This window comes from Brassica napus, chromosome C9 (assembly GCF_020379485.1).
Source record: "Brassica napus cultivar Da-Ae chromosome C9, Da-Ae, whole genome shotgun sequence".
Taxonomy (NCBI): Eukaryota; Viridiplantae; Streptophyta; class Magnoliopsida; order Brassicales; family Brassicaceae; genus Brassica; species Brassica napus.
This window is the reverse complement of record NC_063452.1, coordinates 25,060,449-25,201,947: the sequence shown is the minus strand read 5'-3', so window position 1 is coordinate 25,201,947 and position 141,499 is coordinate 25,060,449. Positions and strand designations below refer to the sequence as shown.

The following is a 141,499-nucleotide window of genomic DNA, read 5'->3' as shown; positions in this document are numbered from 1 at the left end:
TTTTATCATTTTCTTTTATTATGTGTTCTTGCTGGTTTGTGAAGTGATGAAGCTAGGAGGAGGTGGCATCGAGTATTTATATGTATAGCAAATCATATTGTTTGATTCAAAGACTTTTCCAAGTCTTTGGTCTACTTCGAGTCTTCCATTATTAATTGTGACATAACAGATGGGGCGTATTTTTCTTACTCCACCTAGAATTATGGGTGACTTAAATGAAAATAATAATGTTATGATGGAAAATTCCAAGGAAATAGAGGATTTGAAACTTTGCAGTTCACTTTATTGAATTTTGTTTGTTTTTCACATTGTTTTCATTATTTCCAAGTCTTTGGTCTACTTCGATCTCTGTTTAGAGAAACTTGTATTGTGTTTCACATTTGATACTCAAAATTTTTAAAAATAAAACATCCTTTTAGGTTTGCAGATTCATCTGTACATGTGAAACCATTTTCTATCTTCGCTACTAGTTATGTAATTTGCTTAAGCGAGTGAAGAATACAGGTAACTATATATAAATGATCTTTACTTAGGAAGTTAAGAGTTAGGTCAACTTGTATTACATGTTGTTTTGAAATAAGTTACTTTATTTGATCAGTTCATTCTGTTCAGATCAGATCTATAAAACTCGTAAAGTGAGGTATGAGTATGACTAACCAAATTGCTTTGTTGACATTTCTTACAAAAGAGACGAACATCTCTTCGTCATGGTGTCAACTAGTAAACAAACATACGATTAAATGGGCTGGACCGGCCCATACGATATCAGAGGTTTTATCGCCAGATGAGGGAACTGAACCGGACAAATAAATAACTTATAATTTTATAGTATCAAAAAATTTAAATACGGACGAAATTTTATACCGGTAAAAAAATAATAATACTGATATATGATAAATATCGAGAGAGAATGTGTTATAAGAAGAAGAAGAGATGGTTATGTTACAATTGATCGAAACGATCGTTTATATAGAAATTAAAAAGTAAGATTTACTGTGCGTGTATAGTGATGCGGGCTCCACGTAATATACGTACACACGAAAATGTCAATTTTCGGTGCGTATATTCTTGACATTCATTCTTCATGTTTATAACACTCCCCCTTGGAGACCAGTGTCACTATAGTTTCTTGCTTTACGTCTTTGTTGCCTCGTTAAAAACCTTTCCAGGAAAACCCAATGGGAAAAACCATAGTAAGGTAAAAAGAGTACAACTACGTAAGCTCCCCCTCGAATGAGCACTCATAGTTCCTTCTGATGACGCATTCCAATGTTATAGACATGTTTTCTGAATACCGAAGTTGGAAGTGATTTTGTGAAGAGGTCAGCTGCATTGTCGCATGATCGGACATATCTCATTTCAATCTCTTTCTTCTTCTCGAGCTCTTGAGTGTATGAGAAGAAATTCGGATGAATATGCTTCGTTCTAACGCTTTTGATATATCCGTCCTTTGTTTGAGCAACACATGCTGCATTATCTTCATATAGAATAGTTGGCTCTATATTTTCGTCAATCCCACTGCTTGAACAGATGTGTCGGCTTATTGATCTTAGCCAAACACATTCTCTACTTGCTTCATGGAGTGCAATGATCTCAGCATGATTTGAAGAAGTAGCCACGAGCGTTTGTTTCTGAGAACGCCAAGATATAGCAGTGCCTCCGATCGTGAAAACGTATCCTGTTTGCGATCGAGCTTTGTGTGGATCTGAAAGATATCCTGCATCTGCAAAACCAACCATTTGACCTTTTGAACTTTTAGGATAAAACAAGCCTAAATCAATGGTCCCTTGGAGGTAACGAAAAATATGTTTAATCCCATTCCAATGTCTTCGAGTTGGAGTTGAGCTGAATCTTGCCAAAAGATTTACAGCAAATGATATATCAGGCCGTGTATAATTTGCAAGGTACATCAGCTTTCCAATTGCACTTAAATATGGTACTTACAGACCAAGTATCTCTTCTTTCTCCTCAGGTGGTCGAAATAGATCACTTTCAATATTAAGTGACCTAACGGCCATCGGGGTGCTAAGAGGAGTTGATTTATCCATGTTAAATCGTTTCTACACTCTTTTAGTGTATGTGGACTGATGCACAAATATACCATTTTGTGAATGTTCTATTTGTAGGCCAATACAATACTGTGTCTGTCCAAGATCTTTCATCTCAAATTCTCCTTTGAGATAGTCTGATGCCTTTTGTATTTCCTTTTGAGTTCCGATAATGTTAAGATCATCAACATATACCGCGATTATTAAAAATCCGGATATTGTTTTCTTGATGAAAACACATGGGCATATAGGATCATTCACATATCCTTCTTTTGTTAAATGATCACTGAGACGATTATACCACATACGTCCAGATTGCTTTAACCCATATAATGATCTTTGCAATTTTATTGCACATAACTCTTTAGGTTTGGAACTTAATGCTTCTGGCATTTTAAATCCATCAGGAACTTTCATTTAGATATCAGTATCTAATGATCCATATAGATAAGCTGTAACAACATCCATGAGACGCATCTCTAGATTTTTATCAGCTGCTAGACTCATCAGGAATCTAAACGTGATTGCATCCATAACTGGAGAGTACGTTTCTTCATAGTCGATTCCAGGTCTTTGAGAAAAACCTTGAGCCACTAGACGAGCTTTGTATCTCTTAACCTCATTTTTCTCATTTCGCTTTCGAACGAAAACCCATTTGTACCCAACTGGTCTCACATCTGCAGGTGTGAGTACAATGGATCCAAATACTTCTTGTTTATTGAGCGAATCAAGTTCGGCTTGTATTGCATCTTTCCATTGTTTACAATCATGTCTCTTTTGACATTCATAGATAGATTTTGGTTTTGGATCATCGATTTCTTCATTTATTTCACATGACACAATATATGAGAAAGCATCATCAACATCTTCATGTTCATTTCTATTCCATATCTTCTTATTATGGATGTAGTTGATAGAAATTTCATGATTATTTTCCGACTCATGATGCTCAACTTTCTCAGTATCCTCATTATTTGTTTCTTCCAAAATACTTTCTGCTATTTTGGGTGCGTCATTTATCTTGACATCCTTCTGTTTTCTAGGATTTTTATTCTTAGAACCAGCAGGTCTGCCACGCTGCAAGCGTGTTTTAGACTCTCGTGTATCGTCTGCTTTTCCTTGCTCATTTGATATTTTGATACAAGCAGGAGCATTAACGGCTGGTATATGAGATTTAGTTACCGTCTTGGTATCCGCAAATGCATCAGGTAGCTGATTAGCTATACTCTGTAAATGCATGATTCGTCGAACTTCTAGTTCAGACTCTTTAGTAGGAGGATCAAGATATAGTAACGAAGATACACTCCATTTGATATCATTTTCTACATTTTTGTCTTCTCCCCCTAGAACTGGGAATACTTTCTCATCAAAATGACAATCGGTGAAACGTGCCGTAAAGACGTCACCAGTCTGTGGTTCTAGATATCGTATAATTGATGGAGAATCACAACCAACATATATTCCCAATCTTCTTTGTGGTCCCCATCTTTGTACGTTGTGATGGTGCTACAGGCACATATACCGCACAACCAAAGATTCTAAAGTGGGAAATGTTTGGTTCTCGACCAAACGCTAACTGTAGTGGGGGAATACTTATGGTATGCACTCGATCTGATCCGAATGAGTGCTTCTGCATGCAAAATGGCATGTCCCCATACAGAGGTTGGAAGTTTTGATCTCATGATCAATGGTCTTTCAATCAATTGCAGACGCTTAATTAAAGATTCAGCCAAACCATTTTGCGTATGAACATGAGCAACAGAATGTTCAACTTCAATTCCTGTTACCATACAATAGTCATTGAATGCTTGGGATGTGAATTCACCAGCGTTGTCTAGTCTAACCTTTTTACTAGTATAATCAGGAAACTGTGCTCGCAGTTTGATTATCAGAGTTAGAAATCTCGCAAATGCTACATTTCGAGATGATAATAGACAAACGTGTGACCATCTACTGGATGCGTCAATTAATACCATAAAATAGTGGAATGGTCCACAAGGTGGGTGTATAAGTCCACATATATCGCCTTGAATTCTTTCGAGGAACTTTGGTGATTCTTTATCAATTTTGGTTGGCGATGGCCTTACGATAAATTTTTCTAGAGAACATGCAACACATGTCATTTTATTCCCATGAGAAATCTCCTGGATTTTCAGTGAATGACCATGTGAACTTTCTATGATTTTACGCATCATTGTAGTGCCTGGATGGCCGAGGCAATCATGCCATAATGTGAACTCTTCTGGGTTCCGTTTTACTACAAGATTTGATTCGATCTCATCGATATAAGTATGATGTAGTCCCGAAGGAAGTTCTGGAAACTTTTCCAATATGTGTTTTCTGCCACATTTCTCAGAAGTTACATACATGTATTTCTTTCCATCCTCAGTTGCAGACTGAGTATCATATCCGTGAAGATAAATGTCTTTAAAACTCAACAAATTCCTTTTAGAACTCGGAGAATATAGAGCATTATTTATGGAAAATTTTGTTCCATTCGGCAACGTAAAGTTTGCTTTACCAGTTCCTTAAATCACTTCTGCAGGATCTGATATTGTATTGATGACAATTCTTGTCGGTTTTATATCAGAGAAATATATTTTTTATCTCAGAATAGTGTGTGTTGTTTCACTATCTGGTATACATATTTCTCGAATCCATTTCTTGGATTTTGCTCCATTAGCATTTTGATCCATTTATGAAATTGTCATAAATATTAATAAATGAAAAACATAAAATTCATTCATATAATAATCATATAAGGAAACACACAATAATTATACATTAAAGTGACGTTAAAACATCATTATTCGTTTAAAACAGGAAATGTAATAATTATACATGACAATACTTAAAACTATTCAATAGTCTTATTATAAGCATTTCGGCTCTCTTCAGGAGTAATCTAGTCCAGTTCATTTGCGAAGTCGGAGGCATCGAGGTACGATGTCCCTTCAAAGTTTCAGTGATGTTCACTTCTTTAGCTTTGCCTTTCGTGGACTCTTGATATAACTTACAGAGATGTGGAGGAGTACGACAGGTACGTGACCAATGTCCTTTACAGTCACATCTGTAACACATTATCTCACGCTTCTGGGTGGTATCCTCTTGAGTTTCTTTACCCTTAGAAACTTGTCCGGATCTAACCCAATTGTTAGATCAATTCCATTTGGGATTGTAAGTTTTTCCACGTTTGCTGTTGAAACGGTGACCATGACCTCGGTTGGTCTAGTTTCTCCTTTCCGAATTTTCTATCGCCGTAGCATTCACTTCAGGAAATGCTTTGGCTCCCGTAGGTCGGGAATTGTGGTTTTTGATCAGGAGCTCATTGTTCTTTTCAGCCAACATGACCGCAACCATCAATTCAGAAAATCTCGTGTACCCGCATTTTCTGTAAATTTTGGGCACGAAGTGAAGCTGTTTGTGGAAAGTGTTGTATGTTTTATTCATCATTTTTGCCTCAGAGACAGGGTTACCACAATATTTCAAGAGTGAAACTATCCTTAGGACAGCGGAATTATAATCCTCAACCTTTTGAAAATCTTGGAACCTCAGATTTTTCCACTCTTCTAGAGCGTGAGGGAGGTTGACTTCTCTCTGATTATCGAACCTTTCCTTTAAGGCTTGCCACAGTTCAGCTGGGTCTTCTACGCTTGCATAGTCGTGCGTTAGATTCTCATCTAAATGCTTCTTCAGGAAGATTATCGATTCGGCTATATGCTCGGGCGGCGATTTGTTACCGATTTTAATCGTTTCGGTTATCTTCTTCATTACAAGGTAAGGTTTCACATTTGTGATCTATCTGATGTAATTTTTGCCAGTTATTTTCAGAGCCGGGAACTGAAGTTTCTCGATGTTTGCCATTTGTATTTCTAAAACACAAAATAATATATTTTATTAGAATTTTGTAATTTTAAAACGAACCATTTATATTAATAATACACACAATTACAAGGAGAAACAACACATAGAAAAGTAAACCGACATTAAACGTAAATTCTCCAGGAGCAAATTCTCCAATAAAAAGACCGTACATAGAAGCAAAAATTAGAATTGCACATAAAACCAAAAATATGCGAATCATCTTTCTTGCAATGAAAAACCGAAATGGAGCGATTTGAAAATATTTGAGAGAAGATGAAATATTTTGGATGAAGTAGATGAGTGAAGTATGAGTGTATTTATAGATGAAAAACACTGTTCATAGCCATTTGAAAAGGGTAAAAATTTTGAAATTTTTTCTTTGTGACCGTTGGGATTAAATCGTACGAACCGAAAATCAATCTGAAAATACTGTAATAATCAATCAACCAAATTCCGTAAATTTCATAGTATTTGATATAGGTGACCAAACATTTATATAATAACCATAATATAATAAACATTATGGTAATAGAAAAATTATAACATAGATTATGCGGCGGCACAACCAAGCCAATAATTATAGTGCAATTAGCAATCAATGTGTATTAACGAAGCGACTTACCGCCCGCATTAATATAGATAAATAATAATAATTAAAACAACCACTATAAAATAATTAATAATAATATAGGCAGTATACCGGCCATTATAGCAGAGTAAATATGATACATATAAATTTTACCGAATCGCAGAGTGATCGTGTTGATAACGTGTTATAAAATAACTTATAATTTTATAGTATCAAGAAATTTAAATAAGGACGAAATTTCATATCCGCAGAAAGGAAATAATACTGATATATGATAAATATCGAGAGAGAATGTGTTATAAGAAGAAGAAGGGATGATTATGTTACAATCGATCGAAACGATCGTTTATATAGAAGTTAAAAACTAGGATTTACTGTGCGTGCATAGTGACGCAGGCTCCACATAATATACGTACACACGAAAATGTCAATTTTCGGTGAGTGTATTCTTGACATTCATTCTTCACGTTTATAACATAATGCAACTTTCTGGGATCACCAAGAGAGTCTTCTAATCGATGTTGTTGAGATAACAAGTGGTCTTACCGAGAAAGTTTTTTCTGTCTGACTTATCGCTCGTTTTCTCTCTTTAGCGATATATGTATTCTTCACTAATCAACTATGCAAGAGACCATTGATAAAAATGGCATTCCAAAACTAACACACTCAAAATCTTTTGTTATAAAACATACATTCATCACTAAGACTACCCTAACGACATATATTAATTTGAAAGTCCTAGTATTATCTTTTCCTTTTCCTTCAAGATAATATTTAAAATTTAGTGAATAAGAAGATATTCTTATAGACAGACATAGGCATGGGCGTTCGGGTACCCGTTCGGATTCGGGTCGGGTTTTCGGGTTTTCGGATGGAGAGGTACAGAACCCGTTCGGGTTATTTTATACTTCGGAACGTGTTCGGGTTTTTAAGGTTCGGGTTCGGGTTATTTCGTATGAGATTTGTAGAGTTCTCTTCTCTGGTTGTATGTGTGTGTATAAACTCCAATGGAGAAAGATGAGAGCTTGCTCTAGGTGATTGTGGGAACCGAAATTCACACTGTCGATTTATGTTTAAATTAGGAAACTAGGAAAACCCGAATTTCCCAGAGGTCCCGGATCTCTGCGAGAGCCAACGGCAAGTGACCAAATATATGCGGAAATCATGAAAAGATAACAAACGAGTTTAGAGAAAACAGTAGATCTTATTTCGAGTCCGCGTGAGAGCGTTGCGATCATTACAAGAGATCATAAAAGCTTTGGCCGCAAAGGCTGTCAGCGAGTTACCTAGTTCTAGCGGCCTAAAATCTCAGCGAGTTACCTAGTTCTAGCGGCCTAAAATCTCAAACCTAGTTGACTCGCAGCTCGATAACAAAAGATAAAATAAAATACAGAAAAGGTTTTTGATTGATTTCGGACTGAACCTTATGAAAGGCTGCCTACGTACCCCTTTCGAGGATCAAGCCAAACGTAATTCAAGAGTGAACCAAGAGATCGAACTGCTTGTGCACGTTCGTCTGGTAATCGGGTGCCAGTCATGGAAACAGAGCATGTCGAGAATAATGCCTCAGAGTTTTTAAGTGCCGAGAGTTCTGAGTCTAAAAAGTTGTCCTCCATGCTTCTCGCCTAGGACTCCTTATATACTCGCTCCTAGGTCGGTTTACGCTTTTCTCCTTCTGACCTTAAGCCGTCATAGCCTAAGAATGGAGATATTCTATTTTTCCCGATCTTCGTAATTATCTTCAAAATTTCGTATTTATCTGCGGAAACTTGACATTTATCTTTCTTTGCGAACCAAGCGTAAACCGTCCCACGGTTTACGGGCTGCTGGTTAAGAAATAGTAAGGTGGGCTTCGAGTCATGCCTTAGGTCCCTTTGGGCCGTCTTTCGACTTGAAGCGTTTATTACGACTTCTTTCGATAAAAACGAACTTTCCGCGGGTTTTATCGTAAAGTTTGATTGATGACTTCGATGGCGGAAAACATGAAATGGGTTCGCTACGGTCTTCGGGAGACAGCATCGAAGGGTAGACGAGAATGCATGTATTCGTGGCGTATCAACTTTTCGGAAGAGCTCGGTCGCTACGTAGCGACCAAACGGAACGCACGCTCGTTCGCTACGTAGCGACCGAGCGGGACGGACGCTCGGTCGCTACGTAGCGACCGAGCTTGGCTTGAGCGCTACGTAGCGACCGAGCTTGGCTTGAGCGCTACGTAGCGACTGAGCGGGACAGACGCTCGGTCGCTACATAGCGACCGAGCGAGACGTGTGCTCGGTCGCTACGTGGCGACCAAGCTTGGCTCGAGCGCGGTCGCTACGTAGCGACCGTGCGACCTTTTTCGCGCTTTTTTTTGATGTCTCGTATTTCTTCCGCAGGGGTCTTCGTAAGAATAAATCTTTTCCGAAGATTTATTTTTCGTAAAAACGTTCATGCCGATTTTTACGGACTTTCAGACATTGATTCCGTCGTGACCGATTTTGACCCCAACAGTGATTTAGATAGAGAGATTGATGAGAGTGTTTATGAGAGAATAAGAGACTTAGGAACAGAGATTAAGAGACTGAGAGATTAGGAGAATAAGAGATTAGAGATTAGGGTTTCAGATTCAAGAACAAGTTTTTCATTCATGAAGTGGAGAGGGGAAATCCCCCTTACTCCCTTAGGGTTACAAATCGCCACTACATAACCTTTATATAGGCTTTACACTTTGCAATTATATAAACTCTTAATCTAATGGATAGAAATAATTTGAGATGAATGGATGGCTAGGATGGAGGGTGAGTTTGCAATCTGTGTGATGTCTTGTGATTGGATGATAGATGATGGTGTCTGATTGGTTAATTCAAATCTGGTCAAGGCAAGGGCTGGCTTCTGATTGGCTGCTTATAGGCTCCTATGAACCTTCCCATGTATCAGACCAGATACATGGTCCATGCTCCTTTAACTTTACAGCTCACTTCAGCTCATGACAGCCTGGCCTTATCCACAAACGTCCACAAGCTGCTACACCTCAGGTCGCCTCTCTTCTTTCTGAACCGGCGCCCTATCTTTTCACTTCTTCACTTCGGGTTGATCCGGAATAAGTACGGTCGATGGTACGGACCACCTGTACGTACCTCGCCCTATTTTCGCACCATCACCCAACTATCTCCAAATGGTGTCTAAGTCCCTCCTGGACTTGACCCTATCTTTGCACCAGCTTCATAGTATCTTAGACTCCTCTGAAGCCCTTGTATAACACTCCTGAAGCCTATCAGACAATCTCTGGAAGACTTTCCCTATTCTTGCACAAGACCCAAACTCAACTCAACTCCTCCTTTGGCTCCATTTCTTTCTTCAAGTTAACACTCCCCCTCAAGCTTGACTCTAGGCGATCCTAAGTCAAGTTTGGAACCTTGAAGAACTCCCTCATTAAAAACTTCACCAAGGAAAACACTTTGGGACAAAACCTTGACGAGGGAAAAAGAGTAGAGCCAACAAGGCCTAGGGATTGGCCAGTGAACTCTTGTGCCTTAGAACCAGTGTGGTTGGACACAAGAAGCTCTAGATCACGGCCTAAACAGGTGCAGCAACACTTCAAGTTTTGCGCACACTTCACCACACCTTCTTGGACTCTTTTATAGAACCGGTTTAGTGTCTCCCCCTTTCACCGGACTTCATGCCATCTTGAAAGGCTAGGAGCGGCCTGATCCTCTCCAATGAGTCTCCAAGTAAGGTACCTGATACATTAATCCACAAGTGTATCAGTACTTATCAAGTAACATAACTCAATCAATTCATGCTTATAGACCGTCTTAGTAAGACTAGTATTCCTTATAGATTACTAGATATGTTGTCGTCTAGTAAAACTAGTATTCCTAACGGATTACTAGATATGATTGAAAATGATGAATTGAAATTGAGTACGGGGAAACTTCCCTTTTGTTTTGGTGAGGAGTGACTGGACCGGCCTGAGTCTTCCCTTCTCTCGTGGCTTCTTGCCATCTCCATCAGGTAAGACATGCCTAGCTCCTTTTGCTTTGGTGAGGAGTGGCTGCTCTTCACACACCACTTGAGTCCCTCACTTGCTAAGCTTATCAGCTCTCCTTCTCTTATTATGCAAGCTCACCAACACTCCCCCTCAAGCTTGAGACCGAGTATAGGGAAGGTCCAAGCTTGAAGATGAGCGCATACTAAGCTCTATGATCATTCTTGTGGGAACACCTCCATCTTCTCCAGACTTGTTACTTACAGCCCCACTTCTCCATGATCAGCTTGCAATGGTCTTGGTCTTAATTGCATCACCCTCCTGGTTATGCTCTTCCTTGCATGTCTAATGTCCTCTCTACACTCATCTGATGTGTAGGCTATGGTGACTAAACCACCATGGACAGAACCGCAAGTCACCTCTCCATTGTCACAACATCCTCTCTACCCTCTTTGGAGCAGGCTGCGGACTTCTCCACAGAATGTTGGCAATAGGGTTCATCTCTCCATTGTCACAACATCCTCTCTACCCTCTTCGGAGCAGGCTGCGGACTTCTCCACAGAATGTTGGCAATAGGCTTCATCTCTCCATTGTCACAACATCCTCTCTACCCTCTTTGAAGCAGGCTGTGGACTTCTCCACAGAGTGTTGGCAATAGGCTTCATCTCTCCATTGTCACAACATCCTCTCTACCCTCTTTGGAGCAGGCTGTGGACTTCTCCACAGAATGTTGGCAATAGGCTTCATCTTATCATTTTCTTGTAATGATAAGGAGGAAACATGTCTTGAACTTTGGCTCTTCAGGTTGCTCATTTGAATCCCCACCGCAAGTTTGAATTGAGTATAGGTTCAAGCTTGAAATGAGCCTCAATGAACTTCAAGACCAGGAGCACACCACCCTAACAGCTGGGCTTAAATCACTGATCCACCCTTTTTGCCTTCAGCTTGAAGTACCCTCAGATCACCGGCCTTCCTCATGACTTAGATGGTGACCTTCTTCTTCTTGTGTGTCTTGAACCAGGAGCTCAACAACCTCGTGGCCTGCGCTTCTTAAACCGGCTTCTACACACAAGCACCTTCCCATTGCTCCACACAATGGATCAAGTCTTCCTCTTGTGTGTCTTGAACTAGGAGCTCAACAACCTCGTGGCCTGCGCTTCTTAAACCGGCTTCTACACACAAGTATCTTCCCATTGCTCCACACAATGGATCAAGTCTTCCTCTTGTCTTGGATAGGTGGTGAGCCAAGAACACTTCTTGTGAACCTGAAACACCACTCATACTCCAGTAAAGATAAGACACAAGAGTATTGGGCTCAATTCTTGATTAATCATCAAGTTTGGTTCTCAATCTCACAAGCATTGCAATAGATTAAAACAAGTCATTTTCAAGTTCTATCCTTGCAAGCAACCTCTCTAAGCACAAGCACTTTCTTTTCCAGATTTATGAAAGCCACTTAGGCATTTTTAAAGCTTCTTTACTCAGCAATTTAGACATGAATCTAATGCTTCAATGTAAGACAGCCACAAGACTATATGCAACAGCTTTCAATTCGGTTTCAATCCATGTATGCAAGCAGATTCAATCAATCACAACAAGCACCATTATGAACCAGAGCTAAGCATATTAACATATCAAGTAATCCTCGTAATACTTATAAGTTACTAGACATTTTTCAAAGCGCTTACACTGCTGCTAGTAAACCTAGTATAACTAGTACGATGTAAGGATTACTAGGAAACCAAGCTCTTTAAGCATCCTGCGACAGATTCTAAATTCATTTTATTTCATTTAGTAATCTTTTAAACAATCCTCAGGTTTTCAATCACATCAGAACATCACAACCAGTCAACAACACAAGCTCAATATCAAGATGGTTTATGGAATCGCTTACAACAAGAAACCAGGTTGATTCCTTTTGCATTTTGTGAAACCGGCCATGGCTTTAGTTGGATATGAGAGTCTGGATCATCACCCACCTCCTTCTCCTTCAGTTCATGGCCACCATCTTGTACCATCAACTCAAAAGACCCTCCTTTCTTCAGAACATCTAGGCGCCAAACTCTTCACACCATACTCTTGTAGCCGGATGTGAAACTTCTCTTGGACAAAGAGCTTTGGAGTCAGGTTAGTTAGGCCTCTCCATACGCCTTTGCCTCCAAGGATAATCTCCATCTGAGCAGGTAGAGAACATGATGAGGAACCAAGGGAAATCGCCAAGCTTCAGCCTTCTTTTTCACAAGGGACTGAACCGGATGGGAAAGCCTCAATGGTTTGGTTTTGAGGTGAAGCGTGAGCTGTGGACTTGCGGAAGCTTCAGCTCATGTTCTGATGAACCTGGCTCTGATTCCATATGAGATTTGTAGAGTTCTCTTCTCTGGTTGTATGTGTGTGTATAAACTCCAATGGAGAAAGATGAGAGCTTGCTCTAGGTGATTTAGAAAGAGAGATTGATGAGAGTGTTTATGAGAGAATAAGAGACTTAGGAACAGAGATTAAGTGACTGGGAGATTAGGAGAATAAGAGATTAGAGATTAGGTTTCAGATTCAAGAACAAGTTTTTCATTCATGAAGTGGAGAGGGGGAATCCCCCTTACTCCCTTAGGGTTACAAATCGCCACTGCATAGCCTTTATATAGGTTTTACACTTTGCAATTACATAAACCCTTAATCTAATGGATAGAAATAACTTGAGATGAATGGATGGCTAGGATGGAGGGTGAGTTTGCAATTTGTGTGATGTCTTGTGATTGGATGATAGATGATGGTGTCTGATTGGTTAATTCAAATCTGGCCAAGGCAAGGGCTGGCTTCTGATTGGCTGCTTATAAGCTCCTATGAACATTCCCATGTATCAGACCAGATACATGGTCCATGCTCCTTTAACTTTGCAGCTCACTTCAGCTCATGACAGCCTGGCCTTATCCACAAACGTCCACAAGCTGCTACAGCTCAGGTCGCCTCTCTTCTTTCTGAACCGGCGCCCTATCTTTGCACTTCTTCACTTCGGGTTTATCCGGAACAAGTACGGTCGATGGTACGGACCACCTGTCTGTACCTCACCTTATTTTCGCACTATCACCCAACTATCTCCAAATGGTGTCTAAGTCCCTCCTGGACTTGACCCTATGTTTGCACCAGCTTCATAGTATCTTAGACTCCTCTGAAGCCCTTCTATAACACTCCTGAAGCCTATCAGACAATCTCTGGAAGACTTGCCCTATTCTTGCACAAGACCCAAACTCAACTCAACTCCTCCTTTGGCTCCATTTCTTTCTTCAATTTAACATTTCGGGTATAACCGAACTGTGTAACAAATAAAAAAAATCTATTTATCCTTGATTTGCCTTTGTGAGACTAGAAACAATATTGTTGAAGTTAGAAGATTGAACAACTTAATATAAGATTTATGATCTTTCTGATTTGTTATTACGTTGAGGAACACGAGTTTGTATTCTTTTTCTTTGTGTAATTTCTATTTGTATTATCCTGAATAGAAAATGGTAAAAAATCCATCTATTCATAAATCAAAATAAAAAAGACATCAAAATTAAACAGAAATCAAACCTGGATAATCATGAATGTTTGAGCTCATGCATGTGTAAAGAACAAATAAAAAACAAACCGCAAATCCTACTTGTAGTCAAACATAAATCAAAATCGCAAAGTATAGTGATTCGTACATGTAATCGGTCATAAAATGAGTTTAAGTATGTATTGAACATATACGTTGAAGAAAGAGAAGACGGAAAGATGAATGAGAATGGAAGATGTAAGCTTAGGGTTAGTAATATATATATTCGGGTACTTCGGGTAATTGGTTCGGGTATCGGATATAACCAATCGGGTACGGATATCCGGACTGGTTGAATCCTAAACCTGTTCGGGTTTTTTTAAACTTCGGTTCGGTTTTCGGTTTGAATTTTTTGGATCGGTTCGGATTTGGGTTTCGGTTAATATGCCCACGCCTAGACAGACATAAGGTATTATTATTATGTTGCTCAAAAAAGAAAAAGAAGGTATTATTATATAGCTCGATACATACCTGTTATAAATTTCCGACATGGAGCCAAAACAAAACCATATTAAAAGTGCTTTCACATGATCCAAAGCCCAAAGTAAAATTAAAAATCACTGACACATGACCGTTTCTCTGTAAACTTTATGATTGCGTCATGTTTCAAAAAAGAAATATCTCTCATTTTTAGAACTTCAGCTCACAAAAATATCGAAGCATTCCGTGTTCAGCTTTTCCCATTAGATTCAGGTGTAAAAGAAACAAGACAGAGAAGCCAAAAACGAATTCTTTTTATTGTGCGATGCCTCCGACGAATGATAACAGAATCTACGGCGAGACACCGTATACCTCGGCGTCTCCACCACCACCACCGCCAAAGCCCAAAACGAAAATTCTCTCTCTCTTCCTCGTAGGCGCTATCATGATATCAGTATTCTTTCTCTTCCTCCTCCTTCTCAGCATCGCATCTCTTCTTCTTCTCCCTTTCCTCATCTCCTCTCTCCATCGCCACCTACGACGTCGCCGACGTAACCGCCGCCACGTATTCTCTGATGGTTTATCTTCAAGATTCGTTAAAAAGCTTCCAGAATTCAAATTCTACGAACCCACCACAAGGTACGGAAGCGATTGCGTGGTTTGTCTTGATGGGTTCAGACAGGGACAATGGTGTCGGAACCTTCCCGGCTGCGGACACGTGTTCCATCGGAAGTGTGTGGACACTTGGTTGCTCAAAGCCGCGACTTGTCCTGTTTGCAGAGCTAGGGTTAGTGTTGTTTCCATATCCGGTATGATGTAATATTTATAAATGATGTAAAGGGGTGGAGATTTTCGTATTAATAGTCAAGAATAAACAAGCTCGGTCAATTACAAGAACTAAAGATGCTCGTTTAAACAGTTCGTCTAAACAAGTATCTTTCTATTTTATGGTCTGAGGTCGTCTGGACGTGGTCGAGATCGTCCAACACTTTGTCTATGATGAAGAGGCGATGCTCTCATTTTCTGTACTTTCTGTACGTTTCTGGCTGTCCTTTCAATGAGTCTGACGTCTTCTATTTATAGTGACGTACGTTTTGTCTTCTAGCGAAATCATCAATTGTTGTTTAACTGGTCGGGCCTGATTTTGGGCTTAGCTCTTAATGGACCTGTGCTAAGCTCATCTCCAACAATTGTCTCCCCCCCCACAGTTTGCCAAGTGTGGAATCTTGGTGAATTCTTACTGGAATCTTCTGTCTGAGAAAATCAGGTCAGGCTCGGGAATTGTCGGGAAATAGGGCAACACGTTTTTCCTTTCCTATATAAGTGATGGTTGGGTCTCTTATTTTTTTTAGTTTTTGTCCCCCATTTGGAAGCAAGTTAAAAAAAAAAAAACTTTCTTTTGTGTCTTGTCTTTTTATCTTTTATCGGTGTTTTTATATTTTTTTTTTTTGAGTGGTCCTCCTTGCTCCCTATCTCTTCTCTGCCGCCATTTTTTTTTTTCTAAAAAGGGCTGTGCTCGTTGAAAACAGGCGGAAGCAAGGGGTTTTGGTCGTGGTCTGTGGTGTGAGAGAAGAGAGGTTGAGCTCGTTTTTTTTAAAAAAAAGGTTGTTTGGTCGTGGTCTGTGATGTGGGGAAGAGAGGCTAAGTTCGTTTGAAAAGGGGTTGAGGTCGTGTTCTGAGGTGTGGGAGAAGAGAGGCTGAGTTCGTTTGAAAAGGGGTTGAGGTCGTGTTCTGAGGTGTGGGAGAAGAGAGGCTGAGCTCGTTTAAAAAGGGGTTGAGCTCGTCACCCGTAGAAGGTTTGAGAAGAGTTCGTCAATGGTGGCGCCGAGCTTGCCGCCTGATGTCACGAGCTTGTTAATGGCGGCTCCGAGCTCGTCAACGGTGGTTCAGAATTCGTCTCATGTTGCTTCGAACTCGTTAATGGCGGCTTCAAGCTCATCTCCTGTTGTTACGAGCTCGTCGATGGCGGATCCAAGTTCGCCTCCTGATGTTCCGAGCTCGTCGATGGCAGCTCCGAGCTCACCTCCTGATGTCCCGAGCTCGTCGATGGCGGCTCCGAGCTCACCTCCTGATGTCCCGAACTCGTCAATGGCGGCTCCGAGCTTGTCAATGTTGGCTCTGAGTTCGTCTCCTGTTGCTCCACACTCGTTAGTGGCGATTCCAAGCTCATCTCCTGTTGCTCCGAACTCGTCGATGGTGGCTTCGAGTTCGATCTCGTCTGTTGCTGCTTCGGATCCTTTGTCGATGAAAGAGTGTGGTCTGGATGCGGAGGGCACGAGCTTGCCATTGGTGGGGACGAGCTCGGCTTTTGTTTCAAGCTCGTCTGTTCCTAGCTCATTTCTTGGTTCGAGCTTGTCGCTTGCTGTCCCAAGCTTGCCGTTGTCGATAGAGCCGTGTCGCGGTGAGGTGGGGTTGAGCTCGTCGTCTACTGGTTCGAGCCCGTCTCTCATTCCGAACTTATCTTCTGTTGTGCCAAGCATGCCGTCGGTGATGGAAAAGTCGGAGCTGAGTTCGTCGATTGGTATGCCGTTGGATGGGAAGGTTGCTTGTGAGCAGCTGTCTTTGTTAGTTCGTAAGATGGAGCTTGCTGATGGCCGCAAGTCGTGGTCGGAGATTGCCGAATCTGTCATTGTTGTTGAGTTAGGTACTCTTACGGGAAGTGAAGCAGAAGACAGGGTAAGCGCGAGTTTGATCGAGGAAGGGACCAGGTTTCTTTTTGATGAGCACAGGACAAATTTGGTGGCGGAGCCTGGTGTTGGAGGGTCGAAGTTGTCTTTGAAAACGCTTCCTGTTGTCTCGAGTTAGTCATCTTTGGTGAAGAAGACTATGTTGGAAACTGTTTGGGAACATGAGTAGATGCAGTTGGCGAAATCCTCTCGAGCGAGAGAGTCGTCGTCGAAAACTACGAGTTCCTCTGATGGTAGTTCGCACTCGAGTTCTCATAGTGAGGAATCTGTGGATGGTGCTGATAGTGAATTTGATAATGCCGCTGGAGATGATAGACGAGATGATGATGTTGAAAACGTTGATGTTGAAGATGATGGTGCTCTGGGAGACGCCGATGATAAGCAGAATGGAACCAGTGACGTTAATGTTGGTGAGGAAAGTGAGCAAGAAAAGTTTGCTAGTGACGGTGATTATGATGCTGTTGGAGATGATGAGATGGGTGACCAAGATGGTTTTGATGAACGTAGTGATTTTAGTGGTGAGTGTGATGATTTTAGTGATGAGCAGGATAGTTTTAGTGGTGAGCAAAGCGGTGTTAGTGGTAGTCTAGGAATCGCTGTTGTAGGCGATGAGAGGGATGATGCCGATGGAGGCAGTGATCGTCGAGCCAACGTTATCGATATTTTGAGAAAAATAAAACAAGAAAGCTTGGCTGCCTCCCATGCTGATTCGCTTGATGCCTTTGGTGATCCTTGTGGCTATGTGAAGAAGAAGAAAACGAGGGTTAGGAAGGCGAGGGAAAGGCCTAGGAGTTTCATAGGTCCTCTTGTTAATCATCCGGATCCATCGGAGTCATTTCCTTCTATTGTTGATGATGATACAATCAAGTGGATCTCAGCCAACTGTTGTTGTAATGGCGTCATAAAAGCGCGTATTCCCGGCGAGGATGAACGTCCGTGGACGGTTCCGGATGGGTGGCTTTGTGTTTATGACTTCTGGTTCACCGAGTATCATTTGTGGTTTCCCCTCCCGAGGTTGCTGCTGGCGTATTGTGATGATCATCTTATTGCACTGGCTCAACTTACTCCTGCTGCAATTCGAAATATAGTTGCGGCTCTGTTCACGGCCACGGATATTGGTGTTCACATGAGCCTATGTTTGTTTGAACGTATAGCGCATATTACTCGGTGTGATAAGACGGATGGGGCTTTTTATGTGTCTATGAAGACTGGCTGTGGTGCTGTAAGGGAGAGGAAGAGAAAAACTTTATGTTGGATTAAGAAGTTTTTTTATGTTCGAATTGCAACTTCGCCGGTTCCTGATGTTTCTGATATGAGTGCCCCTTTTAGGAGTAGTTGGAAATCTTACAATGGTAGTTTAATTCTTATAGGTGTATTTGTTTAAAAAAATTCTTATTTGACTGTTGTCTTGTTTTGTAGGTCGTCACTTAGTTGGTGTTCCTCTTGCTCCTGGTGATAGTGAGTGCGTGGACTACTTTAAGGCCTGGCGGTCGGAGGTTTGGCAGTGCATTCCGTTTATTGACTCAGGTTGAAAATATACACTCTTTCTTTTCTTTTTTTTTTCTTTTTTTTTTGCTGGGTTAAATGCCTTTGATTGCTTGATCTTGGCTCTGAAACGTCACTGATTTTGTACGGTTTTCTTTTTTACGAATGTAGCTTGTTGGAGGAAGATGGATTTGAGCGAGATTCCGAGTTTGGTTGACTGTTTTGCTGGAGGTAGTGCCGATGCTTCTGTTGTTTAGTCTGGTACCCCCGGTGTGGAACTTTTGACATCTGCTCGTAATATTGTTATGGGTCTTACTAGCACGACATCTCCTGTACCGCCCACTGGTGTTTCTGGAAGGGAGGTTGTTGTTGCTGGCAGTGAGAAGGTTGTGAAGAAAAGAGCTGCCGCTGGTCATTCATCCAAGGACGCGCCGGCTTCGAAATCTTGCAAAGTTGCGAGCTCTGATGTTGAGCTGCCTTCGGTGGTTGAGTTGCCTGCTGCGGAGAAGGCTACGTTTGAACCGTTTGAGCATTCGTTCAACGGTTTGTCCTCGGGATGTGGTGATCTTTTCAAGTTGTTTCAATCACCTGGTGGTGTTGATGGTTTGCCTTTTGACCAAGTTAGGCGTGGTGAGTGGTATCAAGAGTTCGCTCGTCACTTGGCCATTGTAAGATAATTGTTTCTCTCTTCAAATTTTTTTGTGTGCTTTTCTTAATTTTATGAGTTTGTGGTTTCGAAATAAAGAATTTTATGTATTGTTTTTGTGCAGGCTACAAAATTTGCGAACAAATTGGTGGTTAATCAAGATGAGGAGCTTGAAGAGGTGAAGGCGGAGCTTGAGAAAACGAAGGCTAAGCTTGCTTCTATTAAGGACAAGGCTGATAATTCCGAGGAAAAGGCGGCTCTGTGCGGCAAGTATGAGGCTGAGAAGAAAGTGTCCTCGGATGCATTGGAAGAAGTTGAAAAACTCACTGCAAAGATAGCTTTGGAAGCTGAGCGGGTGAAGAAGCGTCAAGCGGTCGACTTGGAACGTTTTAAGAAGGAAAAGGAAGTGGCGAGCAGGAAGTATCGTTGGGCAGTAACAAGACATGATGATGTGCTGGCTACTTTCAATTCTCATATGAAAAAGGTGCGGAGGTATGTGGAGAATCAGAAGGTTGTTCGCACGTCTATGCATGGATTGAATCAGATCATGGGAGTGCTTGATGCTGCCAGGAGGAGGAAAGAGGGAATAAGTATTCCTGATGGTAAGGTTAAGCATCTTGAGAATGAATTGGTCCAGAGGAAAGAGAAGGCAAACTTGGTTGTTCGTGTTGAGTTTGAACCTAATGAATTGGCTGATCTCCCTTCCTTTGATTTTACTCGTCCACTCTCTCCTGTTCATCTTTCTCTGACTGCGGGGATTGAGGATGCGGCTAAGGCGAGAGGTAAAGAGGAAGATCGTCCTCGTGAGGAAGCAAAGCGTCGTCGCGTGGCTGAGCGTGCATGTGCTTCGGCTGTGAGGCGTGAGGGTCAGGTTCCTTCGCGCCCGTAGTTTGGTTCGTGTGATTGTCGAGGCCCTGTGTGGCCGCTTCTATCTTTTATTTTGTTGCTGTTTTTTAAGACTTTGGTTTTATTTGCTTGCTATGATTTGATCATGTTGATCTTTTTCGGATATGGATGGTGGTCTTCTTGTTGGTTTTTGCTATTATGATCGATCATGTTGGACTCCTTTTATATGATGCTTGAATTCTTCATGTTTGTTTTTATTTTTCCTTGTATGGCTTTGATCGCTGAGATGTTGTAGAGTTGGCGTTTGAGGACGGATCTCGTAATTTTTGCAAATTTGATTAAGTGTGAGCGCGGAGCTGCAGCACTGAGAATGGATCTCGTAATTTTTTTTTTTGCAAATTTGATTAAGTGTGAGTGCGGAGCTGCAGCGCTGAGAATAGATCTCATAATTTTTTGAAAATTTGATTAAGTGTGAACGCGTAGCTGCAGTACTGGGAACGGGTCACGTATATTTTTGCAAATTTGGTTAAGTGTGAGCGCGGAGCTGCAGCACTGAGAACGGATCTCGTATATTTTTGCAAATTTAGTTAAGTGTGAGCGCGGAGCTGCAGCACTGAGAACGGATCTCATATATTTTTGCAAATTTAGTTAAGTGTGAGCGCGGAGCTGCAGCACTGAGAACGGATCTTGTATATTTTTGCAAATTTAGTTAAGTGTGAGCGCGGAGCTGCAGCACTGAGAACGGATCTTGTATATTTTTGCAAATTTAGTTAAGTGTGAGCGTGGAGCTGCAGCACTGAGAACGGCACTAAGAACGGATCTCGTATATTTTTGTAAATTTAGTTAAGTGTGAGCGCGGAGCTGTAGCACTGAGAACGGATCTTGTATATTTTTGCAAATTTGGTTAAGTGTGAGCGCGGAGCTGCATCACTGAGAACTGATCTCGTATATTTTTTTTTACGTGAGAGATGGTCGTATCATGATATTTGTTTGAAAAATATAGAATTTTTTATAGAACTAGCTGAGCCTCATGAGAGGTTGCCTACGTACCCCCACAGGCTGGGATCAAGCCGACCGTAGTTCGCCTTTACAAGGAAAGTAAATGCTTAGATTAAAAGGGGTGGATCCTCCTGGAGTCTTATATTTGGTATATCAGGGGTGCGCCTGTCTTCTTGCTTGTGCCTTCTTCTTAGGTAGATTTTTTTATATATTTTTTTTATAGAACTAGCTGAGCCTCGTGATAGGTTGCCTATGTACCCCACAGGCGGGGATCAAGCCGACCGTAGTTCACCTTTACGAGTAAAGTAAATGCTTGGATTAAGGGGGCGGATCCTCCTGGAGTCTTATTTTTGGTACATCAGGCGTGCGCCGGTCTTCTTAGATTTCCTTAGTAGTAAAATCGCTTGAGATTCAAGGAGTTCCACGATCTCGGGACCTTCTCTCCGCTCATCTCGGTGAGTTCATAGACACCTGGTTTGATGATTTTCGAAATCAGGTATGGACCTTCCCAGTTCGCACCGAGTTTTCCTGGTTTCCACTCGCGAGTGTTTTCAAAGACTTTGCGAATGACGAGGTCATTCATTTGAAAGAACCTTCCTTTGACTCTCTTGTTATAGTATCGAGCGGCCAAGTTTTGATAACTTTGGACGCGGAGGAGAGCTTGGTCCCGTTTTTCTTCAACTTGGTCTAAGTGGTCGATGATCATTGAGTTGTTGAGCTCTTCATTTTCGGCGAGTGTGAGCTGACGGAGGCTTGGGATGCTGACTTCGTCTGGTGACATTGCCTCCATTCCATGGGATAGGGAGAATGGTGTCATACCCGTGGAACGGCGTGGTGTCGTGCGGTGTGACCAGAGAACGCCGTCGAGTTCGTCAGCCCAAACTCCTTTCGTTTCTTCCAGACGTTTTTTGATTCCGTCGAGGATCGTCTTGTTTGTGGCCTCAGCTTGCCTGTTTCCCTGAGGGTTCCTTGGTGTAGATTTACTTAATCTGATTTTCCACAAAGCGCAGAAATTTTCGAAGGTCGCTGAGATGAATTGAGAGCCATTATCGGTGACGATTTCGTATGGGAGACCGTGGCGGCAGATGATGTTTTTCCAAACAAATTTCTGAACGTCGGGGGCGCGTATAGTTGTGTATGATTCAGTCTCGACCCATTTGGTAAAGTAATCAATCATGATCAGGAGATAGCGCTTCTGTTTGGATGGTGGCATTGGACCAACAATGTCCATTGCCCATCTCATGAATGGATATGGTGACGTAGTGGTTAAGAGGAGCTCCGTTGGTAGATGAATCATAGGGGAATGGCGCTGGCACTTTTCGCACTTGGATACAAATTTTTCGCAATCTACGACCATTGTCTGCCAGAAATGTCTGTGTCGCTTGATTTTTATGGCTAAGGCTCGTCCTCCTGAATGATTACCACCTGCGCCTTCGTGTGTCTCTTCGAGGACCCATCTGACTTCTTGACCATGTATGCACCGCAGTAATGCTTTGGTCGAGCTCCATCTGAAGAGGGCGTTGTCGTACATGACATAGTGTGCACATCGGGCTTTCAAGCGTCGTGCAGTCCAGCGGTTGTCTGGTGTTGTTCCCTCGGTAATGTAGAGTTTGATTTCGTCGCGCCAATCGATTGGATCCGCAACTTCTTCTTCGGGTGTAGGTCCGTCTATCTCATTGGTGATGTCCATCTCTTCGTCGAGGTCATCTATGATGTTGACTCCCATAGCTAACTCGATACTTGGTTTATCGATGCTTTCCACTGGAATCATTCTTCTGAGCGAAGGATCAGAGGTTGATGCTAAAGCGGCGAGAGCATCGGCAGAGGAATTGTCGCTTCGGGGAATCTTGGTGAGGGTTCAGTTGGTGAAATCCTGGGAAAGTTTTTGAACGACTTGTAAGTAAGCATTAATTCGGTCATTTCTCGTCTCGTATTCACCACTGAATTGATTGGCGACGAGCTGAGAGTCGCAGAAAGTTTATATCTTGTTCACACCAACTGCTTTTGCAAGACGGAGACCAGCGATGAGAGCTTTGTATTCAGCTTCGTTATTGAAAGTCGGGAAAGCGAGGCGAAAAGACTGCTCGATGATCTCACTGGTAGGAGATATTATTCGTATTCCAACACCTGATTCGTTTCGTGAAGATGAGCCGTCGACGTAGAGACACCAACTCTTGGTGTTGAGATCATCGTCGTATTGGGATGGAGGTAGCTCAGTCAGAAAATCTGCTAACACCTGAGACATTGCGCTTGTTCTGCTTTTGAACTCGATGTCGTATTCGCTGAGCTCGACTGCCCATTTGGCCATTCATCCTGATTGACTTGGGCTGTGGAGTATCAATCGAAGCGGATGGTTAGTCAGAACGTGGATGGTGTGAGAATGAAAATACGGCCTGAGCTTGCGAGCTGCGACAACTACGGCGTAGGCGAGTTTTTCGAGTGGTGAGTATCGTGTTTCAGCGTTGTCGAGAACCTTGCTGGTGTAGAAGATTGGACGCTGCTCCCCACGGTCTTCGCGAACCAGAACGCTGCTTACAGCGCATGCGGAGACTGATATGTATAAGTACAAAACTTCTCCATCTTCGGGTTTGGCCAGAATTGGTGGTGTGGATAACTATTGCTTCAGCTGTTGAAAGGCTTCTTCGCATTTCGCGTCCCACTCGAAACGTTTTTTGTGTCGTAGAAGTTGGTAGAATGGGAGGCATTTGTCTGTCGAGCGCGAGATGAATCGGTTGAGTGCAGCGATGCGTCCTGTCAATCGTTGGACTTCTCTTGTATTTTTTGGAGATGGGAGTTCCGCAATGGCTGTGATTTTTCGTGGGTTTTCTTCGATTCCTCTCTTGGTGACAATATATCCGAGAAATTCCCCGGATGTGACGGCGAAAGTGCATTTGGCCGGATTGAGCTTCATATTGTACTTGTTGAGGCATTCGAAACAAGTCGTTAAATGTTTGATGTGATCGTTGGCAGTGAGGGATTTGACGAGCAAGTCGTCGATGTAAACTTCCATGGTGTCACCGAGCTGTTCGGCAAACATCTGGTTCACTAAGCGTTGATAGGTTGCGCCAGCATTCTTGAGTCCAAAGGGCAAGACTTTGTAATAGTATGTTCCTCGATCGGTGATGAACGCGGTTTTTTCCCTGTGATCTGGATGCATCATAATTTGGTTGTATCCTGAAAAGGCATCCATAAAAGATATGAGCTCGTTTCCTGCAGCTGCTTCGACTATCCGGTCGATGTGAGGGAGTGGGAAGCTATCTTTGGGACATGCCTTGTTGAGGTCGGTGAAATCGACGCACACGCGCTATTTTCCATTTTTCTTTTTGACGACAACAGGGTTAGCGAGCCACTCTGGGTAACTGACTTCTGTAATGGATCATGCGTTTGTCAAACGTTCAACTTCGTCGTTTAAAGCTTTGGCGCGCTCCAGGCCGAGCTTGCGCCTTTTTTGCCTGACTGGTTTGAAGATGGGGTCTACGTTTAACTCATGGCAAGTGACAGATGGGTCGATCCCAGGCATGTCCTCGGTTGTCCAAGCGAAGGTTGTAGCGTTGGATTGAAGGAAGCTAATAAGTTGGTCTTTGAGATCGTCTTTTAGGTCTGCTCCGATTCCGACGCATCATTCTAGGTCGCTTTTGTCGATGTTAACTTGTATCACCAGTTCGCGGGCGTGGTCGTCTACTATTTCCTGCTTGTCGCCTTGCCTAGCTATTAAACATGTCCTTGAAGATTTTCTTAACTTATGCTCGGTGACAAAACATGTGCGTGAGAGACGTTGATTTCCTTTGAGGGTGTAGGTCCCTGACATAGTGGGAAACTTGATGCACAGATGGTATGTAGATGGAATTCTTTTCATTGAATGTATCCATGGGGTGCCGAGTATGGCGTTGTAAATGGAAGGGCTCTTGATAACCACGAATTTGACGATTTTGGTAATTCCTGCTACGTAGACTAGGAGCTTGACTGTTCCGATTGTCATTGTTGTATCTCCGGCGAAACTTGTGATTGGTCTTTTGCAATGCTTCAACTCATAATCTTTGACATCCATCCGTTGAAGGCTTTTTGAAAAGATTAAATCAACTGAACTTCCAGTGTCGACCAGTATGCGTGTGACTTCGCAGTCACCTATCCTGAGTTCAACGACGAGGGGGTCGTTGTGTGGCGTGTCTAGTCCCTTGGTGTCTTCTTCTGTGAAACTGATTTCATAGCCATTTTTGGTTTATCGACGATGTGACTGATGCTCCCCCATTTTTGCGAGGTGGATGTTTTACGCTCGTATTCCTTGATTGATCAAACTGAATCTTTGCAAGTCTGGAGACCTCCCATGATCACGTTAATTACACGTCGAGGTGGGGGGAGTTCTTTCGCGTTTTTGCTCATTGTTGTGGTTGTCGTGTGTGCGCTTATGAGCCTCTGTGTCTACGTTTGTTTGCTCGTTAGGACGTTTCTGTCCGTGTTGGCGATCGCGTTCTTCCTTGACTTGTCGAAAATGTTCACCTTCATATTTTGGTGCTTTGTCGTTTTGCTGGTCTTTAGATGATGACTCCTGATCGTTGCGGTACTTGTTCAACAACCACTCCTGTAGATGGCGACATTCTTCTGTGTTATGAGTCTTAGATTTATGGTAGCTGCAATATGCATGGGCATCTTCTGATCTTTGACTGTTGCGAGCCTGCTTTCCTGTGGAGCGATTGGATGGTTGGTCGCTGATTTGATAATTGGATGCTTTTCTGTTTTTTTCATCTCTGTACGCTTTGTCATAATGTTGTCTAGGTTCGTTGTATTTTTCAGGCTCTTTATCCTTCGACGATGATTTTTTGGTGGCTGCGTGTTTTTTGCTGAATGCAGCTTTATCTTCTTCTATTTCGATGAAAGTTATAGCCCGATGGAGTGTATCTTCTAGAGTCTGTGGTTTATACTTCATGAGCTTTTCTCGGAATGGTGATTCGTGCCAAAGACCGTTTTGGAGTGCGAGGACTGCTGCTTCGTCGAGTACGGTGATGCGAGAAATGATGGCTCTGAATTTTTCGATGTACGAGCGTAGTGTTTCCGTAGGTTCTTGATCCATAGTCCATAAGTCGGCATTAGTTCTATTGGATAAACAGCGAGTAGTGTTTGAGGAAGGCCATCGAGAGTTGATTGTAGTTGTCGATAGAATGAGCTTCAAGGCGTGAAAACCAACCGAGGGCGAGTCCGCTCAAATTTTCCACAAACAATTGACAGAAACCGGCGTCGCGTTCTTCTGGTGAGAAATTGGCTCTCCCGGTTGTGATACTGAAGGCGGTGAGATACTCTCTTGGATCAGATGTTCCATTGTAAGTCGGGAGTTTGATTTTGTTCTTCTGATGTCGGACAGGGATACTGAGGAGGCGAGTTGTAAAAGGTGTATTCTGGGTTTTGCGGAGTACACGATCGATCTCTGGTGTTGTGCTGGTTGCCTAATGGACTTTGGAGTTCATGTTTTGCAGCTGAGCCCTCATTTCTTCAATGTCGTCATCTCTGTCTTGGGTCTCCTTGTTGGTGATCTGCAGGAAATTGGTGCTGTTGCCCGGGCGCTGCTGTCCGGAGTCAATGATTGGTGCTGAAGATTCGTTCGCATGATTCTGATGTTGTTGTCCAGAACTCGTGATTGGTGCACATAGATCGTTGGCTTGGATTGATCGATGTTGTCCTGAACCGGTCACTGGTGTTGGTAAATCGTTGAAAAGAACACGCTGGAGTCGTGGAGTGATATCAACTTGTTGTGATCTTGATGCGCTAATCTCGACATACTGGAGTTCGTTGATGCGGTTGTTGCAAATAATCTGAGAATGTGCGAGGTCGTCCAAACGAGAAGTTGTTCCTCGAGCGAGCTCGTCGATCCTACAGAGAAGGGTCTGAAAGATCAGGGAGATATCCGGCTGAGTGGAGCACATTGTTCTTGTGTTAGACATGGTGCCGGCTGGATGATGTGAGATCGTAACTGCTGCTGGTAGGCCTGAGGTCGCCACCGTAGATGGCTGGGTTGAGGTCGTCGCCATTAACGTCGAGGTGTTGGCTGGATGGTCCGAGGTTGCCACCATTGATGGTTTGTCCGAGGTCGTCGTCACTAGTGTCGAGGTGTTGTCTAGATGGTCCGAGGTTGCCACCATTGATGGTTCGTTCGAGGTCGTCGCCACTAGTGTCGAGGTGTTGGTTGGATGGTCTGAGATTGTCATTGCAGCTAGTTGTGCGCTCGTCACTCCAGGATGGTCGGCGGTTGCAGAAATTGGGGCGTCTGGTTGCGCTGTGGGTTATGTGACTGCCGAGCTGTCTCGAGGTGAAGAAGAATCCCCTGCCCCACGGTGGGCGCAAATTGTTGTTTCCATATCCGGTCTATGTTGTAATATTTATAAATGATGAAAAGGGGTGGAGATTTTCGTATTAATAGTCAAGAATAAATAATCTTGGTCAATTACAAGAACTAAAGATGCTCGTTTAAACAGTTCGTGTAAACAAGTATCTTTCTATTTTATGGTCTGAGGTCGTCTGGGCCGAGCTCGCCTAGTGGTCGAAGTCGTCCAAGACTTTGTCTGTGATGAAGAGACGATGCTCTCTTTTTCTATACTTTCTGTACGTTTCTGACTGTCCTTTCAATGAGTCTGTCATCTCCTATTTATAGTAACGTACGTTTCGTCTTCTAGCGTAATCATGAATTGTTACTTAACGGGCCGGACCTGATTTTGGGGTTAGCTTTTAATGGGCCTGTGCTAAGCCCATCTCCAACGGTTAGGTTGAGCGAAGAAGATGCACAACAAGGAGAGTTGTTGAGATGTTTTGGTGGTCATATATAGAAGAAGTAGTTTGTTAGATTTGTAAGTGTTCTGTTTATTTACTTTCAACTATAATTGAATTATACGTTATTATCATCTTCTTCTTTTTTAATTTGCAAGTTTCTTTTACATTGTTTGAAGCTTTGTCTTTTTAATGTACAACAACAAGGATAATTGTGGAGATGTTTTGGTCATAGAAGAGGTGGTAGCGTGTTAGATTTGCAAGTGTTCTGTTTTTTTGTTCAACTTTAATTGAATTAGAAGTTACTATAATCATTTTTTTTTAATTTGCAAGTTTCTCTTAACAATGTTTTGAAGTTTTGAAGCTTTGTTTCTTTAATGTTTGCTCAAATAGTAGTCTGATGTGTAAAGTTGAATTTGATAAGGATGTAACATGTTAGCTTATAGTTTATGACTTATTCTTGATGAAATTGGGGAAACTGACATATTTCGATTTTTTATACCCAAATAAATAATAAGTACATTTTTAACTTAACACAAAAACCTACTTTGAACTAACCAAACATTAGTAAAACGTTAAATATGTTTATATATCCAAAACGACGTCGTTTTAACAAAAGAATAAAACACTTTAACAACGGCTGCCTAGGAAATCGAACCCTGGTGTAAGGCCATCCTTCGCCTACTTCAAAGACCACTCGACCACTCGAACCCTAGTGTAAGGCCATCCTTCGCCTACTTCAAAGACCACTCGACCAAATCACATTTCTAAAATTAGTCGACAATTTTTATATTATATCATATAGTTATATGTATTCTGAAAAAAAAAACTTTTCATCTGTTACGAAAGACAAAAGAAAAGATGAGTCGCTTTCGTTGAAAATATAAAAAGATGTGGGGCCCGCTGCACTATTTGCACAGTAAATTTCCTTCTATATATACGAACGTTTGCGTTCGTTTGTAAACACACCATCTTTCTCCTTCAATAACACATCCTCTCTTCTTATCAGTATTATCTTCTTCGTACGGGTATAAAATTTTGCTTTATTTAAATTCCTGCGATATAATAAAAATTTCAGTTCTTTTTATAACACGTTATCAGCACGATCACTCTGCGATTCGGTAAAATTTATTTGTATCATTTATACCTTGTTATAATGGTCGGTATACCGCCTCTATTATTATTTATATTATGTTATAATGGCCGGAATACCGCCTATATTATTTACTAATAATTTAATTTATTTATTGGTCGGCCGAGCCGCCTTATATTCTGTTTATTATTTATTGGTCGGCTGAGCCGCCTTATATCCTGTTTATTATTTATTGGTCGGCCGAGCCGCCTTATATCTGTTTGTTATTAATTGGTCTGCCGAGCCGCCGTATAATTTATTTATTACTCTGCATTGATCGGCTGAGCCGTCGCATGATTTGTTGTCATAACATAAATATTTCATTGCCATAATTTTTACTTTTATGAAATTTTATAGATTTGATTGACTGTTTAATACGATATTTTCAGACTGATTTTTAGTGCACTCGATTTAACCCCAACGGTCACAAAGAAAATTTTTCAAAAATTTCCCCTTTCTCCAACGGTCATGAACAGTAATTTTCATCTATAAATACAACTCATTTTCACTCTATTTCATCATCCAAAACATTTCATCTTCTCTCAAAAAAAAAAAAAAATTTCAAATCGCTCTCCTCCGATTTTTCATTTCAAGAAAGATGATTCGCGCACTTTTGTTTTTATGTGTCATTTTTGTTTGTGTTTCTATTTATGGTTTATTCGTTGGAGAATTTACTCCGAGTGAATTTAAGATGAATATCGGTTTAATTTTCTTTACATCACTTCTCCTTGTAATTGCTTGCATGATTAATGTAAACGGTTTTTAAATTATGAAGTTCTAATAAAATTATTATTTTGTGTTTTAGAAATACAAATGGCAAACATCGAGAAACTCCAGTTCCCGGCCCTGCAAATAACTGGCGAAAATTACGTCGGGTGGGTCACAAACGTGAAACCATATAAACCATATCTGGTGATGAAAAAGATAACCGAAACAATTGTAATCGGTAACAAATCACCACCCGAGCATATAGCCAAAGCGATAATCTTCCTGAAGAAGCATTTAGATGAAAATCTAACGCACGACTATGCAAACGTCGAGGACCCAGCTGAACTGTGGCAAACTTTAAAAGAAAGGTTCGATAACCAGAGACAAATCAACCTCCCTCACGCTCTAGAAGAGTGGAAAAATCTGAGGTTCCAAGATTTTCAAAAGGTTGAGGATTACAATTCCGCTGTCCTGAGGATAGTTGCACTCCTGAAGTATTGTGGTAATCCTGTCTCTGAGGCAGAAATGATGAATAAAACATATATCATTTTCCACAAACAGCTTCACTTCTTGCCCGAAATTTACAGAAAATGTGGGTACACGAGATTTTCTGAACTGATGGTTGCGCTCATGTTAGCTGAAAAGAACAATGAGCTCTTGATCAAAAACCACAATTCCCGACCTACGGGAGCCAAAGCATTCCCTGAAGTGAATGCTACGGCGATAGAAAATTCGGAAAGGAGAAACCAGGCCAATCGAGGTCATGGCCGCCGTTTCAACAACAAACGTGGAAAAACTTACAATCCCAAATGGAGGGGATCTAACAAGTGGGTTAGACCCGGGCAAGTTTCCAAGGGTAAAGAAACTCAAGAGGATACCACCCAGAAACGTGAGACAGTGTGTTACAGATGTGGTTGTAAAGGACATTGGTCCCGTACCTGTCGTACTCCTTCACATCTCTGTAAGTTATATCAAGAGTCCACGAAAGGCAAAGCTAAAGAAGTGAACCTCACTGAAAACTTTGAAGGGACATCATACCTCGATGCCTCCGACTTCGCTAATGAGCTGGACTAGATTACTCCTGAAGAGAGCCGAAATGCTTATAATAAGAATATTGAATAGTTTTCAATATTGTCATGTATAATTATTACATTTCCTGTTAAACAAATAATGATGTTTTTAACGTCACCGTAATGTATAATTATTGTGTTTTTCCTTATATGAATGAATTTTATGTTTCCTTTTATATTTATGACAATTTCAGAAATAGATCAGAATGCTAATGGAGCAAAATCTAAGAAACGGATTCGTGAAATATGCATACCAGATAGTGGAACGGCACACACTATTCTGAGGCAAAAGAGATATTTCTCTGATATAAAACCGACAGGAATTGTCGTCAATACAATATCAGGTCCTGCAGACGTGATAGAAGGAACTGGTAAAGCAAACTTTACTTTACCGAATGGAACAAAATTTTCCATAAATAATGCTCTATATTCTCCAAGTTCTAAAAGGAATTTGTTGAGTTTTAAAGACATATATCTTCACGGATATGATACTCAGTCTGCAACTGAGGATGGAAAGAAATACATGTATGTAACTTCTGAGAAATGTGGCAGAAAACACATATTGGAAAAGTTTCCAGAGCTTCCTTCGGGGTTACATCATACTTATATCAATGAGATCGAATCAAATCTTGTAGTAGAACGGAACCCAGAAGAGTTCACGTTATGGCATGATCGCCTTGGCCACCCAGGAACTACAATGATGCGTAAAATCATAGAAAGTTCACATGGTCATCCACTGAAAATCCAGGAGATTTCTCAAGGGAATAAAATGACATGTGTTGCATGTTCTCTAGGAAAATTGATCGTAAGGCCATCGCCAACCAAAATCGATAAAGAATCACCAAAGTTCCTTGAAAGAATTCAAGGCGATATATGTGGACCTATACACCCACCTTGTGGACCATTCCACTATTTTATGGTATTAATTGACGCATCCAGTAGATGGTCACACGTTTGTCTATTATCATCTCGAAATGTGGCATTTGCGAGATTTCTAACTCAGATAATCAAACTGCGAGCGCAGTTTCCTGATTATACTATTAAAAGAGTTAGACTAGACAACGCTGGTGAATTCACATCCCAAGCATTCAATGACTATTGTATGGTAATGGGAATTGAAGTTGAACATTCGGTTGCTCATGTTCATACGCAAAATGGTTTGGCTGAATCTTTAATTAAGCGTCTGCAATTGATTGCAAGACCATTGATCATGAGATCAAAACTTCCAACCTCTGTATGGGGACATGCCATTTTGCATGCAGAAGCACTCATTCGGATCAGACCGAGTGCATACCATAAGTATTCCCCACTACAGTTAGCGTTTGGTCGAGAACCAAACATTTCCCACTTTAGAATCTTTGGTTGTGCGGTATATGTGCCTGTAGCACCACCACAACGTACAAAGATGGGACCACAAAGAAGATTGGGAATATATGTTGGTTTTGATTCCCCATCAATTATTAGATACCTAGAACCACAGACTGGTGACGTCTTTACAGCACGTTTTGCTGATTGTCATTTTGACGAAAATGTATTCCCAGTTCTAGGGGGAGAAAACAAAAATGTTGGAAGTGATATAAAATGGAGTGTACCATCATTGTTATATCTTGATCCTCCCACTAAAGAGTCAGAACTAGAAGTTCGACGAATTATGCATTTACAGAGTATAGCTAACCAGCTACCTGATGCATTTGTAGATACCAAGACGGTAACTAAATCTCATATACCAGCTGCAAATGCTCCTGCTCGTATCAAAATGCCAAATGAACAAGAAAAGGAGGATGACACACGAGAGCCAAAAACACGCCTGAAGCGTGGTAGACCTGTTGGTTCTAAGGATAAGAATCCTAGGAAACAGAAGAAAGCTGAAATATATGATGCACCCAAAATAGCAGAAAATATTTTGGAAGAAATAAATGATAAGGATTCTGATGAATCAGAGCATCATCAATCAGAGCATCATGAATCGAAAGATAATCATGAGATTTCTATTAATTACATCCATAATAAAAGGATATGGAATAGAAATGAACAAAATGACCTTGATGATGCTTTCTCATATATTGTGTCAAGTGAAATAAATGAAGAAATCGATGATCCAGAACCAAAATCTGTCTATGAATGTCAAAAGAGACATGATTGGGAACAATGGAAAAATGCAATACAAGCTGAACTTGATTCGCTTAATAAACGAAAAGTATTTGGATCTATTGTGCTCACACCTGCAGATGTGAGACCAGTTGGGTACAAATGGGTTTTCGTTCGAAAGCGAAATGAGAAAAATGAGATTACGAGATACAAAGCTCGTCTAGTGGCTCAAGGTTTTTCTCAAAGACCTGGAATCGATTATGAAGAAACGTATTCTCCAGTTATGGATGCCATCACATTTAGATTCCTGATGAGTCTAGCAGCTGATAAAAATCTAGAGATGCGTCTCATGGATGTTGTTACAGCTTATCTATATGGATCATTAGATATTGATATCTACATGAAAGTTCCTGATGGATTTAAAATGCCAGAAGCATTAAGTTCCAAACCTAAAGAGTTATGTGCAATAAAATTGCAAAGATCATTATATGGGTTAAAGCAATCTGGACGTATGTGGTATAATCGTCTCAGTGATCATTTAACAAAAGAAGGATATGTGAATGATCCTATATGCCCATGTGTTTTCATCAAGAAAACAATATCCGGATTTGTAATAATCGCGGTATATGTTGATGATCTTAACATTATCGGAACTCAAAAGAAATACAAAAGGCATCAGACTATCTCAAAGGAGAATTTGAGATGAAAGATCTTGGACAGACACAATATTGTCTTGGCCTACAAATAGAACATTCACAAAATGGTATATTTGTGTATCAATCCACATACACTAAAAGAGTGTTGAAACGATTTAACATGGATAAATCAACTCCTCTTAGCACCCCGATGGTCGTTAGGTCACTTAATATTGAAAGTGATCCATTTCGACCACCTGAGGAGAAAGAAGAGATACTTGGTCCGGAAGTACCATATCTAAGTGCAATTGGAGCGCTGATGTACCTTGCAAATTGTACACGGCCTGATATATCATTTGCTGTGAATCTTTTGGCAAGATTCAGCTCATCTCCAACTCGAAGACATTGGAATGGGATTAAACATGTTTTTCGTTACCTCCAAGGGACCATTGATTTAGGCTTGTTTTATCCTAAAAGTTCAAAAGGTCAAATGGTTGGTTTTGCAGATGCAGGATATCTTTCAGATCCACACAAAGCCCGATCGCAAACAGGATACATTTTTACGATCGGAGGCACTGCTATATCTTGGCGTTCTCAGAAACAAACGCTTGTGGCTACTTCTTCAAATCATGCTGAGATCATTGCACTCCATGAAGCAAGTAGAGAATGTGTTTGGCTGAGATCAATGAGCCGACACATCTGTTCAAGCAGCGGGATTGACGAAAATACGGAGCCAACTATTCTATATGAAGATAATGCAGCATGTGTTGCTCAAACAAAGGACGGATATATTAAAAGCGATAGAACGAAGCATATTCATCCGAAGTTCTTCTCATACACTCAAGAGCTCGTGAAGAAGAAAGAGATTGAAGTAAGATATGTCCAATCATGCGACAATGCAGCTGACCTCTTCACAAAATCACTTCCGACTTCGGTATTCAGAAAACACATCCACAACATTGGAATGCGTCATCAGAAGGATCTATGACTGCTCATTCGAGGGGGAGCTTACGTAGTTGTACTCTTTTTACCTTACTATGGTTTTTCCCATAGTGTTTTCCTAGAAAGGTTTTTAACGAGGCAACAAAGACGTTAAGCGAGAGCGGATAGTGACACCGGCCCCCAAGGGGGAGTGTTACGAAAGACAAAAGAAAAGATGAGCCGCTTTCGTTGAAAATATAAAAAGATGTGGGGTCCGCTGCACTATTTGCACAGTAAATTTCCTTCTATATATACGAACGTTTGCGTTCGTTTGTAAACACACCATCCTTCTCCTTCAATAACACATCCTTTCTTCTTATCAGTATTATCTTCTTCGTACGGGTATAAAATTTTGCTTTATTTAAATTCCTGCGATATAATAAAAATTCCAGTTCTTTTTATAACATCATCAACTTTGTTGTTTCGGAGACTACACATTTTTCAACCAGCAATCTTGGTCGCCGCCTCACCGGTATAACTTGAATTATGACCAGACTCCGAAGATGGTTGCTTGAGTAACTCGTGAAAAGATCTCTCCGCAACTTGCAGGCTAAATTGTCATGTAACAAGCAGAATCCTCCATGAATTCGTTCATCAACATGTCATTGATGTATTTAAGAACATGAGTTATCCAAACATATTGACTGTGAAGACTGGTTTTGAATCTCAGATTCTATGAAATTAGGGAAGAGATTGTTACTAAAATCAAGATTATTTCACGGTTTGCCGCAGGATCCAGATCTGTTGGAATCTGAAACCATAGTTGAAGATTATGCGGAGAATGAAGAAGAAAAGAGTTAATTTGTATATAATGTATTATGCTGTCTTATCGTCAGTCGCATGTGCTTTGTCCCAGTGGTCAAGCTAGAAGCTAGAGAAGTGTTAACACCAGAGTTCGAATCCTACATAGTTAACGTTCGAGTAAAGTTTTGTTAGTCAAAGTAGGTTTTGTGTTACGTTGAAAAATTTGGATCGGATAATCATTTGTTTGAGTATGAAAAGGCACGACTGAAATTTTACAGGTCGAAATATGCCCTTTTCCGGACCATTTGCTTCACTGGTTTATATAATTCTTAAGGTCTCTTAAAAGATGTCTATATAGATGATGTAGACGTTTCGTTTTTTTTTATGCGGTGTTGCTTGAATTGAGTGTTGATCACGTACATTTGAACATGTTTCATCTCTTTAACAACTCTTATTATATATGATTCGGTTTCTTGACCTTGAATTCGTCTAAGTCTTTGTTTCTTTCTTTTGACTTTGGAGAAAATATATAGGTGGTATTTGTGGCCCTGTAGACTTGGTCTCGGTCTGTGGATGCAGGATAAGCAGATGGGTATACTATATAAGCAGATGGGTAATGAATGTATGATCTTAAACCCTCACCATCATTTCTAAAACCAATATTCAAAATCTTTTCATTTCTATTTCTCTTGAGACCCCATGGCTTCCTTCTTGAATGTTCTAAAAGAGGTTATGTGTATCTTACATGAATCTGGCAAACTCTTTCTCAAGAACAAGAAGCTGATGTTCTCTGTCTTGGTAATCCCTCTGTTTCTAAATGGTTTAGTTTACTTGTTCAACGTCTTTGCCATCAAACCCGAGATAACAAACTTGATTCAAGAATCAAGTCTGATACCTATGATGGATCCAAGCACCCCAGAATACTTAGCCCATCTTATGAAAGTCTTTCAAGATTTTCAACAATTTGTGGTGTCTTCATACATATTTGCCGCAGTCTCCTCCATCATCAACCTTTTATCTGTTCTAGTCATCGTCCATGCTTCAGCTCTTACTCATAAAGAAGAGAATGTGAAGATCAAAGACTTCCCTGCTCTGACCCTTAAATCTTGGAAGGGACCTCTTGTGACCAGTTTCTACATCGTTCTCTTCAGTCTTGGCTATTGGTTTCTCTTCGTCATAGTTCTTTTTCCTCTTCTTTTGTTATCTACAAAATTCGATTACTTGGCAGCCAAGTCTGGGGCTTTGTTTGTTCTGTTCTCAGTGTTTGAGTCCTATTTAGCTATCGTTTGGTATCTATCTTTGGTCATATCGATACTTGAGGAAACTTATGGGATCCAAGCTTTGGGGAAAGCTGCAAAGATCGTTAAAGGGATGAAACCGAAACTATTTCTCTTGAATCTTTTCTTCGGTTTAGTGTCCTTCGGTTTAGTTCAGATAGTGAGGCGGGTGGATTTGAACCGTTCATTTGCAGTTATCTTAACCACCGGTTTGGTTGTTGTGAGTTCTATCGCTGCAGTGAGGATGTTTCAGATTGTGAGTTACACCATTACCTATTTCCAATGTAAGGGACTCCAAGGCAAAGACGTTGAGTCGCTGAGGGATGTTGAATATACGAAACTATCCTCTACTACGCTCATAGGAGCATTGCCTTGAAGTATTTGAAGAGATATAGTATAGTCTCATGAATGTATTGTTTGTTTGTAATGGGAATTGGTTACGTTGTATGTATATTATCAATAATCAATGGTCTGGTTAAATATCTAGGATGATATATTTTTGTTAAATATCTTGCCGTGTAAATATCTATTCTATTAAAAGAGAATCACTCTGAAAAAATCTAGTTATACAAGGTTGTTAAACCTTTTCACTAGACTATTAATATTTTGGTCTTATCTTAAATTTATATTAACAATATATTACCATATATTTCTTTAACAATGATTTAATCAATTTAATAGGTGATATAACTAGATTTCCTAAATTTTCTAAGATTTGCCTTAAATAAAATATTTTAAATTTTTGTGACATGAATCAAAGCTATCTGTGATACTTATATATTTGCCGATCGTATCTACAATATAGCCTAAAAGATAATTAGCTATATATTAATTAATAATAAATAATACTCATTTCTTTCATGTAAACAAAACATTGTGAGATTCACTAGTGAACTATCATTATTTAAACACATGACATATAGACTACGCAATCAGAAAATATTTACTTACGGTTTTAACAATTTATGGTTCACGACTTCACATAGTTTTGACTGGTAAAGCTAAAAATACACATATCAGACACATATCAGACCTACTGAATACACAAGTTTAACAATATTGATTTTTATATTTGTATATAATCCATGGAGTTTATATTAAAATGATTTACAGTTATATATTTGTCAACCTTAGAGCAGTGTCCCTAAATGTGTATATATGTAGAAAGATAATCCTAAACTCTAAATCCTGAAAATAATAAATACATATACTGGTGTATAAAATATATGGTCAGTGAAATTTTGTCTACCTTAATATATTTACAAAATGGTTCAACTAATTCCCCTTAATAAAATGGTTCAAACAATATAGGTTCGTTAATACTTCACATCCACGCAAGGTGCAAAACCGCTATAACAATCACAAATGTTTTCATCTATTCAATAGTATAGATATTCTTAATACAAAAAAATGTGAATCACTCAAAAATGTGAATAAAAATGTGAATTATTAATACTGAAAAAACTGAATCACTCAAATATTCTTATAAGAAATATTTAAATTTACCTGAATTATCTGATATTTAATCCAAAAATAAAATATGACTTTTACCTGAATTATTTAAGATTATGCTTAAAGCGAGAACCAAAACAGAACCGAATTGAACTCAAGATTTTAACACGTTTTTAAAATTGGTATCTAAAACAAACTAAAAACCAAAAAAACTAAACTGAAACCAAACTCAAACTTATAAATAACTAAATAGTTCATATATTTCTTGAATAAAAAAAATCAAAAAATCAAAAATCGAATCGAAACCGAACTAAAACCTTAAAAAGAACTGAATCGAAACCGAACGCGTAGCTTTAAACATATTAGTGAACTAACAAACAATAAGTTTATCAATAAAAAAAATTTCGCACGGATCAAAATCTAGTTTCGATTAAAATGCCAAAGCCACTGGATTACAATCAATAATAATAATACTGTCTTGAGGATAATAAACACACTAGGATAAGACCTGCGCAAGGCGCAGGGTAAATTTATTTGAAAATTATTTAAAATATATCGTATGGAAAAAAAATTATATTATTGATCGAATTAATATATTTGGCCCTTAAACAATTTTTAAAAACTTTTTTGTTAATTGCATAATTTGTTTACTAATGAACTGATCTCATTTTTAAAAATATTTTAGGTCAAAAAATTATTTATCGCATAAAAACCTAACGGTTAGGTCGAAGAATCTCATGCCTACTATTTGGTTACAATGAAACTATGCCAGCTCGATTTTATATCATGATTTAGTAATTTAAAAGTTAATTATGGTTACGAGAAGTTTACGTTCACGTGTCAATCCTATCTATCTTCGATATTTTTCTCTTTTTGTATCATTTTTGTTATTGCTCGATATAAATATTAATTTTCGAGTTTATTCTCATTTCTTTCTTTTATTTTGGCATGAGATTTAGAAAATGTTTAAGATTTAAAATTATTAAAGAGATACATACTTAGGTTAATATCTGTGCCTTGTGCAGAATAAATACTTATTTTATATTTTTCTGCATAATATGAAATAATAAAATAAAAATTTTATATATTAAAACAGAAGTCATGACTTCTCATTCATGTATGATTTTTTTAAAAAATGGACTATCTACTAGAATTGGTCACATTACATTTTCAATCATTAGTAATCTTTATATTAAATAAAAGACATTATTAAAAAATCTTTTCGAGAGACATATAAATCTATAAATCTCTATGCGCTTAGATATAACTCTCTATAACTCACGAGAGTTTGTGGTTTTCATGTAAAGTTTGACATGAACAGACGTCTTCCCAGATTATTTGTTTAATCATTGTATTTTTGTAGTGTTGTGTTTGCGGACAATATTTACTAAAGATTATTTGATTGTAAGCTCTGAACATATGTTAATAATTTACTGAACACATTGATTAGTGTGGAGAAGATGAAGTTGGTCCATTGTTAACGTCCATTTATGTTTTTCAAGTCAATGAAAGCAGAAGACAATATTAAAATAATGGTCGCTTGATACAATTACGTTTATTTAGTTGTCTTACCATTTACTAAAGATTATTGGATTGTAAGCTCTGAAACTATGTTAATAATTTACTGAAGACATTGATGCATTTAGAGAAGATGAAGTTGGTCCGTTGTTAACGTCTATAAGAAATTTAGAATACCTACATTCAGTTGCAACAATAGATATCTACATCTATTCTGTTAACAATTCAAATTAAATAAAGATTAATTCCTATTATGTTATAACTAATCAAAGCAATATCTACTTTAAAGAATATATAATTTTCGTGAGTGTACTAACATATAGGATATTCTAAGCATTTATTTTAAAGCTTGGAGATCAAGCTCACATATTTATTGTTGCCCTGACCTTCTCAATTTGTTTCCTATATTTTCGAAACAGAAACACGTAAAATTTTTTTTATTTTACATAACAACCTAAACAATATCATCGATCTAATATACTTGATACCAGATTTACAATGAATATATCAATATCTACAATATAGGTAACTATAACAACCGATTCTTAACATCCTATATCGTATATATTAAAACAGAAATCACAACCTTGATTCATGTGTGATTTTTTAAAAAATGGACCTAATGTACATATTTCTATAAAGTCATGTTACATTTAATATCTAATCTTATCATTTAAATTTTGGGCCTACCATAAATTTTTATTGGGCTATCAATAATTGGATTTACACAATAGATGATCCATTGGATTTATAGATAGTATAAATTAAATAGATATAATTTAATGTTGTATTACTATACCTCTATATGCTAAATATTTAAATATTTGTCGATGTTAACTGTTAAAATTATAAAGATTTTTTTTAAATAACAAAAATCATATTATCTAACAATGATTAATCTTTACTACCTTAAACCAATGAAAACAAATTTTAAACTATATAGTTTATTTTAAAAATTAAACAAAAACTAAATGTTTAATTATTTACTTGATAATATAAATCTATGAAGCGAAAAGTTTAATTTTTTAAAAACTTTCTAAATTTGTGAAATGTTATAATATCTTTGAATATGACAATAAAACAATATTTAATAATCTTTATATATATATTTATGATTTAAATAATAAAATAATAATCCAAAAATATATATATATATATAAGAAGATACAAATACATGTGAAAGTTTAAAACAATCTATTCAATGAAAAAAATATACAGTAAACTTATTATGTTTTAAAAATTGATAGACACATATATATTATAATATATCCCAATTTAGAATTGAAAACAAAATATTTATATAAAAATAAATGAAAAAAAAATCTGCGCGGTTGCGCGGGTCGTGATCTAGTGATATATTAATACGCTGTTTTTATATATGTATTGTTGCATCTTTAAACAGCAACGGATACATTTTTAAACGGACGGTGCTTATTGCTCCACGTGTTGTGTTTATAGTGCACCTTCCTCCTCAAGGTTCTCTTGATCCTGCAGATTAAACGGGTTTCAAATGTAGCCTTAACAGACTTTTAAACTAGGCCCAATAAAACTCATTGTTTCAAATATTAAATTTTCTTTATGCTATCTGGTTGAATACTTGCAATCGTACAGTGTACACCCACAAATTTTATCTGAAATATTTAAATTTATCTTAACTATTTGATATCTATACTATTAAAACGGAAAGATTCTTAAAAAATCTACCTATAAAAGGTTATTGGACCCTTTCATTAGTATTTTGTAGACCAACTAAATAATCTCCCTATTTATCTCCTAATAATTATCATATGTACCATTCTGAATTCGAATATTATTAATATCCTCTTTTGTGCAACCTTCATTTACATCCTTAGAATATCATAATATACATCTACGACAACTACATAAGTATTCATTGATAGTATTATTACTTTTACTAGATCTTTTATCCGCGCTACGCGCAGATTGTTTAGTATAGTTAAACTTTTATTTAATTAATTAATTTATATTTATTTTAATAATCTACATTGTAATTTGTAAAGTGATTTTTTGCCTCTGAACTCTCATACTTAAGGTTAAAGCAACTAAAAGATTTATAATCCTTAATAAATAAATATATTTGTTAGTATATAATTAACAAAAAAATTAAAAGAAATTTTATTGATTTGATAATTATCATTGTCTAAAAATAATTTATATTGTGTTATAAAGTCTTCATATCTTAAATAAATAAAAATAATTAGATTTGTTAATATATTATCGTAAATTAAAATTCTTTTTTATTTGGTAATTATCATTATATAAAAATAATTTATATTGTGTTATCGAAAAATAATATTTTACATCATTATTATTTTTTAAAATAAAAGAGATATATCTCTCTATATATATTGTATATAATTTTATATATACATAAGTGTTTTTAATATTCTTACACGATAAAGGATAATTTTATTATAATAAATAACTTTGTGATATGTAAAAAAATTGATATTTATTTTTTTATTAAATATTACAAATGCATGAGTATTTTTAAACTGTATTTTACGTGATAAAATAATTTTGCTATGATAAAAAAACTCTGTATGTTTTTTATAACCCTTTAATGATCACATTTAATCTATATGGAAGAAATCGAAAGCCTGGACCATAATCTCCATGATCGAACACTGTCAAGGTTACATCGGTGTTATGTAACAGGAACATATCGTGAAAGAAAAAGCAAAGGACATGTCAGAGAATGCAACGAAGTCACAAAAATGAGATTCGAAATTACCCAGATTCATAGCTTTATTACTCAACTGGGGATTGTGTTTGATTTGGTATATACATTCATCCATCTCCGTCTATCTCGAAGCTTCAAGTCGACTTCTATGGCAGCATCCATGTCTTCTTCTTGCTACCTTTCATCGCTCCGTCTAATCCCATTCAAACGAACCTTCTTCTCCCCCGTTAATCCTCCATTCAAAAACCTAATTCTCCGGCCAATCCCCTCTTTCCTCCGAGCAATCGTCACGTTCCAGAAAATACCAACTGTTATTGTCCCTCCCTTATCGGCTTCATCATCATCTCCGTCGTCCTTCAACCGATCGAAGAGCTTCCTCCGAAGCTACAAGAGATCGTCAAGCTATTCCAATCGGTGCAGGAGCCAAAGGCCAAGTACGACCAGCTCCTCTTGAGAGAGTCATCGACTTTCAGTTAGAGGAGAAGAAGAGGATAGGAAATGACGAAGAACAAACGACGAAGAACAACAATGAGTTAACGGGCCGTCTCATCAAACAAATCGGATAAAAAATAATAAGCCCAACAAAACCTAAAGCCGTGCTGACGTGTCCGAATGCAGGTTTCCTATTGGTAGATTTTTTAGAGTGACGTGGACACCTTCTCCATTGAGGATATTCAACTTTTAGTATTGTATGATTTTTTTACGTAATAGTTGCCATATGTCAACAAAAAGATGTTACCATATATAATACATTAGTATTTCATGAGAATTATAGTGTCTTCATTCTAATTTTAATCGACAGCTAATACATCATCAAAACCAAAATTATATCGAGACATAATCATATAAAATTTTATGTACATATATCTATACTAATAAAAAGGAATCATTCTTAAAATCTACTATAAAAAGATTGTTGAACCAATGTATAACTATTTTATTATTTTTTATCCTACCATTAATTATTCTAACCATACAAAAAAATTTGAAATATTTCAAATGGCTCCTATTGTTACTCTTTAGTTCATGTGATAGACTTCTTTTCTAAAATATTTTAACACCTCAAACATTATGGTTGTTATGAAATATTGCTATACAGTGACAGATCTTGGAAATTTTTTAATTGGGAGCACAAATACAAACTTTTAAATTTGATGGAGCATTATCATAGAATTTGAGCTAATTACTTCAAAAAAACTCAAGATTTGAACTAAATACTTAAATAAAATAAAAATATAGACCTACATCCGGCTCTGTTGTTATACACCATATTTTATGCTTAATATAGACCTACAAAATTTACACATTAATTATAAAAATTATTATATTACCAAAAACATAATTTAACAATTTTGAAATTTTACAGAAACCCGAAACTATAACCAAAAATCACATCAGAAACTTAAAAATAATATTTATAATAGTGAAAACATATCTGAAATATCAAAATATACAAATTATATACAAAATATTTTAGATATTTTGGGTACCCGAACTTGAATAGAGATCCATGGGTCCAAAAACAACACCCAATAGATTTTTGCTCCATTTAGAACCTAAACATGTATTTTCGTATTAGTTTTAGTTCAGTTTTTGGGTCTGAGTATCTTATATATTAAAACAGAAGTCACAACTTTGATTCATGTGTGATTTTTTTAAAAATGGACCTAATGGACATATTCATAGAAAGTCACGTTAAATTTAATATCTAATCTTATCATTTAAATTTTGGGTCTACAAGAAATTTTTCTTGGGCTATCAATAATTGGATTTAAACAATAAATGATTCATTGAATTTATAGATAGTATAAATTAAATAGATATAATTTAATGTTGTAATACTATACCTCTATATGCTAAATATTTAAATATTTGTCGATGTTAACTTTTAAAATTATAAAGATTTTTTTTTAAATAACAAAAATCATATTATCTAACAATGATTAATTTTTACTACCTTAAACCAATGAAAACAAATTTTAAACTATATAGTTTATTTTAAAAATTAAACAAAAACTAAATGTTTAATTATTTACTCGATAATATAAATCTATGAAGCGAAAATTTTAATTTTTTAAAAACTTTCTAAATTTGTGAAATGTTACAATATCTTTGAATATGACAATAAAACAATATTTTACTAATTTTTATATATATAGTTATGATTTTAATAATGAAATAATAATCCGAAAAAAATATATATAGAAGAAGATACAAATACATGTGAAAGTTTGAAACAATCTATTCAATGAAAAAAAATATATAGTAAACTTATTATGTTTTGAAAATTGATAGACACATATATATTATAATATATACTAATTTAGAATTGAAAACAAAATATTTATATAAAAATAAATGAAAACAAAAATCCGCGCGATTGCGCGGATCGAGATCTAGTTATATATTAAATAACTAAGAAATCAGTTACTATTATGTAATAAATTGGCTTGCACATATAAATCAAATGACCAATCTTGTTTATTCGCAACCATTTTAAAATAAATAAATCAAAACAATCAATTTTGTCTATCGTATATGATATATAATTAAATTTAAACTATATGTATATATATATATATATTAACTTAAACACCTATTAAAATAAAATTATTTATTTATATGATTTTATTATCATTGTATCTTATTATAGAAAAAAATTTAAACATTGATCACAAAAGTTTATGTGAGACTTTTAACAGTTTTAGTAATTTATACCCGTTTTGAAAAATTCAAAATACAACATATACAAAAAAATCTAAATTTTTAATATATGATTAATGTAATTGTGTAAGTTATTTTAATAGTAAAGAATTAAACAAAAATGATGGAAAGTATACAGATTATTATCAAATCTTCATTATTTAAAATCATTAATTACTATATATATCATAATCACATTAGGTAATTCGGTAGGTTTTATTTAAGGAAATAATATCATATAGTTGGTATTAAATGTTTCTAGTGAGATATAAAAATCGAATTGGACCAACATGTTTTTCAATTTCAATGTGAGACTGACACTTAGGATTAATTAACTATCTAATTGATTGACATATAAGCTAACTGTTTTTTTTAATTATTACAAAATTGAGGTTACATCTTTTCAAATGTTCCTCGATTAATATATAGGGGATGAAAACCCTAATTAAAAAGTGGCAAGACTAAGTTAATGAATCGTCATTCCTCGTCGCTGCTTTCTTCTTCTTCGTACTGGAGCCAGAGAACTAACAAGGTAATTTTCTCAGATGTGTTCTTGGTGTTTATCAGAAAACAAAAACAAAACTATTGATAAGTGATAACATGATTTTACGACAGATGCTTTTCTAATGTGTTGGAGTGATGATGAAATTTTGTCTTTTATAGAAACATGAACCTCTTTTTTTATATAGTTTGATGATTGAATGGTGTAACGGTTGGAAGTAAAATTGAACTTGGATTCTGCAACTAAAGTTAAAGTTTTATGTTAATAACTTAATATCAAATTGTGTTTTGACTGCAGAGAACGTTTAGTTTCTGCGACATAACGTACGGTAATGTCTTCATCATCACAATTTTTTTTAAAGTTAATTGCTTTTTTTTTATATTTAGATCATTGATGTGTGAAGTATCCGCATACATAAAAGACAAGACTTTATGAAGATAGTATTTTAATTTGTTGGTTAAATTTTAACAATTGTTTCAGGAATATGAATCCATCCGATGATGATGTTGTGGATGATAAAGCATCATATTACGTGTATAAGCACATCAATTAACCTAATGTGCATATTACCACAATCGAATGGTATGTCGATGTAGCACTTTAAGATCGAATCCGCAGAGACCAACGATTACACTTTATCTTTATTGGATCAATACTTAGCTAAAACAATGATGGAGTTTTGAGATTAAGGTTTCGTAACAAGCAAGTAATAAATTCGTTTAAGGTTTTTAGATGATTAAGAGAGCTAAGTTCAAGGTGATTCATCGGGATACTTAGGATCATGAACTACACAACTATTGAGGAAGGCAATAAGAGCCAATCTAGAACTTGAACAACAAGAATAGATAAACCCACTGTCGTGGTGTCTACCAATTTATCAAGCAATCCTAATGCCTAAACTGTCGTTTGGATCAGAATGATGACAACATTAAGTTCAGATTCAATTGGTTCACGATTTGCCTTAGCATCAGCTTTCGTTGGCTAAGGAAAAATCGCCTATCTATGCTTTTTCTAGCAACCTCAAACACTTTTGATGATTAGATTAAACATACGATCAGATGATAAATGGCCAGTTTAACACAAGCATTAAGATTAGCAATAGACAGAGATATCAAGGAATAACAATCCTATTTGTGTCTAACTCATTGATCCATGATCCCTAACACCCTAAACCTAACAAGCCACTACTCAGCCATGAACAGAGAAATCACTGAGACAATAGATGAAGAAAACATGTTGAATCAATAAATAAATAAGATAGGGTTCAGGAATCTTCTCAAGGTGAGAAAGATGAAGCCTTTTCTCTTTCAAGGTAGCAAATCTTCAAGTACAAAAGTCTCCAATGGTTTATTGTGTAAAAACTAGCGTAGTATGATAATAAAAAATAAGAAAAGATATATATGCAGGTCTATGGCGGCCTGGGAGTAAAAGGGGGAAGCCCTAGGTAAAATCCCGAAATATTTGGAAACTTCCTTAAAAATCTATGCTGCTGGAACAGGCACTCAGGTTGCTCCGCTCTAATGTTCTGCGTGAAAATCACCAAATTGCATCGTTTTCTGCCTCTTTTGTTCCAGCTGGTCCATCTTCCACCCAATGCCACTCCAGACCTGTAATGACTCGAAAAGGACTAGGAACACTCGATAAAGACTTGAAAACCAATTGAAAAGCATATATACAAGATGTCTAAAACACCATATATCAAAGCACCTTTATGGATTTATGTCAACAAGATTGAAAAGATAGTAGGAGGGGAATCATGGAGGTTTGAATGCAAATTCTGCAGTAATACATATGTTGGGTCTTATACTAGAGTTGTGACTCATCTTTTGCAAGAAGTAGTTAAGGGAATCAAAGGATGCTTGAAAGTTACTCCACAACAAAAAGTTAACATGAAGAAATTGGTTAATGATTGCAAGGAGAGGATAAAACGTTCAGCTTCTACACCAGTTCCATTACCTTCATCATCAAGAAAGGCATCTGCTTCGTCTCTTGACTATGACATGAGCTACAAATTTCCTGATACAAGTGAGACTGTGTCAAAGAAGAGAAAAGTAATGGGTTTAGCTTAAGAAAAAGCATTCAATAATTAGGCCAGAGAGCAGTGTGATGGTGAAATATTTAGAATGTTCTGTACAAGCGGCTTGTCTTTTAATGTTGCCAGAAATCCTCATTATCGCAATTCATATGTGCGTGCATCACAAATTCCAGGATATGTTCCTCCTGGTTATAATGCTTTGAGGACTACACTTCTCCAAAAAGAAAGAAAGAACATTGAAGTGCACTTGCAGCCATTGAAGGATTCATGGAAACAGAAGGGAGTTAGTGATGCAGAGAGATATTTGGATATATTCCAAATATCATTATTATCTAGTTTATTGTTTATTTAAGTATTTATCTTAATTAGTGGGAATTATCGTAAGGTTATTAATAGTTCTAAAGTTATTTGGATTTTATATAAATAGGCTTAATTATGCCTAGAGTTGTATTTAGTTTATGATTTGATTAATAAAAGTTAAGAGATTTCTCTTTATTCCTTGTTTTCGGCTAGAACATAGGTGTTCTCAACGAATTTAAGAAGACATTGATCTTAGGCATTCTTAGACTAAATAAGATCTTTGTATTATTCTAGTTTTCCGGGTATTCTTAGAATCAACGGATCTCTAGTTCTATCGTATAAAGCTTTCGCTACATCAGGTGGTATCAGAGCTGGTGTTTTGGTTTCTTAATCAAAACTTGATTCTAGATCATGGAGAATTTGTTCTGTCAAAGTGAAGAAATCGTTTACATAGATATTGTTAGCGATCCAATCTTTTATCTTTATGATGATGACGGTTGGATTCAGTACGACGACAATGAATTCTATGGTCAAGTGGTTGATAAGTTGAGCGATGAAGTTACTCGTCACAATATTTTCTTGCTCGTGGGCGGCAGCAATTTGAGGCAAGGCTACTCACGTTTTGGGAGTTGTGGAGCCAGCTGGGCTTTTGTTAAAAGTGATCCAGTACGAGCTTTCACACATCATCGTAGCGAGGAGATGGAATCATTCATGCCCATGTTGATTATCTTGTCTAAGGTGGAAAAAAAATCTTATTTTCTTATTTGAAAAATATTATCAATGGAAAAAGAAGAAGAAGAGAAATAAGATACAGACAACCAGCAAGATTCGAGGGCGAATCTTCTCCAACCCGGAGAGAATGATGCAGAGAGATATTTGGATATATTCTAAATATCATTATTATCTAGTTTATTATTTATTTAAGTATTTATCTTTAATTAGTGGGAATTATCTTAAGGTTTTTAATAGTTCTAAAGTTATTTGGATTTTATATAAATAGTTTATTATGCCTAGAGTTGTATTTAGTTTATGATTTGATTAATAAAAGTTAAGAGATTTCTCTTTATTCCTTGTTTTCGGCTAGAACATAGGTATTTTCAACGAATTTAAGAAGACATTGATCTTAGGCACTCTTAAACTAAATAAGATCTTTGTATTATTCTAGTTTTCCGGGTATTCTCAGAATCAACAGATCTCTAGTTCTATTCTATAAAGCTTCCGCTACATCAGTTAGCATATGTAGTGATGGCTGGTCAGACCCTCATCGAAGACCTAGCTTAAATTTGATTGCTGCGAATGAGAGTGGTCCAATGATGTTAAGAGCAGTCAACATTCAAGGTGAAGCAAAAACTGGTGAGGTGATTGCAGAAATGATCATAGAATGCATCAAGGAGGTTGGACATGAGAATGTGGTTCAAGTACTCACAGATAACGCTTCAAATTGTGTAAAAGCTGGTGCACTTATTTTATCTAAGTTTCCTACTATCTTCTGGACACCATTTGTGGTTCATACTTTGAATCTTGCTCTCAAAAACATATGTGCACATGTTTATAATACAAGAAGCAATGAAGAAGTGTATGATGCTTGTTATTGGATAAAGTCTATCAGTGAGGATGCCACTTGGATCAAGAACTTTATTATGAACCATGGAGTGAGGCTTGTCATGTTCACAGAACATTGTGATCTTAAACTCCTTACAATTGCTTCGACAAGGTTTGTCTTCTTTTTTGTTAAGCTCAATCTTAATTACAATTATTTTATAAAAAAAATTAAGATTATTAAGTTTATTTTTACAGGTTTGCTTCAACAGTTGTGATGCCTAAGAGATTCAAGAAAATAAAAACCGGGTTACAACAAATGGTGATCAGTCCTAAATGGGATGATTATAAAGATGATGGTGTAGAAAGAGCATCGACAGTAAAGAAAAAGATATTAGATGAGATGTTATGGGATGAGATTGATTATGCTTTGTCTTTCACTTTGCCGATATATAATGTGATTAGAGCAGCTGACACTGATAAGCCTTCACTTCATCTGGTTTATGAGTGGTGGGAAAGCATGATACAGACTGTGAAAAAGTTTATCTTTAGAAAGGAAAGGAAAGAATTTGAAGATGACTCGGTTTTTTGGAATGCGGTGCAGTCTATTTTGACCTCTCGTTGGAGTAAGAGTAACACTCCTCTCCATTGTATGGCACATTCTTTAAATCCCAAGTAAGTTATAAGTCTTTTCTAGTTCATTTGGTTTATTATCTTATAAACTAAAATTTAAACAGTTTCGTTAGTTATTTAAGTAAAAAATTATTGTTGTTTATTTTGTTGGATGCAGATATTATAGCTCAGAATGGCTTAGAGAAGAGAATAGTAGAAAATGTCCACATCAAGATTTGGAGATTACTAGAGAAAGAAAAAATTGCATCATGAAGTATTTTTCAAATCAAGATGAAAGGAGAGAGGTTAACATTGAATATTCTAATTTCTCTTTAAGCTTGAAAGATTTTGGTAGTGTTGATGCAATCCATAATAGATTTATCGTAGAACCTTTAAGATGGTGGGCAGTTCATGGATCTTCAGCTCCAAAGCTTCAAGCCTTAGCATTTAAGTTGCTTTGACAGCCTTCTTCATCCTCGTGTTGTGAAAGGAACTGGAGCACTTACAAGTTCATCCATTTTGCAACAAAAAAAAAGATTATGCTACAAACAGCTGAAGATTTGGTATTTGTGCATACTAATCTTCGTCTCCTATCTAGAAGGAGTTCTGCTTACAAAGAAAGTCCTAACAAGATGTAGGATGTTGGAGGTGACCAATTTGATTCTTTGGATGATCTTAATATTGGAAGACTTGAGTTTGAAGATCTTTCCCTTAATGAACCAGAACTAGAGGCTGTTGTGTTTGATGGAGAAGATGAAAATGAGTGAAACAATTGATCTTTAACATTGAAAGTTTTTATTTTCAGTTGAGTTATTTAATATTTAAGACTTTGTTGGATTTGTGTGTTTTAGACATTTTTAAATTTTCAGATTTATTTTATATGTGGGTTTTTATTTTATATATATATATATTCCAACACGGATCCGTTTCCTTTTTTTTTTTAACTCGTTTCTACGCTTCCATACGATTCCGCTTCCGCGTTTCCGTTTACGTTTCCATGTAACATCCTTTAAATGGACTTCCCCTGAATATTGGTTTCCATAAAAGATTTCGAAGAGAGCTGATATATAACAACTTTGCCTCAAGAGTTTATTCAATGGTTAAATATGTTTTTCCTTGTCCCTCGTGAGTCACATGATCCTTTAGGTCCAAAATAAGGTGTTTTGTCATATAATTCTTTTTTTTTGGACGAACTACATTTCATTTCATAATAAAGGCTTACACTCCATACGAACAGGTCTGGTCTTAGTACCAAAGAGATAGATTTTCGAACAAAAAACATGTTTATTAAGAGATTAAGTTGCAGTAAAATGCTCGCCACGAGAGAAGCGTCCAAGTTTTCACTACTAAGCAATAACAAAAGAAAGTTTTTGTTTTCCTTGGTGGGCACTGAACATGTTCTATGAATCAGTGGCCCTTTCCGAGTTCCCATCATTAGATTTGTCTTTTGTCGAATGATTGAGGAAGTTCCCAAGCAGCCTTTGATCCAATACCATGTTAGGTACCTGCACAGTAGACATATACTTCTTTAGAACAACAGAAACAGAGAGATAATAGTTTAGAAATGAGAGAGTGTAGAGAAAAACCTTGTCACCGAAGAACATTTTGGTGTTACGAGCAATGGCATCGATGAATTTAAGTTCGAGAAATTCAGGAGTGAGCTTCAACTTGTTTGCTTCAGCTTCTTTCAGCACACTAGTGACATTGATCAGAGAAAAATTAAACATTAGACCCTTTGGTTCTGCAGTTATATATGTTCTTTAAAGACTGGCTATTACCGGTAGTAATCAGCATCAGCGAGACTCTTTTGACGGTCAAGATACATCTGATTCTCGATATCCGCTTCTCTCCGTGCACTGTCTTTCTCAGTCAGTTTCTGTTCCATCAGAATCTTACTAACATTGGCATTCTTCTCGGCTTCACTAATGGCCATTATCTTCTTTGTCTCAGCCTCTTTCTCAGCAACTCTTTGTTTCTCAATAGCGATCAAGACCTTCCAAAAAAGTCAACAGCTTTTATATTGCTAAACAGATATTCCTAACTCATGAATTATATAGCAGAACTAAGAGCCAAGGGGTAAAAAAAGAGTGTACCTTAGTGCGTTCCTCTTCCATCTGCTCAAAGTTCCGCCTCACACTCTCTGGAATTTTAGGCTTAGTGACACGCACACTAATAATCTCAATTCCTGGAGCATAACGTGTGCAATCAGCCTGAAGCGCCTCTTTCATTCGTTCATCAATCTGGAAAACATTTGATTATTTAAGTGAATTAGAAAAGATATCAGACACAGTGTAAACATTATCAAAGATTAGTATGGCTTCAAAATCTACCTACCTGGTCAAAGATGTCAATGTAGACTTGCTGAAGCGAATGAGAGCTGCAGAACTGGTTGATCTCATGGTGAATCTTGTCGTATATCCATGTGTTATCATAGTCGACACCATAGTTGAGCAAAGTGTCATAGACATAATCCTTACGCAGACGATTAACAACCTAAAATAATTTTTTTTTATAATTCAGGTCAATAATACATGTTATTAATTAAGATAAGCAGAGAAACAAAATAATAATAATAATAATAGGGATGTTACTTCAATCTTCTCAAAGGTAATCATGACACCTCCTTTGGTACCACATGGTATATCCTTCACCTAAAGACACATAGAGAGAAGTAACTAGTAAGAAAGCAAACAATCTAAGAACATCAAAGATTTCTAATGGTGAAAAAGACTAACTTGATCTGTTTGGAGAGTAACTTGAACAGGCTCGTAGTTGGTAATGAAAGGCAGCTTCACATGAAAACCTGAAGCAGGAAGAGCAGTGTTTAGAATAAAGAGCTGATGACAGACACTGAGAGAAGGGATAGTTACCAGGCTCGGTAATGATGTTGAGAAGAGCACCACCTCTCCAATAAGCTCCAACGTGACCTTCAGGGACTTGGTGCACCAACGATGAAGGGGACATGACCTGCTAATACCCGTTAAAAGCTCAAACACATTTATCTCTCAAGCGGGTTTCAAAGTATCTTCGGCACACCCAAATATGATAAAACGAAACTGAGATCGAATCTAGGTCGAGAGTCAAGTCAACTAAAGGATACGAATCTCAGACATTCCGACAGAGGAGGACCGATTCAGTAAGGATAAGGATGCGTTTTGATATACCAAAGCGGCGATTGCGATGAAAACACCGAACGCGATGAAAATCGAAGTGACGTCGCCGCCGGGTTCACCGACGGGAGGACGGGGACCGGTTTCAGTTCTCCGCTGCTGAGGATCCATGGCGTAATTAGCTTAGACCGACCTGGGGAGGGGAGGGGAGGGCTTTCTTTTTCTGGAAAACTTGGAAAGGAGTTCTTCAATGGTTTAACCCTGTGGGGGTTTTTATCAAGTGTAGGAGGGAAGATGGTAACTCTGTGTGTTATTGATATCTAACCGTTGGATGGGAATAATGGAATATGGGCTTTAATTGGTAACACTTGTGTTGGCGGAAATACTCGGTAACACTTATGTTGGCGGAAAGACATGATTCCGCAAATTTTTTACCAATCAAAAAAATTATGGAAAAAGCCATTCATGTTGTAAAACAATGGGTAATTCTATATCTTTCATTAATGAATAAGACATTCTTTATATAAAGTTTACAAGAAAGAGCTAAAAGGAAAGAGTACAAATCTTAATCCAACTAGATTTAAGATAACTATTAAATACATAGATGAAAAGATTACACATACAAGGAAAAAGAAAATAGGGTTTCCTTTTCTCTAAAACTTGTGGCCGTCTCTCTCTCTTCTAAGGCATGCGGCCGCCTCTCTCTCCTCTCTCTAGGGTTTCGGCTATGTCTCTTTCTTCTAGGGTTTGGGCCGGTTATGGATCGGACCGGTTATGGACATTCATCACTTGATTTATAACACTCCCCCTTGGATGTAGCCATACAGGATTGTAATAAGCTTAATGTTGCCTCATTAAAACCTTATCAGGAAAACCCAGTGGGACAAAACCATGATGAAGGAAAAAGAGTACAACACGTACTACTCCCCCTGATGTGAACCTCAATGGAGATTCTTTAGTCTACGCATCTGATGTGTGAGCTTCCTGAACGTGCAGGTAGGAAGTAAACAAATCGGCCAAGTTTATTATTGAACCGTAATTGGACCACTTCGACCTCTCCGGTCTTTTCTCATGTCTTCTGACATCGTGTGTGCAAGGTCAAAAAGTGAACCTTTGCTGTCGACTTGTCTATACTTTTGTCAGACAGGCTAAACATACTTATGGACAATATACTAAGTATGGTACCATGAAATTATAATCTCATGTCGTAAACCTATGATCCGGTGTATCTTCTATACACGGATGTGTACCAATGTCTTTGTCCATTGATCTTCCTTTATTATCATCATCAGTCATATTCTATTCTAATTGATTCATGTTGAGTCATAGATCTCAACCACAAAAGCCCACGGATCCTCCCCTTGGCTATTATGATTGTTGACGATGATAAAGTGTGGACTATATGAACTTCTCCTTTTCACTACCATCGGCAATGTTTTAATCTGATCGATCCATGTTCGTGTCATAGACCTCGTTTATACATGTCCACAACTCGTCTCATGAGTGTCCAAGATCATGATGTGACCAATGATCATTGCTGCAACGAGTTTTTACGATCTTATCAAACTATGGCTCTGCGGCCAAATACACTCGTGGACTTCATACATGTCTATCGGTTTTTCTTGCATTCGGTAATGCCATATACATCAGACATTTCAGTCCTATATTTATCTTGATGGCGTCCCATGACCTCTCTTGCCATGTATCATATCACGCATTGAATATATATATATATATATATTAGGTCATGGACTTTGATCACACGAGCTTATAGACTGCAACATATTGGTACTCGATCGAGATAGGTTAAATATCTCCTCTCAGCCTCATAACAGAGTCTCGTGGGAGTAGTTGCCTTATACAGCAGCAGCAAACTGTTCTGCTATGCCGGATCCATATCTAAGGGATCTGATGTCAGATTTGTCTATCCGGAGAACATGTTATATGAGATAGCAAGCTGAGTTAATCCAAATTACCTTTCTTTAGGCTGATAAAGTAAACACAAGGAATTTCGAATTTCTTTTGTATATGTGTGTGGACTGAATTGGATTGTTCTTTTACAATTCCTTTACTAGTATTTCATACTGTATGCAGCTGCTTTGTTTCAGTCCATGAACAGCTTAGGAACAATGATGTTCTTTATCCAGTGATCCATATGCTGTTTACTACATCATTATATGTCAATCTAATTTCTTTCTTATGACCAGACCTTTATAAATTTCAATTTCTTTCTTATGACCAGACCTTTATCAATTTCGAAAATATGTAGCAGCATCCACCACATAAGAGTTTATCTCCTTATAATCTGTTTCATGGTCTCTGTGAGTATCCTTGTGTAACAAGCTATGATCGTATGCTGTTAGTAGGAAACATGAACACCTTTAGACCACGTGATCATGTACCATATCTCACGGTTTCTTTTCCCTCACAAGACCCATCTATTTCACTGGTTTATATCAGATGACGTTTCTGTATATGTATGTATGGCCAATACGCCTATCTCTTCTTTAGATATTTTAAACCCCACGTTTATCTTTTCAATCTAATCTTTAATCTTTATTAGTACTCTTTTGTGGGTTCTGATCCTCGTTTATATCTTTATGTTCAAGTTCTTCTCTCTTATGTACAAATATATCTTTATGTGTCGACACTTATATATGGTTCCATTGTGTTCCAGGCATGATCTAATCGATTTGAGATTTCATTATCCAGGACCTTTGTTACCTAGTAGCTTGGCGTCCCTAGCTACATGGTTTGGTACCTTAGATGTTTAGCTGCGTAGCCTTTTCTTAATGTCTGGTATGGTTTCCCTTATGACCTCGGATATGTATTCTATGCACCTTTCTCTTTTCTTTCTGAGGTTCCTTATCTTATGGAACACTTTGGTCTATCTTGTATAGACTCTGTAGCAACTTGACTATGTCTCTTTCTAGGACATCAGATTTCGTTTGGTGCTAAGCTGGTTATGACTTAGTCATTCTTTTCTTTTCTTTTCGGGTCAGTGCCTGGCATCTCGATTAGCTAGCTTTGTATAATCTTTTCTTTTCTTTGTTTGGACGTCTATAATCATATTCTCTAGTCCGAGGATCTTTGCCAAGACAATGATGGTTGATATCATACTATTTCTCTTTATCATTCTTTTCTTTGTACCAGCTTATAACTTTCTCCTTCTAATGTTGGATAGTCGGATTCATTGGTCATGCAATCCGTGTACCTGGCCATAATCTGATCACCTATGTTTTGGCTCAAGGTCTCTTAGAAATCGTGGGAGAAAGACATATTCTTATCCAACATATATTCTCAATCCTCTTCTGAGGTTCCATCTTAGACGGCACATATGTTTGTGGTGGTTTATTCAAAGTCTCTTAAGATGGTGTATGTCTGGTTTATGACACGTATTCAATCTGAGATGGGAATATCTATGCTCACTTTTATGGCCTGATGCATATTATCCTTATGTACATGTAAATTCATGATGTCCCTAAGCTTTAGGATGGATGTCTGAACCTTATAGGTAATGGCCTGCACGGCCAAGCCGTTTATAGCATGGTCATAGACTATGGTACACGAATTTGTAGTGTGGTCATGGATTTAGGGTTTTATCCTCTCTCCCCCTCATGAACATACTATAATTTCGTGATGCTTAGGACAATCAAGCCTAATGAGTTTCCCTTGTGTACATGTTACACAACGTGAGATCTTTATGGGATAACTCTGTGTGCCTTTCAATAACAATCTTTGCATCAAGTTTTAGACTAGGATGGCTAATCCAGTCGTGCCATAAAAGTATATAATTTCGTGGGATATATCAGTATGATCACCACGGCTCTTGCCTCTTACTGATCTGTAGCATAGTTTTGATCAGTAGATTACATAGGTATAATCTTGACCACATTCTTAAAAGGGTCTTAGGCGTTTTCTTTCTTTCTTAAATCTGAAGGAACTTGTTTCCTTTTGCCCATTGTTTCTATTTGGAAACCATTTTATTATAACTCAATGGGTCATACATTCTTGGGTGTATATAATTCCCTTTAGGCAATGCCTTGGCCATAGATTTCTTACTAGGCTACTATACCCGTACTATAATGCCCTTTAGGAAATTTATTTATCAATAAAATCATTCACATTATCAAGCAAAATCATGCAAGATATAATAGCAATGAACTCAAAGTATTTCATAAAACAATAAGACAAGATGTCGATTTTAGTCTTTGAGACAATCAGAAGTCTCAAAATCCAAGAGGTCGTCCTTTTCAAGGTCGGAATCATCATCAGCATCATACCCGGTATCATGAACCATATGGGCTTCCGGGTTCTTGTTCTTAAGGCTCTCTTGATAGAGCTCACATAGATGTTTAGGGGTTCCACAATTCTTGGCCCAATGGTTACTCATCCCGCATCTGTGACAAGCTAATTTGGTCGAGTTAGACGGTTTGGATATGCCGCCTTGACCACTTCCATAACTGCCTCGGCCACGGCCATAGCTGGAACCACGACCACGGTTATTGTGGTTTCCTTGCCGGCCATATGAGTAGTTGTCACGGCCATGTCCTTTGTATCTACTACGGCCTTTGCCGTGTGATCTCTTATCATCATGGACGTGGTTGCACTCTTTGGGATCTTTCTTTTCAGCCTCATTGGCTTCTGGTAATGATGTTGTTCCGATGGGTCTCATCTCACTGTTTTTTCATCAGGAGTTCATTATTAGTCTCGGCCAGGAGTAGGCACGAGATCAGATCAGTGTATGAGGTAAAGTCTCTCTCTCTATGTTGTTGTTGCAGCAACACGATCGTCGAATGGAACGTGGAGAATGTTTTATCAAGCAACTCTTTCTCGGTTACTTCCTCACCACAAAGTCTCATCATTGAGACTATCTTAAACAATATTGAATTGTATTCATCCACAGACTTATAGTCCATGAATCTGAGATTTTTCCACTCATGTTTAGCCTTTGGTAATAGCGCCGTTTTCTGGTGATCATACCGTCGCTGTAAAGCGGTCCAAAGGTCTAGTGGATTCTCCATGATGAGGTACTGATCTTTTAGACCCTCAATGAGATGGTGGCGTATAATACTTATAGCCCTGTACCGATTCTTATCAGTCTCATTGTTGCCCTCGATGATAGCATCACCGAGTTCCTTTGACCTAAAGTTAATCTTTGTGTCAAGTGCCCATTGCAAATAGTTGTCTCCAGAGAGATTAAGGGCAACATAGTCTAGGTTTGAGATTTTCGACATCTGAATCACATTATCATTTCGAAATTTAGGGTTTCACAATGTGATCATGTGGCCGCAAGACAATCAATAATCTCGGGCACAAGCAAGTCTTATACAATCATGTTTTCAAACAATCTAAAATTACCATGGTGCGATCAATCATAGATTCTATATTAGGCCGCATAGCCATACAATTCTATGATGCAAACTATTCAAGTTTATACGATCTATATGTCATGCTGGTCGATATTTTAAAACAAGACGAATGCAATTCATATTCAGTTTTATATGTTTATGCAAACAACCCTAATCAATCGGTTTCTTATTATGAAAATTAGGGTTTTGATTTAAGCAATACTAGAATTTGATTTTAGCAATATGAGATCAAGGTTTCAAGGCCTTTATGATTTCAAATTCGAGATTAGATCTATCAATCAATCTATTAATCCTAAAACCTCAAATCATCAATCATTCACTCAAAACAAGAACAATCAAAATCGAATTCAAGCTTCAAGGTTTTAGGGTTTCGATTCCAAAATTTAGGGTTTCATAATTCAGATCAGAAACAATCAATAAAACAATCATTCATGTTCTAGGGAATCGATTTCAATCTAGTGATTATGAGATGATCAGTTTTAGGTTATACCAATTTTAGGGTTTCATCAATAACATCGGATTTCCATAATAATGGATTAGGGTTTTAGGGTTTGATCATTATGTTCTCAGATTATTCGGTATACCTTTGTTTGTAGGGTTGAACCGGACCACCAAAGGGAACGGATGAACCTCGAGCTGGAATGAGAATAAACACGAGCTGGACACGAGCTGGTTGCTTTCGGATCGTGAACAGCTGGGATGAAGAACGCGCGCCAACTGCTTCCGGGGACGTTCGTCTGCTTCACGCGTCTTCGAGCTGGGGGCGTCGATCGTCGGATTGCAAGCTGGTCCTTCGGGAGCGCGAGCTAGCTGGGAACGTCGGACGCGTACTGGCTGAGCTGAGACGCGGGACACGTTTTATCGGGAACGCGAGCTGGACACTTGTTATCGTGTCGCGAGCGTCTAATCGGTATTGCGAGCTGTCTGATCAGGAACGTGGGCTGGCTCTGTTGTGAACAGGAAACTGAGGACGTCTAGGATCAGGAACGCTTTAGGGTTTAAGCTGATCGGATAGTTGCAAGCCGGAACACAAGCAAGAACAGATTAGGGTTCTTAGGTAAGTTGCCGGCTAGGTTAGGTTTAAGGGGTTGGCGATTTAGGCTCAGGTTGCAGAGGACAGTCGTGCTGATAATGTGTTGTAAAAGAAATGGGGAATTCTATATCTTTCATTAATGAATAAGACATCCCTTATATAAGGTTTATTAGATAGAGATAAAAAGAAAGAATACAAATCTTAATCCAACTAGCTAGATTTAGGATAACTACTAAATACATAAATGGAAAGATTACATATACAAAGAAAAAGGAAATAGGGTTTCCTTTTCTCTAAAGCTTGTGGCCGCATCTCTCTCTCCTCTAAAGCATGCGGTCACCTCTCTCTCCTCTCTCTAGGGTTTCGGCTATATCTTTTTCTTCTAGGGTTTGGGCCGGTTATGAACCGGGCCGGTTATGAACATTCATCAGTGATTTATAACAATTCCACATATGTTGAATTTTTGCTTAAATTCTTTCGAACAAACTTTCATTAAGTGAGTAAGTGTGTTTTTCTCATTTATTTGCAAAAAGAATTGAAAATTAATTATCTTCTTTACCTCTTCTTTTTTAAGTAAAACATTATTGTATACAACTACCAATATTTACCAGAAATTAATTCACATATAAAAAATTAATTAACTCATAGTCATTTGTTGCTTCAACCACCATCAATCACTAAATGCAGTATTTAAAACTTTCTGATTTGTTTCGTTAGATAGTTAATGTAGAGTTTATAAATTGGATATGTATCTTCAAGTGAAAACACAATTAAAAACACACATAAAATAGTTTCTAAGGAATTTGCATGTGCTATGGATTCTTCACCTACGCATCAACGTGCTTTAAACACGTCAAACACCAGAGAGGTATGTTTTACCCAATAAATACATATATATTATTCCATGCAAATGTTTTATTTTAACGTTTTAGATTCATATGTATATATAATTCTTATTATCTTTTTAAAATGTATGAACATTGTAGCCAATTAACTATATATGGTCGGATCACATGCATCAAGTATTTTTAGAAATATATGACCGAGAGCTGAAAATGGATGATTATGTATTATTTCGTAGATTCCGGATAAAAAAAAAAGAATTTCTAGCCCCATATCGTGGAGGTCCAAGGTACCATCTCCAACAATTTCAAACAAGTGGACCACCGCGTAATCAGGAGGAAACATTTTACAGGCTACATTCTTCACTTCGCTCGTTATAGAGCGTACTTTTGGGGTGTGGAAAAAGAAATTGAGAATTTTAGATGACCATCCCAGATATCATAAGAAAATACAAAACAAAGTGGTTCAGACCACTATGGCACTACACAATTTTATTTGGATTTCTAAGGTTCCGGGTATTGATTTTAATCAAGCTTCTCAAGATGATATTGGTGGGCAAGAAGAAAGCAATGAGAGTCAAAGGACAATGCAAGCAGAGACGGAAAACGAAGAAAGAAATCTAGATCAATATATGCAAATTATTAGAAATGAGATTGCAAGTTTGATTTGGGCTTCACATCATCAATAGTTTTCTTTATCTATTAGTATAAATGTATCCAAAATGAGATGAACAATAATGATATGTAATAAAAATAAAAATAAATTAAAATAATTGTTCCGCAAAAATCTATCCAATCACATATAACATTTGTTCCACAACTTTTATTCAACAAGTTTTAAATTCCACAACTTTTATTCAGCAACTCAATTTATTTTCCGCTATTCCGCGATTACGCAAGTGTTACCAATCAAAGCCATGGTCAATGGTTCGGTTTGCTTAAGTGAAGAAGCAATGTTGCAGATATAGCTAACGGGTGATTATGTTTAAGGTGCAACTGGATTACAAGTTTTTGGAATGAAATTGCTTGGAATGACTTATTTTTGCAGATTCCAAAAACCAATTACCATATGAATGGAACAAAAAAAAATTTCATTCCAATGATTCCTTGTGGAATGTCTGGAAAAAATGGAATGTAGTTATAAAACATTCATGATTAAAAAAGCTCATGAATAAGGGAAACAGTGGAATGAAATTCAATTTTGTTTAATTCCATAACTTCCTTATTCCATTCATCTACGTTCCATTTTTTTAAATTTCATTCATTCATGATATTCCTTAAATTGATAACAAATTATAGCATTAGATTAATGTTTAAGTGGATGTCTAGATTAATCTTTTGAATGCCTAAATCAACTTTTTTAGAAAAAAATTGATTTAAAAAGATCGTTTTATTGAATTTATTGACTAAGCGGACGCTTATGCAACTTCAATGGAAACACACAATTCTAATGAAAAACGTATAATCATAAAAATATAAAATTTTGGAAAACTATGTTGTGAAAATCTGTTGTTTATGGAGAATGTTTTCTGAAGGCATTTGGACTTTCATAACATAATCATAGGGATGATTTAACACACACTCTAAATATTGATACCACATATAATATTAGACCAAAGAAATGACTATAAAAAGGAAAAAAAAAATTTGTTTGTTATTGAGTGAGGCTTGCTATGTAAAAGAATTCCAAATTGTAATTATTAAAATTATTTCCCTCCATGTAAAATATTGTAAATAAACCAAGCAAGTACTGAACAATGAAAAAAAAGTACTGAACAATATTTTGAGAAACGTACATTATAGATAATAATGGACTGTTCTATCAATTGGGGATGTAGCTCAAATGGTAGAGCGCTCGCTTTGCATGCGAGAGGCACGGGGTTCGATCCCCCGCATCTCCATTTTTTTCATTTTTATATATTTCGAGCGGGAAAATCGCATTTAAACCCTGAAAATATCACATTCTCGCACTTTAAACACTGAATGTTTTTGACTAGCATTTTAAACCTTAAAAGTGACATTTTTATCATAACAAACCTCCAAGTCAACTAGGTGATCTATACTGTTCATTTTGTGAGGACGTGTCGGTTTTTTCTTTTTTTTTTCTTTTAAATAAAAAATAAAATACATATAAAATTGAAAAAAAATTGAAAAAAATCGAAAAAAAATAAAAAATCTAAAATTTCAAAAAAAAAATATAAAAAATAACATTTCAAAATTAAAAATAAAATAAATATTTTAAAAATTAATCCAATTATAAACCAATAAATATATATAATATAATAACTTGAATGGTGATACTAGATTCTGGTTTTTGGTTTTTGATTTTTTTTAATTTTTTTGATTTATTAATACTTAACTTGTTAAATTTTCAAAATTAATCATACTATTGGTATTATTTATTAAAATGATATATTTTCATATTTTTTGAATTTTTTCGAATTTTCTATGTATTTTATTTTTTATTTTTTAAAAAAAAACCGACACGTTATCACAAAATGAACAGTATAGGTCAACTCGTTAACTTGGTAAACAAGTAAACTTCATTGGAGGTTTGTTACGATAAAAATGTCACTTTCAAGATTTAAAATGCTAGTAAAAAACGTTCAGTGTTTAAAGTGCGAGAATGTTGGAGTTTAAAATGCGATTTTCCCTATTTTGAGCTTATACAAACAATGCATTATAATTACACATCCTAAAACATCTTCCTCGGGACTCGGGAGTTTAACAAATTCATAGACTTATGAATATATTTCGTGTACATAACTCACTTTACTATCATCTCAGTACCTTCAAAAAATACATTTCAAAAATGAAATAACAAGAAGCAATCTCGTTTACAAAAAAAAATAAAGATCAAACAAAAATAGGATGAATGAAAAATATAGAAGCTACAGTTCTGTTCAAGAGCAAAGTTAAACAAGAAAAAGAAGAATCAAAGAATATTGAATCTAACTTTTTTTTTTCCTTCTACTCAAAGCTAACAGCTTCCACTCATTACAAAAGCTTCTTCAAGTTCTTCTTTACAGAGAACTTACCCGTGAAAATACTGTGTAGTAGTGACTAGTGAGTGTTGTTTATGTGTAGTGAAAAGAAGAATATATATACATTTTTAATGTTACTTTTTGAGAAATGGTTTTTGACAGACGAGAAGTCTTTGGTCGCTACCGTCTTGAAGATCAATGACTCGTGCTTCCCACCGCACTCGTGTTGCCAGTGCACGCGCCATCTCGATTACTCCCAGCTTGTCGCTTATAACAACCCATCCCTATTAAACCAATCACACAAATGTCAAAGTTTTCTTTCGGAAAAAACAAGAATGGTAGTTTATAATATGAACCTCTGGGCGAAGAATCCGATCTATCTCCAAGAACAAGTCCATTAGGCTGCACCGTTCTGAGCTAAGGAGCGTGAGAAGTTCATTAGCATGAAGCATGTCATATGTTCGTGGATACGTTGGGAATGGTTCACACCTGCGCAGTGAGCAAAAACATATTCAAGAATCTCTTATTCGAAAAGAAGGGCATCTTTAACAATATACGCACTCACCAGTCATGTAGAACACCGGCAAAGCCACGATCAAGTATGATAGGAAGAGTGTTACGCGCATTGACTGGGACAACGTTCATCACCCAAGCGGACTTTCCTTGGTCGAGTAACGCAGAATTTAAGTTCCCGAAGCGAGCATTCATGTCCAGCACATTGCGTATCATGTTAAAAGGAGGGAGAGGGTCTTCGTCACCGGGTCTCTTCGGGTGGTCAGAGAATATCAAAGGTGTAAGCAAGGACCAGTAGTTCTTAAGTGCTGATCTCCATACTTGTGTATCTTCCAAGTACTCTTCAGGTTTTAAACCTGAAACATTGAGAAACTGTAAGTACCAAGTGAAACGGAAAGAATGAATGAGAAAGAGGAAGAAACACTTTCCATGGATTTCAAGCTCAGCTGAGGTAGTTAATGAAACATCAGATCTATTCTGAATAGGGATCCAGCGTTTACTTGTGGTTCCGCTTATACATGGAACCAATGGGTGGTAATACGGAACACTATCTCCTTCTTTGCAAAGAGGTATAGAAGCTTCAGACCTATACACAAGAAACAAACAACATTAGCCAGTGTTCTAAAAATCGATATAGGCAGTGCTCCTATTCGGAAATGATTTTTTATAGAATGATTTTTTAAAAAATTGGTTAAGCCGTTAAAAAATTGGTCTAGACATTTGCCTAATCAATAATCCCCTATAAAACGCTTAACTACCGCCTAGCGATTTCTTGAACATTTAGAAAAAGCCAAACATACACTTTCACAATCATACTTACCGAAATGAATAGCAACTTGAATCTACAGTTTTCTGCCAAAGAAACGTCTCATCCTGCTGCCCTGTTAGACTCCAGCAGATTTTCTTAGACAACTCATTCACCCGCGTTGAGATGCTCGTCTTCTTCGTGTCTGGCAAGTTTCCCTGCGCTTTGTTTGTTGGAGAGGTCAAAACAAAGTACCCTCCCGGTTTCAGGACACGGTCCACTTCCAAAAGTAGCATTGCATCTGCTCAAAGGACAAACAGAAAACGTCATCATGATCACCCAACTTCAAAGACAATGAACCGAACATGCAATTTATTACCTTTGATGTCCCAAGTAGTACCACAATGAGCACAGTGGACCATGTCAAAAGACAATGCTGGATAAGGAAGCTGTTTTGAAAAAAAGTTGCCAATCATTGCAGGAAGGCCTCTCTCTAAAGCTAACTGGACTTGGCTCCCAGTTGCCTCAAACTCTGCTATACATATAGGCATCATCTTCAAAGACACTAGATGTGCACCAAAGCTACCAAATCCGCAACCGATGTCTAACACAGTCCGTATCTGCAAGCAACATAAGAAATCTCAGAAGCTGGAATTGAAAAACAATGAATAAGATTAGGCAACCGAACCGAACCTGCGTAACCGAAATGTTCGGTTTTGGGTTCAGTTTCCTTTACGAGGTTTGGTTCAGTTCAGCAAATTTTTTTTTTAACTTCGGTTTTCGGTTTGTTAAATCGGTTAGTTCGGTTTTCTAAAAAAGAAATAAGCCAAACTACACCAAAATTCCGAACCGAACTAACCAAAATCAAAACTGAAATAACCTAACTTAACCAAAAAATTTTGAATTTTTTACCAATTTAAATCAAAATTTAACCAAGTTCTATAGAAATTTTTTTAAACCAAGCTAACCGAAAACCGTGCCAAACTTTTTTCGGTTCAGTTCGACGATTCAGCCAAACCGAACCAAACCAACCGAATTCTGAGAACCAACCGACACAAAAAAAAACGAACTAACCTAACCCGCACGCCTATATAAAAGCTAGTAAGACTTACACCAGCTTGAGCAAACTCAGTATCGCTTCCTAAGCCTATCATCTCAGCAATTTGACGAGCGTAGTCTTTGACCCCATCAGAGATCAAGCCATCTTCCGAGTGAAAGGTGATCTGATTCTCTTCAAGCAACATTAACCTAACAATGACAACAACCAAAAAAGATGAGAAACTATATTTTAAGAAACTGTCAAGTGTCAAAAAGCAAGAAAAGGACCTCGTTGTCACGGTTCCTGAAGAAAGCAACTGGTCTTTGGTTATTTTCACGTTCCCACTCCATATGATATCTCTACCAAGTGGCCACCTAAGTGGTATTTTATAGTCCTTTGGAGGACGCACTACACATCTCTCCTCATCTCTCTCAAACTCGCAGTGTCGATCCAACTCATCACCCTCTTGAAGCCCAGCAAGTAAATTCGCTGTGACGTTATAACAAGGCACATAGCTCTCTCTTTCTTTACCACACAGAGGAAACTCTTTAAGAGTAGTCCCTAGTGAGAGAGACCTCAGATCAAGATAATCAACAGCAGCTTGCTCCTTTATCCTCCTATAGTTACTATAAACGTTGGGAACTAGCGCTGAAGAAGCTTCGTATGAGTTTGATGTCAATGGTGCTAAAATGGTAACAAGAGCCACGACACCGAGTATAAAGAACAGCAACCCTCTGAGACCAAAAACAGAGGAAAGACTCTTGTACCAAGGACTTGTCATATCAGAAACCAAATACTTCCTCTTGCTGTCCCAATCTTGAAGTAGTACATAGTCTCATCACCTGATCAAGCCCATCTGTGGAAAAGCTTGAGGCTCACAATCCTAAGAAGAAAGTTTAGGTTTTTACACTCTGATGATCCAAATCAGGAAATAGGCACTCAGGTAATAGATCTTGATGTAAGCCCAATTGAAGATTTAACTCTCAAGGCAATGCCAATCGAATCTTGGCTTAAGCAAAACCAACCTGCCTGCAGACAAATCTAGCAGATCAGACATCCCAGAAAGAGAAACATTACTTGAACTAGTTAGTGAGAAACATAAGCCAATTTTGCTTCTTTTGTTTGTCGGCCAACATTTACGTTATCGTTAAGAAAGCTTCAGAACAATTCAGTGGATAAAGTTTAATAATGAGATCTCGAGAATGGCGAAGGAGATGAGAGATATCAGATCAGGAAAGAAAAAGAACAATAACCCACGACAAAGACGGTAATGAAATTAGGGTTTTTGAGATGCGTACCTGTAATAGATTTGCTGAAAAGGATTTAGCTTTCGACCAACAATGGCAAAAGTTAGAGACAAGAGAATAAAGTGAGAGATTCCGCCGATTACATGTAGCTTTTTGCTGCTGTTATAAAGTTCGGTTATGGGTTTTTTCTGAAAATATGTAAATTATAAATAAGTAGTACTGTTAAATGATATGATTAACAAAAGTTTAATTAATTAAAGTGATTAAGTTTCTAATCAAATCTGGAATAGTGTTAAGTAACATTTTAAAACTAGAAAAGTCTTGTTTTATTGGAGAAAAGAAAACAGTCATGAAAGCAGAGCAGAGGAGAATAATTGCAATTCATGGTGCACTTTTTCTTTTTTTCTTGGCATTTAATAAATTGGTCTCTTTGTCTATTGGTGTTTTTATCTTATTATATTATGAAATTCACAAGAAAAAAGGATTTATTAGTAATATTCTGCTGTTGTTGGTGAGCAATGCTAATCAACTATAAAAACTTTATGTTTTTTGTCAACGAACTGTGTGTTTTCGTAACTTTTTTTTTTCAACATTTTCATTAGCTTTAAAACAGAGTACAATGATCAGCTACTGAGCTATGATCATTGTACTCTGTTTTAAAGCTAATGAAAATGTTGAAAAAAAAAAGTTACGAAAACACACAGTTCGTTGACAAAAAACATAAAGTTTTTATAGTTGATTAGGGCTTTTTGCAAAAGTGACTCAAAACTTGGAGTCAAACAGAAAACTAATCTTTTCTTTTGACTCCTTTTTTTTTGAGATTTTAACCCCACACCTGCACTTTATCTACGAAAATGCCATTAACATTTTTTTTTTTTTTTTTCGAAAATGGCTTCTTTACTGTCTCAACCTCATCTTCTTCAAGTATTTACAATACTGCCACTGCAATGAATAGTGGCAACAACCTTGTACGAACTGTTTAGAGCTTTTAATGCCCTTTAATGCACGTAAATCTCTTTACACTCTCTCTGTTTCAATTGTTATGAACTAAAAACAACATTTCTTTCACTTTCTCTCTATATTCATCCAAAAAACTCAAGCTTTTGATTCAAAATATGGGCTATGGTTGCAGAGCCATATTTCTTTCGTTTTGACTTACGGTTGCTTTCGTTTGAGGTTCTGGGTGGTTGGAGAAGACCCTGTGTGCAAACGAAGTCATCTCACCTAGTTTAAGGTACGAATTTGAATTTTTTTTCAAGATCTGTTCGCGTAGAAGACTTACTAGTAAGTCATCTGTATGTAGAAGACTTACTGATGAGTCTTCTGGTCAAACGGACGACTTAAATTAAGTCGTCCAGCTTTGTTTGTTAAAAAAAACACTTCAGACGACTTATATATACGTCGTCTACGAGAAACGGGCTAGTTTTGCATTTGACCGAATCGTGTCAGATCTTTGACTATTTCTGGACGACTTATAATTCAGTCGTCTCTGGGAAAGTTAAAATTTCAATATTTTATGAAAACTTGACGACTTACGTGTAAGTCGTCCTAGGTTAGTTTTGTAATTGAAAAATAAAACTTCATAATTTAACTTTAACCAGACGACTTAATATAAAGTCGTCCCTCCAGAAGACTTAATTTAAAGTCGTCCGGGGAAAGCAAAGTCGTCCAGAATTTTTCCCAATTTTCTGGTCAAACCTTGCTTATCCCGGACGACCTTAAATTAAGTCGTTTAGCTGGACGACTTTCATCTAAGTCGTCTGGAGAAAGTTAAATTTCAAGTTTTATTTTTCAATTACAAAACTAACCTAGGACGACTTACGTGTAAGTCGTCAAGTTTTCATAAAATATTGAAATTTTAACTTACCCAGAGACGACTGAATTATAAGTCGTCCAGAAATAGTCAAAGATCTGACACGATTCGGTCAAATGCAAAACTAGCCCGTTTCTCGTAGACGACTTATATATAAGTCGTCTGAAGTTTTTTTTTTAACAAACAAAGCCGGACGACTTAGAATTAAGTCGTCCCTTTTAATTTTCAATTGCAAAAGTGACCTCTTTAGACGACTTACCTTTAAGTCTTCTGGACGACTTAATGCTAAGTCGTCTGCGGCAATGTTTATTGAACTTCTTCATTTCCCTTTTCTCTATGTTTACTAATGTGTTTTATTTTGAATATTTGCAGATGATTTTTCAGTTACATGCAGTGTATGGAGAATGGTTGTTGAGAGATTTTCGTTGGGATTTTGTGGTTGATGATCTCAAAGGAGGAAGATTGTTTTTATTGAATGAAGATTCAACACATTCTGAACTTGTTGCAATGGCTCAAGAAGATTATAACCTGGACATGAGAACAGTGAGTGTGGAGATTAGCTACTCATTACCAGCAGAAATGATGATGGCTCCAGGCAGTCTTCCCATTCATGTTACAAGTGATAGACAAGTTCGAAACTTGCTGGAGATACTCAAAACCCATAGAGTATGTCTTTGTGTATCAAGCCGCAGCAAGGTCGAAACGGTTTCAGAGAAAAGGGATATTGATGAAGCTGGTGAATGGGAAAAAGATGTTGGTGATAATGATGAAGCTGGTGAATGGGAAGAAGATGTTGGTGATAATGATGAAGCTGGTGAATGGGAAGAAGATGAGGAGGAGGAAAATGGGGAGGAGGATGCTGATAATTCTATTGTTGGTGAAACGGATCAGAATGGTGGGGATTACAGTCTTTATGGAAAGGTTCCAGATGAGGACGAGGAAGATGATGATAATATTTGTTTTGAAGAAATCCAAAAGACATATGCTAAGACAAATGCTATTGAAGGAGGAAAATCGAATGGTACCAGTATCTATGTCAACCAGAGTTTTGTTAGCAAGGGTGCTCTGCTTTCAGAGCTGCGGTTGGCAGCAGTGAGGGATAAGTTTTCTTTCAAATTATACAAATCAACGAAAACTCTCGTTGTGGCAACATGTCCGGTTAGCTATTGTGGATGGAAGGTCAGAGCGAGTGTCAAACATGGGACAAACACGTTTTGGGTAACAAAGTATGTGGAAAAACATTTATGCTCAGCGGGAGACCGAATCGCTCAGCGGAGACACTGTACTCCGAAGTATGTAGGTAGTCTTTTCATTGATCGTGTTGGAATCATTGATGGGATAACTCCGCAGCATATCACTGATGCAATGAGGAACATGTTTGGCATGGCGCTTGATTACACCACTTCATACAGAGCACTGTTATATGCACAAAGATTGGTGAGAGGATCAGCAGAAGAAGGGTATTCGCGTCTGGCATCATATCTCGAGCAAATCTCCATTGCAAATCCTGATTCTATCACGGCGATAGAACTTGATTCTATGAAAAGATTTAAGTATCTATTTCTCTCTTTTGGAGCTTCTATCAAAGGTTTTAAGTATCAGAGAAGGGTCATTGTGGTGGATGGAACTCACCTAAGTGGAAAGTATGGAGGAACTATGTTAGTTGCAGCCGCACAAGATGGCAATTTTCAGATATTCCCATTGGCTTTTGGGATCGTGGATGAGGAAGATATACCTTCTTGGGAATGGTTTTTCACAAAATTGGCTAGTTGTATATCTCATGACAAGCCTCTGGTGATAGTCTCCGACCGGCACAAGGCCATTAAAAGTGCGTGTGATAAGGTGTTTCCTTGGGCAACCCGAGGACGACTTATTTGTAAGTCGTCCAAACCTTCTAGACGACTTATTTGTAAGTCGTCCAGTTGGAAAACCTTCCAGACGACTTATTTCTTCCAGACAACTTATATATTTACAAGTTCAAATACAAACACTAATCTTCCAGACAACTTATATATTTACAACTTATATATTTACAAGTTCAACTTATATATTCAAATACAAAGACAAGTTCAAATACAAACACTAATCTAATCATACAAGCCCACGAACCTATCACCATCCACATTTTCTTTTAGATGCTGATCAACAAGCTCCTTCCATATATCCACCGCCATATTATCCCTCATTTTCTTTGCGTTGCACCTAGCAAAGTCTTTAGGGTCAAAGGAGACACCGAGAGCATGACATTCAATGTACTTTACAGTGTACACGCCACAATCACCATTGTTGGCCGTGGGTACACCTTTCAGCGGTCTCTCATATGTGTATGGCTCCAACCCGTATTTGACCCGTATTTCGTCGGTGGCTGCGCACTCAACAAGCAGATAAGGGACCATCTGGAGAAAAGGCTCCATTATCGCATCCCATGCGTCTGGTACACTAGATGAAGGTATGCTGTCCCAGACGACTATGTGCCTCTTAGGGATCGATATCCAAATAGCAACCCAATGCTTGTCGTCCAAGTTCACTGGCGCATAGATATCATCAATGTCCTCCCCCCACTTCTTGTTTGATTGGCAAAATGAAGGTATTGATCCGTCATAAAAATACGACGCCCCACCAGGTAGAACTCTTCCTAAACCTTTGTGATCAGGTTCCGATGTTTTGAAGAGGTGATACTGCTCTCTCCAAGACTGGGAAAAGTTGTGATCCAGGAAGCACATTCGCTCGCTCCTGAAAGCTTGTGGGTTCTCCTGATACCTCTGCCTTAGCACATTAATCCAAGCATCTATATGCTGCATATTAAATATAACAAGTTAGAAGTATCGGTGGAGACGGACTGTCTGCTCTGGGACCACCAATACTAGCACCCAATTCCGGCATAGCTGTGTACGTCCAGAGCTGAAGAACTTGTATAAACCCATCCACGGTGTAACAGCCAGCAATTTCTTTGTTCCACAAAGAGTCCATCAGCACCTTAAATGCGACTCTCTCCCATGGATAATTCTCAAACCGTTCTAAATCCATCACTAGCCTTGCCAGAGTAGATCGTGTAGTGGTTGAAAACTTTCTCCCTTCAATGAATCCAGTGAAGATGGAGAGGTACGCGAGCCGCTTGCGATCTTCCCTGGACCAATCCCCGCATCTCTGCAGTGCTGCTATTATCTGATCAGTAGTTGGCCCAGCTTCCAGATGAACTCCCAGCATCCCCCAGAAAGAAACCATCTCTGGGGTAACGTCACATTTTGGTGTCTCAAGGTCCTCGATGTACTCGCAGTTTAGACCAGTGAGGTTTTCAAACTCTAACAGTGAAAACCTCAAAGGTTCTGGACCAACGAGAGACCACATCTCATACTTCTTCTTAATGTCCAGCTTGAAACTGAGCATGTAGTGAACCAGCCTTGAAGCCCAACCAAATCCCTGCTCCTTGAACTTGATGAAAACTCCCAAACTCGACTCCTTGAGCTCTTCAAATTCGTCATCAGTAAGAGCTTTCCTAAGAGCAGTATGCAACTTGCTGTTATCCGTATGATACGAAATGCTATTGTGGGCTTCTGGTTCTTCCCCTGATGTGTATAACCTACGGGGGAGTTCTGGAATATCCATCCTTTTTGTCTGCAAAATAATCAAAGACAACAATATAAGTCCAGACGACTTAGTAGACGACTTATAATTAAGTCGTCTGGAAAGTCTTCCAAATGGACGACTTATATTTAAGTCATCTACTAAGTCGTCCAGTTGGAAGACTTTCCAGACGACTTAAATTACTTACAAGTCTTCCAGTCGCAGAAGGAGTTGGAGTACTCGTCATTGCGGTTATAGATCTGAAAAAATAAACGTGAAACGGTGAGAATGAGTAAATTGATAGAGACAACGTTTTATGTTCATCTTTTCCTCGAGATTGATGACTTAGCGGCGTTAGGGTTTACAGAGAAACGGCGCTAAGGTTTACAGAGAAGAAGCGGCGGCGCTAGGGTTTAGAAGAAGCGGCGGCGCTAGTGTTTAGAACGTTGGTGACCACGGTGGCGAGGGCGACGGTTTGTTCGGAAATAGTGGAAGCGGCGGCGCTAGGGTTTAGAGGAATCGGCGGCGCTAGGGTTTAGAGGAATCGGCGGCGCTAGGGTTAGAAGAAGCTGCGGCGACAACGGTGAGAATGAAGTGAGATAGATAGCCGATGTTGAGAACGATGGTTTGTTCGGAAATCGTGGGAATTCGAAATCGCCTTTGAGAGAGAACTGTTAGGGTTTCTGAATATCGCGAAAAATGAAAAAAAAAAAAAATCACCTTATATATTGGGTAAATAATCCGGTTAGCTTTAAAATTACATTGGTAAACTTTAAGGTTTGGTCCGGTTTAGACGACTTATTCTGGCTGATAATGTACAACAGACGACTTAATATTTAGTCGTCTGTTTTCAGACGATAAAATATTAAGTCGTCCTAGACCCTAAAATGAACCCCTAAACTAAAATGACTAGATTAACTAACTAACCACGTTATAAAATCTAATTATACTTAAATAGTGTTTACTATACACAGAAATGAACACGCATAAGTAATTTTAAAAATTTTCAAAAACGGTTTTAATGCTTTCCAAAATCTAACCCTAAGAACACATACAATACTACAACATATGTTGATGAAACATAAACTTAAGAATATCATGACTCACTACTTTCACTCATCTATGCTGAAAACAATTGAAATTTGTTATATCTTAATTTATACCTCCTAAGACATATGTTAATTACATAATTCCCATTTTTCACTTATCAAAATATTTTTTACAAAATTTTTAAATTATGTTTAAGACTAACTGTCCAGACGACTTTAAGTTAAGTCGTCTGGACGACTTATTTTCAAGTCGTCTAAACAGACGACTTGCGAGGGGTAGAAACGTAAAAAGAATTCCGTTTTTTTGTTTGGTCACAAGGGGATAGTTGTAATTTCAATAGCCTTTTAGGTTACTTTTGCCTTTGACCCAAGTTGGGGTATTGTTTTGGGTTTGACTCCAAGTTTTGAGTCACACTTGGCGATTCTCCCGCTTTGAAATGTTCTTAACTCTTTTATTTTAACTCTTTTTATACGTGTTAGGTTAAAGTTTTTATACGTTTTGAGTTTTTTTCCAACAATAAGGATGAAAATCGTATTTGACAATACATTATTTACATGAACAAATTGTGATGATTGCGTTTGAACACTCTGTTAACTAATTTTAATTTGCGTTATTTTGTACGCGAAATTAATAATATAGTAAATATGTCAAGAAAACTTTTTGCATCTTTAAATCAGCTCTAGGTGTTTTTTTTTTAAACAAAATCAGCTCTAGATGAATTGTAAAAGTTGGTATGTTTCAATAAGTTTTGGATATAAATTGTTTTTTTAAACACTTCTTAATACATGTTAGGTTAGAGGTTTTTGTTTATGTTTTGAGTTAATAAGCAGAATTACATTACAAAGGAGTAATGATATAGTTCAATTAGGGGCTTACACATAGTTTTTTTAAAAATCTCCTATATATTAATCCTGTAGCACTACAATATGTTTTGGTAGACACGTGTCATCACGAGAATGATTATTAGAATTGTTAGAAAAATAAGTTGGTACATATAAACATATACTATGTTTTTTATTAAACTAACTATCAAATTAATTAATAGTGTACAAAAGAATATTTTTTATTTCCTTAAATAAAAAATACAAAATTACCTAATATGATTAATATATATATGACAATTAATGATTATGAATAATACATATTTGATTTAAAAAAATTCTAACATCTCTCTTTTTTTTAATTTTATACTATTAAAAGAAATTAAACAATCACCTTAAGCATATAATAAAAACAATTAGATTTTTTCTTATATGGTATATTTTGAATTTTTAAAAACGACTATAAATTACTAAAAATGGTAAAAGTCTCACATTAAAATTTTTGTGATCAATGGTTTAATTTTTTTTTTTGTTCAAGCAAGATACAAATGATCATATATCATAGGGGTGGGCGTTCGGATACACGTTCAGTTTTGTATCGGATATTTCAGTATAAAGGTATAGAACCCGTTCAGGTATTTCTACACTTCGAGTCGGGTTCGGGCATTTTATGTTCGGGTTCGGATAGTTTGGGTCGGGTTCGGATATTTAAATTTTGAAGAAAAAATAAATAAATTATCCATTGTTTAAGTTTTTTATATTTAAAATATATTTTAACTTAACTGTTTTTTTAATTTTTAAAAGATTAAACTATTCATAGGTTTGGAGATAAAACTTTAAAAATAGAAAGACACTAATTTAGTTGTTGTTTTGAAATTTTAGATGCAACTTTTGTTAATGCAAGAAACAAGAACTTGATATGTATTTTAAGTGAGTGCAAATGATTTTGTCCATAATTATATGTATATTATATACTTTTGAGCAATAAGAATCATTAATATAAATATTTTGAATAAAATGAGAGAAATAAACTAGAAATATAGAGTTAAGTATACTTATGTTTGGTTATCTTCGGATATCCATCCGGGTTCGGATTCAGATATTGCTCGAACTGGTGAAATACGTAATTTGTTTTGTTGTTCTAATTAGATGATTTTTAGACCGAGCTGGTGAACATATACTAGACAAACATTTATATTTTGAGTCTGCACTTATATTTTATAACAACTTGATATATTAGATTTGAACACTAACCTGTTAATATAGTTTGCCGGTGATTTTTTTTCAAAATTTTAATTCTCAGATATGTATAAGGAGTGAAACTAATTTTTACAAATGTTCATTTTTTTCTAATTGACACTTATGTGATTCACTGAATTCATAAAAGAAGTTAAAAAAAAAAACTTAACTCATATCAATTAAACAAAGACGAGAATGAAAGCACAATTCTATAGATGTAGAAAATGAAATCACTTATATGGAGTCAATAGTAAACAAATCGAGAGCAGAAAACCTAATCCCCTTTCGTCATTATACAATCGATGTTGCCTATTTGATTTTGGTGATTTGTGTCAGCCGTAAAATTTAATTTCTTTTTGTGCATATGAAGTCTTAAAAATAACTAAAATGAGATGTAATATGTTAACTATTCAACAACGATGATATATTTAAGAGATCAATATTTGTATTCATCATTTCATAATCGATAAAAATTATCGTGTTGCAAAATATTAAAATCATTTCATAAACAAACATTATTATAAGAAATCACCCACACATGCGCGCATATTATCATCTAGTTAAATTATTATATAACATGCCAAAACAAGCATATTATTATATTTTCCATAAAGGTTGCATGTCTATATGGTATAAACCTTTAATTCATACCACTGTTGGTCCATTTGGTTTGTCTGAATTTAACACCATCATGCATATGTAATTAATTGAAAAGTTGTTTTTGCAAAACAATAGGTCAATATTCTAAATGCAAACACAAAGCATGATGCCAAATTCAGAGTGTAAATAACACATATTTAACAATGACTTAATAATACAGTCAATGTAAGAAAAACCCCAATAACATATGCATTAGTTTTTTTTTTCTGGTGAATTCTTTGAGTTTGGTTGTCAATCACTTTCACATCAAGATTTTAGTTAGACATAGCAACATTTAACCCATCAACAAGAGAGATTTAAAAATGTATATTGTAGTTCTGCCGAAATATTCCCCAAGAAGCCTATCAAAAGCTCATGACGCAAAATCTGTAGAAAATACAGACACCAAAAGCTCAAGTAACAACAGCTATAAAAAAAAAAAGAGAACTGGAAAAAGACCTTTCAGCTGCAATGGAGAAATTTTAAGGAGAAAAAAAGTGAGCAAACAATTAAGTAAAAAGAGAAAATGTATCTTTTGGCACTCATAATTCATGATTTGAATTTGTTGTCAACATGCAGAACATATTGTTTACATCATTCAATTTCAATTCGTGAACTTCTAGGTCAGGAAAAAAATGGAAACACAAAAGTCATGTCATCACTCTTACAAGTATATTATTATTATTTTCTTGTTATGGAAGTTATTATACTATAAATATAAAACAAGAAGAAAAAGGAGAACAACACAACACACAAAAATGCAAGGCAATCATTTTTCCTATGTGTTATTAAAAAAACAAAATACAGTAAATTTTTTTTTTTACAAAACAAGAATTATCATGAACAACTGATATGCAACCATAACTATATAAACTAAAGGACAAGATAATTAGATTAAGGCTCGGACTGGTAACGACTGTTGGTTTAAGCTTTAGATCTTTGGTCGTAGAGATTCAGACTATAAAAACCGTGAATGGTACTAAAGGCTATCGAGTTAATGTCTGTTATTTTATATATGAACAATTGTTATTAAAAATGAATAGAAAGTGTGAAGAAGCATCCTGATGCGGTACAGCCATAATCGTAGCCATCATCATTCTCATCCTCGATGCTATCAACACCACAAGATGCTTCTAAAGAAATGATCCATAGCTCATTTTTGAATTTACAATACGAAGAGCCGGGAGATTCTGAAAATAAATGTTAAAACAGTTATTTACTGTAAATTAGTATACAAAAAAAACGAGGCAAGAAGACTTTACTTACTATGATTTAATGACCAAAAGAAACTTCTCAACCACGTCTGAACAAGATGGATTAGACTGGGAGTGGATCATCCATGTTAGCCCAGACATGTTAGAACCTTCAACCGATCTTGAAGAAACGAGAGTTTTAGGCTTCCAAGGTATCGTTGGAGTAATTTTAAAGAAGGAATCAGGTCCTTCTTTAATGTCAGCAAAATATTTCGTAACCAAACCTTCCAAACTTGGAAAGACTCTGCATTTGTAAGAACTGGAAGTAATACAATTTTAATATGAATTAATCAAGTGTGAAACGTAGAATAAATAATTACCATTTCCAAGGAGAACAAGCTTTATGCAACCACCAACAAAGTATGTTTTGAAAAGATCAGAAATGCGGTTATTCAGTGCTTTTTTTGTTTTGCCATGAAAGTGATTCAAGATTCCCTGGAAAAGAACATTTTATTTAAATTGTTGCGAGAGAGAGAGAGAGAGAGAGAGATAGAGAGAGAGAGAGTACCCCATGTAAACCTCTGAGACCATCAGCATTGGTGAACCTCACTTCTCGATTCCCAATGCTCCTATTATTATTATTTTAATTTTGTTTTTCGTTTCATTTAAAAAAAAATTTAATATTCGTTTAATTGCGGGCTGCCACGTGGTGTGGGGCCCGCAGAACAGTAACAATACGGGGTTTTCCCAGCGACTTCGCACGACGCGGATTCAACACTATTGAAATATTTTAATATTTGTTTTTGTCGAAAACTGTGTGAACTTTTGCTAAGACCCTTCAATGCTGATGCCCTGATGAAAAGGGTGACCGGGGGAATATATGTATATCCTCTGAGGTGAGAACATACGAGTTTTTCATTGTTTCTTGCTAATTCAAATTCTGAATCAAACTAAAAAAAATTATTGATTGAATAAAAATATAAAATTACCCTGATGAACGACGGTGATTTCACTTTCGAGGCTTCTTTGTCTAAGAGATTTGGGGGAATTAGATTCCGAGAAAACCTGTGAAAAATTTGTTGCATTGGTATAGAAAAGATTAAAAAAAATCAAAGAATGGTATTCACATGTGAAGAAATCCTTTAAAAACAAAAGAATAGTTAATGTCTACTAATTTATATCTGAACAGTTGTTATTAAAAATAAAAATTATATTAATTTCATTATTTTTTTTTTGTTTTAATGGTACTTTTAATTATACTTTATGTATGCATTAGGTTATAGATTTATCAAATTTTTAATATGATAACTTTTTAAGAATTATTATTTTAGATATTAATAATAAAATTTTGAAAGGCGGTAGGCAATATCGATATTAAATAACAAGAAAAAGTAGATTATTAATTCATTAAAAGGTTTTTTATAATGTAATTGATATATATTTATATTAATATTATAGTGATAATCAAAGAAAAAAAATATTTTTACGAAAGAAAAATACGTTTTGTTTTCAAATTCATATTTACAAGGCTTTAGCAAAATATAAAGGAAATAAAAGAGGTAACTAAATATTGACTGAACATTTTGGAGGGGGTCAATGTTACAAAAAATCTTAGTTGGAGAAAAGAAAAACTGTTAAAACTCTCAAGCCTTCTAAAGCCTTGAAAGTTTGAGCACCAATTGCAACCATAGTTTTTGTTGAGATTCTTGAAAGAGTAGATTGTTTATATATGTGTATTTTACATAAGAAAACTTATAAAGAAAAATTAAAAACATAAATGATATATTTATTTTCTAAAGATAAAATATCCTACTCAAGTGTGCAAATCATATTTCAGTTATTACTGATTGACAAAATATTCAAAATAATACAATATTTCAATAGTCTCCGTAAAATGAAAGTATACAAATTTTGTACAATGTTCCACTTGAACCAAAACTTTAATTGTCCATGTCGTGTTCAAATTTTATCTGTTTTTTTTCTCCAAGTTCATCAATTCATAGGTTTCATCAATTTTGTTGATTTGATATAGTCTGGTTGTTGATCATTAAAATAGTCAAGATCATTAAAAGTATTGGAAATTTTGAGATTGTAAGAATCATCAAGACTTTTGAAATCATCAAACTCATATACATTTTGTTATCCATGTTTGTTTCATCAATTGAATTCATCAGTTTTATTGGGTTCATTGGTCTTTTTTTGTTTGACTGGTTTTATCAATCTTACTGTTTTCTCGGATTTTGATTTTGTCACATTCACTAGTTTTTGAATTTTCTTTTGTCTAGTTTAATCACCATCTTCCGAATCATCACCATCTTCAGCATCAATATCTTCAGCATCAAAAAGTCATACCAGAAACAACTTAGCTGGTGGACAATAGAATGATTTGACTATGTTCCATATCTTTGATGTGTAGGCATGCATATGTTCTCCAAAACTATTTATCTCAATCACACTAGTTTGTTTCTGCCTGAGATATTTCCGTCTCTAGATTCCCTCTCTTTCCCTCCAAATGAAATAGAATTTCAGATGTAATCCAATGACCATTATTGCATGATTTCATTTCAGTTTATTTTTCTACTACTAGAAAACCCAACAAAATCACTCCAAAACCATCAAACTTGCTCCTTCAATGTCCCACCACCACACTGCAATATATAAATCCAAAAGGGGAATGAAGTAATGGAACAGAGAAACTAGAAGGGGTGACCTGAGAACACATAACTCCATAGTTTCAATGGATATTTTAAAGAAACTAAAGGATTTGTGTTTTCATGACACTCCTTTGAGATTTAACCACTTGTTGTTCTTCTCCTATCTAGGGTCGGGCCTGGCAATTACCGGCTCAGAAGCAAAATAATATTTTTGGCCCATTACTTTTTTAAAAAAATGAAGATGCTAAAATGTGGCAAATGTGTTCGAACCCGGCCCACTTTAGATAATATAATGCATCATTACCGCTAGTCCAAAGACTATCTTCTAATTTTTTGGCCCTCAAAATAAATAACTATAGTCCACCTAGGGGTGGGCGTTCGGGTACCCATTCGGGTTCGGTTCGGATCTAATCGGGTTTCGGGTTTTCGGGTTTTCAGGTTTAAAGATTTCAGTCCCATTCGGGTATTTCTAAATTTCGGTTCGGATTCGGTTCGGATCTTTGCGGGTTCGGTTCGGGTTCGGATAACCCATTTAAATTATTTTTAAAATTTTAATATTCATTATATGCTTAAAATTTCACAAAATCAATAAATCAAAATAATATATTACATATAAATTTGTATAATATACGTCAAAATACCTAAAATTAACATATAAATTGGTTTGATTTAAATATTCGGATTGAAAATCAATAGATATTTCAAGCATTTTGGTGTTTTGAATATATTTTAGCTATTTTAGACATTTACTTTTGACTATTTATGTATATTTTTAAGTATTTTAGACAACTATAAAGTATCTTATATATTTTGGATGTTTTTAATATATATTAAATTTAAAAATAAGTAATATATTTAGGTATATAAATCTATTTCGGTTACATTCGGGTACCCGAGATACTTCGGTTCTGGTCGGGTTCGGTTTCGGTTCTTTAGATACCAAAATTTTGAACCCGTTCGGATATTTAATCAATTTCAGTTCGGGTTTGGTATTACTTTTTCGGATCGGGTTCGGTTCGGTTCTTCGGATCCGGGTTTTTTGCCCAGCCCTAAGTCCACCCTTGAAGCACATGCTTCACCTGCCTCTACTCAGGCCCGGTCCTGCTCCTATCCATACATTACATAAATGATACTCCATATATAATATACACCGTTTCATCTTCGTTTTTGTTCACCTCTTCACAACACCTTCCAGATTAGGATCCGACTAGTAACCATTCTGGAAACAAGATGAACGAATAGGAAATGAACATAGAGAACAAGACTTAATGATGCTAACGCCAATTTTAAATTCACCTCTCTTCTTGTTACCAATCAAAATACCACATATATTAATAATAAAATAGATTAATTTTATTTAAAAAAATATGAAATAATTGAAAAAAAATAATAACGCCAATTTTAATGATGCTAACGCCACAAACTAAACCCTAAACTTTAAATCTATACCCTAAACCCTAAATCCAAATCTTAAACCCTAAACCCAAACCCTATATCCTAAACCCAAATCCTAAACCCTAAACCCAAACCCTATATCCTAAACCCAAATCCTAAACCCAAATCCTAAACCCTAAACCCAAACCGTAAACCCTAAACCCAAACCCTATATCCTAAACTCAATTCATAGACTCTAAACTCAATTCATAGACTCTAAACTCAAACCATATATCCAAACCTAATCCCTACACCCTAAATTCAAATCGTAAACCCTGAACTCAAATCTTATATCCTAAAGGTTTGGGTTAATGTTGATGTTGTTTCTTTAGGGTTTAAGATTTGGGTTTAGAGTCTAGGTTTGGGTTTAGGATCTAGGGTTTGAGTTTAAGGTCTAGGGTTTGGGTTTAGAGTGTACGGTTTGGGTTTATGGTTTAAGATTTGGGTTTAATATATAGGGTTTGGGTTTAGGGTTTAGAGTTTGAGTTTAGAATTTAGGGTTTAGGGTTTAGATTTAAGGTTTAGGGTTTAGAATTTAAGATTTAGGGTTTAGTTAGTGGCGTTAGCGTCATTAAAATGAGCTTCATTATTTTTTTTCAATTATTTTAGATTTTTTTTTACAAAATAATATATTTTATTATTAATTTATATAACATTTTGATTGGTAATAAGAGGGGAGATGAATTTAAAGGTTCACCTTAGGGGTGAACCTAAGTTTTGTTCATGAATAAAATAGTAGAGATGAAAATGAATGGTTGTTCCTTCTCAAATTTAATAAGGAATCATTTTGTTTTTTTTTTATTTTTCTACAAAAAAAAAAGAATAAGAAAGAATGAGAAGGAAAAATTATTCTTCGTGAATGGTGATTTTTTTTAAGAAAAGACGGGAAATGCATTATTTTTCATCGTTCATAAGTCACCATTGTTTAGGTAAAGTTTTGGGCTCACAACAAATAATAAGTTTTTGTGACCCTATTTGGGCTCTCAACTTATAAGCCCATATGAAACACGTTAAAAGCCTGCTATTGATTATTGTTTTTTATTAAAGGAAATGATTTGAGAGTTTAGAACAGAATCGAATCACTTATTAGGTCTTCTTCTCTGACAACGAAACGAAACCAAGCTTTAATCAAATCTTGGACAAGAAGCCATGGAAGTTGAAACCGATGATACGAAGGGACAAGAGCCGAAGCAAATTAGAGACGAAGAACTATTCAAAGCGGCGGAATCTGGCGATTCTTCGGTGTTCATGTCTTTATCTCCTCAACAGCTCGCGAAATCTCTCAGTTTCAGAAACGAAGACGGTCGCTCCCTCCTCCATGTCTCAGCTTCTTTCGGCCATTCTCAGGTTTGTTTCCTTTACCTTCATGTACTAAAATCTATAGTTAGACAGAAGCATAGCTTATTTTGATTATTCATGTAGTCAAGTTGAGTTATTGTAGCTGCATTATTGATTGTGTTGTTGCAATTTTGTTAGCGACTTGAGTTCTAGAAAGGAGAACTTTTTTTAGATATTAAAAGCTTATGGATGTGGAATATGCAGATAGTGAAGTTGCTATCAAGTGTAGATGAGTCAAAGACTGTTATCAATAGTAAGGATGATGAAGGATGGGCTCCTCTTCATTCTGCTACTAGCATCGGCAAGGCCGAGCTCGTTGAAATCTTATTGACTAGAGGTTTGTGTTTCAATCTTGTTAGCTTCCTTTATATAAGTTGTGTGATCTTTCTCATTAGATTCAAGCTCTACCTGAATGCTTGCTTAGCTCTTGTCTCAGCCACTGTAGTTAGATAGATTTGTTGCATATAAGAGTTATATGTTAAAGTCTGTTCTTCTTCTACTCATTAACGTTTTAAATTATTCTTCATTTGTTTTTTGTGTGCTCAGGTGCTGATGTGAATGTCAAAAACAATGGTGGTCGCACTGCTCTTCACTATGCTGCTAGCAAGGGATGGTTAGAGATCGCTCAGCTTTTACTAACACATGGCGCAAAGATAAACATCACGGACAAGGTTGTGTAGCTTATTGTCCTTCAATAACATAAGCTTCACTTTACACATAATACATATATGTTATGGTGATTTTCAGGTGGGTTGCACTCCGCTTCATAGAGCAGCAAGCACTGGTAAGACTGAAGTTTGTGAGTTTTTGATAGAGGAAGGAGCAGAGATTGATGCTATGGATAAAATGGGCCAAACTCCACTCATGCATTCCGTGATCTGTGATGACAGACAAGTAATTTTCCAAATCTCACATATGACTTTGAAGCATATTTTTCTCTAAAAGTACTCTAAAAAAATATTTTTTCGCTGTGTGTTCCATGGACCAGGTTGCGTTTCTTCTTGTAAGACATGGTGCAGATGTTGATGTAGAAGACAAGGAAGGCTACACCGTTCTAGGCCGAGCTTCCAACGATTTCAGACCAGCACTTATTGATGCTGCCAAGGCTATGCTTGAATGATATGCTTACTCTAAAACAGTAGAACATAAAAAGGATTGTTCTTTATTTGTTCAAGTTTGCTAGATTTTTCTGCTTTTATCTAAAAGAAAAATGTTTATCAATTTATGCTCTTCTCTAGAAATTTTTTTAGCAATAAATCTCCAATTAATTGCTCTTTTCCTTAAATTGAGAAGCCTTGGAGACTTGAAAATAAGTGAGAAAATTATTTTTTAATTATTATTTAAATGGAAAATATATATATTTCTGAAAAAATGCTTTTAGCTCTTCCCTTCCTTCTTATCTCTTAAGAAGTCATTTACCATCCTCACAAAAAAATCTAACGCAATGATGCAAACCAAAATCTCTAGTTTCTCTCGGCCATGCTTCACTCTCCATGAAACAAGAGCAGTTCATCAACCTCTTGTCTCCATGGCTTTACCATCATCGCCATCACCGTTTAAGCACCTTCTCTGCAAGTCCACCTTCCCTCTCGCTGCCTCACTCACCCTTCTCCTCTCTCCATGCACCGGTAATCCTCAATCTTCCACTCATTCAATACTTTATGTCTGTATCATCGATCACAGTTTGTATATATTCGGATCTTGCTCAGCTGAAGCAGGCTTAATGTCGGGAAGTCCCGGCATAGAATCAGTTCCTGGTCCCGAATTACCAAAGCTCGAGTTCCTTGAACGTTTCAATGGTACTAATCTTTCAAATTCTTGATATTCTTTTAAGACAAAACTGTTTTGTCTCTCTCTCTGCTTCAAGAAAAAATGCTTCTTAATTGCAGCTAAAAACCAGAAGTTCTACGCTGAAAATGATTCCAGATTCAAAGAATCTCCAATTCTCAAGAAGCTACTCGAGAACTCCAAACTAAACAAAGAAAAGTAAGTAAAAAAACTCTCATCATTTGAATCCATTCATACAGAGCCAAAACTGTGAAACAAGGGCATGTTACATTGGTTTTGTTGTGTCTGATTGTTTTAGGAATGAAAGAGCGATACAAGACAAGTATTGTCTAAGAGGAGCAGAATGGGGAGTCGGAGACTGTTCAACCACTGGAATGACAGATGAAGAAAAAGAACAATTCATCACAATGTTGAAGAAGAAGACTGGCATTGAATAAAAACTTTCGAAAATCACATTATGCATTTAGCGTTTTGAGAACGTGAATCTATGCTAAAATGCAATACAAAACATGACAAAAACAAACGTTGACAACATCATCATCATTCACTTAGCTTAAGAGAAAGCGATGCAATCTCACCCACAACCAGTAACTTATCAGCTTCAAACCCTTCATCTTCCTTCTCAGGCTTCAAATCAGCAAACAACCGAAGAATCTTGTTCCGATTCGCGACGAGAATCGCCACAATGTCCTCTGGTTTCCTCTCGTTCGCCACAAACAGCTTGAAGATATGAAAGGCCTCTAGCTGAATGTTCTTGGTCGGTTCTCTGAGTAGATTCATCATAATCCTCAAATGATCCAAACTGCTCACATACCTCACCATCACACCCGAGTTGGACCGGTCCATCAACACATCTCCCAAGAGCTTCGAAGCTTGTCTCTTCGTGAAGTAGCTCCCTTTCTCCAACAGCCTCGTGTTGTACTCCGCGAAAAACCACTCGTAGTTCTTGGCAAGGTACTCTGATACCGTGGACTTGTGCCTGGTCAAAAGCTCCCGGAAGATCTTGCTCGCGTCTGTAGCTACATCGAAATACGGAAGCTGGACATAGTCGAAGAATCTTTGGAGGTTCTTCGACTCGAGGATGTACTTGGCAACAACCTGATGACGAACGCATTCTTTGAGCATCCCTGTGTAATGCAATGCCAAATGGTGGTCTCGGCCGATTCCTTCGACTAACGTGTCGATCACATCGAGATTCGATTCGAGATACTCAGAAGCAACGAGTCGGCTTCCGACTTGTTGCTTCTGAAGATTAGCTACGATCTGCGTGGCGTCTTTCCTCGCCTCTAGGTCAAGTTTCGAAAGAGACTTGATCAAGGGGCGAAGCGTGTCTTCTCTGAAAAACTCTTGCGTCAGCGAGAGACACGCTTCGGCAACAGGCTCGGCTTCGCTGTTTCCATACAAGATCGATTTCAATTCCCTAATGTTCCTGCAGATCTCCGGACATATCCCTAACCGTTTAGAGTGTTTCATGTCGGTTTCTTGGTTTTCGTTTTCCGACAAGGCGATGAGATCTCGTGTCTGACGAACGATTTCTCCAGGAGAACGAGGCTTATGTTTGAAGAGACCTTTCATCCTATTGCTTCCATTGACGTTCCCTAGGTTACCGCTGAAACTGCTAAGCTTTCCGCTGAATGTGATGCTGACTTCATCGTCGTAGGAGGTGGTGGAGACGCGTAGATGGCTCCCTGTACGGTGGTGCTTTGACGACGGAGAGACATCGGAGCCTCCGTGACGCCAAGCACCACCGATCTTGGAGACACACGCACCTATTGTTTCCCCTTGGGTTTAAACAGCAATCAAAAAAATTCAAAAGCACACAGACAAGTAATCTCTATCTATATATCTCTTTCTAAGGTTTTCTTTAAGGGTTTGCTGCTAAATCAACATTGTTTCTCTGAAATCTACAAAGGAGAGAAGATGGATGAACAAGGAAAAAAAGAGACAGCGCTATAATTGGGGTCTTGATGGGCTAATTTTGCCGCGCGGATTTTTCGGTGTTGTTTGTTTTAAGAATATCTTTGGTGTCTTAATTAAGATTAAATCCTTGTTTTATTCTGTAATATATTCAACGATTATTATGCGTGCCCGTGAAGTTATATAACGGATTTGGTCAAACATAAACTAAATATATTTGACTAACAATATATGTATATACATAGAATCCATATACATATATCTTCAATTGTTGTGTATAATAAAAAAGACCATGTTAAATATACTAATCTACGGAAATATTGGAGAAAAAGATAAAAAATAGGCATAAACTGGGTCATATACATTGGTCTTTATGCTTAAAGCCCAATAAGAGTTGGAAAGGATAATTGATTTAGTGGCTGTGAGTTCAGCAAATAAGAAAGACAATTGCAGACTTTGCAGTGGTAAGACAATTAGGCTTGATTCCCAGCCCCTTTCATTTTTTTAAAACAAGCTGAGAGTCTCGTCGGCATTTCCGTTATGGGTGTATGAGAATGGTCATTAAAGACTCGACGTGCATTACTTGTATCACCACACTTGACATACGTACATAAGAGATGTCACCAGGCGTACTCTATGCCAGTCTTGATCAAACAACCATTGAACCACTTCCCTTTTTGTAAAACACCGAGCTTCACACACTGGACTTCCTTCCTCCTTGTGAGATCCTTTTGATGGTTCTCCTCAGTGGGTGCGTGTGAGGAGTTTCCTTCCTTCGGTCTTGTCAACTGAGTGGAGTGGATTTCTGTGGCAATGCGTGTTGAGGCCTGAGGGTGCATCCGCCTCTCATTGTGTTCTATGTCTTCCAATGGTCGATGAGAGGTGGCAATATGTTCGTCTCTTTGCCCAATAAATGCATTAGCGTGCTCTGACCTTGACGGTGTCTTTGCGGCAGTGGCTTCCCCAGTTTGGAAGTTTGTCTGGGTTAGTTGCTAATCTTTTTTGAGGCGGGCACCGGGAGTGGGCCAAATCTATCGGTTTGATCTAACGGATGCTGTTGAATAATGCATTGAATATGTTGGGCCTTAGTCTTTTGAGACCCACTAGTGTTAGGGTTTTCCGGGACACAACTATATATATTTTGTGCCTCCTCTAAACCTAGTTAGCAGCCGTAGAGAAACTAGATCTGATCTTCTTGTAGACAGATCTCTGTAATTCCTCCATCAATAAAATCTCTCTTTGCCCGTGGACGTAGCCGTTAGGGGTGAACCACGTTAAATTTATGTGTCTTTCTTTATTGTTTATCCATCTGTTAATCTCTATCTTCTCACATCCGTCACAACAAACTTGTATCAGAACTTCGGGTTGAATCTGGTGAGAAGATGTCTGGGATGAATATGAAGATCGACAAGTTTACTGGAATGAACAGTTTCAGTCTCTGGCAAATCAAGATGAAGGCGTTGCTGAAGCAACAAGGTCTTTGGGCACCGTTGTCAGGGAAGAAGGTTGAACCTATTACTACTGAGATGGAGGTTACTGAAGAGGAGCGTATTCAACAATTTTGTTGTGTCTGGCAGATGAGATCATCATCGAAGTTTCTGGTGTTGATGCTGCAGCTGATTTGTGGTCGAAGTTAGAGAGTCTATACATGACGAAGTCTCTGACTAAGAAGCTACTTCTGAAACAATGTCTTTTCGCTCTGAGGATGCAAGAAGGTACACAACTCCAAGATCATCTTGATAGTCTAAATTCCATCTTGTTGGATCTGAAAAATATTGATGTCAAGGTGGAAGATGAGGATGCATCACTGATTTTGTTGGTATCACTACCAAACTCCTATGAAAACTTTGTTCAATCATTCATAAGGAGTAAGGATACAGTGAGTTTGGAGGAAGTCAGGTCAGCACTTCATAGCAGGGAGTTGCGACACAAGACATCTGGTTCTGGTACAGACGACCAAGCTTATGGGTTGTTTGTAGGTGGCGGAAAGAACTTTGGAAAAGGCTAGAAGTCGAAAGACAAAAGGTCATTTTCAAAGGGTCCTAAACCAACTGATATTTGCAATTACTGCAAAGAGAAAGGACATTGGAAATCTGATTGTCCTAAGAAGAAGAAGCAGACTGGTTCCGCTGCGGTAGCCGAGAATGAGGCTAATCTGATGAAGATATTGCGCTGGTTGCTCATGGAAAAACACATTCTAGAGATGTGTGGGTCCTGGACACAGGCGCATCTTATCATATGTGTCCAAGGAGAGAATGATTCTCAGAGTATGAGGCAGTGACTGATGGCAAGATCAAGATGGCGAATGACTTTGCTTGCGATATTGTATGAATCGGTTCTATTAAGCTCAGGACACATGATGATAGAGTCTGCACATTGACTGGAGTTAGACATGTTCCATCTATGTCCAAGAACTTGATCTCAGTTAGTCTTTTGGATAGCAGAGGTTTCAAGTATTCAGGTGGAGAAGGAGTTCTGAGTGTCTACAGAGGTTCAAATGTGATTCTCAGAGGTTTCATTCATGGTACTTTGTATTTGCTGGAAGGTTCTACGGTTTCAAGTTCAGCAAATGTTGCATCTCCAGAGGTTCGCAAGGAAGATATGGACAAGTTGTGGCATATGAGGCTTGGACATATGGGCGAGCGTGGGATGCAGATTCTGTCGAAGCATGATCTTCTTTGTGGTCATAAGACCAAGAGCCTTGAGTTCTGTGAGCACTGTGTGTTTGGAAAGCTGTACAGAAAGAAGTTTCCTAAGGTTGTTCATAAAACAAAAGTCACGCTGGATTACATCCATTCATATTGTTGGGGTCCCTCCAAGGTGGAGTCGCTGAAGGGTCACAGGTATTTCGTGTCCATGATTGATGACTATTCGAGGAAGACTTGGATAACATTCATGAAGCACAAAAGTGAAGCTTTCAACAGCTTCAAGGAGTGGAAGATACTGGTGGAGAATCAAACTGAGAATACGATTAAGAGGCTTCGTATTGATACTGGTCTGGAATTCTGTTCAACAGAGTTCAATCAGTTTTGTAAGGATGCAGGGATTTCTAGGCATCATACAATCAGGTATACACCACAGCAGAATGGTGTAGCAGAGAGAATGAACCAGACATTGCTGGAGAGAGCGAGATGCATGCTTTCTAATGCTGGTTTAGAGAAGAGGTTTTGGGCTGAGGTAGTGAACACGGCTTGTTATTTGATCAATCTTGGACCGCATATAGGGATCGAGTGTCGAATACTTAATGAGGTCTGTCAGGCAGATCTGCTGATTATTCTATTCTGAGAGTCTTTGGTTGCACGGTTTACTATCATGTTAATGAAGGAAAGCTGGAACCAAGAGCGAAGAATTGAGTGTTTATGGGCTATGGAGATGGTGTAAAGGGATACAGAGTTTGGTCTCCATCTGAGAAACGGGTTGTTATGAGCAGGAACGTTGTGTTTGATGAGAGTTCTATGTTCAAAGTTTCAGCTGAGTCCATTTCAGAAGCAGAGCAGCAGGATGTTGACAAACAGGTGGAGCTGCAGGAAGTGCAGTCAGACTACCCAGGATCAACCGATCCAGTGTCAGGGAGCGATCGATCTACGCCAGACACAGGATTGGGTGATGGCAGAGATCTTCGATCGATGTCCGACAACCCGAGATCGATCGATCCTCAGGAAGAGAGCGAGCGATCGACGTCTGATGAGCAGCCTCAATCTTCCAATTCTGGAAATCAACGTATTGGGTCTGAAAAATGCAGTATTGCTAAAGACAGACCAAGGAGAGTTGATGTTAGGCCACCAGAGAGATATCGGTTTGAAGATATGGTGGGTTATGCACTACAGGTTGCAGAGGAAGTGGACACTTACGAGCCGTCTACTTACAGAGAAGCTATTTCAAGTTATGCATCTGAGAAATGGTTTGCTTCAATGGGAGATGAGATGGAATCTCATGAAAAGAATCACACATGGGATCTGGTCACACTACCACCTGGAAGAAAAGTTGTGACTTGCAAGTGGATTTATAAGCTAAAAGAAGGTCAGTCATCAGAAGAGGGAGTCAAGTATAAATCTCGAGTTGTTGCTAGAGGTTTCAGTCAAAGAGAAGGCGTGGACTACAATGAGATATTCTCACCCGTGGTCAGACACACCTCTATCAGAGTGCTATTGGCGATAGTAGCACGTCAGGATCTGGAGTTGGAGCAATTTGATGTGAAGACTGCTTTTCTTCATGGAAAGCTTGAGGAGGAGATCTATATGACTCAGCATGAGGGTTTTCTATTTCCTGGTAAAGAAGATCATGTGTGCAAGTTGAGGAAGTCGTTGTATGGACTTAAGCAGTCTCCTAGACAGTGGTAAAAGAGGTTTGACAGCTATATGGTCAAGTTGGGCTACGACAGGAGTCCTTATGATTGTTGTGTCTACATGAGCAAGGTGGAGGATGAGTCATATATCTACCTGGTGCTGTATGTAGACGACATGCTGATAGCTGCCAAGAAGAAGTGTTATGTTCAGAAGCTGAAAGAACTACTGAGTTATGAGTTTGAGATGAAAGATTTGGGTGCTGCGAGGAAGATTCTAGGAATGGAGATCTTCAGGGATAGGACGAAGAAGAAGATGTTCTTGTCACAAAAGGCCTACATTGAAAAGGTCTTGAAAAGATTCAGGATGCTTAATGTTAAGCCTATTGATACTCTATGTGCTACAAATTTTCATCCTACCATGAGTGATGAAATGTCTGAAGGAGAAATCGATTATATGTCACGTGTTCCTTATGCTAGTGATATAGGAAGTTTGATGCATGATATGGTTTGTACAAGACCAGATCTTGCACACGCAGTCAGTGTTGTGAGTATGTTCATGGTTCAGCCACGAAAAGAGCACTGGATCGCTGTGAAGAGGATTTTTCGGTACCTTAAGGGTACATCTGATATTGGTCTTGTCTATGGAGACAGGGATCTGAGACTGGTTACTGGGTATTCCGATTCGGATTATGCAGGAGATGTGGACAGCAGAAGATCTATGACTGGTTACGTATTTACTTTGGGTGGTTCTGTTGTGAGCTGGAAGGCGACTTTGCAGTCGACATTGACTTTATCTACAACTGAGGCAGAGTATATGGCATTGACAGAAGCTGCTAAGGAGGCAATATGGTTGAGAGGATTGGTCAGTGATCTTGGTCTTCATCATGATCAGGCTACTGTGTTTTGCGATAGCTTAAGTGATATCTGCTTAGCCAAGGATCAGGTTCATCATGAGAGAACCAAGCATATCGATGTAAGATACCACTTTCTGAGAGATGAGAAGAGTATTGAAGTGAAGAAGGTAGGAACAGTTGATAATCCTGCGGATATGTTCACTAAGCCGGTTCCTCATAGCAAGTTCAAGTATTGTCTTGATTTGCTAAACATCTCAAGCTGTTAAATCTGGCCCTGATGGGCGTTTGGCACTGAGGGGCATCTGGCTCGAAGAGAGCATCTGGCCCAAGTGAGGGCATCTGGCTCTGATGAGCATCTGGTCCGATGGTGGTGTAGCCTGGATAGGACTGTAACTCCCTGGATCTCTTGTAGGTGGGTAAATGCTTTGATAATCCTTGCAAACAGAGAATCAAAGACTCGATCTGTATCAAGGCGTGTGGGTAGATGATAGATGATGATGATGGACTTTGCTAAAGAGCTATGGATTGCTCAGAAGCTGTTTTGCTACTCAAAGACACAAGATCACCTTGTATTGTCTAAGATGAGATTCACAAAGAATTCCTTCCTTTAAGTGAGATCAATGTTCCTTAAGCTGAACAGAGAAAGCAAGAGATAAAGCAAGCAAAGCTGCTGGAAAATTCTTAGATTCAAAAATTGAAAAACAAAAGCGGCGTCCCCTTGTTTCTTAAAGAAATCGCAGACTCTAACCCTAGGAGTAAACCAGGATGGTTTAATTCTAATTCTAATCCTAATCCAATTGAAATTGGGTTATTTTAAAATCCTAATTGTCTTTGGTTTAAATTAAATGAAAGCCCAATAACCTAAACCCATTACATTGCAATTAAATCAAACCAACAAGCTGGTTCTTCTTTGGTTTATGATGGGCCACGACTTGAACTTGATTTGGAGTGTCTCTTAATGAGCTTTAGATCCTCCACGTCCTGTTAGGCCAGCTAGAAAGCAAGTGGATCAAGATTCTGGCTGCAACTCTCTTTTTGGACCGAAAAAGCCTTATTTCGCCTAGATCCAAATATAGCCCAACCCAGAAACTTCCTGACATGTTTTCCTTGTTCTCCATACATATTTGGACGAGGTGAATGGTCTCCGTAGCTCCTGTTAAGTTCAGTTGGTTGAATCCTCTTTGTTCAAGTCGTTTCAAGGCAGTACCAACAGTTCTTCTCTTCTCTCTATCCAGAACGTCATAGATCATGCCAATAAGAGTATGATACTGTCCATTAAACTGCACCATGATCAGTGGTATAGCTGACCCATACATTGGCTTCAATCCATTGATTCCAATCCTGATCAGGATCACACCATCCCCTCCTCCTTTAAAAGGATTTGTCCTCAAATCCAAGCTCTGTAGGATGATAGAACCTTGATAATTTAACTCCAAAGTTCCTGACCTGGCCATGAGATATATCATCACCTCTCTAGTCTCTCCAGGATGAAACACAAAGCTCTGCAGTCCTTCTTCATGTCTCAGCAACATCTTGGAACTTTCCTCACTGCATATGACTTCTAAGGCAGATGATTTCTCCACTTTGTTGAGTTTGCTGTTGAATGCTTCTCTCCAGGATGATCGTACCCACGTCCTTCTCATGAACATGAGACCATGTACTCTCAGTTTAACATCCTTCTGGTCAGGTGGTCGTGTGGTTTGGTCCCCATACTCATTCTCAAGCTTTGGCATCTTTTTAACCACAGCAAGTTTCTGTTTTGTTGATCTCAGCTGGTTCTGATCAGTTATGGGCCTGATCAAGGGCGTGTTACCTCCTGTTTCTCCTCTATTTTTGCTGCAGATACTCAAGATCACACCATCCTCTCTCCCTTCAAAAAGATTTGACCTCAAATCTTGTTTTTCAGGAGTGAAGAAACCTTGCAGATCAAGCTTGTATGAAATTGTTTTCTGCACCAGATTGTTGTTACTTCTTATACTAACACTGAAGCTTCCTCCTGGTTCAAAAACAAAGTGTTGCAGACCCTTGAAAAACCTCAGATGCTCCACAAGATTGAACTGAACACATACAAAAGGCTGGATCAGTAAATCACAAGAAAAAGATCTAATGAATCCACCTTGTTCAATCAAAGTCTCAATTAACTCTTTATGAACTACAAGCGCCTCATCAAGTTCTTCTTCTTCTTTAACCTTGTTTTGGTCGTGAATAAGACCACACAAAGCTCCTGGTACGTGCTCCTCTAGCTGTAGTTGAATGGCTGAATGTTCTCCTTGAAAAGGAATGGCCAATGCTGGTTCAATCTCTGGTATCTTCACAGCCGGTTTTGCTGCAATCTTTTCTTTCTCCTCAACTGGTGCCTTCTGATAACAAGTTAGCTCATCATCTCCTGATGCTGGACGTGGGACTGGCCTCTGTTGTGGTTTTTTTTTAGTCACAGCAGTGAGTGATTCAGCTATCATGTTCCTTAGGTTTTCTTTGAACTGTGTGCTCTGCATATTGTCAAGATAATCAAGATGTGTTTGCAGTAGCTGCGGCTTTCGTTGTGCCTCACGATCATAGCAGTTCTGTGGCTCTTCTCTGGATAACCTAACACGTGCTTGAGATGATCTAGATTGGATTGGCAACCGTTCCAGATCAGTTTGACCATACCTCTTTGCTACAAACCTTTTCTTCATGACAGACTTCATCTCATACCAAGAAGAAATCTGCAACTCTCCACAGCGTTTCCTGTTGTTAGCAATCTGATACCACCAGTCAAACGCATACCCTCTTAAACCAGTAGTTGCTAGATGTAACTTCTTCTCCTCAGTGTGGTTGTGGAAGTTAAAAAGGAAATCCACATCCTTTTCCCATTCTGGATATGTGTCTGGATCAAACTCTCCATAGAACAGTGGAATTTTGATCTCTTTTCTTTTTCCTTGCAATAGCTTCCTTGTTGCTGGTTGTTCAGCCTTCTCATCATGTTTTCTATAAGAATACATAGAAGATTGCTGGATATATGATGAAACACGTGGTCCTTGGTTAAGATAATCAAACCCTAAACCTTCAAGAGGCTCTGATACCACTTGGTGTAGCCTGGATAGGACTGTAACTCCCTGGATCTCTTGTAGGTGGGTAAATGCTTTGATAATCCTTGCAAACAGAGAATCAAAGACTCGATCTGTATCAAGGCGTGTGGGTAGATGATAGATGATGATGATGGACTTTGCTAAAGAGCTATGGATTGCTCAGAAGCTGTTTTGCTACTCAAAGACACAAGATCACCTTGTATTGTCTAAGATGAGATTCACAAAGAATTCCTTCCTTTAAGTGAGATCAATGTTCCTTAAGCTGAACAGAGAAAGCAAGAGATAAAGCAAGCAAAGCTGCTGGAAAATTCTTAGATTCAAAAATTGAAAAAACAAAAGCGGCGTCCCCTTGTTTCTTAAAGAAATCGCAGACTCTAACCCTAGGAGTAAACCAGGATGGTTTAATTCTAATTCTAATCCTAATCCAATTGAAATTGGGTTATTTTAAAATCCTAATTGTCTTTGGTTTAAATTAAATGAAAGCCCAATAACCTAAACCCATTACATTGCAATTAAATCAAACCAACAAGCTGGTTCTTCTTTGGTTTATGATGGGCCACGACTTGAACTTGATTTGGAGTGTCTCTTAATGAGCTTTAGATCCTCCACGTCCTGTTAGGCCAGCTAGAAAGCAAGTGGATCAAGATTCTGGCTGCAACTCTCTTTTTGGACCGAAAAAGCCTTATTTCGCCTAGATCCAAATATAGCCCAACCCAGAAACTTCCTGACATGTTTTCCTTGTTCTCCATACATATTTGGACGAGGTGAATGGTCTCCGTAGCTCCTGTTAAGCTCAGTTGGTTGAATCCTCTTTGTTCAAGTCGTTTCAAGGCAGTACCAACAGTTCTTCTCTTCTCTCTATCCAGAACGTCATAGATCATGCCAATAAGAGTATGATACTGTCCATTAAACTGCACCATGATCAGTGGTATAGCTGACCCATACATTGGCTTCAATCCATTGATTCCAATCCTGATCAGGATCACACCAGATGGGACATCTGACATCTGAGTTCGACGGAACATCTGAGCAAAGAGAAAGACTGGTATATCTGTATTTTGAGCACGAAGAAGTGCATTCTGGTACATCTGATTATGCAGGATTCAAGTCAAAGTGGAGATTTGTTGAATAATGTCTTGAATCTGTTGGGTCTTAGTCTTTTGAGGCCCATTAGTGCTAGGGTTTTCCGGGACACAACTATATATATTTTGTGTCTCTTCTAAACCTAGTTGGCAGCCATAGAGAAACTATATCTGATCTTCTTGTAGACAGATCTTTGTAATTCTTCCATCAATAAAATCTATCTTTGCCCGTGGACGTAGCCGTTAGGGGTGAACCACGTTAAATCTCTGTGTCTTTCTTTATTGTTTATCCATCTGTTAATCTTTATCTTCTCACATCCGTCACAACAGATGCAATTGGTGTCTCTTCCTTCCTATCCCTTTAGTTGAGGCAATGCTCTGTGGTTGATGTCTTGTGTGGTTAGGCTTCTCAGTGTTTCGGTCTATTTGATGTTGTTATTAGTTTATTACGTACGCTATGTCTATTTCTACTTGCAATGATGTTCTGTCAAAACTTTTAAAATGGTAAATGAATTTTAACATTTTTACCAAAAAAAATCATCTAGCTTTATGTAAGCCGTAAATATTGTTTACTTGTAATTTACGTGTCATTTATATTATGGAGCCTCCCATATATATAACAGCATTCAACTTTTTTTTTTTGAATGAACAATCAACTTTCTCATCCTGCGTAGAAGATTAAAACAAACCTATCGAGCAAAAAATAAATTTAAATATTTGAATTGTTATGAACCATATTGTGGATGACTCATAACCAAGAGATTATGATTTGTAATATTTTCATTTATCTATGACGGTGTAATCTGCTATATAAGGAACCTCTATGTTATGAATAAAGAGAGACTTTTCAATTACTTTTATAACATGTTATCAGCACGAAACTTTAAATCCCTAAGCTAATACCCAAATCGAAAAACCCTAAAACCCTAACCCTAGCCGGCGATTCGACGAACCCTAAACCCTGATCGCGTCTCTTGTTCCCGCATCTGTTCCAGATGGCGTCCCCGATCAGCTTCAGCCCAAGGCGTTCCTGATCCTAGCTCAGACGTTCGCGACCCGAGAACAGCTCCAGCACGCGACATCTTCCTCGTTCGCGACAGCATCAGACAGCTCGTGTCCGATGATCAAGACGTTCCCGATCAAGCAACAAAGGACGTTCGCGACCCGATAGAAGCAACTCGATCCATTCCAGCTCGCATCTCGTTCGTGTCCAGCTCGCGGCTCAAATCCTTTGGTGGTCCGATTCAACAATCATCTAAGGTTAAAAGGTAATTCAAAACCTAAGAACCCATAATCGAACATGGATTGATTGATAAAGAATGAAACCCTAAAACCCTAATCTTTATGAATCAAAACCATAGGGTAATAGATCAAAAATCTTAATTAAGTAAATCAAAGCTCTAAAAGTTCGATACCCCAAACCCTAAATCATGTTCTTATATGATTAAAACCCCAAATCGGTTTTTACAAGTTAAAATCCGATAAACCCTAACCCTAAATAATATAAGAATCAGAATTAATTATACTATAATTATCAAATCACATATTAAAACCCTAATCGAATATTTTGAAATCAAAAATGTTTTCGGTTTTGATCATTGAAGTTTTAAATCTGATTGAATCTGATGCTATGTTGCTAGAATTGTTTGACCGTTAAATTGATAGATTTATTTTCTCATCCTGCTTGGTTAATTGTTCATCTGATTTAAAATTGTTTAAACCGACCAGCCTGTTAAAACATTGATTGAATCTGATAGGTTGCTAGCTTGCTTTGCTTATATAATCCGATAGGTTGATAGATTGATTGAGGTTTACTTGTTTAAAATCTGAATGATCTGATTGCATGATTCTTGAGGTTTAATATCATCTGCTAGGATTGATAGTTTTGTAATCTGATATATTTTAAATAGAAACCCTAAATAATCTGTATGATAGGTTATATTGATATGATTTGGATGTCCTTGAGAATTGAGAATCTGTATGTTAGGTTGATAGATTCATGATAAAATCTAATGTCTTGAGGTTTAAGATTGTATGCTAAGTTCGATTAAATTGATTGATCTGATTATATGTTTTTGAGGTTTGATAAATTCGTATACTAGATAAATTATTTGCACATGGTTTATGCTAAATACAAATCAGCCTTGAAACTGATTCATTGAAATTCATGCTTGAAATCTATATTCTAGTATTGCTAAAATCAGCCTTGAAACTGATTGAGTGATTAATAAATTTTTTTACTAGTCTTGCTAAAATCCATTGATTGTTAAACTCTAATTGCATGATTAATTGAATCCGTTTTTGCTAGTCTTGCTAAACCATAATATTATAAGCACATATAATTAGTATTGCTGAGACTTGCTAGAAATTGACTGATTGATTAAATGTCTTTAAGATTGATAGTCTCATTGTCCTCACAAGATTGAAATCCGAATTGATTGTTTTTAAGAGTAAGGCCGCATGAAAATTATACCTAAATATTGAGTGATATATGATTTGAGATGTTGAAAATCAACCTTGATTTTGCCGCCCTAAATCTCTCTGGAGATAATTATTTATGGTGGGCATTGGATACAAAGATTATCCTGAAGTCAAAAAGACTTGGTGAATGTATCATAGAAGGCAATAATGCCAATGAGAAAGATTGATACAAGGCAATATTAATTATTAGTCATCATCTTATTAAGAGTCTAAGATCAGTATCTGACTATAGAGAATCCCCTAGACCTTTGGACAGAGTTAAAAATCGAGAAATGATCACCAAAGAACAGTGTTATTACCAAATGCCCTATTTGATTGGAAGAATCCCAAAATCCAGGACTATAAGTCTGTGGATGAGTCTATTGCTAGCTGGGCAAAATAATGGATTACTGATGAGAAACAGTGAATTGAGACCTCCTGGATTAACCCCATTACCTGATACCAATAAGGCCGCAGAAAAAGAAAAAAAAAAGTAACCACGTCCAGAATGATAGACCACACGGTCATGGCCGTGGAGGGTGGAAAGGACGTGGCCATGGCCACTATAACACATTTGGCCGTGGGAATCAGCAATGGCAGTGGCCGTGGTATATCCTTTAAACCACAAAGCTCGACCAAATCGGTGTGCCATAGATGTGGAATGCAGAACCATTGGGCTATGATATGAAGGACTCCCAAACATTTTTGTGACCTCTATCAAAGAGAGTCTGAAAGGGAAGAATCCTGAAACCCACTTTGTCTATAAAGATGGTGAAAACTATTTCGAACATGATCAAGATGATCTTATGGAATATGAGACTTATGATTGCCTAAAAGAATCAAGTTGATAATCTGATTTCGACATCAAACTTGTATGATTGCTTTGCTTGTATGTTTTCTCTGATTTTTATCTCCTTGAATTTATTTCTATTACATTGTCTGCTTAGATTAAATGAATGAATGATTTTTCTATATGAGTACACTGAAAAACGCCAATATAAGTACTAAAGCAGGTATCGCCAGTCTGAAAGAAGACTATGGCTAGGCTAATATATTATTGCATAAGGGTATGCATCTAGAAATCAATGATGCCTTATATTCACCCAGCTCTAAGAGCAAGAGCAGCCTATTGAGTTTTAAAGATATAAGAATGAATGATTTCCATATTGAAAAATGGGCGAAGGAAACAAAGAGTCCCTTCAAATATATGTATAAAATCGCCCAAGACCATAATAAGTCCTAAAGACTATACATGCATCCTCTACTGACCTAGACTATGCATAGATCAGTATGATAGAGGCTAAAAGCCTGCGAAAATATACACTTTGGCACGACTGGATTGGCCATCCTGGTCCAAACATGATGCAAAAATTGATATTCAAAAGGCAAACATTAAAAGATAAGAAGAGTTATCCCAAAGAATCTCACGTGTGTAGCATGTACACAAGGGAAACTCATTAGGCCATCACCAGTAAAACGGCTATGAACCCCTTTTTCATAAATAAAGACTATATGTCTAGATAATACTGGTGAATACATGTCCCAAGCGTTTAAATGATTATGGTATGTCCATGGGGGTAAGTGTGGACAATTCTGTGATACATGTCCATACCAAGAACGTCTTGGCCAAAATCTTTTAAAACGCAAATAGCTGATTGATAGACCATAACTTATGAGGTCAAAACTCTCATTCACAGCTTGGGCCACACGAAATTTACATGCACCTAAGTTAATACACATCAGGCCATTTAGTGAGCATAGATATCCCATATCACAATTATTAACGGGTCAAGAGCCAGACATACCCCATCATAAGACATTTGGATGTGGTGTCTATGTATCAAAAGGAGGATGGGTATATATGTTGGATATGATTCTCCCACAATAATAAAGTACTTTGAGCCAACTATAGGTGATTATATTTGAGGCCAGGTACACAGATTATTTTAAGACCAGGAGGAGAAAAAAATAATAAAGCTGGTAAAAGAATGGTAAAAGAAATAGAATGGAATCAACCATCAATGTTTTGGCAAGATCCTCGGACTAAAGAATGTGAAATAGACGTCCAAAGATTATACATTTACAAAGCTAGCTAACCAAATGCCAGACACATTTGCTGACCCGAAAAAGAATGACTAAGTCATATATAAATCAGCTTGTAAAGCACCAACGAATTTGATGTCCAAGAAGAGATACAGTCAAGTTGCTACAGAGTCTAGACAACGTATGAAACGTGGTAGACCAAATAGGTTCCAAAAGATAAGAATCCTCGGAAACAAAGGAAAGGTGCAGAGAATGATAATCAAAATCCAAATCCGAGGTTACTAAGGAAACCATCCCAGACATGGATATAAGGCCGGCCGGCTCTAAGGTACATGTACCAAATAATGTAGCTTGGGACGCCAAGCTGCAAAGTATTAAAGATCCTGATAATAATGAATCTCAATCGATTATATCATGGCTGCAACATAATGGAACCAATAAGGAATGTCGACATAAGATGATTTATTTGCATACAAGGTAGCACTTGAATTTATGAATATAAGCGAGGATCATGAACCCACGTCAATATAAGAGTGCGCACTCGTACGTAGAACAGATTGGATTGAATGGAAACATGGGGTTAAATAGTTTAAGGAAGAAAGGCATATTTGGCCATATGATTAAGACGCCATATGATGTTAAAACCAGTGGATATAAATGGGTCTTGTGAGGAATATAAATCGTGAGATATAAAGCTGATGTTGCACAAGGATTCTCACAAAGACCAGTAATAGATTATGAGGAGACATATTCTCATGTGGTTGATGCAACTACTTTTAGATTTTTCATAAGTCTGGCTATATAAGAGAGAAAATTAGACTTGCAGCAAGTTGATGTAGTGACTGCATATTTATATGGTCAACTAGATAATGAAAGTACTAGAGGGTATTGAGCTGAAAGTACAGCAAGTTCTCGAGAACAATATTGATAATCATCAAAGTATATGATCTGAATATCGTAGGAACCTCTGAATACAATTTCTCAAACAGTTGAATATCTCAAGAAAGAGTTTGAGATGAAAGATCTTGGAAAACAAAGTTTTGTTTGTGATTACAGCTTGAGTACATTAACAATGAAATCCTTGTGCATCAAATAGTATATACAGAAAAGGGTACTCAAGAGATTTAATATGGACCAGTCTCACCCATTATCTAGTACATGGGCGTGAGATCACTTGTTTTGGACACTGATCCATTCAGTCCAAAGGTGGACGATAAAGAAGTCCATTTAGTCCTGAGATGGACGATGCAGAAGTCTTGTTTTAGACACTGATCTGATTGGTCCATAAGAAAGACGATGAAGAAGCCTTTGATTTTGGTTTATTTTATACTAACTAGCCCAAAGAGGGGTTATTTGGTTTTGTTGATTTGTTTTCAGACAGGTTATGTTTTACACAAGGTGGTACACGCATATCACAGCAACATCATCCAAGATTTCGTGTGTGTGTATTTGAGGTCGATGACTCAATATGTTCGATCAGATTGTGGCATGGCCGATGGTAAAGAAGAACCAACTCTCATGTTCGAGGACGAAGCATATTCTGCCCAAGATCTTCATCATCCACGGATTGCAGAAAATTGGAGGACCTTCAGTAATGTCCTAATCAGGGGGAGTAATGTGTGTTGTGCTCTTTTTCTTTCACCATGGTTTTGTCCCAATTGGTTTTTCTTGGTAAGGTTTTAATGAAGCAACATTAAAGCACATTGGAAGCTTTAAATGGTTATGGCATCAAAGGAGGAGTGTTATGAACCAGACAGTGGATGGCTCATAACCAAGAGATTATGATTTGTAATCTTTACATTTATCTATGATAGTGTAATCTCATATATAAAGAACTTATATGTTAGACTTTTTCATTACTTTTATAACATGAAACAAATTATGTCTTTATTAAATTTGGTAGTACATGATTTCAATATCTGTCCAAGTTTTTTTTATGATTATCAAAACAACAAATGAAGAAAACATGTAAGCGACTAACCGAACACTACATTTAGATACATAGTTAATTAGAGATATGTTCTATTACAATCTTCCCATGCAATCATCATTTTATTATTTAAAACTTCTGTATATATTAATTAATAAAATTGTTTATTTTTGTTAAAGGTTTTACCAATTAAAATTATTAAATTGTTAGTCACGTAGCGGCTGACACTAAAATAAAGGTGGTTGTTAGAGAATGCCTTCCCTACATATGTATATTTTCTCGTCTGCATTTTCTGAATCTTCTTACAATGTTTTTCTTCTTTTATCCTCCATTAAAGGACACCTAAAGACTATATATATTAAGCTTCAATCGAATTTCTATACATATATTTCTCCTTGCAAAGAATCATGGTTATAAAAACGACAGAGAGAAACTATTCTGTGGCAGCAGTTGCCTTGGTCATCGTTATGGCTTTGTATCTTGTTGCTCTGTTCTCCACCGTGTCCGACCTTAAGTTGATTCCTTCGCTAAGTTTGTCTCAAGGTATGTAAAATATCATCAAACCACTTCTTCTTTAAGATTCTGTGATCTTCAAAAGAAAAAGATTGTAGAAAATAATTATAATAATAGTTTACGTTGTTAATAAAGGAGAAAAAGTGTAACTTTATTTTGTTATTAACTCACAAATAGTTTATTTGATTTAAATCTAAATGCTAAACCAGACTTTATAACATCAATAAAATGGGTACTATATGATTGATTGCATAAAATGTCTCTTTTATTCCATGCAGTGCTAGCCAAAAATAATTTTGAACCGTCGATATGTCAATTTTTAAATACAAATTTCAGCTATTATACGATAATTGATTTTAAAAATGTTTCCTAATGCAGGCATGTTACAACAAACATGGGAATCAATAAAAATCGACAAGCCTCCACAAGAGACAACTTCATCAACAATCATATGTGATCGATCCCACACTAACTACGATCTCTGTTCAATCAACGGCTTATGTCATCTCGACATCAGAAACCAAACTATCACTCTCATGGACCCCACTTTTGCCACATCAGCACCGATTGTTGAGAAGATCAGACCATACCCAAGAAAGGCAGATAACTGGATCATGTCCAAAATTCAAGAACTAACACTGACCTCAGGTCCAATGGGCCTAACCAGATCATGTGACATAACACATGATTCGCCGGCTATTGTTTTCAGCGCTGGAGGTTACACCGGAAGCATCTATCACGATTTCATGGATGGTTTCATTCCGCTTTTCATCACGGCCAATGTGATCTACCCCGACCGTGATGTCATCCTTGTGGTAGCTAATCCTAGGGAATGGTGGATGCCGAAATACATGGAAGTTTTAGGTGCGTTTAGCAAACACAAACCCATATTACTCGAGAATGAAAATGCGTCTGTTACGCATTGTTTCACTTCAGCTATTGTGGGTTTAATCTCACATGGGCCTAAAGCAATAAACTCGACCCGATTACCTAATTCAAAATCATTAGAGGACTTTCACAACCTTCTAGACAAAGCCTTCAACACAAATATACCAACTTTCAAAATCCAAAAGCCTCGTCTCATATTGATCAGTCGATATGGCAACATTGGTAGGGTGATATTAAACGAGGAGAAGGTCAAAGAGATGCTTGAAAACGTTGGGTTCGAGGTAATCACATTTAGACCAACGGGAACGACGAGCATGAGAGAAGCGTATGAACTTATAAAGTCGAGTCATGGGATGGTCGGGGTTCATGGTGCAGCATTAACCCATTTGTTGTTTCTTAGACCCGGTTCGGTTTTCGTTCAGGTTGTTCCCGTTGGAGTAGGTTGGGTGGCTAATTGTTACGGATCGCCTGCTAAAGCAATGAAGTTGGAGTATATGGAGTATTCTATTGATGTGGAAGAAAGTAGTTTGGTAGAGAAGTATAGTAGAGATGATTTGGTTTTTAAAGATCCTATCGCTTTTAGCAGGAAGGATTGGGGTGTGACTAAAAAAGTTTATTTAAAAGAACAAGATGTTAGATTAGATGTGAACCAGTTTAGGAATCATATGAATAAAGCGTACGAGAAAGCTAAATTGTTTATGGATTTAAACGGTTGAGTTGATTATACGTTTATGCTTATCGTAATGGTTTGTAATATCCGAGTACAAAATGTCTTTTATATATAAATTTATCCATTTATTTGATGGTCAGTTTGAATAAATATACTATTCTTTTGTGTGTTTATGTGCGTATTCTTATACATTAATAATAAATCACAAATATGATTCGCTCAAGAAGGCAAAAATCAAAATATGATTTGAATGAAAGGGAACCAAAACTAAACTGAAATTCATATTTAGCATCGTTTGGCCAAACATGAAATTGGTTTTTGAAATGATTTATTAATCATCTGCTGAGCTAAGATGGTCCAATGATTGTCTAAATTCATATTTGATTCAGTACGTGACTAACTTGATTTACGAGTTTCATTATACTGTATGTCGTGTTCATGAGCTGTGTTTTTTGGGTAAAAGTTCATAGGCTTTGTTATTTATTGATATGTGGTTTAAAGGAGAGCAAATCAAAGAAAAAGACCTGTGAGTTTTAATGAATTTGTTTCATGGTTACTCAATTACCACAAGTTTCTACGGATGGAAACTCTGAGAAATTGAGAAGGTATATTTTACTTCGATATTTGTGTGAACTTAAGCATAAATGTAAAAGCAAGATTCAAGATTATGGTCGTATGTGGATTATTTCGTACGCGGGGAAAGACAAAGATACAGGTATCTTTTGGTTCTCCTGACAATTGTTACATTCTGTGGGACATTCATGGAAGCTCTGACTCTCTGCACAAAATTTTGATTATGACTAATCAGTTTGATGAATTTATAATACTAGGTAGGTAGATTGTACCACCCAAAAGACACAAAATTAAGATCATTCAATCACATTACAAAAGCTTAGAAGTGTCAAGAACAAACACAAAGCCAGTCCGATTGAGTCAAACACTAAACAAGATTCAATACACAAACTTGCTTTATCATACAAAAAGCCCCAAACTTTTCAAACACTGAATGATGATTAATCAGAAATTGCTGTAAGCTACAGAGACCAAGTGAGGAACTTTACCATCATCAAACGGCAAGCTCACATACTCTCTCGCAAACTCCCAAGCAAGCTCCCCGTGAACAGCTTTACAGTACATATACATCACCGTAGTCGCCGCCACGTAATAGAGCATCAAAACCGTTAGAACCGCAGAGGTGACCACGATCTGGAACACGAAGAAAGCTTTCGTCCACAACTTGCCATCATCCATGTGAGCGGAAGCAGCCACGGTGCTGATCCAAACGAAACACGACTGAGCCACGGCGTAGAGGAGGATCATAGACAGAGAAAGGCTCTCCATCCCTTTGATTAAGCTTTTGCTTCTCTTCAACGGCGTTAACCCCCAGGAAGACTCAACAACGACGATGGCCCACGCGAGGATCCAGTTAACATAGAGTTTGACTAGGATCGCGAGTGAGATGAGTATCACAACGGTGGAGAGATCTGGCGAAGCGTAATCGAGCCCGATTACACGAGCTAACAAGAAAGCTGCAAACCCTAGAATCAAGAAAACTGCTAATACGATGAAATTGGAAGAGATTAGAGTAGCGAGAAGAGGGAGGAAGGAGGTGAAGCTCGATCTCACGGCGGAGATGAGTTTCACCGGTCTTCCGTAGAATCCTTGGTACACGCTGTACGCGATTGATCCGATCGCTAGGAGGTTGAAGACGGTGACGACGACGATGTAAGCGATCAGAAGGAGGAGGACGGTCTTGCCGTCGGCGTCGACGTCGCCGTCGTGGATTGAGCCGCGGAGGAGGGAGACGCTGTTGTGAGAAGCGGAGGATTGGTCGATGATGAGGCGGGAGACGGAGGGGTAGACGGTGACGAAGAAGCAGAGGGGGAGAAGGAAGAGGACGGAGAGAGCGAGGAAGTGGCGTGAGTGGGCGTTTATTATCCGCTTCGATTCCGTTAAGACGACCCAGAGATTCACCGTAGGAGGAGGAGGAGATGCAGTCGCCATTAGAGCGCGTAGTCTACACGGAGTTGGAAAGAAGAGTCGAGAAACTAAAGTGACTACGACTCTTGCTTCAAGATAATTAGTATGGATAGGGTAGATACGGGTCGTGTCAAACTCCCAAGTTTTTTTTTTTAAATCCTAAATAGGAAGAGACTTGTCCTAAATGATTCCAAGGAAATGTTGATATATATTTTTTTAACACTAAATTATTATAATTTTACAATTACGAAAAATATTACACAGACGATATTACTATCTATTTTATGAAGATCTACGCCTAAGTGCATCATTTAAACTGTCCCAGAAGATCCAAATCTGGCCGAATTTACTTGCATCATGTTGTAGATCATTTGTAAGCATTTTTTCGTTGTCTGCATGATTGTTTAATAAATTGTTTTCTCCGGAAATTGAAATATGAACTTCTTATAATATAGAATCTGCAAGAAATTATATAGTTTGGGATTCGATCCTTAGACTTAGACTTGGATGTAAAAACCTTTAAATCTTAACCACTAATATACAATACTTCCCTCCAATGTTGAGATTCTAAAAAATAGAAATCACAACCTACGAGAAATAATCTTAATATATTCACAAATTGAGAGTAAAGTTTGAAAATAAGGAATGAGGTCATTGCCGTAAGACCATCTCCAATGGATTATTTAAGAGGTATCTATGTCATGGTTCTATCTCATTATATGCTGAAAATTAAATAAAAAAGAATAAAAATAGATAGATGTGGTTTTAAAAATGGAACTTTTGGAACCATATCTAAGTTGCAACGTGTCAATTTCTCATTTGTTAGTGTTTTTAAAAAAAAAAACCCAGAAGGCCACAACGCTTCCTCATTCCAATCCTTCGCTTCGTTTCAATTCGGAACCCTAATTGGTGAATTACCAAGGATGGAGTTTGATGGAGAAGACGGTAGAGGAAGGAGATGGATTGAACAAGAAGAAGGAAGAGAGCGGTAACGAGAAGAGCGACGGTGGAGAACGGTGGAGGCAAGAGAAGGGATCGGGAGAACTCACGACTTCCACCGGCAAAACTATATGAGCTCCGGCTACTTTGATTCTTGCTCCGACGGCTCTTCCGGTCTTCCATTCAGGCTCATGCCAGCACCAGAGGACTGAGGACCATCACCACCAAACTCGATGAACAAAATCCACGGACAATTGGAGCTCCGACAGTGGAGATTAAAAACTATATGAGCTCCGGCTATTTTTTCTTTCAAAGGTTTATTTTAAGGATTTTTCTCAATTACTGTTCTGATGTTTGTGTGTCTGATTTATCTCACCAATATTTGCAGGTGAACTTTTCGTATCATGAAGCCAGAGAACAGAACCTAACTAACAAAGATGGTCTCGTCCATTACTAATCTTGAAAGAGATCCCAAACAGGTAACTTCAGTTCTCTTTTGAAATTGGTTGTTAGATGTTAACTAGGGCAGCTTGTTCAGTCTACATCAAATTTACTTAAGTGATCAATGCTTGGTAGAGTCTTTTAGTTTATAGTTTCACGGTTTATAGTTTATCATGGTTGGACAGATGATTTTATTTTGAGATATAGTTTGGTTGAACGATACATTGGTCGTAGTTATGAATATATTCATCCGACTTCTGGATATATTTATATAACATTTGTTACCTGCTTGAGTTCAATTTCTGGTACCAGAAGACCCCACCTCGGTTCTCAAAGCTTGGTGGCAGTCTTATTCAAAGTGGCCTTACCCTACTTTGATGTTTGACTATGTGTTGAAAACAGGGGATGATGAACAACTGATGGTGTATACTCGAGAAGAATCTAGTTAAGCTAATGGAGAGAGGATGTAATTGACATGAGAATTGTATTCATGTTACTTTAGCTTTGTGTTCAGTTGTCTTTAGAATTGTAATTTTGTTTATGATTTCTCAATCTATGTTATATATTTTTATGTCAAGTTAATTTAAATTTTATGTAATTTATGTCAAATTAATTTAAATTTTATGTAATTCAATAATTATAAGGTTTTTTAATTATAGAATGTGATGCAAGTAATCTTTTATTACAAGTTTTCAAATTTTTGAAACTTAGAACCTTTAATTGATTCTATCATTGGAGGGGTTAAAACTAAACAAATATCTAAAATTTTTAATTTGATTATTTTCAATTAAAAAATGATTTAGAACTCTAAGACCATATCTATTGTTGGAGATGGTCTAAGGAATAGAAAACTAGGTGGCAAAACTAAGGAATGAAGAGGAAGAATGAGCTTGACGGACCATAACTTTCAGACAATCACCAAACTTAGCATAACAGGAAATTAATAATATATCCCACATTGGTGGTGATTAGTTTATTTGGGTAATATATATATTTGATGTGGCCATCTTTAGATTTTGAGCTAGTTTTTGGGTGTGAGTTAGACCAATCACTAATATGGTATCAGAGACCATGGTAAAAGCCCAACATATGATTTTCCACATAAACAATTTCCAATTTATGTAGCATCTACAAGTGGTCTATCTTGCTGAAGTATGTACGAGATGTTAAGCTTGGACTGTTTCAATTACACTGTTTCCCACCTACATTTTGAGATGGGCTAATAATATATCCTACATCGGTGGCGGTTAGTTTTCTTGGACAACATAAATGTGATGTGGCAATCTTCCACTTTTGAACTATGATGTGAGTTAGGCTAATCACTAATAGAAATCAAACTCGAGTATCTTATCGGAAACATTGTTGTGACGAACTAGCTGTGTTTTCTCTGGGTCAAATCCCATATATATTAATAGAGAATCATTTAAAAAGTTATAACCTTAAGTTTGTATTAATTAAAAAATAGTCTTGCTTAAGTATCACTTAATTAGGATATCAATTTGACTTACGTAGTAGCATAAAAATCAATTGGAAAATTAGTAAGTCCAAAATTCAATTGCTAGGAAAACTTATATTAACTCAAACATAAATGTATATGATAAACTTAATACTCATTAACTTAATACTCGGCGATAAAAGTGATCGATATAATGCAAAAATACATTGTTGATGTCATAGGTAACGTTTTGATCAACATTGAACACGTACCAATGAACGACAACTCTTCTTCTCCCACACACATGAGCTAACAAAGGAAATAATCATGTTACAACTCATCATTATAGAACATGTGTCTTTGAAAGTGTATATTGGCTATTGTAGTATCATAGAGTATATAAAGTGTTATGCCATGTAATTTTTATTGTTCAAAAAAAGAAGCTTGGAATATACAATATTCAATCTAGAACTAAAATATACACGTTTGTATATATTTGTAGTTCAATGATAATCCAGTTCTAACCGGACCAAAGAAGAAATCGTGTGTAGAGACTAAACCGGAAACTAAATGTTTTGGATTTAACTATTTGTGATAGACACGTTTGATTTTTTTTTTATGTATGTATTTCAGAACATTCTATATTTTCTTAGTGTTACAAAAATTCGATCTGTATAGAAGACATAATTATACAAATGATCAAAAAAATTGTCGATAATATATATTGGTAATATTTACAAATAAATTCACCATGCGCAAAGCGCTAGCCGTATCCTAGTTCTCTACTAAAAGTAAAACCAAATCATGTATTCTTTTCGGACCAGACGCTCTTCCAAAATCAAATTTTCGTCAACCGGATGTTTAACTCTTTGCTTAGTGAAATATTAATTTTTTAGGGTTTTAAGTCTCAATCAGGGCCGGGGCTTGACCACAAGCTAGTCAAACATGAACTTGGGATCAATATATTTATGAATAATTTAGGGGCTAACTTGGTAAGAATCTTTGTTGGTTGTGGTTTAGTATACTGTTTCACTGGTGAAAGTCGCGTGCTCGAGTCAGTTTTATACCGTCTGTGAAGACTTAAAAATAATTTTTCATTGTTTCTAATTTTTAAAAATGGAGTTGGATGGTAATTTTCTTTAATCTAATATATCTGATTTATTTTGGTAAAATCTAATATCTGATTTGAGACTTAAATGGTCAATTTATCTCAGCAAGCAACTTCTCCCGTTGCCATCAAATATGAAGAATCACAGGATTAACTGTTCTCTTCTCCTCTGCTTTTGTTACATTTGTTGTAGAGAAGAAGTCGGTACGTTACATAGAGAAGAAGCTGTGTTTATAAGAACGGATCCGAATATAAGCATAATCTAGTTTACAAAAAAAAAAAATATATAAGAAAAATATAATTAATATAACAATGCATGCAATTTATAACTGATTAAAAGCCACGCCCATGCATAATGTATTGATCAACCAGTAGAACCAAAAAAAAAACAATTATGCATGATTTGATTATTTTCAATTAAAAAACAATTATGCATGATTTGATTATTTTCAATTAAAAAATGATTTATAACTCTAAGACCATATCTATTGTTGGAGATGGTCTAAGGAATAGAAAACTAGGCGGCAAAACTAAGGAATGAAGAGGAAGAATGAGCTCGACGGACCATAACTTTCAGACAATCACCAAGCTTAGCATAACAGGAAATTAATAATATATCCCATATTGGTGGTGATTAGTTTATTTGGGTAATATATATATTTGATGTGGCCATCTTTAGATTTTGAGCTAGTTTTTGGGTGTGAGTTAGACCAATCACTAATATGGTATCAGAGACCATGGTAAAAGCCCAACATATGATTTTTCACATAAACAATTTCCAATTTATGTAGCATCTACAAGTGGTCTATCTTGCTGAAGTATGTACGAGATGTTAAGCTTGGACTGTTTCAATTACACTGTTTCCCACCTACATTTTGAGATGGGCTAATAATATATCCTACATCGGTGGCGGTTAGTTTTCTTGGACAACATAAATGTGATGTGGCAATCTTCCACTTTTGAACTATGATGTGAGTTAGGCTAATCACTAATAGAAATCAAACTCGAGTATCTTATCGGAAACATTGTTGTGACGAACTAGCTGTGTTTTCTCTGGGTCAAATCCCATATATATTAATAGAGAATCATTTAAAAAGTTATAACCTTAAGTTTGTATTAATTAAAAAATAGTCTTGCTTAAATATCACTTAATTAGGATATCAATTTGACTTACGTAGCAGCATAAAAATCAATTGAAAAATTAGTAAGTCCAAAATTCAATTGCTAGGAAAACTTATATTAACTCAAACATAAATGTATATGATAAACTTAATACTCATTAACTTAATACTCGGCGATAAAAGTGATTGTATATAATGCAAAAATACATTGTTGATGTCATAGGTAACGTTTTGATCAACATTGAACACGTACCAATGAACGACAACTCTTCTTCTCCCACACACATGAGCTAACAAACGAAATAATCATGTTACAACTCATCATTATAGAACATGTGTCATTGAAAGTGTATATTGGCTATTGTAGTATCATAGAGTATATAAAGTGTTATGCCATGTAATTTTTATTGTTCAAAAAGAAGCTTGGAATATACAATATTCAATCTAGAACTAAAATATACACGTTTGTATATATTTGTAGTTCAATGATAATCCAGTTCTAACCGGACCAAAGAAGAAATCGTGTGTAGAGACTAAACCGGAAACTAAATGTTTTGGATTTAACTATTTGTGATAGACAAGTTTGATTTTTTTTTGATGTATGTATTTGAGAACATTCTATATTTTCTTAGTGTTACAAAAATTCGATCTGTATAGAAGACATAATTATACAAATGATCAAAAAAATTGTCGATAATATATATTGGTAATATTTACAAATAAACTCACCATACGCAAAGCGCTAGCTGTATCCTAGTTCTCTACTAAAAGTAAAACCAAATCATGTATTCTTTTCGGACCAGACGCTCTTCCAAAATCAAATTTTCGTCAACCGGATGTTTAACTCTTTGCTTAGTGAAATATTAATTTTTTAGGGTTTTAAGTCTCAATCAGGGCCGGGGCTTGACCACAAGCTAGTCAAACATGAACTTGGGATCAATATATTTATGAATAATTTAGGGGCTAACTTGGTAAGAATCTTTGTTGGTTGTGGTTTAGTATACTGTTTCACTGGTGAAAGTCGCGTGCTCGAGTCAGTCTTATACCGTCTGTGAAGACTTAAAAATATTTTTTCAATGTTTCTAATTTTTTAAAATGGAGTTGGATGGTAATTTTCTTTAATCTAATATATCTGATTTATTTTGGTAAAATCTAATATCTGATTTGAGACTTAAATGGTCAATTTATCTCAGCAAGCAACTTCTCCCGTTGCCATCAAATATGAAGAATCACAGGATTAACCGTTCTCTTCTCCTCTGCTTTTGTTACATTTGTTGTAGAGAAGAAGTCGGTACGTTACATAGAGAAGAAGCTGTGTTTATAAGAACGGATCCGAATATAAGCATAATCTAGTTTACAAAAAAAAAAAAAATATATAAGAAAAATATAATTAATATAACAATGCATGCAATTTATAACTGATTAAAAGCCACGCCCATGCATAATGTATTGATCAACCAGTAGAACCAAAAAAAAAAAACAATTATGCATGAGTATTAAAATTCTTTAAATATAACCAAATAAATCATATCAAGTAGCATACTAGTTTTTTATCAAAAAAAAAAGTAGCATACTAGTTAAGTCCAAAAAAAAGTAGCATACTAGTTTTTAATTTTCCCTAAGTTTTAATAAATATTAATAAATTAATCTGAGACTTTTGAAGTCTACTGAAATCATCTTTTTGATTTACTAAAATATCTATAAATTTATTTTTGAAAGTAGAAATACTAGAGACCAGTAGTGTCATTATCATTTTGTCAGATATTTATTCTCAACTAGCAAAATATCATTACTAGATTTTTACAATATTCTATGTCAATTTCTTTTAAATGACGGCCGTATATAAAAGACTCAAAAAGCAGAACATTATCCAAAAAAAAATATGAACAACAATGCAGAGGCAGAGCAAGAAGAGGAGTTCAGTGAATGGGTAGTGATACAAACCTCATCCACGAGCTCACCAGTCGACGCATCTAGCCCTCTAAGCTCACAGATATCACAACCAAGCCAAGGCCGTGATGATGATGATGAAGATTCTGTTGTCCCCGTCGTAGAAGAAGAAGAAGAAGAAGAAGAAGATGAATCCTCAAGCACCGTGAACCAGTCGTTTCCTTGGCGGGTGATTGAGACTGCCAAGAAGCGACTGAAGGACTCAGGAATTTTTGAGCGGGCGCCTTGTAATTACGTGAGTAGTACAAGGGTGTTCTGGTCATTCACCCTCATTTGTGGCTTCTCATTGGTCTCGAGCCTTGTTTATGTGAAGATCGTGAGATGGTGGAGACGATTACAAGAAGAGAAGCTGAGGTTTCTGCTTCTTCAGCTCAGAGAGAAAGATCAGGTTTGTCACTTGTGTAAACTGATTACTCAAAAAGACTTAAATCTTTAAATTTATTTTAGTAAATCTTTTAAAATGTTGTTTTTTGACATCATCTTTTAAAATGTTAGTTTGATACTGAGTGGAGTTTTAATAATTTGTAGAAAATAAAGGAGCTTATAACTGAAATTGGGAGATTGAACGAGTCGATATCATCCCGGCGCAGAGTTCGAGTGGTTCGGATCTTGTGACAAGATGCGAATATATTTGTATTGGCGATTTGTTGTGCGACTATTATACAGAGTTATGTTCATAGTGTTATATGTGTGTGTAAGAAGATATACGAAATTAAAGGAAAATAGAGTGAAATACAGTTTACATTTGGGTGTTTCTATGATTTTTTAACAATTTGACTGAATGTTCATAAAAAACAAACTAAGATAGGTCCTGTTCTTTTGTACATCTGGAAGTGGTCCATCTAGATGTCTTATCCAGATGCTCCATCTAGGTGTTGTTCGTTTCTTCATTTCGTCCATGCATCCAGATGAATCATCTGAATGTAACTATGTTCGTTTGTTTTTCATTTTTTAACTTCCATCTACATCCAGGTGGCCTTCTTAATAAAATGATTAAAAATATAATTTTTTTACGTTTCAGCGGAAAAATAGCATTTTTACAGTATTGGCGGAAAATATTTTTGCGGTTTTTGAGGGAAAATGTGTTTTAGGCGAAAATGTGCATTTTTGTTGTTTTGTCGGAAAAATACGTTTTTATGGGTTTGGCGGAAAAATACGTTTTGCGGTTTGGACGGGAAAAGTGTGTTTTACGGTTTTGGCGGGAAAAATGTTTTTGACGGGAAAAGTTTTTTTCACGATTTTGGCGGGAAAAACATTTTCGCGATTTTGGCGGGAAAAACATTTTTGCGGTTTCGGCGTGAAAATACATTTTTTCCGGTTTTGGGTGGGAAAATACATTTTTTCCGGTTTTGGGTGGGAAAATACATTTTTTCGATTTTGGCGAGAAAATGTGTTTTCCAGTTTTGGCGAGAAAATTATGTTTTCCGGTTTTGGCGGGAAAATGCTTTTTTCCGGTTTTGGCGGGAAAATTTCGTTTTCCGGTTATGGCGGGAAAATGCGTTTTCCGGTTTTGGAATTTTTCCGGTTTTGGCGGAAAAATGCGTTTTCGGTTTTGGCGGAAAAATGAGTTTTTCCGGTTTTGGCGGGAAAATACGTTTTTCCGGTTTTGGCGAGAAAATTCTGTTTTTCAGTTTTGGCGGGTAAATTGTGTGTTTCCAGTTTTGGCGGGAAATGAGTTTTTTTCGGTTTTGGCGGGAAAATTCTGTTTTCCGGTTTTGGCAGGAAAATTGTGTGTTTCCGGTTTTGGCGAGAAAATGCATTTTTCCGGTTTTGGTCGGAAAATGCTTTTTGGAGTTTGGCGGGAAAATGCATTTTTTGGGTTTTGGCGGGAAAATGCTTCTTTTTTTTTTAACGGGAAAATGCGATTTTTCGGTTTTTGGTCGAAAAGTGCGGTTTTACTGGTTTGGCCGAAAAATGTGTTTTTATGAAAATGTGTGTTTTACGTTTTTTTGCGGAAAAACGCATCTTGCGGTTTTGGCGGGAAAGTGTATTTTTCGGTTTTTGCGAGAAAATACATTTTTTTGTTATAGCAGAAAAATATATATGCAAAAAAATAGAATTTAGGGTTTGAAAATAATATTTTGATTTGAAAAGGTCATTTTTTTGTCATTTATCATTTTGGACTGAACTAGATGCATCTGCATCCAGATGCAGCATCAAGATTCACCTTCATTTGTGTGAGAATTTGAGATGAGTTTTTAAAAATTCAGCTAGGTGATCCATCTGGATGTAGCATTATAATGCACAAAACGAATATCGATTTGCATCTTCACCCAGATGGATCATGTGGGTGAGCAAACGAACAGGGCCATATATGTTTATGTGTTTTATTTTTTAAAACAGATATATGTTGTTTATCGGGTATCAAACGCATAAAGATTTTGCAGTTGAAACTACAGTATATTAAGCTTTTTGTAGATTTCAAAAACACAAAAATACTTAGCTGCTCACAAGAAAATGGTTTGAAAAGACCAACTTGAGGCTTTTTGAAATGTAATTTTGATGCGGCTTTTATAGATCAAACTAGCATAGTGACGATCGTTGGATTGTTGGGGATTGAGACGGCCGCTTTCTGATCGGATGTTGTTGTTATGGCATATATATACAGCTTTGGAAACAGAAAGCCGCTCACTATTACTAGCAAATTACTCTACTAAACATAGACTGTTCAAAAATCTAAACACAACTCTTGATATATTTGTTTCTTGGAGTGTAGATGTTGAATCCACTTGTATTCTCGTATCATCATTGATCATCATAGCCTTGAAATATTTTTAGGGGTAGGCCTTTTAGTTGGGATTTAGAATCTATTTATAAGGGTTATTTTTGCGACTTTAGGGACTGCTACACAGTCTATGAGAATAATGAAGTGTTTAGTGTAGTAGGCTTTAAGAGGCCCATACGAGTTTTAGAAGCAATATATTACGTTTGGCCTCCCCCATAAACAAGATCCGCTGTAGTGCTCTGGTTTAATTCGAAAATCGATTTTCGGACTTCGCACCTGCTCGCTTTCATGAAATCCGGGTTCAAATACCGGCGGCGGAATTTTTGCATCTATGTTCTTTAAACAATTTTTTTTTTAATATATAATTTAGTTGGGCTATAAATGGACTTCAACTGAATTTTTGTTTCCGCCTAAGGTTTCAAAGAGAGCCCATGTAAATGCTTAAAAGTTAAAACTATATGATATATATAAAGTGATCTGGTGTGTTATTTCAAACTCGATTAGTTAAACAATAAAGACGAAGTTAATGATGGACTTTTAAAAAAAATTAAATAGCGGGGCAGAGATAATGACGTGTGACCAGAGTCTCCGATGAGTTCGAGCTGTTTGGATTCTCAATAGAATCTTGATTTTGAAGTCTTCTTCCAAATTAGAAGAGGTAGGTGATTTTCTCGGGAAAAAAGAAGAAGAAATAGTTGTAGGACCGAAGTGTAAGGTGTTTTTGTCATCTAATCACAGGAAAAAATAATAAGAATCGATATGGTTGTAGTAATCGCAAAGTTTTTCTCGGATGATAGATGGAGATTCAAATTAGATCGGAGAGTTCTCAGACGCATAATAAGCCACCGAGTCCAAGAGTTACCAAAACTCGATCACAAGTTTGGTTCTTTAGAGTCTGCTCCTGCATTTTGGTTTGGACTTGCTTGTTTCAGCTCTTCACCGGTTTAACCAATCAGATTTCCCGGTTCTCCCTTCCGGTTGAGCCGGTTCGATTGCCTCCTCTGCTTCCTCCTCGACGTGAGCCTTTTATGTTTCTTTGTATTTGGGTTTTGATGGGGTGCTTTAGGGTTTTAAGGAAAGTGACCATCTTTGCAGGAAATTACACAAGCAATGGGATTCTACGAGTGTCTTGTAACGGCGGTTTGAATCAAATGCGTGCAGCGGTTTGTCACTTACTCTCTTCACTCTCTGATTTGCAGGTTTTGAGGTTTTAATTTGCTTTTTATTTTCAGATTTGTGATATGGTGACAATTGCTAGACTGTTGAACTTGACTCTTGTTGTTCCAGAGCTTGATAAGAAATCTTTCTGGGCTGATCCAAGGTTTGTTCTCACCTTTTGTATATGTGGTGGTGTGTGTTAGTAAATAGTAACTGAAACCATCTTTGATTTGCTTCTTTTTTTTTTTGCAGTGACTTTGAGGATGTTTTTGATATAAACCATTTCATTGATTCATTAAGAGATGAAGTAAGGATCATAAAGAGGCTGCCAAGCAAGAAATATGGTTACAAGCTGTTCCAAATGCCTCCAGTGAGCTGGTCAAATGAAAAGTATTACTTGCACAAGGTTTAATTTGCAGCTTTCTTCTTCTTTTTTTTTTTTTTTCTTACTTGCTTATGAATGATCTGGTGTTTTGATTGAGTTGAAGTTTCTTGTTTCAGCTATTGCCGCGGTTCAGGAAACATAAAGTCATACATTTCAATAGGAGTGATACGAGATTAGCCAACAACGGTCTTTCTCTCCATCTCCAGAGGCTGAGATGCCGTGTGAACTTCCAAGGACTGAGATTCACTCCACGGATCGAAGCTCTGGGAGCAAAGTTAGTTCAGATTCTCCAACAGAGAGGCCCTTTTGTGGCTTTGCATTTGAGATATGAGATGGATATGTTGGCTTTCTCTGGCTGCACTCATGGTTGCACTGAGAAAGAAGCTGAAGAACTCAGAAAGATGAGGTATATAACATACTGTTCTAGCTTTGATGCTCTGCTACAAAATCTTGATGTTCTTTATGAATTCTATAGGTGTGCATATCCATGGTGGAAAGAGAAAGAGATAGTCTCTGAGGAGAGAAGGGTGCAAGGACGCTGTCCATTGACACCAGAAGAGGCTGTTTTGGTCCTAAAAGCCTTAGGGTTTCAGAAGGATACACAGATATACATTGCAGCTGGTGATATCTACGGTGGCGAGAGGAGATTAGCCCTTTTAAAAGAATCATTCCCAAGAATTGTGAGTTTTTTTTTCTCTGACACACTTTCAAGCTTTCATCATATAATAATATACTATCAAATTGATAAATCATATGGGTTATCAGGTGAAAAAAGAAATGCTACTAGATCCTAAGGAACTGCAACAGTTTCAGAACCACTCATCACAAATGGCAGCTCTAGACTTCATTGTATCGGTAGCCAGTGACAATTTTATTCCTACCTACTATGGAAACATGGCTAAAGTTGTTGAAGGGCATCGAAGGTACTTTACATAAATCAACATTGTTTACTAAAAGTCTCAGCAAGATTATTGAAATGAGTGTTTTCTTGTTTTTTGGAAAGATATCTTGGGTTTAAGAAAACAATATTGCTAAACCAGAAGAGACTTGTGGAGGTTTTGGACTTGCATAAGAACAAGACACTCTCATGGGATCAGTTTGCAGTATCTGCCAAGGAGGCTCATGAGGGAAGACGGATGGGAGAACCAACACATAGGAAAGTAATCTCTGATAAACCAAAGGAAGAAGATTACTTCTATGCCAATCCTCATGAATGCATCGGTGAAGGTCCATCAACTTTAACAGATTAAAGCTTCTTTTTTTTTTAATTTATAAAATGCATATACTAGATCACTAACCACTAGAGGAGGATCTGATTAGTTACCATCTCTGGTTTTCTTTGACCTTTTTCGGTTTTTGTAAAGTTAAGACATGTAACTTATAAGGGTTGTATATTTATATCAGGAATTAGTACCCAAATCAATTTAATCGGCTCCGATTGGTCCAATTTTTATTATGTTTGTAATTTAATTAAAACATCAATTTTTATTTATCTTTATATGTTAAGAGACACTTGGTAGAGCTTTTGCTGATGCTGATGCTGATGCAGATGCTCTTAAGGCTTTTCTTTCTTCCAGTAACAAAGAAAAGGACGTAATAAAGGGTTTTTGTGTATCATATATCATCATTGCTTTTCTCATTTCGTTTCGCATGAGTGCTGAGTCAAAACTGCCTTCTAGTGCGAGAGTAACAGCCAACAAATTTATACCAACTTAAAACTTTCGTTTTAGTCGAGTTTTGACTTTCACCTTAATATTCAAAACTCAGAAGGGTTAAATTTAAGTAATCATATGGGCAACACGGGTATGCACACGACAAAGCCATAAAACCATATTAATGCCCGATGGACCAAGACTTTTATTAAAAGCTAGGTGAAGAAGGTACAAACATGTCCATCGATAGTATGCAGACAAGTAACGCCACAGGGTCTGAAACTATGCTAACCAAGAAGATTTGGCTCTGGCTTGAGTTTACCAATTGGTGTAGTCAGAGGCGCTGAGATACTCCCCATGCTCCTCAAAGTATTCAATCATACGTTTGAGAAACGCATCACTGCTCACTGTCTCTGTATCGCAGACCACACAACACTGTCTTCTAGCGCGAGTAACAGCCACGTTCATTCGCCTTTGGTCCTTAAGAAACCCAACCTCCTTCTTTGAATTTGATCTAACCATGGAGATGATGATAGCTTCTTTCTCTCGACCTTGGAACCCATCCACCGTAGAGATCTCCATCTCCTTTAGCTTCTCCTCTTTGCCCCTAAGAATCCTGAGCACCATTACCTGAGCAGCGTAAGGTGTGATGATTCCAATATCACAAGAACGAACACCACTCTTGATCAGTCTCTTGGCATGTGCCATCGCAACCTCTGCTTCCCCTTCGTTATAAGTGCTCTCTTCCTCGTCTTTCTTCTCCTCCATGTCACACCCAGCGGAATCTACTAACAGCAGAGTCGCCTCTGTTGCAGAAGATTTCTCCACATTCTCCAAGTCATAAACCATATGCGAGGCAACACTTGAATGCGCTGTTATCTTCCCATCGTAAAGCTCTTCAGAGGACCAGTTCATAATACGCTCATGCATACGGTACTGAACAGTGAGCATGGACTTAATCTCATCTCCATAAAGATCCGCTAACCGTTCAAAGAGTGTTATCCCTAACCCTTTCTTCTCAGCTTCAGCGCTCTGGATCGTAGGTGGGAGCTGGAGATGGTCTCCAGCAAGTATACATCTCGAACCCTTAAGCAGAGCAATCCAGCAAGCAACCTCAAGAGCCTGCGCTCCTTCATCAATAATCACCAAGTCAAAAGTTATATTATCAAGCTTTCGCGTTAGTGCACCAGTGAGAGTCGTGAGAATGACATCAGCGTTCTTGATCACGTCCGAAACAGCTAACTGCTGCCTCTTACGCTCCTCTTTACCCAAAGCTCGAAGGTCCTTCTGTATCCCTCTCCTCGTGTTTCTATCTTTCGCTTTCAGCAGCTTCCCGTTCAACGCCTTCATCTCCTTCCTGATGTCATTCGCTAGCGCGCTGTTATCCCCCTTAAGAACCTGAGCGTCTAGAGCGCTATCCAGCACTTGAGGTAAGAGCCGTGCGGGATGCCCCACTCTCACCAGCTTCACCTTGTGAGGAACAAGCCTCTCGACAATGTTGTCAACAGCGATATTCGAAGCTGCACAAGCGAGAATCTTCGAACCGCGTTTGACTTCTTGTAAGATTATCTCCACAACAGTAGTTGTCTTCCCAGTACCAGGAGGACCGTGCAATAAAAACACATCCTTTGAAGACAAAGCCTTGGAAATCGCATCTCTCTGAGACTGATCAAGACTCTTGTTAAAAGGAGTAAACTCAACCTCCTTCTTTGCAACCGTTGGTCCTCTCTCACCGAACAAGACAGGAACCAAATCAGAAGCAGGTCCTCTCAACACACCTTTACTCATCTGCACCAACGTATCCTTCATCCTCCTATACGTCACCTCGTTAGCGAGCTTCTCCAGCCTCAGAGAAGTGTTGAGCCCTTCCTCAGGGACCTCATCGAACACAACCGTGATCGAGGAGTCTCTCAACCGGTACACGACTCCCTGCGCAAGGGGAGACGAGCCGAGATCGGCTTTGTTGAGCTTCAAGACGACGACGTCGTGGTTGCCGAACTTGTGGGGAGGAAGGACGTCTCCTTTGTTGGATTGGAACTCGAGGAGAGACTTCCCCATGAGACCTGTTTGCACATCGACGCATTTCAAGTTGAGGATCGTGGTGCCTTTCTTCTGTGCGGTTTCGATGTTTCTCGACGCGCCTGTGGTTAGGGACATTGAGATCTCCGCTTCTTTCTCCATGTCTATAAGTGGAGCCATCGTTGACACGAAGGACTCGAGTGACATCGCAGTTCCTCGGTTCTTGGCCATTTGTTGATTCTCTGAAATTAAATTGAATTCGATTGGTATTAGCATTTTGAGAGATACGATGCAGAAAATCTAGATCTTAAACTCAGATGAATCCAAATGAAGGATTCTATCTATCTACGACAACAAATTCCAGATACCTACCAAAAGATTTGTTCTTCGCCGAGGAGGAAGACCCTCCACAAATTGAGATGAGGGAAAGAAACCCTAGAATGAAGAAGAAGAAGGAAGGAGACGATGAGTGGAAGATAGTTGTGAAGCTCTCGAGCATTACTTTTTAATGGGCTTTGATTTTGTGAACCTTTGGGCTTTTATGGTCCGTTATTGGCCTAGTTTTATATATATTTTAGACCTGATGATTGATACAAAGTAAAAATCACTGGGCATTTTAAACAACGTTTTATAAGAGACTAGATAAGGCCCGCGCGTTAAAACATAAAAATAATAAATCATTTTATTATACATCGAAGATTTTTTTTTTGTTTGTATAAGCTGTGAGATATTTATTTATAATCACAAACTCATTTACACACATAAATCTCTATTAGTATTTATATTTATAATCATGGTACATAGGTAAATTGTTATCAATTTTGTATTTAAGGCTAGAAAAAACACTCATACCTAAAAATTTAAACCAAACTCAACCAAAGTAAAAATTAAAATGAAAAAATTGAAAGCTAAATAAGGTCAATCTAGTTAGTAATAATATTATACGGGAAACAACCAAAAATACCACATTCTTAATACCACTTTTATTCTCACTTTTAAAAGAAGAAAAAAACACTTATAATCCTAAGGTTAACTAATCTAGACTAAGAGTTTAGAATTGAGGGCGTGGGGTAGGTTTTAGGAATATGGAATTTAGGATTCTAATAAATATATAAATAAATAATTAATTTTTTTAATTTTTTTTTGTGTTAACTAAATATAGTTAACTCATATAAGTTAACATAAATATATATATATATATATGTTAACTAATACCGAGCTTCATAAACTTCATTATTCATTTAAGAATTTTCAATCATAAGGCCAAGATTAACCAAGCAACCATCATCATAGCTGAAACTAATAGAAATAATAAAAATTAGTATATTAAATTTTCTTCAACTAATTAGAGTTAACTAATAAAATAAACATCCAAATTTTTTTATTAGAATTTAGTTCAGAAGATGCTAATTAAAAAATTACATTTTGATATCTCTTGCTAAAAGACTTTCATGATAATAACAATATTATCACATTTCACAGCGCGATATATCTTCAAATAGTTCTACTTGTCCAGGTTATAATGTTGCTTGTATTTCAATTTCACTATATAGAATAGAGTTTTTGTAGAAAAAAAAAACTGAAATTGCTTAATGGAATTGGACTAATAATTCATAGAGAAAAAGTGTTACAATTATTTATAGAAAAATACCTCCTTAACAATTAAGTTAGAGTAACTATTTGAACATCAGCTTTTTCATATTATTGATATACTAATTACACATCTGTAAAAAAAAAGTTATATATATATATATATATATATATATATATAAATGCATGAATGTTATCATCTAATTAATAGTTTCTTGTATCTTTAAGTTGAGCAAAATCTTTGTAGTTGAAATCAAAATTTTTTCACAGAGTATTTGAGGTAATGGTTGTTTCACACATATGCAGTTGTCGTTCTCTCAGTCACTCTTATTTGAAATTTATGATCAGAGACTTTATAGTTCTTACTATAATCCTTTTAGTTACAAAAAAAAAAGAATAATTGTAATCCTTTTTGGATTATGATTTCTTAAACATAAAATTTACTATTTTAATAAGAAAGTTTATTATTATATGGAAATATTTGAAATACTTGTTTTACATTTTTTGTTTAGATTTGAAAAAAAAAACTACAATTAAACAATCCTAAACAATTTTATTTTGTAGAAGATTTTATGAAAGGATAATTACTATCAAACAAATTTTTACAATTATATTTTCTTTATGATTTTAGAAAACGAAAATTAGTATTAAGTAAATTATTATACTTTTTTTTTGTTTAAAAATTGTAAAAAGGAAAAAAAATTAGAAAAATGAAATTATTGTCAACTAAAAACTATCAAATAATATTTTGCTATTATCTTTGTTTATGATTTTAAAAAAGGAAAATTACTATTAAATAATTCTTGTGCTATTATCTTATTATACTTATATTATTAATTATGGATATATTAAGCAATTATGTTTGGTGACAAAATATAGGAGAGCTTAATCTTATCTATAGATGTGAATAATCGTAATCCTTTCAGTTACAAAAAAAAATTGTAATCCTTTTTGGATTATGATTTCTTAAACAAAAAATTTACTATTTAAATAATAGAGTCTATTATTATATGAAAATATTTGAAATACTTATTTTACCTTTTTATAGATTTGAAGAAAAAAAAAGAAAACTACAATTAAACACTCTTTAACAGTTTTTTTTGTAGAAGATTTTATAAACGAATAACTACTATCAAACAATTTCTCAAAATTATATATTTTTTTTATTTTAGAAAACAAAAATTAGTATTAAGTAAATTATTATACTTATTTTTTTTAGGAATTGTAAAAAGGAAAAAAAATATAAAAATGAAATTATTGTCAACTAAAAAAACTATCAAATAATCTTTTGCTGTTATCTTTATTTAGTATTTCAAAAAACGATTTTACAAAACGAAAATTAGTATTAAGTAAATTATTATACATATTTTTTGTTTAGGAATTGTAAAAAGAAAAAAAAATTAGAAAAAAAAATTATTGTCAACTAAAAACCATCAAATAACATTTTGCTATTATTATCTTTGTTTAGTATTTAAAAAAAAAATTACCATTAAATAATTCTTTTGTGTTATTATTTTATTATATTTATATTATTAATTATGATATATTTTAACACATGTCATCATCTTAAATTTTTAATTGCCATGTGTCATCGTCATGTTAATTAGCAATTTTTAAAAACCAAGCTTTATATAATAAGATATTATTGATTAGGTTGGATACCTAAACCGGTTTTTTAAACGTCTTAACCAATCATTTAAAAGATTGTTCAAAAAAAAAATCAATTTGTTTAGGTTCACTTTGTCGCTGCCCGCCTAAACTAGAACATTGATACAAACAATATGTTCTTTCTTTTTCATACATGAAAAGTGGAAACATATTTATAGGAAACATACAAACGTTAAATGGATCATACATACGTTTTTATGTATCGATATTTTCTTGATTCTCTTATACCACGGCTTATGAAACTCATGCAGTGTGTCCCTTTAGGGACATTCGATAAAATTGGAATGATATAAAGAAAATTAGCATGGTCCATGCGTAAGGAAGACATGCACAAATTGAAAACTAGTCCAAATTTTAAAATTAGAATTCATTATCTCAACTAGAAAAGATTCCGATTATTATGTTAGCAATCTTACATGTTGTGGTTTCGGAAATGGAAGAACTACAGGTTATGACTCCGAACCTTCTGATATTGAAACAAAATAAAAATACTTATGCAGCGTGTTAGAAGTTAAATTAACTCATAAAGCATTTCGCAGATGGTAAAAAAAGAAAAGGAATGAAAGTGAAAAAGAGGTAGAATCATATGTACAAAAAATGTTATGATTAATAATTTTTAATTCTTGTCAAGATTGTTCTTTTGTATCTTTATGAGCGATTTGGTTTCAGGTTTCTCTGCTGGATGAAGTTTGGTTCAAATTATTATTGTCTATACAAACCTGACTGAAGTGTTAGACACTTGTACTTAGCGATGTACATTTACATGCTTTTTGTGACATTACTCCAGTGAGCTTTAAGTTACGACTTACAATGAGCTTTATAAGTTATGTAATGTAGCCCGCCCGAATATGGACGTGTGGTACGTGTTTGTCCACTCTTCTCCGCAGTGCCGGTCCTGACATGGCGAAGACCACAAGCAATTTTTAAAAAATATCCCATTTTAACTAAACGCTTAATTGGCTATATTACACGAACTAGCTATACTAATACGGACATGATTTTTAAAAAACAAATATGTAAAGGTGATTCAAAAAATATGTTGTGGCCGAAATCAATTTTACAGACACTTATTAAAAGTTCATGAACCTAATAGCACATTTTAAAGTACCTAATAATAATTTGTAAAAATACCTAAAACATGAAACTTTTTTAAACATGGTCTTAAAATAATAAACTTTACTCAAAATATATAAACCTAATAGTACCTTTATAAAGTACCTTAACCTAATATCATTTTGTATACATAATTAAGATATTAAGAATTTTTAAATAAACACATGGTTTTAATTTTCAGATAACTGCTAGATCAAATAAAAACTGGTAGAAATTAACTCTGGACTCGATTTGATCTGTGTTAGAATTTTTTGATATTCAAGATCTTTAGATCCCAAGGTACAATGAAAATATGAAATAATGAACGTGAACAATCTGTAAAATCATCTAAACGTTTTTGACTCAGTTATTACAACTAGAAAACTGTAATATGTTTTGAAAATGTTTAAGCAGAAATTATTTACTTCCACTATTCGAGATCGATCCTTACTCCTTAGAAATCACGATTTTGGTTATTGTGTCTCAAAGGTCGACAAGGTCCACATGATATGGCAATACAGCATTTAAAATCTTATACAAAGCGTTAATAAGCATATTCTCTTAACACATTAATTAAAATGCTCAAATTTTTCTTACATTAGACCTAAGACAATACTCCAAGACTCTCATCAGTTACGTTGTACGGAAACAAAGCCTGTTATAGTAATTGATGAATTTAAAGCATTTTTGACCCAAAAAGGAGAATTTAAAGCATTTATATTCGTATATTTACTTGAAAATCATCTTGATATATAGTCAATTTGCCTCACCATACTAGCATATAAAGATAAAAATCTATGTTTTAATTAGTTTGATAATTTAACTAATTGACTCGTTACTAATATTGATGTTTCCATCAATTACAATTTACAGTCAAGTCAAACTTTTGACATAAATCTATAAATACAGCAAACTGTTATCAGTGTTTATAAACAAACTCTTCACTATCTCAAATCAAAATCAGAACATATAAAAATGAAGTTCGGAAAAGAATTTTCGTCACAGATGGTGCCTGAGTGGCAGCAGGCTTACGTGGACTACAAGTATCTCAAAACCCTAATCAAAGATATCAACCGCTTCAAACGCAAAACCAATCCTCAAGGCCATGAGATGACAACGGCTCTGCACCGCACATTCAGCGGTCAAAAGAGACATGGCTTTGGCGGCGGTTGCGGTCAGATCAGCCGCTCTTCGACAGTGGTCGACATTAACGACGGAATAACGACGGCGCCGATTCATGTGAGTTCTTCGGTGACTCACCAGTACGAGACGACGTTTTTTATGACGGCGGAGAGAGGAGGAGAGTATGAGTTGGTGTTTTTCCGGCGACTAGACGACCAGTTCAACAAAGTGGAGAAGTTCTATAAAGAGAAAGCTGATGAAGTGGTGAAAGAAGCGGCGGCGCTTAACAAACAGATGGATGCGCTGATCGCGTTTAGGTTTAAGATGAAGGAGGAGCGTACGGCGGAGATGACTCTTATGGCCTCACCTAATGCGGTTTCTCCGGCGGAGCTCGCCAAAACGTCTAGTAAGATCAGTATATAAACCGTAAAAATGACATAATATAAAAACCAAAAAAAAAAGAAAAAAAACAAACAAATATTATTTCTGTTAGTTAGATGGTTATGTATAAACCTAACCCGAAAATTTTACGTTACACTTTAATAATATAATCGTCAACTACAAATTAAACCACGTTGAGTTACGATATACTAAACTTAGATTAGGACATGGTGACATACCCGTATATGAAACTAATGAAACGGATTTTAAATTTAACATATATCACACACACACATGTATAATTCCATTTTCTATAGAATTTTCGTTTACTATTTTACAGCTTTTCCAAATTTTAGTTTGAAAATATGTTAATATTTTTCTTTCCAGCTTCATCAAGATCCGTTTTATTTTTAAAATTCGTCACATATTTGAGACATGACAAAAATAAAATAAAAAATAGTCTTCATGGAATATGATTAGGGGTTTTCAATCCGGATATCGGTTCGGTTTTGGTTCGATTTTTTCGGTTTTTCGGTGTTTCGATTTATAAAAAATATCTACCATATTAAAACTATATTTAATATGGTTTGGTTCGGTTTATATACCGTCGGTTTTTGGTTTATTCGGTTTTATACCAAAAAACCGTAAATATATTTATCTTTTAAAATATTTTGTGAATTTTACTTTATAAGATTAGATATCGGCTTTAAATTTAATTATAACATGGCGATATTTTAGTTTTTAAATAATCTATTTTTTATTTTACTATTTAAATAATCAGTAAACATATTTATTTAATAACAGTAATATTTTTATGGAATATAAGTAAGAAATATCAGTAATCCATAATACTATTAAACAAAAAAGTAAAAAATATGTTTTTTTTTAATTTGATCATACCAATAAAAATAATTAGGTATATATTATTAATTATATTATATAATTTACATATACTTATACTTTATATTTTAATTGATCGGTTTATTCGGTTTGATCGGTTTATATACCAAACCATATCCATATATCACGGTTTCTTAAAAATGACATTCATTCGGTATATTCGGTACTACCAAATCCAAACTATTTTTTCTATTTCGGTTTTAATTGGTTCAGTTTTACCGGATTGAACACCCCTTTATATGATTGACCACTCTTAGTAGAAATATAAATCCATCTCATATTTTGAACATTTTGCACTCTCCCTGGTGTGATTTATATAGTTTATTAAAATGAACCTTAACAATATATAATAAAATAGTCAAGTTAAGAATTTTTTTTTTGCTTCTGGTGTATGGTTTTTGCACCGAACTTAAATCTAATCTATTAAAATAGAGTCTTATTTCATCGACTGTTTTTTGAACTATCAAAAAGGTTATAATTATTATCTTTAATTTAACGATTTTGGTTAATTTAAAATCTATTACTTACATCTTTGATTTAAAATAAACACTAAAAGATTATAACCATAATCAGTACAATCTATTATCTATTCTGAAAAAGGAGTCTAACAATACATATATGCAAAGATCGTGTGTGTGCATTTAGATTTAACTATATATATGTATCAAACCAAACCAATTAATTTCAGAAGACTAGAGTAAACCTATCATGAATCTACTCTTTCATTTTCAAATAGTGATTTACATTTTAAATAACCTTATGATATCCCAACACATGTTGATTTCAAATAGTATATTTAAGTTATGTATCATCACAATATACATGAGTATAAAACGGATTACTATTTCACATTTGAATGTATTATCACAGCAGAATATTAATTTCTGGGTTTGATTATTATTGATTTGATTTCTAAGATAGTCATTTAATAAGATTCTGATATAATCACAAGGGTAAACTATTAATCGATTTTATCATAAAATAATTATTTCTAATATATTAAATGAAATTTTAATGTATTTTCAATAAAAATATTACGAAACTCTTAAATCTACTATATTCAAACAATCGTATGGATTTTACAATTTTTTATATCACAGATATTTCTAGCAAACAGATCTAAAGATTGCTAAACATATTCCATTTTTCGAAATCAAACTAACCATACAACTATTAAATCATAGAATATTTAACATCATCAATACTATTGATAGAAATAATTATATATGTACATAATAAAACTTGTTTTAGTGAAATTTAAATTATTTTACACAGTATGACAAAAATATACAGTTTAAAAATAATGCAGTTTGATAACTTATAAAACATCTGTTAAATACCATATAATTTACCAAAACTGTTTATACATATATTGATATAAAATTTAATAGGTTTGAAATGAATCTTATAAATTTACAACTACATGTAAAAACAAAAAAAAACTCCTACACATACTATCATATCTATAGGTTAGACGCTTAAAAATTCTCATGGACTATTCATCATTATCAATGAAAACACAACAGAAATTATAAAACTTAAATTATCATTTAATTAGATGTCATCAACGAAGACCATACTATCATCACATAAGATCCAAAGTATAACTTCTTTAAATTAATATTCTATAAATTAATATACACTAAAAATTTCTATAAAATAATATAATTTTATAGTCCAAAATCGAGTTTTTGGTTCAATTAGTATATCAATAAATTAATAAAAAAATTATAGTTTTGATGTAGTTCCAACATTATTAATTTATAGAGGTTTCACAAGGTAATAGTTTATTTTTATTGTGTTTTGAGAAAAAAAAACATAACCCGCGTTAAATCTAGTTAAACTTAAAGCTAAATTATTTTTTGTTTTTTTTTTGAAAAAAGAAGCTCAATCTCCCACGGGTGTCATAGAGGAAGGAGGCTCCAGTGGAGCTGGTCGATCCGATGAAAATGACAATAGCGTTGAAAAAGAAAGTTATAGCAAAACAACACTCAAACCGGCCAATGACATGAGCAAGATGAAAGATACGACGAGACCAGCTTCGATGGGAGTTCTAAACTCCGTCAGAATCAGCTACACTAAGGGAACGCCTAGTTCCACCATTAAAAGCGTTCTCAAAGTCTCGAACGAGCCAGAGCTCATATTAAACAGGTATAATCTAAGGAAAATCGAGGAGAAGCTAAGCTGTGCGTTCGTAGAGTTTCATCGGAAACTATGGTTTCTTAAAAGCTATAGGTGCGTATTTTTTGCCCTTTGTTAGTATTGCAATTAATTGGAGATCCTTTAAGGTGAATTATTTAGTTTTATAATGATTGATGGATTTGAGTTTAAATCATATATGTGCAGCTTTTTGAATGTGTTGGCGCTTTCGAAGATATTGAAGAAGTATGACAAGGTAAGATTTGGTTTAGAGATTAATATTTTGATTTTAGGATTTTTTTTTTGGTTTGCATGAGGTTTGTTCCAAAATGTGTTCGACGAAATTACTCGTATAGGTAACTTCGAGGGATGCTGCGAAGTCTTACATGACAATGGTTGATAACTCTTGCCTTGGAAGCTCTGATGAGGTATGCTTAGTAGTTAGTAGTTTTCATGTTGAAAACAAAATTATAGAAAACCATGTATTATATAATTAATGCATCAAGTTGCTTAACATGCGAGAATATTGTGCCCCGAACTCAAACTACTTATGGTACGAAGTGTTATTATTTATATAAGATTTTCTTAATGCTGACTTTGGGCATGTGGAAATTATGGAGCTAGGTCGAAATTTCTATGGTTAATCAAAAAAACATGCAAGAATATGTTTTTTATGCCGTTCATGCACTTCAAAACTATATATTATGTTATACTAGTGCTGTAATGCAGTAATGCTGTAGTATTGTCACATGCCTCATATCCATATTCGAATATTGAGATATGAACATATAAATATAAACATTTCAAGTGTATATTTTATATATATATATATATGTGACTGCTCATAAATATACCATATAGTTGAAACTGGAAAATGCAATATTTGTTAAAATCTGAAGTATTCTAGCTTTATCAAAGGAATTTGGTGTTAATATGAATGTTAACTTAATACAAAATTGTTAATGTAATTAAAAGATGTAATAAAATTGTAACTTACAAAGTTCTGTAAATACCTTTATATATATATAACTAATTTGTGATAGTATATCTAAAATAGAGAGAAAATGACCATTTGAAAATATATTTTATTTTCTAAGATTTAATATAAATACAATGATAATTTCGAGTCAACCCTAATGAAACTAGAATATATAACTTATTAACGACGTTGAACTCTTCCTAATATTGATTTTCTATTGCTCCTCTTTTGGCATAGGTTATGAGACTCCTTGATCATGTTGAAACTACATTCATAAAGCATTTCACAAATGGCAACAGAACAAAAGGAATGAACATCTTGCAACCTAAAGCTAAAAGAGAGAGACACCGACTTACATTTTCCACAGGTACAATCTTTATAAGCAGGACCGGCTCTAAGATTTTTTTTTTCTTTTTAAGATTTACAAGGCTACGAACAATTTAATAAGAATTTTAGTTTACGGAGCCGTCCAGATAATAATACACTTACATCTTGAACAGAAGTTTTTTTTTTGTTTTTCAATTTTCTTCTTAGTGCACATGAGAAATTATGTTTCAGGTTTCTTGGGTGGATGCATGTTTTCCCTCGTTGTGGCTCTTGTCGCTATCGTTCGCACCCGAAACATCTTACAAGATGAACGCCAGGAACTGTACATGAACTCAATGTTTCCTCTTTATAGGTAAAATTTTATGAATACACAACCGTAGTTAACATCTTGTGCGAACCCTTAAACTCAAACAGAAGATTATATTTAAGTATATCGTCATTAATATAAATACAATCACTGAAATTGTATATTTGAAACAATCTAGCCTATGGTCCTACGAATTTATATGATCATTTCGGGCTAGACCCTTTTAGGCATATTTTTTTATCTTTGTTTCTGCAGCTTGTTCGGATTCATCGTGTTGCACATAATTATGTATGCTGCTAATATTTATTTTTGGAGGCGGTATCGAGTAAACTATTCCTTCATATTTGGATTCAAACAAGGAACTGAACTCGGCTACAAACAAATACTATTCGTGGGATTCAGCATTGGTGCGCTTGCGCTTCTTTGTGTCCTTGCCAATCTTGACATGGAGACAAACCCCAAAACTAAAGATTACCAAGCATTAACTGAACTCCTTCCTCTTTGCCTCCTCATTGTAAGTCCACGAACAATTTATTTTTGAGTTCACATATATCTCTATTCGACGATAAAGGATTCATAAATTTGCGTTTTTTTACTAGACTATGCTCATAGTTCTAATCCTACCATTCAACATTTTCTATCGATCAAGTCGCTACTTCTTTCTGAATTGCCTATCTCGCATTCTTGCTGCTCCTCTTTGCAAGGTAAAACATTAAACCTCAGACTGCTTATAAATGAAAATTTCATTTTTGACAAACATATTACTATTGTCTTCTTCATGCAGGTGACATTACCCGATTTCTTCTTGGCAGATCAATTATGTAGCCAAGCGCAAACTCTTCGAAGCATTCATTTCTACATATGTTACTACGGTTGGGGAGACTTCAAACAAAGGCAAAACACTTGTAGAGAGTCACGAGTCTTCAACACTTTCTTATTCATTGCTGCTGCCTTCCCATTCGTTTCTCGCTTCCTTCAGGTACAAAACTTGATCCCTACGAAATGAATAACTATTTTGTTGTTCAATAATGTTAATATGTATGATCACGTTATGTTTTTGTAGTGCATGAGGCGAGTGTTTGAAGAGAGAAACATTGAACAAGGGTATAATAGTTTCAAGTACTTTTTAGTAGTAGTTGCTGTTTGCTTAGGGATGGCTTATGAAGTTGATCGAAAGAAAGATCGTCAAACTATCTGGAGATGGTCAGGTGGGGTTACTTCTGCCATGGCTGTGGTTTTCTGTACGTACTGGGACTTGGTTCAAGACTGGGGACTTCTTAACCGAACATCTAAGAATCCGTGGTTACGTGATGAACTCCTAGTACCCCACAAAGAAGTTTACTTCATTGCCATGGTAAAAGCTTTGAAACATTACTTTAAAGATTGTGTTCCTTCCGTTTACTTGAAAATACAAAGGAAAATGGCGAGCTTAGCATGGGTCCGCAAAGTGTAGAACCGGAAGAATCTTGATTGAAAACAAAGTTGATGGAGGGTATTAACTAGGGTCTTTACATACCCCATTTGAATTGTGCAACTCGAATAGTGATCGAGCTAGACAATACCACAACCTCCCTAGGCATTAATTAAATTAATGTTTCAAGAAAAACAACTGATTCTTAAACTTAACGCAGATCTTGAACGTGGTGCTGAGATTTGCGTGGCTGCAAACAGTGCTAGATTTACAATTTGAGTCAATTAACACACAGGCGGTGATTGCCTTTGTTGCAAGTCTTGAGATCATTCGTCGTGGGATATGGAATTTCTTCAGGTTATGTACTACACATCAGTTTACTTTGTTATCTTATCTTACTTTAATTCTCAACTATCTGAGAATGTGTTTACGTTCGATATAATAAAACAGGTTGGAGAACGAACATTTAAACAATGTCGGGAAGTTTAGAGCTTTCACGACAGTTTCATTACCATTCAACTACGAGGAAGACCAATAAATATTGTGTGGCCTTAATTAGTGGTAAGTTAATCGGCTTAGCATGATATCGCCCATTTGTATTACTAGTCAGTACTAGGTTAAGATGGAACCAACATTAAGTATACACATCTTTTTACATCCCCTATATATTAATGCCAGAGCATTACAACATATTTTCGTAGCCACGTGTCATCACGAAAATGATTCTTAGAATTGTTAGAAAAATAAGTTGCTCTATATAAACATATATTATATGCTTTTATTAAACTAACTATCAAATTAATTAATTAATTAGTAGTGTACAAAAAATATTTTTTCTTTCCTTAAATAAAAGCTACGGAATTCCTAATATGGTTAACATATATATGACAATTAATGATTATGAATAATACATATTTGATAATAATTTTTCTAACCTCTCTCTTTTTTGTTTAATTTTATACTATTAAAAAAATTAAACAATCACATTAAGCATATAATAAAAAAAATTAGATTTTTTCTTATATGTTATATTTTAAAATTTTAAAAACGACTACAAATTACTAAAAATGGTAAAAGTCTCACATTGAAAATTTTGTGATCAATGGTTAAACTTTTTTTTTGTTCAAACAAGATACAAATGATGATCATATATCGTAGGGGTGGGCATTCGGATACACGTTTGGGTTCGTATCGGATATTTAGTATAAAGGTATAAAATCCGTTCGGATATTTCTATATTTCGAGTTGGGTTCGAATATTTTATGTTCGGGTTCAGATATATTGGGCTGGGTTCAGATATTTAAATTTTGAAGAAAAAAATAAGTAAATGATTCATTGTTTAAGTTTTTTGTATTTAAAATATATTTTAACTTATCTGATTTTCTAATTAAAAAAAAAAAAAACTATTAATATGTTTGGAGATAAAACTTTAAAAATAGAAAGATACTAATTTAGTTGTTGTTTTAAAATTTTAGATACAACTTTTGTTAATGCAAGAAACAAGAGCTTGACATATATTTTAAGTGAGTAGCAAATAATTTTGTCCATAATTATATGCATATTATCCAATTTTGAGCAATAAACATCATTAATATAAATATTTTAAATAAAATGAGAGAAATAAACTAGAAATATAGGGTTAAATATACTTATGTTTGGTTATCTTCGGATATCCATTCGGGTTCGGATATTATCCGTTTGGATTCAAATATTACCAGAACAGGTGAAACAAGTAATTTATTTTGTTGTTCTAGAATTAGAAGATTTTTAAACCGAGTAAGTGAATATATACTAGATAGACATTTATATTTCGAGTCTTCACTTATATATTCTATAATAGCTTGGTATATTAGCTTTGGACACTAATCTGTTAATATAGCTTGCCGGTGACTTTCTTCAAAATTTTGATTTTTAGATATGTATATGGAGTGAAACTAAAAAATTTAAGGATGTCCATTTGTTTTTTAAATTGACACTTATTTAATTCACTGAATTCATAGAAAAAGTTAATTAAAAAAAAAGAAACTTAACTCAAGAGCAGAATGAAAGCACAATTTTATAGAGGTAGAAAATGAACTCACTTATGGAGACTCAATAGTAAAATTATCGAGAGCAAAAAACCTAATCCTCTTTCGTCATTATACAATCGATGTTGCCTATTTGGTTTTGGTGATTTGTGTCAGCCGCAAAACTTAACTTTTTTTGTGCATATGAAGTCTTAAAAATAATAAAAAATGAGATGTAATACGTTAACTCTTCAACAACGATGATATATTTAAGAGATCAACATTTGTATTCGTCATTTTATAATCGATGAAGATTGTAGTGTTGCAAAATGTTAAAATCATTTAATAAACAAACATTATTATAAAAATTTACTCCGCGCATGCGCGCGGATTATAATCTAGTACCCTATTATTTATTTTGCAATTTTTACATATTATAAAATAATTAATAAATATATATTGAATAATTGAGAAGCAAGTAACTATTACATATATAATTAAATTCACACGAAAACATAAATCAAAATAATCATTTTTTATTTACAATCTTTTTATGATAAATAAATCAAAATAATCATATTTACCTATTTTCTATGGTGTATAGTTAAATTTAAATAATATTAACATACACATATAATTTTTAATATGATTATCTATTAAATAAGACTTCATACTCATATGATTTTAACAATTTTAGTAACTTAAAATCATTTTTAAAAATTCAATATATACCATATACAAAAAACCTAAAAATTTTATTGTATGGTGAATTTGGTCTAATTTATTTTAATAATATAAAAATATTATAAATGATGAAGGATATAAAAATTGTTGCCAAATCTTTATTATTCAAAATTATTTTACAATATATATTTTAATTTTATTAGGTAATTCTATAACTTTTATTTAAGAAAAGAAGGAAAATATAGTTTTGTACATTAATAATTAATTTATGATTATTTTAATAAAAATATAGTATGTGTTTAGATGGACCAACTTAATTCTCTAGTGATAATTAATTCTTTATTTTCCTCTCACTTACGAGCAATAATCTATGTTTCTTTTTACTAAAAGATTTAATTAAGTTTTATTGTTTTCATTGAATTTTTTTCTTGGTTTTTATTAGACTCTTTAAAACTTTTTTTCTTTTATCTCCTTGGGTTTGGTCATTTAGATTTGTGTGTACAAGTTAAAATCATGTGTGCAAGTCACACAAGCACATGACCATGCTTATACTACTGGTAAATTTTTTTATCAAAAGCAAAACAGAGGAGTTTTAAGCCCATAACTATGCTTCTACTGATGGTAATTTTTTTTACGTTCTTTTACTTCTTATTTTTTTGCTTGAGCGTGTTCTTTTGGTCATGAGTGAATATTAATTTATAGTGGTTATGTAATAAGTTTCATGTTATTTTTCACTTTGATTATTTAAACTTGAAATTGGTCAAATATTTGTTATCTGGTATATTGTTTTATAAATCGTTTGTTATCTAGCAAATGATTTGATATCTGCTACATATTTTATTTGCTGATACAAAATATTTTGTCATTAATTGATACATGATTTGTGTACATGATAGGTTTGACAGCTTGTACATTGCTTATACTTGGTTTGTAGTTGTCAAACGGTTTGATTCATTGTTTGTGAGTTAAAACATTATTTGATACCAAAGAATTGATTTAAAAAAAAAAATTATATCTGATACATGATTTGTTATGCAGTTTATGCTTTGTTAAATGATTTGATATATAATTTGTTATGGGGTATATGTTTTGTTAGGTCACATGTAGTTTGATATCGATGAATAAATAAAAGAAAAGAATCAACAAAAAAAATTTAATGGTGGCAGTGACATATATAAAAACAGGAGGATAGATAATTGAAAAAGAGTAAAGAGAATGTAAGGGCAACATTATTGCATTCCTTAGTTTGGTCATTAAGAGGAGGGAGCCCACAAAAACACCAGAACCGAGGGAGAAAGTCCCTAACTAAGAGACATCTTGGTTTGGTCCTTGTACTGTTCGCGGGCCCCACTGAAATGTGGCGGCCTGCGATTGGTTCGTTTTTAATTTTTTTTTTTAAATCGGATTAAAAAAAAAGTTTAAGGACCAATTATTAGGACTCAGCAATAATAATGCTCTAAGGGTATAAGAAGAAAAAAAGTGTATCAATGTGTATTACTATTTTAACATTTTACATGTTTTGATATATTGTTATATCAAGTATTATCTAAGAGACCATATGCTAAACAATATACCAATTAACAAATTATTTATCAAACAATGTATCAGTTAAGAGAATATGTATCAGCTAACAAATTATGTATCGGCTAACAAATTATGTATCTGCAACAAACAAGGTTATTTCACAAATGCCGTTTCTAACAAATAAGTTAACCACTAATAATTAATTTAACACTAATTTTAAAATTTAGACAGTTAAAATATACAGTTATTCTATTAATAAAATATTTTGGCATTATATATTTTTAAAATTATTATTATTTGATAATAATGTTTTTATTTGATAATAATATTTTTAGCACTTAAAAACCGAGCAAAAAGTGTGGACTAGAAGTGAAGTAGGTGCATGTAATATTCTAATGATAATAATATATTTAGTAGCTAACCAACCGTGTTTTGTAAATTGTAACTATATAATCTTTCAGATGTACTAATACTTGCATCTTATGACTAAGATATTATTTTATAACATCATTGTTAACCGATAATCAGTTTTTTCAACAACAATATTTAATTTTGCACTTATATAAGGTACTTCGAGACATCGTGTTAGTAAATCATGTGTTGTTTGTAATTACCCGATTGTTAACAATAACTTGAATCCGATAATCAACATCCTATCAACTAACGTTATTGATAACAGATAAACAAGACACAAAAATTTTGTCTTCTCTCTAACTCACTCTTGTAGTATATCTTTTTATGATACACAATTATATACACATCTACAAACCTTAACACCACTTATATAAACTATGTTTTTTTATTGATTGGTCTTGCATCACATAATGAATGGATGCTAATATCGTAGGTCCTACTTTATTATTAACAAAAATCTACAAAATTATAAATGTAAGTGAAAAAGGAACGAAAGAAGAAAAAATGCAAAACAAGTACATGTTTGCTGCAAAACAAAAAAAGAAGCTACATGTAAAACAAAAAAGAAGAGGTAAAAGAAAAAGAGTGAGGGTGGAAGAAAGAAAGTGTCAGATGAGGGACATACTGCATGGAAAGGGTCAGAAGCATAGCAGAAGAAAGATAATGTCAGAAGGGAAAAATTGTCAAGTCCAAAACAAAATTGTAATGAAATTTACCTTAGTGTCAATCGATGGACAATCGCATAAAATGGGCCTCAATTTTGGGTAGTTCACTAAATCTCTCTTTTTTATAGGAGAGCTCATGTTCAATTCTCTTTATGCTTTTCTTGTGAAATTGTGATTTGAGAGTCTTTCGATGCTTTTATTTGTTAGTTCAGCTTCGCCATCTTGTCCTTTTTGGTTCTAGCGTGGAAGCGTCTTGTTGCAGGTGTTTTTAGTTAGAGCTTGGATTGATTTGTTTGTTTTATTTTCTCTTTGTCAATGCTCTTTGTTGTTGTTGGTCTCTTTCTTTATGGCATATTTCTTGGGCTGTAGTCCCGTGGTACTTAACCATTTTTCAACGGTTTTAGTAGCCTTTTTCTTTGATAAAATTTATTGTTTATCTGGTCGGATCCGGTAAAAACGCACTTTTTATTATAGAGTGGAAGCATACGACATTGTCTGACCTGAATTTTAATATCTTATGACTTATGTTAAAAGTGGACTGATCATCTGTTACGGCATATCATGTTAACTACTTGGACCGAATCTCAAACTCAGACTAATTAAATAGTGATAATTTAGTTTCTAATGAAAAATAAACTTAGGATAACGTGTAACAAATTTAGAACAACGTGGATACACGTTAAACGCCCCCCCCTCCCCCAAAAAAACCTAAAACAACATTTTATATTATTTTTGTTGTTGGGTAGCACAATTACATCCCTTTTAATTTTTGGCAAATATATTATGTTGTTCTCTCAACTTCGGGGAAGGGGAGGGGGTTGGAAAATTGAATTTATTAGACCATCTCCGATGGTATACAAAAATTTACTCTATATTTCATTCTAAAATAGATTAACTCTATTATAGAGTGAACCATTGGATCAAATTCAACTCTATAATAGAGTTACTCTATTTTAGAGTGAAATATAAAGAAATTTTTTGTGTCCCATTAGAGATGTCCTTAGAGTCCGTTAATTTAAAGAGTTTGAGATTTATTAAACTGATAAAGAGTCTTGTTATATTTGCAAAGGCATTTGTATATTTAGAAAATCTTTCTATACTGTCTTAAATTGTTTTTTCAAAATATTACTATTGTAACTTTGAGAATCTAAAGAATACATATGATATTCAAAAAAAAAATGTTTTATAAATTTAATTTTTCAAAATTCAAGTCCAATAACATAATAATTTGGCAGAATTATATTATTATCAACTAATTTTTGATTAACCATATATATATATATATATATATATATATGTGTGTGTGTGAAATTAAAAAAATCATAAAACTAATAACACTAAATTTTAGTAAGAATGTCAAAATTTACAAATAAATAATAATATAATTAATTTTTTTAACATCATTAGAAACCTAACTCTTAGAAATCCATTAAAAAGAAAAAGAAAAAAAAAAGTAAACCTAACACGAGATGGGCATGACATTTTTAAGGGTTTTCGGTGAGCACTCTTTAAAAGTGAGCCAGATAATTCCTAAAGAGAAGGATGACAAAGACTAACACCATTAGACATGAGAAAGCTTATAAAAACAAAAGTGGAAAAACATTTATAATACAAAAAGTTAATCCAAAAGAACATAATAGTACAAAAAAGTAGGCGTGTAAAGTGAGATTCTCACACGCAAGTCTGCCAAACTAATAATTAATGACGTACTGGAATAACTTTTATTTTTTCAGCACATACTGGAATAAATAAGATGATAAAAGTATCTTTTGATGTTGGAAAAAGTAAAATATAGGGTGCATGAAAAACATGTTATTCAAATAGTTTCTAGGGGTGTGATTGGTAGTGGATATAGATGCTGTCCACAGCTCTATTTATTTTTAGAACACTAAATTCACAACAATTAAATTTTAATAAAAATTTCAAAATCACATCTTTTGAAATAATCTACAGCTGTACAAGTGCTCTGTAGAGCAAAAAATCTAGAACACTTTTTTGGAGCTTTCCATAAATTTATACATCAATAAAATCTAAAACCACGGTAAAAAAATTACATATTTTTTTCTACAACAAATTTTTTAAAGATACAGTCATTACCTATCGGATCCTAAATGTTAACAAAAAAAAAAGATAGTTTCTAAATAGTTTTTGATTAGATCTCTAGTTACAAAATAAAATGTACAAGTATACATATCCAATCTAAATTCCTTCAAATTCTTTAAATATATACATTTAGATAACTTTTTAATGACCAAAGTAGATTTTCTTCACTTTACTTCACATCCATCTTTACTAATAGAAAAATTATACAATAATTTGAAAATAATAGTTTTTAGGGTCAATCTTTTTGGCTAACTGATAATCATATTTTTTATAAAAATATCTCTCATAATTTTATTTTTATTTTTCATCTTTTATAATTGAAGTTTTAATTCATATATGGATGATCTTTCTTTTTTTTTTTTGAACACATAAATAGATGATCAAAATTTAGATTTTTAGTCAAAAAAAAAAGTTAAGATTTCCACGGGCCGTCTCTTCAGCATCCAATCACTGCACTCCTCCCAGATTTATACGAAAGTGGTATATGTTGTCAAGTTTCAGATAGGCCGTAGGCGACTACTGATATAATTGAAAAGTTAAAGACGTTGGGTACCAAATTGATAGCGCAATAAAACTTTGTTGGAGCGCCGTTGTTTGAAAACCAATCAACATCAACAAAGATGGAACTTCTAGCGTTTCAATTAAAAAAAAAAACAAATTTACAGTATAAATCAACATATTTGACAAGAAACCGGACCTCGTGGTCTGGTGGTAAAGGCACCTCGGCTGAGGTGCCCGCCATCACGAGCCCTGGCCACAGCGGATTTAATATCCCTTCCGTTGGGGTGCTGGACCCCCTACGGAGGATAGTTGGGAATGTTACTGTCCAGATACCAGAGTTATAAAAAAAAACATATTTGACAATATCACAGATTGAATCATTATGAAAAGAGATGATTTCCATAACAATCGTTGGGAGAACACACATAAATGGCAACGAGAATCTGATTGCATAGGACAGTTTATACAAAGTGGTATCCCATATTTTGTTTAGTAATATTTCATCACTAATGATACAAGTGTAAATATCAGTATCGCTATTACGTGTAACTTATCATTGATGACCGACCAATAATGGTTGAATTGGTAGTCATCACCTCTGCGATAGGGTCTATTGCTTTTCATATGAGTATCATAAATATTATTTTATTTTTTATTATAAGATAATAGTATAAATTTTTTTTACTATATTTTATTCTACATTTTATAATAGACTAAAAATGAAATTATTCTATAAAAATAATACTTAATTTATCTTTTATTTATTA

The 141,499-nt window shown here is 36.0% G+C and overlaps 18 protein-coding genes and 2 non-coding genes across 23 annotated transcripts in view; 13 read left to right on the top strand and 7 right to left on the bottom strand.

Annotated features, from left to right (window-relative positions):
- LOC106443544 (EG45-like domain containing protein 2) overlaps window positions 1-97 on the bottom strand; it is an 815-nt gene extending 718 nt beyond the window's left edge. The window contains exon 1 of the mRNA XM_013885099.3: window positions 1-97. This exon is cut by the window's left edge and continues 106 nt beyond it. Within this exon, the coding sequence (XP_013740553.1) occupies window positions 1-9 (9 nt within the window). The 5' untranslated portion in view covers window positions 10-97.
- A 14,096-nt stretch (window positions 98-14,193) lies between these two features.
- On the top strand, window positions 14,194-15,675 carry LOC106437936 (RING-H2 finger protein ATL56). The gene has a single exon (XM_022712655.2). The coding sequence runs from the start codon at window positions 14,788-14,790 to the stop codon at window positions 15,280-15,282; it is 495 nt and encodes a 164-aa protein (XP_022568376.1). The 5' UTR covers window positions 14,194-14,787; the 3' UTR covers window positions 15,283-15,675.
- Window positions 15,676-16,277: 602 nt separating this feature from the next.
- On the top strand, window positions 16,278-17,267 carry LOC125592555 (signaling mucin HKR1-like). The gene has a single exon (XM_048767789.1). The coding sequence runs from the start codon at window positions 16,278-16,280 to the stop codon at window positions 17,265-17,267; it is 990 nt and encodes a 329-aa protein (XP_048623746.1).
- A 36-nt stretch (window positions 17,268-17,303) lies between these two features.
- LOC106437933 lies at window positions 17,304-20,371 on the top strand. Of its 2 annotated transcripts, none has more exons than XM_013878954.3 (3): window positions 17,304-18,501; window positions 18,569-18,676; window positions 18,806-19,128. In XM_013878954.3, exons 1-3 carry the CDS (start codon window positions 17,319-17,321, stop codon window positions 18,889-18,891), a joined length of 1,377 nt encoding a protein of 458 aa, XP_013734408.1. In that variant the 5' UTR covers window positions 17,304-17,318; the 3' UTR covers window positions 18,892-19,128. The 2 variants fall into 2 exon arrangements, with proteins under 2 accessions (XP_013734408.1, XP_022568375.1); XM_022712654.2 differs by adding an exon at window positions 19,405-20,371 and having other exon boundaries at window positions 18,264-18,676; window positions 18,806-19,302.
- Window positions 20,372-34,627: 14,256 nt separating this feature from the next.
- Window positions 34,628-37,710, top strand: LOC106443545. Its single transcript, XM_048768560.1, has one exon. It carries the CDS (start codon window positions 35,936-35,938, stop codon window positions 36,887-36,889), a length of 954 nt encoding a protein of 317 aa, XP_048624517.1. The 5' UTR covers window positions 34,628-35,935; the 3' UTR covers window positions 36,890-37,710.
- An 11,330-nt stretch (window positions 37,711-49,040) lies between these two features.
- LOC125592554 lies at window positions 49,041-49,945 on the top strand. The gene is made up of 2 exons (XM_048767788.1): window positions 49,041-49,441; window positions 49,525-49,945. Exons 1-2 carry the CDS (start codon window positions 49,041-49,043, stop codon window positions 49,943-49,945), a joined length of 822 nt encoding a protein of 273 aa, XP_048623745.1.
- Window positions 49,946-51,142: 1,197 nt separating this feature from the next.
- Window positions 51,143-53,305, bottom strand: LOC106437937 (erlin-2-B). 2 transcript variants are annotated; one of them, XM_013878959.3, is made up of 9 exons: window positions 53,043-53,305; window positions 52,749-52,845; window positions 52,614-52,681; window positions 52,470-52,529; window positions 52,213-52,371; window positions 51,972-52,118; window positions 51,657-51,871; window positions 51,465-51,573; window positions 51,143-51,383 (listed from the first exon to the last, which is right to left on the bottom strand). In XM_013878959.3, the coding sequence occupies exons 1-9, from the start codon at window positions 53,157-53,159 to the stop codon at window positions 51,279-51,281; spliced, it is 1,077 nt and encodes a 358-aa protein (XP_013734413.1). In that variant the 5' UTR covers window positions 53,160-53,305; the 3' UTR covers window positions 51,143-51,278. The 2 variants fall into 2 exon arrangements, with proteins under 2 accessions (XP_013734413.1, XP_013734411.1); XM_013878957.3 differs by having other exon boundaries at window positions 52,749-52,848; window positions 53,043-53,280.
- A 3,887-nt stretch (window positions 53,306-57,192) lies between these two features.
- LOC106441844 lies at window positions 57,193-58,225 on the bottom strand. The gene is made up of 2 exons (XM_048767787.1): window positions 57,972-58,225; window positions 57,193-57,667 (listed from the first exon to the last, which is right to left on the bottom strand). Exons 1-2 carry the CDS (start codon window positions 58,223-58,225, stop codon window positions 57,193-57,195), a joined length of 729 nt encoding a protein of 242 aa, XP_048623744.1.
- A 3,838-nt stretch (window positions 58,226-62,063) lies between these two features.
- On the top strand, window positions 62,064-62,136 carry TRNAA-UGC. Its single transcript has one exon. It is a non-coding gene; the product is annotated as a tRNA-Ala (tRNA).
- An 875-nt stretch (window positions 62,137-63,011) lies between these two features.
- On the bottom strand, window positions 63,012-66,956 carry LOC106437938 (probable methyltransferase PMT5). 2 transcript variants are annotated; one of them, XM_048768558.1, is made up of 9 exons: window positions 66,815-66,956; window positions 65,804-66,545; window positions 65,590-65,725; window positions 64,857-65,097; window positions 64,553-64,778; window positions 64,161-64,318; window positions 63,785-64,088; window positions 63,576-63,708; window positions 63,012-63,503 (listed from the first exon to the last, which is right to left on the bottom strand). In XM_048768558.1, exons 2-9 carry the CDS (start codon window positions 66,295-66,297, stop codon window positions 63,354-63,356), a joined length of 1,842 nt encoding a protein of 613 aa, XP_048624515.1. In that variant the 5' UTR covers window positions 66,298-66,545; window positions 66,815-66,956; the 3' UTR covers window positions 63,012-63,353. The 2 variants fall into 2 exon arrangements, with proteins under 2 accessions (XP_048624515.1, XP_048624516.1); XM_048768559.1 differs by having other exon boundaries at window positions 65,804-66,541; window positions 66,815-66,935.
- Window positions 66,957-82,218: 15,262 nt separating this feature from the next.
- LOC106437940 (26S proteasome non-ATPase regulatory subunit 10) lies at window positions 82,219-83,731 on the top strand. The gene is made up of 5 exons (XM_013878964.3): window positions 82,219-82,517; window positions 82,713-82,845; window positions 83,055-83,179; window positions 83,256-83,402; window positions 83,497-83,731. Exons 1-5 carry the CDS (start codon window positions 82,320-82,322, stop codon window positions 83,626-83,628), a joined length of 735 nt encoding a protein of 244 aa, XP_013734418.1. The 5' UTR covers window positions 82,219-82,319; the 3' UTR covers window positions 83,629-83,731.
- Window positions 83,732-83,876: 145 nt separating this feature from the next.
- On the top strand, window positions 83,877-84,833 carry BNAC09G21500D. The gene is made up of 4 exons (XM_013878966.3): window positions 83,877-84,136; window positions 84,218-84,307; window positions 84,398-84,494; window positions 84,595-84,833. The coding sequence occupies exons 1-4, from the start codon at window positions 83,953-83,955 to the stop codon at window positions 84,731-84,733; spliced, it is 510 nt and encodes a 169-aa protein (XP_013734420.1). The 5' UTR covers window positions 83,877-83,952; the 3' UTR covers window positions 84,734-84,833.
- Window positions 84,705-85,871, bottom strand: LOC106437941 (MO25-like protein At2g03410). Its single transcript, XM_013878965.3, has one exon. The coding sequence runs from the start codon at window positions 85,869-85,871 to the stop codon at window positions 84,837-84,839; it is 1,035 nt and encodes a 344-aa protein (XP_013734419.1). The 3' UTR covers window positions 84,705-84,836.
- A 15,869-nt stretch (window positions 85,872-101,740) lies between these two features.
- Window positions 101,741-104,459, top strand: LOC106443547 (xylan glycosyltransferase MUCI21-like). The gene is made up of 2 exons (XM_013885103.3): window positions 101,741-102,478; window positions 102,827-104,459. The coding sequence occupies exons 1-2, from the start codon at window positions 102,343-102,345 to the stop codon at window positions 104,050-104,052; spliced, it is 1,362 nt and encodes a 453-aa protein (XP_013740557.2). The 5' UTR covers window positions 101,741-102,342; the 3' UTR covers window positions 104,053-104,459.
- Window positions 104,460-104,860: 401 nt separating this feature from the next.
- On the bottom strand, window positions 104,861-106,163 carry BNACNNG59280D. The gene has a single exon (XM_013878968.3). It carries the CDS (start codon window positions 106,008-106,010, stop codon window positions 105,024-105,026), a length of 987 nt encoding a protein of 328 aa, XP_013734422.1. The 5' UTR covers window positions 106,011-106,163; the 3' UTR covers window positions 104,861-105,023.
- Window positions 106,164-112,829: 6,666 nt separating this feature from the next.
- BNACNNG76920D lies at window positions 112,830-113,724 on the top strand. The gene is made up of 2 exons (XM_013859417.2): window positions 112,830-113,368; window positions 113,509-113,724. Exons 1-2 carry the CDS (start codon window positions 112,913-112,915, stop codon window positions 113,593-113,595), a joined length of 543 nt encoding a protein of 180 aa, XP_013714871.1. The 5' UTR covers window positions 112,830-112,912; the 3' UTR covers window positions 113,596-113,724.
- Window positions 113,725-116,139: 2,415 nt separating this feature from the next.
- BNAC09G52330D (rhamnogalacturonan I rhamnosyltransferase 4) lies at window positions 116,140-118,704 on the top strand. Its single transcript, XM_013878971.3, has 8 exons — window positions 116,140-116,722; window positions 116,801-116,868; window positions 116,938-117,026; window positions 117,116-117,269; window positions 117,365-117,654; window positions 117,724-117,928; window positions 118,014-118,171; window positions 118,252-118,704. The coding sequence occupies exons 1-8, from the start codon at window positions 116,503-116,505 to the stop codon at window positions 118,496-118,498; spliced, it is 1,431 nt and encodes a 476-aa protein (XP_013734425.1). The 5' UTR covers window positions 116,140-116,502; the 3' UTR covers window positions 118,499-118,704.
- A 369-nt stretch (window positions 118,705-119,073) lies between these two features.
- LOC106418340 (DNA-binding protein SMUBP-2-like) lies at window positions 119,074-121,470 on the bottom strand. Its single transcript, XM_048768556.1, has 2 exons — window positions 121,292-121,470; window positions 119,074-121,161 (listed from the first exon to the last, which is right to left on the bottom strand). The coding sequence occupies exons 1-2, from the start codon at window positions 121,416-121,418 to the stop codon at window positions 119,219-119,221; spliced, it is 2,070 nt and encodes a 689-aa protein (XP_048624513.1). The 5' UTR covers window positions 121,419-121,470; the 3' UTR covers window positions 119,074-119,218.
- Window positions 121,471-124,431: 2,961 nt separating this feature from the next.
- Window positions 124,432-124,534, top strand: LOC125593785. The gene has a single exon (XR_007329676.1). It is a non-coding gene; the product is annotated as a U6 spliceosomal RNA (small nuclear RNA).
- Window positions 124,535-125,264: 730 nt separating this feature from the next.
- LOC106417101 (phosphate transporter PHO1 homolog 6-like) lies at window positions 125,265-133,532 on the top strand. The gene is made up of 12 exons (XM_022709121.2): window positions 125,265-126,797; window positions 129,556-129,907; window positions 130,019-130,067; window positions 130,168-130,239; window positions 131,028-131,157; window positions 131,349-131,469; window positions 131,680-131,938; window positions 132,024-132,128; window positions 132,209-132,403; window positions 132,488-132,778; window positions 133,056-133,192; window positions 133,286-133,532. Exons 1-12 carry the CDS (start codon window positions 126,245-126,247, stop codon window positions 133,371-133,373), a joined length of 2,352 nt encoding a protein of 783 aa, XP_022564842.1. The 5' UTR covers window positions 125,265-126,244; the 3' UTR covers window positions 133,374-133,532.
- The last annotated feature ends 7,967 nt before the right edge of the window (window positions 133,533-141,499 follow it).

Excerpts from the sequence above, each read along its gene's own strand:
- LOC106437941 (XM_013878965.3), bottom strand. The coding sequence starts at position 85,871 with ATGAAAGGTCTCTTCAAACATAAGCCTCGTTCTCCTGGAGAAATCGTT.
- BNAC09G52330D (XM_013878971.3), top strand. The coding sequence starts at position 116,503 with ATGGAGATTCAAATTAGATCGGAGAGTTCTCAGACGCATAATAAGCCA. Across the intron at positions 117,929-118,013 it reads AAGAATCATTCCCAAGAATT|GTGAAAAAAGAAATGCTACT; the intron begins GTGAGTTTTTTT and ends ATGGGTTATCAG. Across the intron at positions 118,172-118,251 it reads GTTGTTGAAGGGCATCGAAG|ATATCTTGGGTTTAAGAAAA; the intron begins GTACTTTACATA and ends TTTTTTGGAAAG.
- LOC106443545 (XM_048768560.1), top strand. The coding sequence starts at position 35,936 with ATGGCTTCCTTCTTGAATGTTCTAAAAGAGGTTATGTGTATCTTACAT.
- LOC125592554 (XM_048767788.1), top strand. The coding sequence starts at position 49,041 with ATGTTAAGAGCAGTCAACATTCAAGGTGAAGCAAAAACTGGTGAGGTG. Across the intron at positions 49,442-49,524 it reads CTTACAATTGCTTCGACAAG|GTTTGCTTCAACAGTTGTGA; the intron begins GTTTGTCTTCTT and ends TTATTTTTACAG.
- BNACNNG76920D (XM_013859417.2), top strand. The coding sequence starts at position 112,913 with ATGAACAACAATGCAGAGGCAGAGCAAGAAGAGGAGTTCAGTGAATGG. Across the intron at positions 113,369-113,508 it reads AGCTCAGAGAGAAAGATCAG|AAAATAAAGGAGCTTATAAC; the intron begins GTTTGTCACTTG and ends AATAATTTGTAG.
- LOC106418340 (XM_048768556.1), bottom strand. The coding sequence starts at position 121,418 with ATGCTCGAGAGCTTCACAACTATCTTCCACTCATCGTCTCCTTCCTTC. Across the intron at positions 121,162-121,291 it reads GGCGAAGAACAAATCTTTTG|AGAATCAACAAATGGCCAAG; the intron begins GTAGGTATCTGG and ends ATTTAATTTCAG.
- LOC106437937 (XM_013878957.3), bottom strand. The coding sequence starts at position 53,159 with ATGGATCCTCAGCAGCGGAGAACTGAAACCGGTCCCCGTCCTCCCGTC. Across the intron at positions 52,530-52,613 it reads TTACTCTCCAAACAGATCAA|GTGAAGGATATACCATGTGG; the intron begins GTTAGTCTTTTT and ends ATGTGTCTTTAG. Across the intron at positions 52,119-52,212 it reads ACATTGACATCTTTGACCAG|ATTGATGAACGAATGAAAGA; the intron begins GTAGGTAGATTT and ends AATGTTTTCCAG.
- BNACNNG59280D (XM_013878968.3), bottom strand. The coding sequence starts at position 106,010 with ATGGCGACTGCATCTCCTCCTCCTCCTACGGTGAATCTCTGGGTCGTC.
- LOC106437933 (XM_013878954.3), top strand. The coding sequence starts at position 17,319 with ATGCAGTTGGCGAAATCCTCTCGAGCGAGAGAGTCGTCGTCGAAAACT. Across the intron at positions 18,502-18,568 it reads TAGTTGGAAATCTTACAATG|GTCGTCACTTAGTTGGTGTT; the intron begins GTAGTTTAATTC and ends CTTGTTTTGTAG. Across the intron at positions 18,677-18,805 it reads CATTCCGTTTATTGACTCAG|CTTGTTGGAGGAAGATGGAT; the intron begins GTTGAAAATATA and ends TTACGAATGTAG.
- LOC106441844 (XM_048767787.1), bottom strand. The coding sequence starts at position 58,225 with ATGTCGAAAATCTCAAACCTAGACTATGTTGCCCTTAATCTCTCTGGA. Across the intron at positions 57,668-57,971 it reads TGGACCGCTTTACAGCGACG|TGAGATGAGACCCATCGGAA; the intron begins GTATGATCACCA and ends ATGAAAAAACAG.
- BNAC09G21500D (XM_013878966.3), top strand. The coding sequence starts at position 83,953 with ATGATGCAAACCAAAATCTCTAGTTTCTCTCGGCCATGCTTCACTCTC. Across the intron at positions 84,308-84,397 it reads GTTCCTTGAACGTTTCAATG|CTAAAAACCAGAAGTTCTAC; the intron begins GTACTAATCTTT and ends TCTTAATTGCAG. Across the intron at positions 84,495-84,594 it reads TCCAAACTAAACAAAGAAAA|GAATGAAAGAGCGATACAAG; the intron begins GTAAGTAAAAAA and ends TGATTGTTTTAG.
- LOC106437938 (XM_048768558.1), bottom strand. The coding sequence starts at position 66,297 with ATGACAAGTCCTTGGTACAAGAGTCTTTCCTCTGTTTTTGGTCTCAGA. Across the intron at positions 64,779-64,856 it reads TACTACTTGGGACATCAAAG|ATGCAATGCTACTTTTGGAA; the intron begins GTAATAAATTGC and ends TCCTTTGAGCAG. Across the intron at positions 63,504-63,575 it reads ATCGGATTCTTCGCCCAGAG|GGATGGGTTGTTATAAGCGA; the intron begins GTTCATATTATA and ends TTGGTTTAATAG.
- LOC125592555 (XM_048767789.1), top strand. The coding sequence starts at position 16,278 with ATGGTGGCGCCGAGCTTGCCGCCTGATGTCACGAGCTTGTTAATGGCG.
- LOC106443547 (XM_013885103.3), top strand. The coding sequence starts at position 102,343 with ATGGTTATAAAAACGACAGAGAGAAACTATTCTGTGGCAGCAGTTGCC. Across the intron at positions 102,479-102,826 it reads TTCGCTAAGTTTGTCTCAAG|GCATGTTACAACAAACATGG; the intron begins GTATGTAAAATA and ends TTCCTAATGCAG.
- LOC106417101 (XM_022709121.2), top strand. The coding sequence starts at position 126,245 with ATGAAGTTCGGAAAAGAATTTTCGTCACAGATGGTGCCTGAGTGGCAG. Across the intron at positions 131,939-132,023 it reads TTCCTCTTTGCCTCCTCATT|ACTATGCTCATAGTTCTAAT; the intron begins GTAAGTCCACGA and ends TTTTTTTACTAG. Across the intron at positions 132,779-133,055 it reads AAGTTTACTTCATTGCCATG|ATCTTGAACGTGGTGCTGAG; the intron begins GTAAAAGCTTTG and ends AACTTAACGCAG.
- LOC106437936 (XM_022712655.2), top strand. The coding sequence starts at position 14,788 with ATGCCTCCGACGAATGATAACAGAATCTACGGCGAGACACCGTATACC.
- LOC106437940 (XM_013878964.3), top strand. The coding sequence starts at position 82,320 with ATGGAAGTTGAAACCGATGATACGAAGGGACAAGAGCCGAAGCAAATT. Across the intron at positions 82,518-82,712 it reads CTTCTTTCGGCCATTCTCAG|ATAGTGAAGTTGCTATCAAG; the intron begins GTTTGTTTCCTT and ends TGGAATATGCAG. Across the intron at positions 82,846-83,054 it reads TGAAATCTTATTGACTAGAG|GTGCTGATGTGAATGTCAAA; the intron begins GTTTGTGTTTCA and ends TTGTGTGCTCAG.